General features: G+C 46.0%; 2 protein-coding genes across 4 annotated transcripts; both read right to left on the bottom strand.

Moving 5' to 3' along the window:
* Window positions 1–28,378: 28,378 nt before the first annotated feature.
* LOC115085975 (zinc finger protein 850-like) lies at window positions 28,379–96,085 on the bottom strand. Its single transcript, XM_029592560.1, has 6 exons — window positions 95,771–96,085; window positions 91,777–91,903; window positions 70,742–70,861; window positions 68,292–69,953; window positions 65,020–65,022; window positions 28,379–30,037 (listed from the first exon to the last, which is right to left on the bottom strand). Exons 1-6 carry the CDS (start codon window positions 95,792–95,794, stop codon window positions 29,007–29,009), a joined length of 2,967 nt encoding a protein of 988 aa, XP_029448420.1. The 5' UTR covers window positions 95,795–96,085; the 3' UTR covers window positions 28,379–29,006.
* Window positions 96,086–101,143: 5,058 nt separating this feature from the next.
* LOC115085967 (gastrula zinc finger protein XlCGF26.1-like) lies at window positions 101,144–142,367 on the bottom strand. 3 transcript variants are annotated; one of them, XM_029592547.1, is made up of 6 exons: window positions 142,123–142,367; window positions 115,816–115,942; window positions 114,692–114,802; window positions 113,985–114,104; window positions 111,914–112,729; window positions 101,144–102,103 (listed from the first exon to the last, which is right to left on the bottom strand). In XM_029592547.1, the coding sequence occupies exons 1-6, from the start codon at window positions 142,144–142,146 to the stop codon at window positions 101,832–101,834; spliced, it is 1,470 nt and encodes a 489-aa protein (XP_029448407.1). In that variant the 5' UTR covers window positions 142,147–142,367; the 3' UTR covers window positions 101,144–101,831. The 3 variants fall into 3 exon arrangements, with proteins under 3 accessions (XP_029448407.1, XP_029448404.1, XP_029448406.1); XM_029592544.1 differs by lacking the exon at window positions 101,144–102,103 and having other exon boundaries at window positions 110,137–112,729; XM_029592546.1 differs by lacking the exons at window positions 101,144–102,103; window positions 114,692–114,802; window positions 115,816–115,942; window positions 142,123–142,367 and having other exon boundaries at window positions 110,137–112,724; window positions 113,985–114,095.
* Window positions 142,368–144,179: the final 1,812 nt, after the last annotated feature.

The raw sequence follows: 144,179 nt of genomic DNA, 5'->3' as shown, positions 1-144,179 counted from the left end.
AAATAAGAAAGCCACAACGGGCTTTTGTTTGATGCAGAACTCACACAAAAATAACAGCAGTACTTAGCTTCAGAGATGCAGTCCTGACGTGATCACGTTTCGGACCATTTAGGTCCTGCTTCAGGGGTTGATACTTTTAAATCCTCAAAAGTGGAGTCACAATATTATTCCCAAGCGGCAAGCAAAATGGCGTTTTCTATCCAGTCATTCGTTGGCGGTCCGCAGATGGACTCAAAACAAATGGGATGTACAAAAGCTACTCTCGGACTGGGCGAGAGGCTGCCCGAGGACCGTGTAGGATTGCCCTCGCAAATGCTGTGTCCTCCCTGGCCTGAACGTCCAGACGGTAGAATCTGGAGAAGGTATGGAGGGAGGACCACGTCACCGCTTTACATATCTCTGCAGGCGACAGCATCCTAGCTTCTGCCCAAGAGGCCGATTGCGCTCTGGTAGAATGAGCCTTGAATTGTAGAGGTGGTGGTTTGCTTGCCTCTACGTAGGCTACCTTGATAACTTCTTTAATCCAGCGGGCGATGGTTGGCCGTGAGGCTGCTTCCCCTTGCTTCTTCCCGCTGTGCAGGACGAACAGGTGGTCCGTCTTTCGTACTGCTTCAGACATTTCCAGGTATCTGGACAGTAGTCTGCCGATGTCGAGATGGCGTAGCATTCGACCTTCTTCCGACTTCTTCAAACCTTCTGTGGTAGGCAAGGATATGGTTTGGTTGAGGTGAAAGTGTGAGACCACTTTGGGTAAGAAGGAAGGAACCGTGCGAAGATGGATAGCCTCTGGAGTAATTCTGAGAAACGGATCACGGCAGGACAGTGCTTGTAGCTCTGAGATGCGGCGTGCTGAACATATGGCCAGCAAGAACACCATCTTCAAGGTTAACACACGGAGAGACAGGCCTCGAAGGGGCCTGAAGGCGGATCCCGCTAGAAATTCCAATATTAGGTTGAGGTTCCACAAGGGCACTGGCCACTTCAGTGGCGGGCGAATGTGTTTGACTCCTTTCAGGAAACGTGAGACGTCTGGGTGTTTGGCAATGGTGTTGCCGACACTCCTGGGACCGTAGCAAGACAGCGCTGCTACCTGAACCTTGATGGAGCTGAAGTCCATCTTGTAGGAAGTCCAAAATGATAGGAATCTTAGCAGCATGTGAATTTGTGCTGTGAGAGTCGCACCAGGCTTCAAAAACACTCCAGATCCTTATATATGTCAGTGATGTGGAGAACTTGCGTACTCGGAGAAGTGTATCTATTACCGACTCCGAGTATCCTCTTTTCTTCAGTCTAGCCCTCTCAATGGTCAGACCGTAAGAGAGAATTGAGCTGGAGCCTCGTGTAGGATGGGGCCTTGCCGCAGCAGGTCCCTGTGTGGAGGCAGGGGTAGAGGATTCCCTGACAGTAGTCTTCTCATGTCTGCGTACCAGGGTCTTCTTGGCCAATCCGTGGCCACTAGTAGAACTAGGCCTCTGTGCCGCCGAATCTTGTGTATAATGGCGCCCAGCAGGGGCCATGGAGGAAAGGCATATAGCAGGATCCCCTGAGGCCAAGGCTGTACCAGGGCATCGATCCCCTGGGCTCGAGGATCCCGCCTGCGGCTGAAATATCTGGTTACTTGAGCTTTGGACCTGTCTGCTAGTAGGTCTATGCCCAGCGTCCCCCACTGATCCACAATCATCTGGAAAGCTGTGGGCGACAGCTGCCATTCCCCTGGATCTAGACTTTCTCTGCTGAGGAAGTCCACTGAGGTGTTGTCCTTCCCGGCGATGTGGACGGCAGAAATGTCCTGGAGATTTGCTTCTGCCCAAATCATCAGGGGAGTTATTTCTATGGACACTTGTTGGCTTCTGGTTCCGCCCTGTCGATTGATGTATGCCACTGTGGTGGCATTGTCTGACATCACTCTGACCGCTCTGTCGCGAAGTCTGTGGGCAAATCGCAGGCACGCTAGCCTGACTGCCCGTGCCTCTAGTCGGTTGATGTTCACCTTGACTCTTCTCTGGTCCACCGCCCTTGGGCGGTGAGTTCCTCGCAGTGTGCTCCCCATCCGTTTAGGCTGGCATCTGTGGTGAGCAGAATCCAGGTTTGGGAGGACATTCTTGACCCCCGGCTCATGTGGCCGGGCTGTAACCACCACCGTAGCTGATTCCGCACTCTGATCGGCAGAGGTAGGTGTATGGTGTAGTTCTGTGATCGTGGGCTCCATCGAGATAGAAGGGTGCGTTGCAATGGTCTCATATGAGTCCGCGCCCATGGCACCACCTCCAGAGTGGATGCCATGAGGCTGAGGACTTGTAGGTAATCCCGAGCTGTGGGCCGGCTGGCGCTCAGCAGGACCTGCAGATGATTCCGGAGTTTTGACTTTCTCTTGGAGGTCAGGCTGACCTTGTCTTCTTGGGTGTCGAATTGGACCCCTAGGTATTCCAGCGACTGGGACGGCTGTAGGGAACTCTTGTTTATGTTGACTACCCATCCTAGGCTTTCCAGAAGAGCTATAACTCTGTTGGTTGCCCAGTGACTCTCCTCCGGTGACTTTGCCCTGATCAGCCAATCGTCCAGGTAGGGATGGACGAGAATTCCTTCCTTCCTGAGTGCTGCCGCCACTACTACTATGACCTTGGTGAAGATCCGCGGCGCGATGGCTAACCCGAAGGGTAAAGCTCGGAACTGGAAGTGCTGATTCAGGACTTTGAAGCGTAAATAGCGCTGGTGATCCCGATGGATTGGGATATGTAAATAGGCTTCCGACAGATCTAGGGAGGTGAGAAACTCCCCTGGCTGTACTGAATTCTTGACAGACCGCAGAGTTTCCATGCGAAAGCTGGGGACCCGTAGGTGTCGGTTGACTGACTTGAGGTCCAGGACGGGCCTGAAAATGCCCTCCTTCTTGGGTACTATGAAATAAATGGAATAATGCCCAGAATTTATCTCTCCTGCAGGTACTGGAATTATGGCTTTTAGGGCCAGGAGCCTCTGTAAGGTCACTTCTAGTGCCGCTTTCTTGAGCGGTGAACAAGGAGATTCCAGAAACTTGTCCGGGGGAAGCCGAAGAAAATCCAGGTAATATCCTTCTTGAATGATGGCGAGGACCCACTGGTCCGAAGTGATCTCGACCCACCTGCGGTAGAAGAGGGTTAGCCTACCCCCTATGGCTGCTACCCCCGGATGGGTCGGCTGATTGTCATTGTGGGTTGCCGCTGGGGCCAGAACCCGAGCCGGCTCTCTTCTTGTTGTGCTTAGTCCGAAAGGGCTGGTTCCTGGCCTGAGAACGAGGTACTTGATAGCGAGTCCTGTAAGGGTTGAAGCGCTGAGAGTTTCTACCTCTGGATGGTCTAGAAAAAGAACGCTGGCTCCTCCTTGACCTGTCTTCTGGTAGACGGGGTAACGGAGAGGCACCCCATTTAGTAGCCAGGTTCTCAAGATCGCTGCCGAACAGTAGGGAACCCTTAAAGGGCATTCTTGTGACTCATGTCTTGGAGGACGAGTCGGCCGCCCAATTACGTAGCCAAAGCTGTCTCCTGGCTGCCACTGAGGACGACACTCCCTTGGCTGCCGTACGGACGAGGTCAGAGGCTGCGTCAGTGAGAAATGCGAGAGCTGATTCCATGTCTTCTCCCGAGGTGTTGTTTCTCGCTTGTGATAAACAGGAACGCGTCACCACAGTGCAGCAAGTCGCGATTCGTAGGGACATGGCTGCTACCTCAAAGGCTTGTTTCAGAATGGTGTCCATGCGTCGGTCATGCGTATCCTTGAGGGCCGCTCCCCCCTCCACCGGAATGGTAGTATGCTTCACAATTGCGTTAACAATGGCGTCTACCCTGGGGCACGCCAGCAGCTCCTTGGACGCCGGATCCAGAGGGTACATGCCTGACAAGGCCCGACCCCCTTTGAATGAGGCCTCCGGTGCCTTCCATTCCAGATCGATTAGCTGCTGTGCTGCTTGTAGGAGGGGAAAATGGTGAGCTGTTTGGCGCAGGCCCTCTAACAGGGGGTTCATTTTGGGGTCCCCTGGCTCGGAATGGCCAGCTCCGATAGGCATTGTGAGACCAGTCCTGGAAGATCTTCTTTCCGAAAGAAGCGTCTCATGGTCCGATACGGTTCTATCTCCGAGGGAAGTTCACCCTCCTCGGGGGGCTCCTCATTTTCCTCGGAGCAATCCGAATCCCCATAGTTGGGGCTGTCGGGTGGCGAGTGGCCGCGCCTAGGTCTCGAGGGTCCAGGAGCCGGATCAACCGGGACGGAAAGACCCATACGAGGAGCAGACTGCATCTGGACAAAGGCGTGAATCCCCTTGAATAATTCCACCCAGGAAAGCGAAGCCGGATCTGGCCGTAGGGGCACCAGGTCTCTCGGGTTCCCTGGCTGCTCGCCGCAGCCTGCTAAATCCGGTGTGTTCCCTGAGCTGGGACCGGTCCTGTCCTGGAACTCCCATGGCCTCCTCACATTGGGCACATAGTGAGTCTGCTTCCTCGCTCTGTGTGGCTCTGAGGTTGCATGCTGAGCAGAGGCTAAGAGCTTTCATGCCTGATTCTGGAGGTGCCGGCTCTGCGGACGCATGGGCTCTGTTATGCTCCATTTGCCTGAAATTCGGTGTCGCCCAACGATGTGCGCCTAACAAGTGCGCTTAACAGCATGCGCCTAGAATGGGCGTCTTATGAACGTGCGCCTATAACGGGCGTCCTATAATGCGCGCCTATAACTGGCGTCTTATGAACGTGCGCCTATAACGGGCGTCTTATAACATGCGCCTATATCGGGCGTCTTATAAATGTGCGCCTATAAACGGGCGTCTTAGAAACGTGCGCATATCCTAGTAGCGTGCGCTTAGTCAATGTGCGCCTATCGCGTGCGCTAACGTGCGCCTATCGCGTGCGCTAACAACGTGCGCCTATCGCGTGCGCTAACAACGTGCGCCTATCGCGTGCGCTTAGCAACGTGCACTTAGTTGGCGAAGATGAGTAGGCAGGCAAAATGGCGACCTCCTTGGCGGGCTGCCCTCGTAGCAGGCCCAGTTAGTCCACACTTCCTCGGAGACCAAGTAAAGATGTACGCCTTACCTTGTCTTCGGCGCTTCCCGGCTGCGATCCGGGCGGTCTCCGGCTGCGGGGGGAGAGGGTGAGTACTTTCACCGCCGCGCTTAAGGAAGTGCACCCGTTGCCTGTAGGCCACGCCTGAACTCATCTCGCTCGGGGGCCAAGTCCACGCCGGGACCTAGGCTGCCTCTAGGCCGCGCCCAAACTCATCTCGCTCGGGGGCCAAGCCGCGCCCGAGCCCTTCTCACTCGGGGGCTGGGTCCCTGCCGCGAACCGGCCACCGGACCGAGGCTCTTACCTCCGAGGGACCACGGAAGTCAGCTCGGGAAACTCAACTGGGTGAGTGACCGCCTGGTATCACCACAGGAGTGCGGGGCTTCGTCTTCAGTAGGTTTCTTCTATGAATTTAGTTGTTAGAATTTGGAAACACGCTCAGCGAGCGTGAGGTAGCTCCAAACTGCTTTGGAGATGGAAATTACTGAATTGCTGCACTTCCTGTGGGGGTATATGTACCCGTGCTGACGTCAGATCCGTCTCCAACTGCTAGCACGAGCACACTATACCCATTTGTTTTAGTCCATCTGCTACACACTAGGAAAAGATATGTTCTGCTTAATGAGTGGAGATGCCGGTGAGAAGTACAAACTCATTATTTTATCTGCAGCCCTCTTTGTAAGGAGCGTGAAAGTGTCCCCGGGAGTGCGCTTGGGGCATGCAGAAGCACTGCTGAGAGCTAATGTCAAGTACGCCGTGGACCGTGTAGGTCTGAAAGTCTTTAGCATACCAGCTGGCGCCTGTGTGACTAACCAGGAAAACTTCTTTTTGGGGCAGCTACCCAAAATTATCATATTGGGCTTTGTGGATAATGACGCTTTCAGCGGTAATTAAAAACTTCTTCAATTTTAAACATTACTATATTATAGGGACGTGAATCATTTATCTGACGATTGAAAATATCGTCCGAAATTTTCAATATCGTCAGATATCGGGGGGTCCCCGATAGTGATAGGAAACCCACGATTAATTTAGTGGGTTTTCTTATCGTTATGGGGGGGGGGCGGGAAGAAAAGGATACAACCTAAAAACACAACCTGACCCTTTAAAATGAGTTTGTTAGTATCCCCCCACCCTCCGGACCCCTCCCCCCCAAATTTTTAAATACCTGGTGGTCCAGCGGGGGTCCCGGGAGCATTCTCCCACGCTCGGGCTGTCGGCTGCCAGTAAACAAAATGGCGCCGATGGCCCTTTGCCCTTAGCATGTGACAGAGTATCCATGCCATTGGTCGGCCCCTGTCACATGGTAGGTGCACTGAATGGCCCGCGCCATTTTTAAAGATGGCGCCGGCTGTCCGTTGCTCCTACCATGTGACAGGGACCGGCCAATGGCACGGATACCCTGTCACATGCTAAGGGCAAAGGGCCATCGGCGCCATTTGGTTTACTGGCAGCCGATGGCCCAAGCACGGGAGAATGCTCCCGGGACCCCCGCTGAACCACCAGGTATTTAAAAAAATTTTTGGGGGGGTCCGCAGGGTGGGGGGATACTAACAAACTCATTTTAAAGAGTCGGCTGTATTTTTTGGTTATCGGCTCAGGCGCAGCCGATAAAAAAAACCCGATCGGACCGCAAAAAAAAATTTCACGATGTGAATCGGAACCAGAATCAGAACCGATTCCGGTTCCGATTCACATCTCTACTATATTAACTTTGCTGCACTGTATGTGGATGGTGAGCAAGTCCCTGGGAAATCTCTCCAACCGGATTTCGATAATGGCTGTTGTGTCAGAATACATGCAGCTGGTTCAAGCGACGGGTAAACATTTGAAAGACATGCTCTCTTGATTGGTTGTATCGAGTTTTACCAAGGTTATACCTTACTGGCCTTTGACCTTTCACCCGACCAAGAGTGCACGGACCACTACTCTTTGATTAAAACAGGTAATCTGCGGGCTGAAATCTGTTTTGCCAAAGCTTTGCCACATATGGTGAATATGATTGTGTATGGAGTCTTTGACGTGATAGAAATTAACCACAGAAGGAACGTCCTTTTTGATTATCTATGATGATGATGAACACCGTACAGGTCTTCCATATTTTAAAGAAGGATCCATATGTTACAAAATCTTTTGTAGATGTCCTGCCCAGTGACTAGCTGTCTAATGTACAAATAGAAAGGAAACCTGCAAGCTTGGTGGTAAATACCCACCCCCCACGACCTTCCTAGAGAACACTGGTTAGCAATATATGTGACTGAAAATAGCACAGAATTTTTTGATTCCTATGGGCAACAGCCTGATAGCTTGTTCTTCCCTAACAGTATTATGAACTTTTTCAATAAACATTGTGAGGATGTTTTATACAGCAGCAAACAATTGCAACACCCAGTATCTACAACCTGCGGTAACCATTGTGTTTTTTTCCTACATCAGCACTGTAAAGGGCTGTCTTTTGAAAATATTTTAAAATTGTATTCTGAAGAACCACTGCAAAATGACAAAATGGTTTTACAATTTATAAAAAACAGCAGAGAACATATTGTGGGCCCAGATCCTTAAAAAATATGTGCGGACGTAGATTTGTTTGCACAACCTGGCGTTAACAAATCTACGCCCAATTTTATAACATGTGCGTGCTGCCATGCGCATGTTATAAAATCCAAAGTCAGCGTGCACAAGGGTGTGCACAATTGTGCAACTTGCACACGCCAAGCCGCACAGCCTGCCTCCGTTCCCTCCGCCTCCCCACTCCCTTCCCCTATCTAACCCACCCCCCAGCTCTATGTAAATCCCACCCCCCACCTTTATTTTAGAATTTACGCCTGCCTCTGGGCAGGCGTAACTTGCACGTGCCGGCCGACTGCCGGTGGGCCATCACCTGGCACTGCGGCTATTCCGGAGGACTCGGTCCCGCCCCCAGAATGCCCCTGGGCCAGCACTCCACCCACGGCCCTGCCCCTGGAACACTCCTTTTTCAAAGCCCCGGGACATATGTGCGTCCCGGGGCTTGCGTGCAGCCGCGCCTATGCAAAATAGGCTCGGCGCACCCAGGGGCTGATTTTCTCGGGTATCGTGCGTAGCCTTTGAAAATCTGCCCCTGTATGTTTAGATCTTTTCACTGTCTGTTTCATGCCTCCCCAGATGTGTATACCATACCAAGAATGTTGTACTAATCCTAAATAAAAACAACCTCTCTCTCGAGGGTTTTTTGAAAAATGAACCAAACATCTATAGTCTATTTTTAAAAGTCTTTTTTTATTGAAAAGATATAATTACACATTCAACCATTTGTTTGTGTCAAGTACTTTACGTCTTTTACGGGGAAGGGGGTTTTTGCACTTCACAGTCTTTGTGGACATTTCAGCAGTTGTCGCAGAAGGATTTTCCTTGAGTTGTACCTACAGATCCCTGTTGGCTGGTTTACCCATGACGATGGAGGGCGTGTTTAGTTCTCCCAGGGTTTGCATGAACTCTCCTCAGCCTTTGGTTATCCTTCGCTGTGAAACAGCACGGGTCTGTGTAGCTCCACGAACCAGGTCTAATAGGTTAGAGCCACTTACAGGCTTTCCCTTGTATACAAAAGTACCATTACTCTCCCAGGATGCAATGTCCTTATTCTTTGACAGTTTATTGAGCAGTACTTCTGCATTTTTTCTATAGCACATGCTGATACTATTTAACACTTCCTGCAGGATGGGGTCTGGAGGGCTATTGTGCTCTAGAAATGCAGAGGTTGCTGTATCATCCTGTGGGGGTAGATACAGATTTATTCTTTCTTTTTACATTTCTCCATGTCTGTTAAGCACAAGATAGCGCTGTAGCACTTCTGAACAGTGTTTGGCTTTCTCATATTCAAACATACCAGAACTTTGAAGTATACCTTTCATTTCTTCATCGAGCCTTTGAGCTGCAGTGGTTTTAATATTTTCCTCAAGAACTGAAGGACTTCTCAAACGATCAAGTTGTTGACTAGGCACTAAATACATTTTTTCTGTGTACTGCATTAGTGTTTAGCTCAAAAGACCCGTGATGAGTGGTAATAAAAAGCCTAGCAGAGGCCTGATACCCCCCCCCCTCCCAAACTGCTTCACCAGCTTTTTTTTTTGTGTGTTATTCTTTTATCACCCAGAATCCTTATGGCTTGACGGTTCCTTTTCAAGATGTTTATCTGCTGTTGTGATAAAGGATTATTACCTTTCAAAGTGTTTAATGCGATCTCCACTTGGATGCAGCTCCATCACTGCTCTCTACATCACTGCTCACTACATCACTGCTCACTGCTCACTGCTCTCTACATTAAAGGTGGGGATGGAAGGCAAATAGAACCAAGAGCTAAGAGAAACAGATAAGTATGAGAGAAAATATGTGTGAAGCTTGCTGGGCAGACTAGATGGGCCATTTGGTCTTCTTCTGCCGTCATTTCTATGTTTCTATGTTTCATTTCTATGTTTCACTATGGCCCCCACTAAATCATTAGAAGCGGAATTTAGGATAGTTTTTCTCCGCTGCGGAGAGGCTTGAACTAAAAGTTTTAAAAGGGCTAGGTTCCGCTTTAAGCGAGCAGACATGGTCTCTGGGACACACAAAACAAATATGTGGGGGGAGAATATATATTCACTTCTTCTTATGGAGGGGCTGTGTTTTTTTGCAATATACCGTGGCCCATTCTGGTGGAAAGATGTTGTCCTCAGTCTATAACGCTCAGGGGGTCATAGCATTTAAATCCACGATGAGATATCCATATGGCTTTCTGGTGGCATCCTCAAAGGCTTCTAAAAAGAAGCGTGACTTACCAGGGTACATCTGTCTGGCTAAAACAGCGATTTGTAACTTGTCTCTAGGATTCTTAAAGAGTACCCTATATTTGGTATTTAAGGCTATAGTTCTGCTTGTTTTGCCTTGACAGAAGACATTTTGTACAATATATAATACTCAGATTACTGTGATGCACGTATTGTGTGAAGGCTTTCTCGATTTCATCACTTTTACAAGCAGAAGCCATCAAATCATCTACAATTTCCATATTTACAATAACCACCAGGCTATTCCTCCTCCCTAAGGAGGAGTGGGCTATGAACCAGGAGACCAGGGTTCAAGTCCTGCTGTTGCTCCTTGCAACCTTGGGCAAATCACTTTACCTTCCATTGCCTCAAGTACAAACTTACCCCCTCATTTATCAAATCGCATTATGGTGTTTTCGCCTGCGTTAAAGGGGCGTTTTCGCATGCGATAGCGCCATGATGCATGGTAAGATGCAATCACAAAAAGAGGAGGAGTTAGGGGCGGGAGTGGGCTGGGTTTACCATTTTGCGAAGCCCTATTGCACGACTTTAATGTTGATTTTAGCTACACCTTTTTCAGTAGCATTAAGCTGTACGATAGCTTGCGTTATGGGTGTATCGCACATTGCAATGTTTTCACAAGGGTTATGTTGGTAGTTTGCAGCTCCTGGAGAGCCAGTAAAGCTATCTGGGACCTCAGGAGGGAGAGGGGGAGAGAGAGACTAACCATAATGCCCTCATACTAGATAGGTATTTATACCTGGATAGGAGGCCCACCTAGTAACTCGAGATGAGGTTTAGATCTTAGTGTAGGGGTTAGGGGCCACTTTGACATTCAGAGTGAGACGTACGAACAGAACAGTGCTCTCTTGTGAAGATTTGATGTCCTTTGGAGTGAGGAAACTCACCCAAAGATGAGATTTGTGCAATGTTCTCTCAAGCTAGCTTGATGTTACCCAGGTAGAGTCTCCCTCTCTCTCCCCCCTGAGGTCCCAGATAGCTAGGCTGGGATCATTAAAAATGGTGCACCCAGTGGTTGTATGCAGGAAATACAACACCTCTGGCATTATTGCAAAGTGAAAAAATTATCGCAATTTGCACTAGCTTAGCTCTTCGTATAGGTATTAGCGCCAATTGTGATAAACTGCCTATTAGCATAAAACACACCCCTTTTCCTATTGCAGGTGATACCGCATTTTGATAAATCTAGGCCTTAGATTGTAAGCCCTCTGGGGATAGGGAAATACCTACAATACCTGAATGTAAACCGATGTGATATGTCAGATTGAATGTCGGTATATAAAAATTAAAAAATAAACAAATATTTATTTTATGGGTTGGAAACAGTTGATCATCATTAAAAGTATCAGGCAAAGAATCCATAAAGGTAATAAAAGGATATTTACACAAAATTTCTTTATACATAGGTTGCCAGCAACTATAACACCATACAATATTATTAGGCATGTCAGTCAACACACGTCCCGTGTGATCTAGTAGGTTTTTTTTTTTTTTTTTTAATTTTTTATTTATGCCAATAATTTTTTACATACAGACAGCAATTACAGCTTGCCATTTAAACATAGGTAGAGGCAAAACAGAGGAAAATTACCACTTGAGAATTTAAGTTTAAGCTAATAAATCTTAAAAGCAAACAATTTAAAGTATTTTGGTTAATTAAACCTATTTTCTCCTTAAATAAGAACATTCCCTGTTATAAAGAAATTAAAGAACCAAGATAGCATTCTCTTGAGCAATTACAAGTAATAACTTTTAGGAAACTTATGGTATTTCTACTACAGTGCCGAGATTAGGAACCTGAGCAGGTAATCTAGCATCAAGAAATTTTCTTAACTCAACTGGGTCTAAAAACACATACCTCTCTTGTTGATATTTTACAACACATTTACTTGGATAATACACTGTACTTTATGCACCTATATCTTTTAATTCCTGATTCATCTGAAGGAAACTCCTTCTACGGATTTGGGTATCCTTAGTTATGTCAGGGAAGGTCCAAACCTTCTGACCTAGGAACAATTTTTCTCTATTTTTTAAAGACAGCTTAAGTATCTTATCTCGATCTAAGCTTGTTGAAAATTTCACACACAATGTTCCCCTAAAATCTACCTGGTCAGACATAGATTGTTCTAGAAAAGCAGTAAGATTGTTTATCTCATTTTGTAAATTTACATTCTGCTGTGAAGCCTCATTCTTTTTTTTCCCCTTTGATATAAAGAAAATTTTCTCTATGGCTGGTAATTCACTTATATCTATTAATAAATTCTCTAGCATAAATTTTTTATACTGTTCAAAAGGTGATATAAGTTTAACATTGGGGAAATTAAGAATTCTTAAGTTGTTATATCTTAATGTATTTTCTATCATTTCAATTTTCCTGCTATTCACAAGTTCTCCCTGAATCAGACCTGTTTGAATCTTTTCAATTTGTTCAACTTGATTTTCAAGTCTTACAATTTTTTCTCCATGTTTAGATATTTCAGGTTCCACTTTCAATATCCTATTCTGTATATCTAGCACAGTATTATTCAAAGACAAAATCACCAATTTTAAATCAGTTAAGGTAGTCCAAACATTTTCAAGAGTAACAGGCTGTGTATGAGACACTTTTGAGTTATCCGAAAAACTCACTGTTCCTGGAGAGCAGGGTTTATTCCTCCTATCAGAGGCCTCTGTACTCTCCTTGTGCCCCGTAGGTGTAGATGTTAGGGGGAATTCATTTTTTCCATTAGAATTCCCTCTAATTTTTGGTCTTGCCCCTTCTTTCTCCAAATTTTCTCCGATAGAAACGGCATCTTCCAACAACTTAGGTTGATTCCTGTCGTTCAAAACTGGAGATTGGGCAGGATTCGGTGGCAACGGAGTCTCGGGCTCTCCGGGGCTTAAAGATGTATTCAAATCCAATGGGAAAAGTGCTTGCTCAACACTAGCACCCATATCTGGAAGCCCACCTGGAGACATTATACCAACTCGAGTAAAGAAGGATCCAATATTTAGCTGAGGTGGGCCTGGAGTAATCGGGGTCGGGGGTTCTCCTCTCACCCTGCCCTTCCTCTTGGTATGAGGCATTAAATAATCGTAGAAAACTAAGTATCTATTGACCAACTTACTCGAAAGTCTCTGCTATCTTGTGTTCTCACTTGGCAGCCACTTTGTCACTGAGACTCTTCCACCGCTACTCCGTCCTACTCCGGACAAGCCGGACAAAGCCGCGCGCGCCTAAGGGGTGCGCGCGGCTTTGGTGGCGCGCCGGCGACTAAGGCGCGCCTAGTATTGCCGATTATATGGGCGCCGGCCCCTCCCAATGACGTCAGGGGGACCGGGAAACGAAGCAGCTGTAGCTCTGGCCCCAGGTAAAGTCTCCGTTCACAGAAGTAACTGCAGTTTGCTCACCACAGTATCGCCGATTATATGGGCGCCGGCCCCCTCCCAATGACGTCAGGGGGACCGGGAAACGAAGCAGCTGTAGCTCTGGCCCCAGGTAAAGTCTCCGTTCACAGAAGTAACTGCAGTTTGCTCACCACAGTATCGCCGATTATATGGGCGCCGGCCCCTCCCAATGACGTCAGGGGGACCGGGAAACGAAGCAGCTGTAGCTCTGGCCCCAGGTAAAGTCTCCGTTCACAGAAGTAACTGCCGATCTAGTAGGTTTTTAACAAAGAAGCTTTTGCCGCTATTTGACGGTCCAGCTAAAATACATGAAAAGAGGTGCCTCCAGCACACATCCACAAATTCAATATCCATAGGGCAGAATGTTAAATCCCTCTTTTATCGTATACAACCCTTTGGGCGTTTTCGCATGCGATAGGCCTTAACCCTTGCCCAAATCTCATCTTGGAGTGAGTTTCCTCACTCCGAAGGCCAGCTAATCTTCACAAGAGACCACTGTTCTGTTCGTACGTCTCATGTACAATGTGAAAGCGGCCCCTAACCCCCTACACTCTTACCTAATCCCCACCTCGAGTTACTAGGTGGGCCTATCCTAGGGATACAAATACCTATGTATGGGACATGCTATCATGGCCAGTCTCTCTCTCTCTCTCAGCATTGAAAAACGGGTCCCCCAGTGGTTGCATGCAGGAAATACATCAGGTTTGGCACTTATCACAGAATATGAAATAGTATCGCAATGTGCACTAACTTAGCTCTTCGCACAGGTAAGTATCGCAAAATGCGATAAATACTACATTAGCATAAACCACGCCCCTTTTGCTATCGCATGCGGTACTTACCGCATTTTGATAAATCTAGGCCTTTGTGTTTTCTTAAGTAGGCTGGTCTCTATTGACCAGGTCTTTTTGTTTCTTTTGATCCCAGATTATTGTACTTGTATCTTTTTAGGACTCTTGTCCACAACCTCAGTTTTATAGTCAAAGACGAGATCTTTCAAATTAGTGAAATTGATCTTTTTACAATTTTCTACATTTAGCGTAAACCCTTTCACTTTCATACAGGTCTTTCCGCTGGACAGTTTGTAGCCGTATGTTTTGGGTCCAGCCGATACAAACTCTGTGATATTCTGACCTAAATAATCTCCCAAAGGGGGGTCACTGGCACCCTCATGATTCACAAATATCACAGAGTCTGTATCGTGGTACAGACAACGTTCTTGCAAACTGTCAAGCAGGTTGTACAGTTCTAAATGAGCATAAGCAGCTGTGAAACAGGCAATGAAGATATTTGTATTACCTTACAACACGCTGCGGTCTTTTGAATGCTTCCATGTCACACAGGCTGTTTCATCATCAATAAAATTGCATGATGAAACCTCATATTCGGGTGAAAACAAATACTTATACAGATCGTCAGGATCTCTCACAATACTTGTAACAGGTAGGTTTGTTCTTTGGCAAAACTTCCCCCACATACAGGCCGATACAGTACAGTTCGCTCCAGTGGAGTGCACTGTTAATCCGCGTTTGGACGCGCATTTTCGACATGCTAGCTTTACCCTTTATTCAATAAGGGGTAATAGCGCGTTGAAAACACGCATCCAACCCCCCCCAAAACTAATAGCGCCCGCAACATGCAAATGCACGTTGATGGCCCTATTAGTTATTCCTACACGATTCAGTAAGTAAAATATACAGCCAAGCCGCACATTTTACTTTCAGAAATGAGCGCCTACCCAAAGGTAGGCGTTAATTTCTGCCAGCACCAGGAAAGTGCACAGAAAAGCAGTAAAAACTGCTTTTCTTGAAACCCTCCAACTTAATATCATGGCGATTTTAAGTCGAAGGTCCCAAAAGTTAAAAATAATTAAAATAAAAAATAAAAATAATTTAAAATCAGCCCGCGGCTTGAAAACCGAACGCTCAATTTTGCCGGTCAGTATGAGGTGCAACTATTAGGGTCCTTTCCTGGCTTGGGAATAAGCGTAATCCCTGCCATATTCCCATGTGAGAGGAGTGTCGCCCCTTCCCTCAATTTATTAAACATGGCTACTAATGGGCCCCGTATTAAGTCTCTAAATTTTTTATAGAAAAGAGGCGTGAACCCATCTAAATCTGGTGACTTCCCGGGTTTTAAATCCTTGATAGCCTAATTTATCTCAAATAGGGATATCGGCTTATCTAATTGACATTCGCCCTCTATTGACAGCTCTGGTAGAGGGATAAGCTCCAAAAAAGTCGCAATCTCTTCCTCAGACAGTGTCACCTCCGGTTAATATAACTCCTCATAGAACTCCAGAAACCTGGCCTTGATCTCTGGTTGGTGCAATAGCATCTTTCCCTGTTTAGCCTTAATGTGATAGATCTTTTCTCTATTTCTTTTTATCTGTAAGCATCTGGCCAGAAGTTTACTATGCTTGTCGCCAAATTCATAGTGCCGCTGCTTGAAAATATCTTAGGAAAAGGCTATGTCCTTTGTATCTAGGGCTACAATCTCTTCCCTCTTTTGAATTACTAATCTAACTGGAAAAGACATCGGTTTCCCCTTGTGTCGTCCTTCTAAATCCCTTAGCTCTTGTAATAGAATTGCTTTCTTGGCCTGTTTCTGCTTTTTATGATAGGAGGCTATACTAATAAAATGGCCTCGTAGGACCGCTTTCAGGCCCTCCCATTGTGCAATAGGAGAGACTGCTTTGTCCCCATTAAGGAGAAGATAGATCTCAATCACTTCAGCGATACAGTCAAAATATTTTGGCTCATGCAGTAATGAATCATTGAGCCTCCAAAATTTCCTTCCAGTATCTGCTGATGTCAGGTTCACCATCCAACAAACTGGGGCATGGTTGGACCAGGTGATAGGCTCGATATCTACCCTGGATGTAGCTCCCACAAGATCCTTAGTTATGAGAAAATAATGAATTCTGGAATATGAATTGTGGGCAGGTGAATAAAAGAAATAATGTCGACTGTGGGGGAAATACAGCCTCCAAATATCTACCACATTGCTGGTCTTTATGAAATGTTTCATGGCCTTACGCACTCCATGAGACCCTGAAATGGTCTGTGCAGAAGTATCTAGGGATGGGGAGAGGGCGATATTAAAATCTCCCGCCACAATTATATGCTGCCCAGGAAATTGGTTGGCTTGTTTTAGTACTTCTTCTAAAATCTCCCTTTGCTGAGTGGGTCTGCAATAGACATTCACTAAACACCAGTTCTCGATCATGAATTATGACTTTAAGGAGGAGAAAACGGCCTTGAGGGTCTGCATAAGATTTAGAAACTTGTACCAATAATCCGTGGGCAAAGAGGATTCCCACTCCATTATATCTCCTTTGATTTGTGGCTGGAGCATAGTATTGAAGGGGATACCTCTTTGAGTCCATGATGCGTTCATGACAGCAACGGAGGTGAGTTTCTTGGAGGAAAACTACCGATGCAGAGAGTCTCGTTAGCTCCTTAAAACAGCTGCCATTTAAATGGGGAGTTTAACCCTTTAACATTAAACGTAATGCAGTGTACCTCACCCATAGACATAGTGAACACCCAAGCCCAGCATAGCCCAAATAAGAAATCCTAAGTCACACCGTAGCTCTAAACGTTTCCTCTGAGACTTGTTCCCACCGCTAGGGCATCCCATTATTATGAGTCCCTCAGGACCCCTAGATGTGTCAACAGATAGTATGCATCGCTTAGTCACTCTTGTCCCCCCTCCCCTCCACCCCACCCCCCCAACCTCTTGTACCCGTTTCCACTTCCCGCCCGTCACCCCATTCCCTCCCGCTCCCCACCCCCCTCCCCTTCGAATCCAATCATCCATCAGAACGGTGAGCCCCTAACCACGGAGGATAGCCCTCCTCTCTCCCCCGCAGTCTAACTTAACTCATCCCGCCACTTTAAACGGGTTGTGGCGATTTTGTAGAGCCCATTTTTAAATTAACTTGTAACATTTGAAGATTTAGCCAACAATAAGTACCAATAAGTAGTTAATACAAAAATCCAACCACTAGTAAATAGAACAGTCGTCAGCATTGCATCCTGGGGTGAATTCCAGGCTTTCCTGGGTACCTCATCTGGGTTCGATGAGGCAGACCTGAGCCCCCATGATGTGTCGATCAGTGTCTTGCTCTCTACCAGCGATTTGAAGTGACGCGCGTCAAAACTCCGCCCCCTGCCATCCGGGCTATATTCTCCTCAGGATGGCGTTCCCCGCGTGGTCCTGGGCTGACTCTCCGAATTTCGGGTAAGGCGCCAGCCGCCCTTACCCACGCGTTGCCATTGTGGCTGGCTAAGAGCAGAAACTTTCTGTTGCACTTTATCCAGCGAGGCAATCTCGATGCCAGCCGCTTGTAGAAGGGGTACGGCTTCTGCCATGGATTTCACCAGAGATGTAATTCCTTTCAGAGTAAAGGTAAGGCCCCAAGGAAAGACCCATCAATATCGTATGCCTTCGTTCCGAAGGACTGCAGTCAGGGGTTGCACCTCCCTTTGTCAGAGCTAGGTTGTTATAAATTTGTAGTTCATGGCCCTCCCAGCTAAAGGGTGACACTTGTCGTGCACTGCGCATAATATCTTCTTTAATTAAATAGCTATGAAGGCAGAAGATAAGATCCTTAGGGGCATTACGGGGGGCTGCCCCCAATGCACGATGAGCCCATTCTATAATCACCTCTGTGCGCCTCGGTTTCTCCCCCGCTTCAGGGGCTGAGGATAGAAGAGCAGCACATATTTTCCTGGATACATCCATAGCATTTGAATACTCAGGCTGCTCTGGTAGGCCCCTGATCCTTATGTTAGAGCGTCTGGACCCTGTTCCCTAGGTCCTCCAATTTCGTATTTACATCTTCTCTCAGTGATCGGATATCAGATTTAATTTCCGCGAACCATTTATCAAAGTCCTGTTTAGTGAGGGAGTTCACCGCTGCACCATTAATCGTCTCCACCAGTACGCCAGGGTCTGATTGAGCCTCTACATGTGGTCCTACGAGTTCTTTACCCAGGGCCGCATACCTGGATCCTTTGGCATCATAGGAATAGCAAGTGAGGTCCACCGGTTTTCTTTTGCTAGCCATAACCACTAAAAGTTCTCTGCTTCCTATGCTGTATTTCTGGGAGCAGCAGGATGAGATTCTAGACCAAAAAGCTTAGAGAAGCTGCTGGGGGAGGGAGATAAGTAGGGCTAGATGTCCATGCTAGTTGGGGATGTCACATTCCTCTCAATCCCTACTTAGATTCTGAGACTTCCTGTAAAAGTAAGCAATTTAGAAAGTGCTCTAGGCTTCACTTCTTAAAGGTAGCTACAGAAAATTTAGTTGCTGGAAACCTGCTACCGCAAGATGACTGTGGAGGGCAGTAGAAGACCATGAGGTGAGGGCTGCCATGAAAGTGCTCCAGAAACAGTAATCCACTTATTTTGGGAGGGATAAGATTTCAAGATCCCAGTGAAGAAACTGTTCTGCCCTCCCTCAAACATATAGAAACATAGAAATGACGGCAGAAGAAGACCAAACGGCCCATCTAGTCTGCCCAGCAAGCTTCACACTTTTTTTTCTCATACTTATCTGTTACTCTTGGCTCTTAGTAACCTTTTGGTTCTATTTATCTTCCACCCCCACCATTAATGCAGAGAGCAGTGTTGGAGCTGCATGTAAGTGAAATATTTAGCTTAATTAGTTAGGGGTAGTAACCGCCGCAATAAGCAAGCTACTCCCATGCTTATTTGTTTACCCAGTCTATGTAATTCAGTCCTCGTTGGTTGTTGTCTGTATATAGATCCACTTTTCGTCATTCCCCCTGTTGAAGCAGAGAGTTATGCTGGATATGCATTTAAAGTGACGTATCACACTTTCTCCCTTGCCGTTGAAGCAGAAAGCTATGCTGGATATGTATTGAAAGTGACGTATCAGGCTTATTTGGTTTGGGGTAGTAACCGCCGAAACAAGCAAGCTACTCCCTGCTTTTTTGTGAATGCAAAACCTTTTTTCCACATTCATTCACGTCCTCTAGACTTTATGGATCCACAGTATTTATCCCATGCCCCCTCCATCTTGTCTCTGTCTTTTCGGAGATACGGTCTCCAGAACTGAACACAGTACTCCAGGTGAGACCTCACCAAGGACCTGTACAATGGGATAATCACTTCCCTTTTCTTACTCGATATTCCTCAAAGCAGTTCAATTTCTAGGTGCCATTTGTTATTTTCCCCCTTTCTTGGGTTCCTGTACTGTTTGTGTTCTGCCAAGATGGCTGCCAGGGAGAAAGCTATGCCGGGGTTGTCACATTGTTTCAGCTCCCCTGCTACTCCACGAGCCTGAAGCCCCACCGCTGCTGCAGGGCAAATCTGCACGCTCCCTCTCCAGCCCACCTGGCGATCAGACTTGTGACAGCTTGTAACTTTTAAAAACAGAGGTGGCTATAAAAAAAGCATGCTTCTGGCTAAAAAGAATGCTTCCGGCTCTGTCATCATTAAAAAAGCATCAGGAACATTTCTGCTGATGTTCTAGGGTCGCATTTTTTGGGGATTTTGGATTTTGTATTGTACCTCCGGTGAGATAATTAAAAACAGCCTGAGTCCATTAATTCTGTTGTCATTAAAAAAGCGACAGGGCCCTTTCTGATGATGTTCTAGGGGGCGTGTTTTTTTTGGGGGGGTGAGGGGGTGGACTTCTGGTGATGTCATACCAGTGACATCATGGGGGGGTGTCAGTTTGGGGGCGGGGTTTGGACTGGAAGTGAACACTGATTGACAGGTGAGATAAGGTTGACAGCAGTCAATCAATTTGATTGATCATGTACCCATAGACTACTGAACTTCCCTAAGGTAGTTGGTGAAATACCATTAATAACTTTTAAAAAGTATTTGAAAGAAATATTAAAGATCCCAGAAGATCAGATACCAGCAGTTAAAAAGATCCTTTACCTACAACAAAGACAGAGCCAGATACAGATATCCCTAGCAGGGGATATAGAAGATTTTGATAATTTGTCTATTTGGAAAGTTCTGGCCTTTAAGTCATGGAAAGAACTGTCCTATTTGTTTCCTTATTTTCTGAATATGACAGAGCTCTAATTATGAAGTTTTATTTCAAGGCTATGAATGTTACTTATTTAGGAGGATTAATCCGTATATTTCCTGATCTTTCCAGGGCAACACAATTGCGCAGGAAAGCTTTCCTAGTTATGCGCCCAGAAGCTGTTGCAATGGATGCAAATTTCCTATTAAGCTACCCTGCAAGGTGCATAATAAAGTACTCTGGAAACACATATGTATTTTATAATCCTGAGCAATTAAGGGAGTTCTTAAATGCCAGAAGGGTTGTCCCCGCAATTAAAAAAAAAAAAAAAAAAGAAGATCTGGACCGCATAGTTAAAGTAAGATATGGTCTTTTCAGGAGAGCCTTAATAGATTTCTTTTTTGTAATTCTCCATTATTTCAAAGCAAAGGAATCTGTTTGTTTGTAAAAGCTGTCTCCCAGATGTCATCAGGGCGAATATGCCACAAGTTGTAGGCTCTCCGTGTAGATCCAAATTGGTGAATATAGAGGCTCCATGTAGTCGGTCAAATAATTCAGAGATCAAGTGCAAAGGATATTTGTCTTTGTGGGTAATCGCATTTAAGCCGTGGTAATCGATACATGGCCTTAAAGATCCATCTTTCTTTGTAACGAAGAAGAATCCTGTACCGGCTGAAGAGGGACGAATGAACTCTTTTGCAAGGTTCTCTTGGATGTACTCCGTCATGGCCTTGATCTCAGGTTGGCACCATTTTGTGTAGATAAGTCTGATGGCAGGCGGAACCCCATTTCACCAGTTGGATTGACTCCCAATCGAATTGTGGGAAGTGACGTTGGAGCCAGAGTAGTCCTAAAACTACCGGGTAAATCGATTTCTCTAGTACCAATAGTTCGATTTCTTCAGTATGAAGAGCGCCAGTATGAAGTTGAACTGGCTCTGTGGTCAAGGAAATTTGGCCGCTTAACGGTTCTCTATAAATTGAAGCAATGCACAAGGAAATCTCTAGAGGGCGGGTATTTATACCAAGAAGTTGAACTAGATCCTTGAGGATAAAATTGCCTCCTGCTCCGGAATCCACCAGAGCAAGAACTGGAAAGGATCGGGAATCTCATATCAAGGTGACAGGCATGGATAACTGAGGGGCTAGAGACGTTGCACCCAAGTTCAGGACCCCAACTGAATTTAGGCCGGGAAGTTTCCCGGAAGGACTGGGCAGGTCTGCAGGTGATGGCCAGGTGCTCCGCAGGACAGACACGGCCTGTTTGTCTCCGCTGGAGGCGCTGTTCCGGGGACAGCCACCCACGGGCCAGCTGTATGGGTTCTTCTATCTTGGCCACAATAGAGACCCTATTGAAGGATGGGCTAATGGCGGGTGGCGAACAGCAGCGAACCCGAGAGGGCTTCTTGGGCATCCGATTATCCTGGTGATGCTCTTGGAGACTATGATCAATTTGGCCAGTTAGCTCGATAAGGTCCTCAAGAGAGGAGTGGAGCTCCCGAGCTGCCAGTTCATCCTTCAGCTGCGGGGAAAGTCCATCCAGGAAGATAGCTCGCAGGCAGTCTTCCTACCAGGCGAGGTCTGAGGCTAAGGTCTGGAATTCGATTGTATAGTCAAATAGGCTTCTTTGGCCCGTTTGTTCATTCAAAAAGTCCCATTCTGTGGACTTGCAAGGAGCAGTATGGAATTAAATTGCATCTTCAGCTGCACCACATCAACCCTAGCCTGCCACTAAATCTCTGCATGCAGTTTGGGCAGTCCCGAGATAGTATTCAAAAACTTTTGTGCCTTTTCAATTGATTCAAAGAACTGGGTTGCATTTTGTTAAATCACTTTCAGTTTGGCTGGAAACTTAAGTATGAATCAAATTTGGCATTCCACCAGTTTTGTACATACTGGGGCAAAAGCCTCACATTAAGCCGACAAAGCCAGAGTATTCCGGGAAAAGCAGCATGGACTGACCCTCATTCGCCAACTTTCTGGTTTGGTGGTAAATCTGTAGGATCTCCTCATTGTGATGGTCGTTCAGAAATGTTCCATTAACTGTTCTGTGCTTTGTCTGCGCTGAGACCCACATTCCCACCATTGAGCACGTTCGATGCGAAAGACATCATGTGCCTCTGTAAGGCCCAGAATTCTAGGTAACCATAATTCTAAAACATCTGACAGGTCTTGCTCTCTGATACTCTTGGGGAGGCCAATGAAACAAAGATTACTTCTTCTTGTCCTATTTTCTAGGTCCTAAATCTTCAATTCATTTTTCACAGTCACCGATTTCACCACCACCCTCTCCCTCTCTAAGGTTTGCACTCAATCATCAACCCTGGTAAGATGGCTCTCTACCTCTTGTATTCTCTTTGAGTTGCCAGCCAACATAAATTGTATTTCATCGAATTGCAAATGTATTTTCTCAAGTTTAGCATCCATCGCAGCTATTATCATCACTTCCACATTGCAGGACCCGTCATTCATCAAAATCAACAATGGAGGATTACAAAGACCATTTCACTCACTGTGGGTTTTCCTCTCTCTTTTTGCACCGATTTAGTACCCATCCATGGTCTGAGCAGCCGGCAATGAACTCTTCTTTCCAAGTCCATCCCAGTTATTTAAAAAAATCATTATAGAGAAACGATAAATAAGCAACTCAGGGTGTGGGCCCCAGAGCAGATGAGGAACGCGTCCTCACTCTCTCATCAGATCACATGACACCTGTGTCTACACTTCCAATAGGAACCTGAATTAATCACTTTCAGTTCCGTGCAGTTACCAGAGGGAAGAGGGGAGATTAGGGAGCAAGGTTAAGTTTCTCCTGTAAATGGAGAGAGAAGAAAATGTATAACCAGATTCTTTTAATTATTTTCCCTCTGCCAGCCAAAGTCATTGGAGAACAGAGTGGCTTTTTTGTTTGTTTGTAATACTTTTTATTAAGATTTTCAACACAATCTTTAGAAATACAGTCATCTTAAATTGAAACAAAAATAACAGAGGAAAAACACTTCAAGTACAATGGATCATAAACCCCCAATCCAATCTACCCCATTCCCCCTCCCCCCAATACATGTATACCAAATGATCAGCACTCAATAAATTGAGAAGGGTGAAGAGTCCCAAAAGAAAATATCAGATTATCATTTCTTGATCTTTTCAAATCCAAGGGTAACAATTTCAAAAAAGGGATCCAAAATTTGATAATATAAAACTTTCCCAAGAAACAGTCCATACTGACGTTCTATCTAAAAGAAAAAGATCTAGCATTGCAGAGATCCACATGGACAAGGGTGGAATGGACGCAGTTAACCAGTTGCTCAGAATTAAATGAAGAGCAATTAAGCAGCCCTTAGTCAACAACAATTTATCAGAGCTGGTGACAGAAAACGCTGCTGACCATACAGACACTGAAACCTTACTAGCGAGGAAATAACTTTGTAAGCAGTTCCAAAATAAATTAATAAATTAATTCTGCACATTCCCATAAAACAGTGTACCAAAGAAGATTTAGACTGAACGTTTAAGACATTTATCTGATTGAATTATCCCAGCCATAAAGGCTTTCCATGGCCAAAACAGGATCTTGTGCAAAATTCTGAAATGCACTTCTAACATTGGCCAAGATGTCACAGTTGTAGATATCATTGTCGCTGAGGACACAAGATAGATTGCAAGACCAGGTGGTAGCTAGGGAGACGTACAAAAGATATTTAGAGGTATCATGTAAAAAATTGTAATATACAAAGTTAAAGATATACGTTTCTTAGCATTAAGATGCAAGAACCTCTGAAAAGAGCTATTAGTAAGTCCAACCTTTCACACTGATATGAACGCAAATAACTGCAAATTTGCAGGTAGGTAAGATAGTCAGAAGGGCCAAATTGCAGATGTTGACAGCAATGTGAAAAAGAATGTATTGTACCCACACGTAAATGAAGTTATGAATCCCCTGCCCACATAATACCTCAAATTTCCAATTCGATACTCCAAGCAAAAATTTAGGATTTCAAATTCAATATGAAAAACACCACAGCAGATTTAAATGTTGCCGAATAAAGCACCAACAATGCCATACCGAACCTATCAACACAGAGCAGAGAAGGTGAGAGGGTAATAGGTCGTTATGAGAATGTAGAAAATAAGCTAAAGCAAATGGTTTTGTAAATTCCCCTTCTAGCAGTCAATGAGTTGGCGCTAGAAAATCCTAACAATTCTCTTAAGATCCCTAGTAAACACACCACTTTATAGAACTGAATGTTAGAAAAACATCAAACTAGAAAGCTTTGATCTGCACACTTAAAGTTCCAAAGAAATTGAGCAAAAAGTTGACGCAATCGAATAATCTCTTTTAAGCATAAAGAAAGGTACCATTTGTAAAATATACAGCAGTTTAGGTACTAATACCATTTTAACCAAAGCTAGCCGTTCAGACAGCGAGAGTGGGAACTGCCTCCAGCTACTCAGCTTCTTCCTAAAATCCTGGATAAGGAGGGACAATATTATAATAATACCACTGTGTCATATCTCTATGAATTTCAATACCCAAATATTTGATTTAACAAGGTGTTTTAATAAACTATAGTGCTTCTCCTATTCTCTCTCCTTTCAGCTTTCCTAGCCCAAACTTTTATTTCTCCACACTTTCTAACTGCTGCAAGTGCAGAGGCTTCCCCCAAGATTTAATGCATTTAAGAGCCCCCCCCCCCTTGCTGGTTTGCATTAAAATAGTCAGGCAATTTAAGAAGGATTTGAAAACCTGGCTATATACACAGGCTTTTACCACCGAGAAAGGATATTCTTAGAGTAGTTATTTGTTGTCCTTTTCTTCTTTAATTAGGATTTTTTGTGTATTTTACTTTATTATTGTTTCATGCTCTTTTTGCTTTTTAAATAATTTTATTAGGTTTATTTTGAGTAATTGATTTTTATATAATTTTACTAGGTTTTATTGAGTGATTACTTCATGTATTTTATTATCTGATTATTAATATTTATTATGTTATTATGTCACAGTGTATGAAATATAAACTGTTGTGATGGTCCCACTTAACGACGGTATACAAAAGCTGTTAAATAAAGAAAGAAGAACACGGCTTGTTTCTGATAAAACCCGGCAAACCTGAAACAGGGGGAGGGGTGTCAAGGAAGAAGGCAGAATGGAGGAGAACAGAGGAGGAAAGAAGGGGAGAGGATCAGTGGAAGAAGGTAAAAGGCAAAGTAAGAACAATTTAAGAAGCAAGGGATTGGGGAGAGGCACAGGGCGCATGAGGGGAGAAAGCCAGTGGGGACATGGAGAGAGAGAAAACTGGGAAACAACTGGTCGAGGAATAAGAGCAAGATTGCTGGGTGGGAATGAATTACCAGAAACAGAAATTAAGGATGGTGTGATGGAGGAATAAACTGGAGATCAGGGGTGAAAGAAAATAATATAATGCAAAACAAGTGGAGGGATACGAAAAAGCAGAGAAGAGATACGAAGAGATGTGACCTAGATGGGCTAAGGGAGATGGAAAGTCATGGAAATTAAAGGTTTCAGGAAAAGCCAGAAGATAAAAGTGAGATCAGTCCAGGACTCTCCCAGGAAGTTAGGCCATTATAGGTCAGACGTGGTGATAATTTCAGATTCTGTAACTGTCTTATACATATTTACTATGGAGGATAGTTCTCCTCTCTTCTCTTTACCTGCTATCTCATGTTCCCCTCATGTTTTTGTTCTGTTATTCTCTAAGGTAGATGAAACTCTGCCTGAAATCCTTTATCAATGGGGGTTGTGAGGCATGGGGAATGGGATTCTCTTCTGGGCCTGATTGTTGAAAACATTTAGGTGCACAAAACCTGAATTTATGTGCTTAAATGTGCTTTCAGAAAATTTCCCCACAGTTTGTGACTGTAATTGTACACAGAGAGGTGATTCTGCACATACATTTTGGTTTAGGTGCATACTTTCAAAAATTGATTTGCAAACATTTATAAGCAAGTGTGTGCACGGGCCGGCTAATTTTCAAAGTGATCTTATGCATATATATCCGCTTTGAAATTTTGGGATAAAGTGGGCATGTCCTTTCTACATGCAATTTTTGGTGCTAAGTTTATAACAGCATAATAATCCTCTGTGTGTAGTTTTTTTAAATTCTAACTATAATAGCTGACAGTGGTGTTATTGTACACTGGTTTGCTCTATAACCTGTACCTTTGTACGTGTGTAGTTGGGTGAGTGGGGAATGTGGTGCACACTGTAACTTGCTTGTCCTTCAAACCCTCCCCCCTTTCTCTCTGTGAAGTCTATAATCTTAACTTTGTACTGTCTCAATGTGCAGAATAGAGATTTTCTTCTCAAAGCTGTCATGACCAAGGTACATACAGCCACCTCATTTTTCCTGACCACCCATTGGATTCTCACTGATGCACGCCTTCTAGTCTTCACTACCATCCTAGGTAGCCATGGATGTGTGCTGTGACACTTCCATAATTTCTGTGATGCTTCTTCCCTTTCCTAGGTGCACGTTCAAATTAAGGAGAAAAGATATGGCTATTTTGCCACAGGAATTGTGAGGACACGGTGCCTACATTCAGGCACTTGCATGACTACCCAGTGTACATTTGAGAAGCTGAGCATGTATGTTAGCAGTGGTGGAATGGCAGAAAGCAGCAGCAGTTGGGATGGGGATATATTGGACACCATCAGTGGGTGCTCAGGGGAAAAGAAGCATTATCAGTACTAGAAATTGAAAACATGGTTGTTCAACCAAGCTTACCCAGAATAAAAAGTCATCAATCCGTGCCAATGTAGACCACAATACGTCTACTCCCTTTTTCTCATATTGAGGAACTATGTTTTGTTATACTCCATCTCCTCACCGCGAGGAACCTCATTTTGTTTACCCTGTCTTTTCTTAGCTACCTATCGTTACCCCCTCTCCCAGTTTGAACTTCCCTGTTAAAATGTAATTTTCCAAACTTAACCTGTTGACTGTAAACCGACATGATGTCCACAACGAATGCCGGTATATAAAAATGTTTAAATAAATAAATAAAATAAATCGTGTTGACTAGAGGATGGTGGTGGACCGAGTGCCAAATTCTGATGTTGCACAGGGCAGCCAGAAACATTGCATTCCCTTGCTAATTAAGTTTTTCTCACATTCAGTACATGAAAATGGTCTCATCTGTGGATTCTCCATGTCTCGCGAGTTGGATCTTCTATTTGAAGTTTTTTTCTACACTGAGTACAAATAAATACAGTTTTTTTCGCTCCATAAGACACACCTGACCATAAGATACAGCTAGAATTCAAAGTGGGAAAATTAAAAAAAAAAAAAAGGCGTGCTAAACCGGCTCTGTTCCCGGGCGTCTGTGCGGCTCTTGGATCAAATTAGGGGAGGGCATAAAATTGTATTTGTCCCCATTTCGTTTTTGGGTCTGGGGAGGGCCATTTATGTCCATTCCCTGGCTCAGAAAACTTTTATCGTTCTCTTTGTTGGAAAAAAAACCCAAAACACCCCATCCCAACCCTTTAAATTTATTAACTACAACCCCGCACCCTCCTGACCCCCCAAAGACTTGCCAAAAGTCCCTGGTGGTCCAGCGGGGGTCCAGGAGCGATCTCCTGCACTTGGGCCATCGGCTGCCAAGAATCAAAATGGCGCCGATAGGCCTTTGCCCTTACTATGTCACAGGGGGTAACGGTGCCATTGGTCGGCCCCTGTCACATGGTAGGAGCAATGGATGGCCGGCATCATCTTGGCGTGGGCCGTCCAATGCTCCTACCATGTGACAGGGGCCTACCAATGGCACCAGTAGCCCCTGTTACATAGTAAGGGCAAAGGCTAATCTGCGTCATTTTGAATACTGGCAGCTGATGGCCCAAGTGCAGGAGATCGCTTCCAGACCCCACTGGACCACCAGGGATGTTTGACAAGTCTTGGGGGGAGGGTCAGGAGGGTGGGGGGGGGGGTTTCCCAACAAAGAGAAAGATAAATGTTTTCTGATCCGAGGAGTGGACAGAAATGGCCTTCCCCAGACCCGAAAACGAAATGGGGACAAACACAATTTTATGCCCTCCCCTAATTTGCTCCATAAGACGCACAGACATTTTCCCCCCAGTTTTTGGGGCAAAAAAATGCGTCTTATGGAGCGAAAAATACGGAACTTTCATTCCTGTGTGGATTCTCTGGTGGTTAATGAGGTTTGTCTTGTGATGAAAGCTATTACCAAACTCAGTACATGCAAATGGTTTCTTATAGGTGTGGATTCTTTGGTTCCTTTGTCTGGCTTATCTTATGACCGTATTTTTTTTACCACACTCAGTACATGCCAATTGTTACCCAAAGTGGGAATTTATCCAATTGGATTTGTTTTGTGCATAGTTTGACAGGAATGGTCATCATTGGTAAGCCGTGGCATGTTGGAGGATGAACTAAATTTCTCAAATTTACTACTAATACTCTTCTTAGAACATGCATCGTACCAAAGAGAGCCTACTTCTGGAGTTCAAAATCTTCTTAATCAGAGCAGTGGCACCCAATATAGTTAGGACTATTTTTGTATCTTTCTGCCTCATTTCTTGGTCTCTCATTGCCTCTCTTGGTAATTAAGGAACTGTGCTTTCTCTATATGATCAGCATAATCACTGGGTACTGATACTTCCATCAACAATGCCGATCTTATGTTCTTCTCGTTCACCACAATATCTAGATTTTCTGCATCGATCTTACCGCATTTGTAAATAAGAATGTCCCAGATGATCACGTCTTTGTTCTACACTATTCTATTAGAATTATGGTCCCAACATTTGTTTCTCACCAGTGTGGACTCTCTTATGGCTTGTCAGGGTTCTCTTATGACGGAAACTTTTACCACACTCAGCACATGTAAATGGTTTCTCACTGGAGTGGACTTGCTGGTGGCTTGTCAGGTTTATTTTCCGACGGAAGCTTTTACCACACACAGTACATTTAAATGGTTTCTCTCCAGTGTGGATGCTTTGGTGGCTTGTGAGGCCTATCTTCTGACGGAAACTTTTACCACATTCAGTACATTTAAATGGTTTCGCACCAGTGTGGATACTTTGGTGGCTTGTTAGGCCTATCTTCCATCGGAAGCTTTTACCACACTCAGTACATGTAAAAGGTTTCTCACCAGTGTGGATTCTCTGGTGTCTTGTCAGGCTTATCTTATTAAGGAAACTTTTACCACACTCAATACATGTAAATGGTTTCCCACCAATGTGGATGACCTGGTGGCTTGTCAGGCTTACCTTATAACTGAATCTTTTCCCACACTCAGTACATGTAAATGGCTTTTCACCACGGTGTACACTCTGGTGGATTGTCAGGCCCACTTTATAACAGAAACGTTTACCACACTCAATACATATAAATGGTTTCTCACCAGTGTGGATTCGCTGGTGATTTGTCAAACCCACCTTATAACAGAAACTTTTACCACACTCAGTACATGTAAATGGTTTTTCACCAGTGTGGAGTCGTTGGTGGCTTTTCAGGCTCACCTTATAACGGAAGCTTTTACCGCACTCATTGCATGTAAATGGTTTCTCACCAGTGTGGACTCTGTGGTGGCTCGTCAGGCTTATCTTCTGGCTGAAGCTTTTACCACACTCAATACATGGAAACGGTTTCTCACCAGTGTGGACGCTCTGATGTCTTATGAGTCTTACCTTATTAAGGAAACTTTTACCACACTCAGTACATGTAAATTGTTTCTCACCAGTGTGGACTTGTTGGTGCCTTCTCAGGTTTATCTTACGAAGGAAGCTTTCACCACACTCAATACATGTAAATGGTTTTTCTCCCATATGGACGCTCTGGTGGCTTGTGAGCACACTCTTTTTATGAAAGCTTTTACCACACTCACCACATATGAATGATTCTTCTGTGTGAGATCTCTGAGATTTCAAGTACATCAAAAATGCATCATACACGCATTTTTCTTCTGTTATCTTCTTTCTCCGCTCTTCCACTGTGTGTGAGACATTACTGGCACTTTGCTCACACACAGTAGAATTCTCAGCTGAGAATTCTTGCTTCTTTTCTGAGATACATTGATTCCTGCAATTTCTTTCCAAACCAGAGTATGAAGAAGTATCTTCTCTATTTGTTCCCGATAATATCATCATTCCTTTTGAATTCTGACTGGCTTTCCACTGATGTCTCTTTTTACTTTTAATGCCAGGATCATCATTTTCTAGATAAAAAGTAAACACAGAGCATTATTCTGTTTGTTAGAGACACAGACTAAGACTCCAGAGAAGTCAAAGTCTCTTTGTGCCTGGAAGTTAGTCTCAGCAGGGAGTAAAGCTGGGGTGGGCAAACCTTTGGGCTTGAGGGTCAAATAAGGACATGTTTGTGTGTGGAGGTAAAGAACGATCTGGGCAGGGTGGTCCCCTTAAGTCTGAGAGGGGTGGGGGGAGAACTGATGTCCACTGAAGGCCCAATGGTGACATCATCACTTCTGGGCTGCTGATGTAATGCTCCCACTGCTGTAGGCCAAGATGCATCTCATCACCTCAGGTCAGATATGGGCCATAGCTCACCTTCCTCTAGAATAAAGGATTTTCAGATAATGATGGAGAGACTTCCCTATGGGGACTCCAGACGTCAGCACTGACCCTCTGATCAGGCTGCTAAAGCACTTCTTATTCCTAATTGAGGGAACTGTATCAGACAGAGCTCTATTTAAAATAAGACAAAGCTCCATAAATTATGGACTGGTCAGCAGGGATGGTCCCCATCTTTCTTTTCTAACAGACCACACTATGGTTCTCAGATAATGTTTGGTCTTTGGGTGGTTGGGTTTCGAAAGACTATTCTGTGTAACTGGTGCCTGAAACTGCCGATCGGGTGTCTCCGCACTGGAGCCCGGGATCACCAAAACAAAAACCCTGCAAGTGATTAAAACGATCTCCAGAGGAGATGGTGAGAGGTCGCTGCACTTCCGAGCTGCTCCTTCCACTCTTCATCTCAGCAGTTTTACCCCGGTCCCTATTATTCCTGCACTCACCTGTGCAGCTGCTTTTCCCAACTCCTCTTTCCTCTGATCCTGGCTCATCTCTGATGTACGGCTCCTCCCCTCGTTCCATGTGGGATATGATATCAGGGGTGGCAGTCTGAGATCCTGATCCTGGGGTAAGAACACAGCATTAGGTTTTGCCTAATCACTCTGGCTTTTATTCTTCCAACGTTAGCAATTTTAAAACATTTCAAGCAGGCAGATATTGATTACTTTCAATGAAAATACATATTTACATCCTCACTTAGAGGCAAGTACACAGTCCCCATACTTCTCAAAAAAGACGTGTTAACCTTCCTTAATCATCTTTATATTCTCAACCCCACTATGAAGACTGCAATATATTATCCATCTCAGCTCAATACCTGCGAGCTTCATTATGTGGAAGTCGCCGTGCACCCATGCATAGAAGTGAGGAGTAATAAAGCAGCGGCTGGCTCATATTCCCATCTTACCCTGCTAAGCACAGAGCCAAGAGGTATGTGAGGGAGGGAAGTGAGAGGGGAGGGTCAGTCAGCGGCGTAAGAAGGGTTACAGTGAGGCTGAAGAGCTCTCTCTCCTCAAGCCCACCTGAATTTATTTCTTGAAGCTGTCATCCATCAATTCTTCACCAGGTCAAAGTGCATGCACCAGGCCAGCTGGAGACAAAGGCAGTGGATGTTCTCATGGCTGGAAAGCGTGCATATTCCCAGGTCAAGCTCACATCCTTAGCAGACCCAGCATGCCCCTCTGGCACTTAGTAATTAAAGCAAAGGCAATCAGCAGCTCTGAGCAACAGTGGCATGGACCAACAGCTAGGGAGCAGCGATGGTGCGACTGCAGCAGCAAAGACACAGACACCGACAAAATGCCTTAAGACCAGGAAGGGGAATGAGATGAGAGCACAGAGCAGAATGAAGCTCCTCCTGCAGAGGGAATGAGCAATAACGCATCCTGAACTATGCCTTTAACAGCAGCAAAGGCCTTGTAGGATGATACCTCCTGTTTACCATTGATGCACCAATTATGAATTATAATAGCCATGTACAGGCTAAATTCTGACAGGCCAGGAGTCAGGTGACGTCACAGGGAGGAATGGCAGCCTGAACAGGGAGCTCCCGGGCACCCCGAGCAACTATCCAAGCGAATCCCCCTCCATCACTCACTTGAGGCAGTTATAAAGAGCAGGGAGATCACGGCTTACGAGTACCATCATAACGTCCCGGAAAAAAGGCACTGATCTCAGTCGCTACTCCTATCTGAAGGCAGAGGCCGACGCGGGCGGGGATTCGGCCATGATCGGCCCCGCAGACGAGGAGGAGGTGGATCGCCACGGCCAATATAGAATCGCATCCCAACTCCGTACCCACTAGAAGCAAATTCCGTCAATGGTTTACGGATTTAAGGGCAGATATGAAAGCCAAACAAACATGAGATGCTGGAGAAATTTGCGGAATTACGGGAGGAAATGGCGGAGATAGGGCACCGAGTAGATGACTGCAATCTGCGGATATAAGCCCAGGAAGACAAAATAAGGAAACTACAGGCACAATGCGACAAGTACTCATCCTCGGAATTAGAGCTGTCTATTAAAACGGAGGACTTGGAAAATAGGAATCACAGGTTACACCTGGAATCCCCGAAACTGAGGCCTACAAGGACTGCCACGAGGTGGTAAAATCCATCAGTTGCTTTTTACTTTCCAAAATGGCCGAAGGGGAACAACCAGCCCCAGCTTCTGAGATTGAAATTGAGAGGGCACCCCGGACCCTTGGGCCGAGACAAGGGAATCTCCCAAGAGATATAATTGCCTGCTTTTTGCGTTACCCAGTGAAAGAACGAATATTACAAGTGGCCCGGCAACAGAAGACATGGGAATGGGAAGCGCACCCGATCGCCGTGTTTACCGACCTCTCTCCAGGAACCCTCAAGCGCCGGCAGGAATACAGGCAAATTACCTCGCTGCTCCGCCAGGAAGATTTTCGCTATTGCTGGCTCTACCCAACTGGGATTTCAATAACCATTAAGGGGGCCACTTCCAAAGCAGCCTCGCCGTCAGAAGCGGCCGCCATTTTGCAGGCGGCAGGGTTCCATGTAAAGCAATCGGCACCGGTAGAGCAGAGGGAGCGACGAGAGTATCCACGCCGGCAACGGGTGGAGAAAGGCGGCCGTTGTCTGAGAAGGCAATCCGAAACGCCTATACAACCCTCGATGGAGGACCAGGGCTGAAGGACAAACCAACGGAGGAGAGTCATCTCGGCCTAATCGATCAGGCGAAGGACTGGTTACCATACTGATGTTGTGGCTGCCGGTATGCTCCTTTGGCGCAGACATTTATTTAGTTAATGAGAGTATAAGCTCTTCATAATATTTTTCATTGTTTGTGTAAGGAGAATGTTACACGCTTGGGAAAAGTGATGGGGGAGGGTATGAATGCAGGCCTGGGAGGGTCTTGGGGGTTGATCATTGAACCCAGTCACACACCAACCACTCCTGCTTAGCAGGAAGGCCATAGGGTTATGGCGCTTGAAAAAGGGGGGTGGGGTACCGGAAGTACAAGTATGGAGAGAGTTGGGGGGAATGGGTACGGGGACAGGAGGGACACTGGTTGACTTGGTGTTTACTTGCAGTGCTGTGCTAGGTGATTATGGGCACCTATACTCACTTATTCAAGATCGGCCAGCAAAAGGGGGGAGACACGTGGTAGCGATACTGCTGGAGGGATGTTGCATGCCCTGTGCAGGGCAGTTTTATACCTTTGGCAATGCTTGTTCTTCATATAGAGATTAACTCATGACCATGCAAATTCTTTCTTTGAATGTGAAGGGCATCAATATCCCACGCAAGCGCCAGCTCCTTAAACAGGACAGACAGTTCCAAACCACCAACATCATATGCTTGCAGGAGACACATTTAAGGCGCCGATACGAACATGTACTTGCATGGCCATGCTTGGTATATAGATTTTTCTCTGCCGCACACAAGAACAGAAAATATGTGGGAGTGTGCATTCTGTTCAAACAGGGTATGGATTTTAAAATAAGCAAACATATAGAAGATGAAAATGGTAGGTACCTTCTGGTTAAATTTGAACTACGGGGGAACTATATACATTAGTCAACATATACGCCCCGAATATTGATCAACGGAGTTTCTTTGATAGGATTGGCAGACTTCTGCAAAATGAAGGGGATGGAAATCTGATACTGGCGGGTGATTTTAACTTAACCATTGATCCCAATTTAGACAATTCAGGAGGTAGGGGAAGAGGGACAGGCCCTGCTCGGCGGGGACTAAAGTCTCTTATGAAGACATGGCACCTCACGGATATATGGCGCCAAAGAAACTTAACTAGCAGCAATTACATATTTTATTCCTCTCCGCACCAGTCCTACACTAGGATAGACTATTTTCTAGTGGATAAGCTGTTGGCCGATAGAGTCAATCAGACAGGCATAGGAACCATAATGTGGTCAGACCATGCTCCGGTTAGTCTGTCTGTGGGCCTCTCCCGGGTTGAACTGGGTTTTCGCCCATGGAAAATGAATGACATTCTGCTTCTTGATGAAGCGTTTTGTAATACCCTGCAGGAAAAGATTGATGAATATTTGAAACTTAATGCTGGACAGCCCACAGTAATATGGGAACGCTTGAAGGCAGTTCTGTGGGGTCATTTAATTTCCCGGGGCTCGTACTGCAAGAAAATCAGTCAAAAGGAGAAACAACAAGTGGTAGATGAAATAGCCGCCCTTTCAGAGTCTCACAAACAAACCTTATCTAAATCCACATATGCCCAATTGCAGAAAGCAAGGGATAAACTTCGGAGCATGGCTGACGCAGAGATGGCTGCCCGGGCTTCCCTGATTACACAAGAGAAATTCGAGTGGGGCAACCGATCAGGGCGACTACTCGCCAGATATCTGAAACAGAGAACGCTGCAAATCTTAGCGATAGAGGGACCAGAGGGCCAAATGATCACTTTCCCCGGATATTAGACAGCGCTTCCAACAGTTTTTTGGAGAGCTGTATTCCGTAGCTATGGGAATCTCAGAAGACCAAATTGACAGATACTTGGGGGATATATCTCTCCCAACTCTCACTAGAGAGGAAAGGGACTTCTTGGATGGTGAGGTCTCTCTCCTGGAGATTCAAGTCGCAGTCAGAGACTTAAAGGCAAACAAGGCACCAGGCCTAGATGGCTTTACGCCCCAGTTTTATAAGAAAATGGTATCTTCAATGGCCTCTCCATTACAATGCTTATTTATTTATTTATTTATTTAAAGTCTTTGATATACCGAAGAATAGCAATCTGCCTTCTCTCTGGTTTACAGTATAACAACTTGATACAGGTAAAGAACTTGATACAGACAACGAATAAAAAATTCCATGAGAGAAGGTCACCCCTTGGGGCAGGGGGCAAACGTGGCCGGCATTACCATATTGGTTAAACCTGGCCGAGACTTAAAGAAAAGTGGGTCATACCGGCCTATTTCTCTCATAAATGTTGATCTTAAGTTACTAGCCAAAATTATGGCGACCCGCTTGAATAGAATCATAGCTCGCTTGATTCACTCTGATCAGGCTGGCTTCATCCCCGGCAGAATGGCTACTGACAATATTCGAAAAATAATCAATTTGGTGGAAAGAGCTAATACTACGGGACTGCCGACAGTTACTGTCTGTCGATGCTGAAAAAGCTTTTGACATGGTACACTGGCAGTTCCTGTTCCGGACCATGCAAGCAATGAAATTCGGCCCTTATTTTCTAAACTGGCTACAACAGCTGTATACTGACCCTCAGGCACGGGTGAAAATCAATGGGACCTACACTGAGCTTTTCTCGATTCAAAGGGGTACGAGACAGGGATGTCCTCTCTCCCCTCTCCTATTTGTGCTTTTTCTAGAACTGCTAGCGATCCAAGTTCGCCAAAGCGGACTTATCAGGGGAGTGCCCATTGGAGGGACGGATTATAAGATGTCTATGTTTGCAGATGACATCCTTTTTACGTTAACGCAACCAGCAGAATCCCTTCAAGCAGCTCCTGACACCCTGCTGGCATTTGGTAAAGTGTCTGGTTTCAAGCTTAACGTAGAGAAATCAGAAATCCTAAATGTGAATGTCCCAGAGAGAGAACTCTTGCAACTGAAGTCGACACTTCCCTTTAAATGGGCCTCCAAGAAACTCAAATATTTGGGGGTATATATTAGCAGCAAAATAGAAGATCTTTTCCGTTTGAACTACCCTCCACTTATTCAAAAAATATTTAAAGACCTGGCCAGATGGGATGGACTATACCTCTCCTGGTTTGGCAGAATCTCCTCTATAAAAATGAATGTTCTGCCTCGCTTGGGGTACCTGTTTCAGTCACTGCCTATACACATCCTCTCAGCCATGCTAAAGCAGTGGCAGCGCCGTATTTTCTCGTACATTTGGAGAAGGAGGCCACCAAGAATATCACAAGCAGCTATGTATAGACCCAAATTGCAGGGGGGATTGGGAGTCTCTAATCTGAGTTGGTACCTCTTAGCGGCACAGCTGCGGGCGCTTTTTGACTGGCACAGAAAAGGTGAACAAAAACAGTGGGTAGACATAGAACAGGTGTTGCTTGGGAAAATACCGCTACGATCCTTGGTTTAGCAGCCTAAGGATACTTGGCACCCGTCCCTAAATATGGCAATAGCGACCAGCAATACCCTGAGGATTTGGGACAAGTGGAAGGAGAAGCTGGTGGGCACCCGGAGATATTTCTATAGTTCAGGTGTATACTATAACTCATGGTTCCCGGCAGGGAGTCAATCTCTCACTCTCAAACAGTGGGCTGTAAAAGGGCTAACATATCTTGGACAACTGTGGGATGGTGGGAAGGTGATAGCATTCAAAGCGCTACAAGATGCATTTCAACTCCCCGAGAGGGATATTTTCCTTTATCTACAAATACGCCACTTTATGCAGGGGGAACAGATAGTCCGAGACCTAGCGATGGGTAAGACCCAACTTGAACACTGGTGCGATCAGGCAGATAATCTGAAAGGGACAATTTCGCAAGTTTACAGTTATTTGAACAAGGATCCTAAGGATAAGCCTGCCTTTATGAGAGCATGGGAGATGGACTTGAGAACCTCATTGTCAAGAGGCAGCTTGGAACTCTATTTTTCTTGGTACCAAGAAGAGCTCTCCCTTTGCATCTCTGGGTGAGAATAGCTATAAAGTGCTACTTAGGTGGTATTTGACTCCTCTTCGTCTCCATCGATATACCAAAACTAGAGACCCTAAATGCTGGAAAGGCTCTGGCCAAACAGGGACTTTCTACCACATGTGGTGGGCGTGTCCCAGCCTACAGTCCTACTGGGAGTTAATAAACACCATCATACAACAGGTTACGGGGCTTGATGTCTTTTTAACCCCAGAACAAGCATTACTGAATATGCCACTAGAGGTCTCCCACGTGCAAGGTAGAATCATAACTTTAATAATTATTGCGGCCCGTTGTGAGATAGCTAAGGTTTGGCGATAGAGTACGATGCCCACGCTCTTCGATCTTAAGTCCCGGCTATCTAAGCTCTACTCCTTTCATGCACAAGCTGCCCACAGGCAAAAGAAACAGGCGCAGTGGCGGCTCCTACAAACATGGTTAGATCAAAGTGCGGAGACTATGGAATGATTTCTAAACTCGTCCTCGAATGCCAGTATATCGCTCCATACAAGTGAGTCCCATATCAGAGTTATTCATAGATGAATTTATACAGTGCTTTTTTCCTCTAATCTCTCTTGTTCTAACTGACCGGTATGCTAAGGGGGGGGGGGGGGTGGAATTGGGGGGGTTTAATGCTGTATAGAATGTTATACATCCGTTGTTCTATTCCAGAGAGCTTTCAACAGTGTTAATGCTTGGACACTACAACTTAGAGGTGTATCTTATAAAATTTTACAATGTTTTGTGGACCATGTTTGCTGGTTGTTCTATTGTAATATTGAATAATTGGATGGTGTGAAGCGACATGTACAATTTATCAATAAAATATAAAATTACAAAAAAAAAAAATTCTGACAGACCCAGACCCTGCTACAGCAAGAGAAGAACTTTTACCGAGGTGAACTTTAAAACTGCATTGCATCAGTGGAAACTAAAGGCCTTAAATTAATGCAGAGAAGGATGCCTTATCAGATGTGCCTGTTTGTCAGTTCCTGTGCAAATAAAGAAACCAGACAGAAGAGACAATATGACTCAAGATCCTAAGTGACAGGGACGGTCAAGCAAGCAGAGACCCCCACCTTTGCAAGGGGGCAGCCTGAGACAATGCTGACAATGACACACAGCTTGGCAAGCCAACGTTGCAGTTTCCCCCCAAAGAAATGGGAGGCGGGGGGGAGGACCTGCAAATTGGCAGCACCCCTCCCGAAGTAATGGGGAGGGGGAAAAAGACCTGCAATGCGGAAAGAGACCCTCCAACCACCACGATGTTATGCATGAGCTTATGCATATTTATCAGCTGGGAAGTATAAGACAGGGGGGGGGGGGCAAAGAAAGAGAAAAAGAAAATAACCCCTGGATGGACAGCGGCAGGGAGAGGAAGAAAGTAATGGACCCCCTGCGAAAGGAGGGTCCGAGGCCGGCCAGATCTCCCTGCTATCATGAAGGGTGAGAGCTAGCCTAGACAGCCGGCAGGCTTCAAAGCCAGGAAGCAAGCCTCTTCCCTGCCCACACTCTCCAGCCGGATCCTGCTTCAGAGGCATCAGTTGAAAGTTGGAATCAGGGGTAAGTAAGTTAGCCACAAGTATTAGTATCTTAAGCAGGCTAAGGTTTGTGGCATGTTTGTTACCACCCATGATACAGATCTTTTTTTTTTTTTTTTTAAAGGGAAACTGGTGCTTAGTGGCCAGGATGTTAAAGATAGGAACTGTTGTTATTTTCTAAATACTATGTCCTGCCAAATCTGATAAATAAAGGTCTCTTCCAAGTAGCATACATGTTGTGTTTTCCATGACTTGGGATCGCAAGTAAGGTGGGAGGGGCAGCTGGCATTGTCTTGTAGCAGACAGATCCCTGCACCCCTCAACCTGCCTACTGCCTCAACTGCACACACACAGAGAGAATAATTTATGAACCATTAGCACCTGTAAACATAGTGCCTCAACTGCACAGGAGCAGAGAGGAGTCTCAGACTATGGGAATAAGTGAGGGCTATCCAGGAAGGTCACATCATGGCCACAATGAACTTCCATCCCAGCAGATTCTAGTGCAGCTGGAAGCGTACGATTCACCCACTCATCATCAGGAAAACCAGTTCAGAAGGTAAACTACCAAAACCCATTTATACAGTTAAATGCTGGATAGAGAGACTGTCTGAAAATCTGCCATCATTACTGCAGGTAAAAGTACATGGTGCACAACAAATACTTTTACCCAAATTCTAAGGAGGGTTTCCTGCAGGCAAGGTTATGGAGGGGATGCAAGAATTCTTGCTTGCTATTTTGAAAACTATGCACTTTTTTTTTTTGCAGGTGCAAATCTCTGTGGGTAGGTTTTTCCTGGGGGAATGCATGCATCTATTTTTCCCTTTGAAAATTGGTGCAAAGCATACAGGTAAAAAAGGACCCCGGGACTCTGCACTTGGGAGGGCATTTTTCTAAAAGGCCCCATCATAATGAATGCCATTTCTCACATGTTAGGTCCCTTGGCATCCCACAGGAAATCTTTATCATCAGGAAAGGAGGAGGATAGCACAGATAATATCAAGGAAGTGTCAAGCAAAGCAGGATTTTTTAGGGACATTGCTAACAAGTTAGAAAACAACTGGTGCACATGAGGAGTGACAAGGAGCTAGATTGAGGAGTCAAAAAAAACCCAAAAGGAATGTTACACAAAGGGAGGAGAGGTGGGAATACAGGAAACTGCCTCTCAATAGAGGTGATGGAAACACGCGTGCGTTATAAAATACAATATCCGCGCATGCATTTACGGGCGGATGGCCGGGGCGGTATTTTAAAACACCATGTGAAGAGACACAATCGGGCCTCCCCCAATTCCCTCCTAATCCGCTCCAGTCCTACCCCCTTGCCTGACCTTCCTCCCTTTTCCCCTCTCCATCCCGACTCAGCTACCCCCAATTTTTTTTATTTCTCTACTTATTGCTCCTCTGGGGCAGAAGTATCTTCTGCACACCGGTCAGCTGCCAGCGCACACTTCCCCGGAATGGAGTCTAATGGCGCTGTCCCGGCCCACCCTCTGCCCCGCCCCTCCCAGACCACACCCTGGCCCGCCCCTTTTTTTTCACAGCCCGGCCCTTCTGCGTGCAATGTGGGTTACACACGCGGCCCGGCCCGTTCTAAAATGCGTGACATGCACAACCAATGTCTGCCTGGCAACACATTCCAGCCTTCCCCAGTTCCTTGCCAGTCCGCTCCAATTAAGGAGCAGACTGGCAGGGAACTTCCCTACCCCCCTACCTATACTCTCTCCCTCTTCCCCTCTCCTCTCCTCCCCACCCCCTAAACCCTACCTTTCTGGGGGGGGTTTTCTTTGTTGTACACGCAAGTCTTCGGGACAGCGAACAATGGCGCTGTCCCAGCCCGCCCCTCCAAATAGGCCCGGCACTTATTCCCGTACCGGTGTTTACGCACGTGACTGGGCCTCTTCGGAAACTCACCTGGCACGCATAAGGCCTGGCCACGTACATAAACGCTGGGATTTACGCTTGCGGGTCGTTTAAAATCTGCCCTATAGGCAGTGGGGGAGAGGATTAGGGAAGGGAGTTTGAAACTGCAAGTGAGAGGCATTGGGGAGGGTATTGATGTGTTAGTGTGTGAGAGGTGACAGAGGGGTTGCGAGGTGTAAGAAAGGAGAATGGATTGGCAACAGGAGGAGGAGGAGTGCGAGAGTGGATCCTCCCTCCCTCCACCTTCTGATCCCAGATCTCCCCCCAATTCTCCTCCCACTCTATGACGCCCTTTCCCGTTCTTCCCTTCATGTCCTCTCTCTCAACTTAATGCTCCCCAATTACCCCTCCATACCCTATCCATTTATCCCCCTCTTTTCTGCGATCTCTTCTCCAAAATGCCCTGCATCTGGTCCCTCACAGCTGGCGTTGAGCCCTTTGTCTCCTGACACAACCATCTATCTTCCTATTCTCTATCCTACTCTTCCCTTCCTGACACCAAGCACTAAATCCCTTTATCCCCCCTAAAAATGAACAAAATAAATAATCTGGCACAAAACAAATGTTATAAGATATGCTACATTTTGACATTCAATTTCATAATTTGTATATTTGCATAAATTTTACTGCCTAATTGTCTACACCTTGCCAAAACATCTACCCTTGATTTGCTACAGGAAACTGGGAGCTATGACTGCAACCCCACTGACAGACATCGTATCCTCACTGACACAGCTAAGTGTTACATTCATTCTAACACTATAATCCCACTGGCACAACTCGGTGTAACACCCATTCTACCCTCACTATATCCTGACACAGCCACGTGTTACTTTTTACTCCTGGATCATGCTGCAGTTGCTGTATTTTTACACCTGACAAGAAGTAAAGTGATGACTGCAGCATGCAGACATTTTCTCTCTTTTTTATCAAATCACACCAGGAAATTTTCACACTAAGAATTTCCTTTTTCCTGATGGCTGAGATCCCCTAATAAAAATGTAAAATTCTCCCTTACCCAGTGAGATCAGGATCTCATAATTCTCCTTCATTACATCCTTGTAAAGCTCCTTCTGCCACTGATCTAAATCCTCCCACTCTTCCTGGGAGAAATAGATGGCGATGTCCTCAAAGGTTACTGGATCCTGAAAAACAAACCCTTCCACACTCAGCACTTTCTGCATCTCATCCATCGGGAGAACTCCCAGCACTAGGGCTCAGCAGGGCAGGGGGAGAGTTTTCCAGATGTAAGTCACAGGGCAATATCAAGGTTCTTGTTCTGTTTTTCACATTGTTCAAAGCTGCAGTAACTGAAGAATAATACCCCATAAAAATGTTCAAGGAAGGATGGATATACATAGAAGAGGTACATAATTATTATTCTATGAAATGGGATTTTCTAACGTAATAAGAAAATGAGACCTGGGAATAAGACTAAGAGAAATCATAAGAGAGCTAAAATTATATAAGGAAACTGATCTTTTAAATACTTTAGTTAAATTTCCCTGTTAATGAAATTAATACCAAGGGGCCAGGTTTATCCCAAAGTTACAGATAAATAATTGAAAAAGGATCATTTTCACAGATTTAAGCCTATAAAAGCAAGAAAAGAAACAAGGAAATAAGCATACATTATATATGGATATTCCATTACCAGTCACGGGAAAGAGACCAAAGATAGATTCCTGGGAGATTTCCCCAAATCTCGTTTTAACCAGTACTCAAAGGTTTCCAGTTATGCTGAGGAGGGTCCCAAATTGCTTTTCCTGCACCCCAGGACTGACTTTAAAATATCCCAGGTTAGAAAGCTGCAGCAGTGTTTGTACAGAGAAGATAGGAATTTGGGGACAATCTCCTACCTGAGCAGAAGCTCCCACACGCATTTTCCTCTCTGCCTTTCTTGCTTTTAGGAGTAGAAATGAACTAGGGGCTCTTTCTCTGAGTGTTTGCCTCTTGCAGCGCTGGGGGAGAGAGGGAGCTCCAACTAGAAGACCGCAGGAAAGAAAGTCTATTTCAGCCTTCCTTGCCGGGCTTTTTGCAAGCAGCAGAGTAGCTCCGCCTCTTACCCGGCGCACACTGATGATGTCGCTGGTGGGCAGACACATTATTGTAACATATGTACAAATTGTCCTACCAATAGAGTTTCCTCAATGTCCGTCTAAGCCCTGACAGAGCTCGTAGGAAGGAGGCTGAAGGAAGTTTTGTCTTCCTGCTGGGCGAGCTCACAGCCCTAATGGTCCAGATTCTAAGCAAAGGATCCTTTGTGCCAGAAAAGTAATTTTTAGTCCAGAAACCATGAATGCAAGCAAACTGCTCAGTGGCTTCTCCCTGAAACTTCGTAAATATAGCAGTGGAAATAGCATCCATAAAGATGTTTGCAAGTGTGAAAAAAACTTCTGCTAATATTGGAGAATGATTCTTTTTCACTCAGTGCATAGTTAAACTCTGGAATTCATTGCCAGAGGATGTGGTTACAGTAGTTAGTGTAACTGGGTTTTAAAAAGGTTTGGATTAGTTCCTTGAGGCTAAATCCATAAACTATTACTGTAATTAATAAACAATAGTAGCGGGTGATCTATCTAATGTTTGGGTACTTGCAGGTTCTTGTGACTTGGATTGGCCACAGTTGGAAACAGAAAACTGGGCTTGATGGACCCTTGGTCCGACCCAGTTATGGCATTTCCTATGTTCTTATAAGGTCAAGCAATGGGGACAGTATCATGGATGCATGCTTTATTCAATTGGAACAGAATGTTTTATTTCTGGCATTTAATTTTATTGTGATTTTTTTTTTATTGATTCCATATATATATATATCATGTTTTATTAATTTGGATGTGCTATATGTTTTTTCTTGATGTATTTTAATTTGTAAACTGTTTTGATTTTAACTATAAAGGTGGTAAAACAAGAAATAATAATATTCAAAGCTGCCCAGATGGGAATATCACTTCAGGGTGAATTTTCTTGGAATAGTGTAACATAATTTGGATAGAATGTTTCTCTAAGGAAGGTACATTGTGTGTTCAGAGCTGCTTGAGGTTAAATACAGCATTCTCTTTCATTGCTCTGTCATTAGAAGAACTTGCAGACCTATATCCTGTCTTAGCAAGTGTAGGATAAATATGTTCTTGTTAATCAGGTTGTGCAACTCAGCTTTCTGGCTCACTGTCAGGAATACGGCGGTCTGATCAGCCGCCTGCATGCCAGGGACAGGACGAGTCCGACTGGGTACTAGCAACTGCTGATACATAACATGGGGGATAGTGATCAATCATTTCTCTCTCGCATGCACACTTGTTTACTCTCTCATTCCCAACAGCAAGAGATGACTACACTTGTATATATTATAGAAATGATTCATTTTATTCAGTTCATTTTAGGACCAAACATATATTCATTTTTCATGCCGATTAGTTATTTGTTTCCCATTAAAGTCACTGGGGGAAGGAATGTAAATTATTTTGGGCTCAAAAATTAGGGGTTTTGGTGGCTTCCTACTGTGATCAGGGGAGGTGTTGATGTCATCAAGAAAGCAAATGTTGCTTACCTGTAACAGGTGTTCTCACAGGACAGCAGGATGTTAGTCCTCACATATGGGTGACATCATCAGGATGGACAATCACGGAAAACTTCTATCAAAGTTTCTAGAACTTTGACTGGCCCCTACTGGGCATGCCCAGCATGGCACTAACCCTGCAGCCAGCAGGAGTCCCCCTTCAGTCTTATTTGATAGCTACAGGCAGTGACGAAAAAATAAAACAAACCTTACGAACCCAACACCGCGGGGTGGCGGGCGGGTTTCGTGAGGACTAACATCCTGCTGTCCTGTGAGAACACCTGTTACAGGTAAGCAACATTTGCTTTCTCACAGGACAAGCAGGATGGTAGTCCTCACATATGGGTGAGTACCGAGCCGAGGATGTCCGAACATGCATCAAATGTACCCAACGGCGTGCAACAGGGTGGAATTTGGTAGAGGGCATCCTGAACCCCACCGGGCAGGCAGAAGGGTGTGGGTACGCCACGTTGGAAATAAGTTACGCAGGACAGACTGGCCGAAGATGGAATCCTGTCTTCCGGCTTTGTCCAAGCAATAGTGGGCTGCGAAGGTATGGAGAGAACTCCAGGTGGCAGCCCTGCAAATGTCAGGAAGCAGCACAGATCGTAGGTGTGCTACTGAAGTCGCCATGGCCCTCACAGAGTGTGCTTTAACACAGTCTTGAAAAGGAATGCCTGCTTGCTGGTAGCAAAAAGATATGCAGTCCGCCAACCAGGAGGAGAGAGTCTGTTTACCCACAGGTTGCCCTAATTTGTTGGGATGGAAAGAGACGAATAACTGAGTGCTCTTCCTGTGGGCAACTGTATGGGCTAGATAGAAAGCTAGAGCCCGTTTACAGTCAAGGGTATGCAGAGCCTGTTCCCCTGGATTGGAATGGGGCCTGGGAAAGAAGGTAGGTAATATGATGGATTGATTAAGGTGAAACTCCGAAACTACCTTAGGTAAAAATTTAGGGCGAGTACGGAGTACCGCCCGGTCCTGCAGGAGTTTAGTGTAAGGCGGATAGGTAACTAGGGCCTGTAACTCACTAACCCTGCGAGCTGAAGTGATAGCCAAAAGGAAAATCACTTTCCATGTGAGATATTTTAGGTGACAGGAGTGCAGAGGCTCGAATGGTGGTTTCATGAGCCGACCGAGAATCAGATTAAGGTCCCAAGAAGGGGCCGGAGGACGTAAAGGTGGCTTGATATGCAACAAGCCCTTCAAAAAGCGTGTTACAAGGGGTTGTACCGATATAGGGACATCCCCGACACCTTTGTGGAAGGCGGTTACCGTGCTGACATGCATCCTAATGGAAGAGGTCTTTAGACCTGATTCTGACAAATGCCAGAGATAGTCCAAAAACCTTGGGATTGGACAGGAAAAGGGATCAAGGGACTGAGAGGTGCACCATGATGTGTAACTTTTCCATTTATAAGTATAAGCCTATAAATATAGGCCTTCATGTTTTCTTTATTTAAACTATGCTCAGTAATAATTAATTGTTAAACTATGCTCAGTAATAATTAATTGTTAAATTGTTTAATTGTTTATCTGTTCAATGTAAACCGTTATAATTAACTGTTAAATTGTTTATCTGTTCAATGTAAACCACCCATCGAGGCGATAGTTAATTATTTTCCTTGTAAACCGGAGTGATATGTATATTATACAGGAACTTCCGGTATAGAAAAACCCAAAATAAATAAAATAAATAAGATTTTCTTGTGGAAGGCTTCCATGAGGCAATCAGGACACGAGAAACCGAATCTAAAAGGTTAAGTGGTTGAAGGATCAACTTTTCAACATCCATGCCGTCAGAGACAAGGCCTGAAGAATGGGATGGCGGAGGCATCCATTGTTTTGAGTGATCAGATGCGGGTCCATTCCCAAGGGAATGAGACTGCGGATGGAGAGATCCTGAAGAATGGGGAACTATACTTGGCGTGGCCAGTAAGGTGCTATCAGGATCATGGTTCCCTTGTCCTGACGTAGCTTCACGAGAGTCTTTGAGAGACGAGGAAATGAAGGGAATGCATAGAGCAGACCGGTTGCCCATGAGAGGGAGAATGCATCTCTGGGCTGAGAGCGCTCGCTCCGAATGAGGGAGCAGTAATTGTTGACTTTGTGGTTCTGAGGGGACGCAAAGAGGTCTGTCTGGGGGTATCCCCATCGTCGGAAGATTGAGGTCGCTACCGAGGGGTTGAGAGACCACTCGTGTGGCTGGAAGACGCGACTCAGTTTGTCTGCCAAGACATTGTCCACTCCCGGCAAGTAGGTGGCCCTGAGGTACATCGAGTGGGAGAGGGCTTTCGCCCAAATCTGCGCAGCTTCCTGGCACAGAAGGAAGGAGCCTGTGCCTCCCTGCTTGTTGATGTACCACATGGCCACCTGGTTGTCCATCTGAATCAGGATGACATGATTTGATAGGCATTCCTGAAAAGCCCTGAGAGCATATTGCATTGCTCGAAGTTCCAGGAAATTTATTTGGTGTTTGGCTTCCCCTGGAGACAAAGACCCTTGTGTCTGTAGATCATCCACGTGGGCTCCCCAGCCAAGGTTGGAAGCATCGGTGGTGAGAATGAGTTGAGGATCCGGCACCTGAAAGGGCAGTCCCTGGAGGAGATTGTTCTGATCCTCCCACCAGGCGAGAGACAGACGGAGTGAGTTTGTGATGTGGACAATGGTGGACAGAGGCTGAACAGCTTGAACCCATTGTGACCTCAGAGTCCAATGCATTTTATTTATTTATTTGAGTTTTTTCTATACCGGCATTCGCGATGGGAATCGCATCATGCCGGTTTACAATTAACAAGGTGTGACAAAAGAAAAAATAATATGAAACATTAACAAGTGCTAAAAGAAAAAATAGCAGTTACAATAAAACAGGGACATAATACAACTTGGAATGGTGAGAAGGCGATAGTAAATTAACAGTGAAAAATAAAAGAATAAAATAAATAAATGAATAAAAATAAATAAATAAAACCTGCCAATTTAAGAGAGATTGAAAAATTAAGGAGATGTCAAAGTTGTTGATTAACCTGTTGGGTGGTCAGAGTTAATTAAGTTGAAATTAGGTTCGATTGGATGAGTCTCAACAGTCTCAACAGGTGGAGTAGAAGAGTGAGGCTTCAACATTTTTGCCTTCTTTTGAGCTGACTCTACCACAACTGAGTGGTGGTCGAGCTGAGATTTTTGAAAGCCAGGGGCTGACTGCACGAAATAGGTAGTGTCAGCTTTTCTGTGTACTGGAGCAATGGATCCAGGGTTCTCCAGTTCTTTTTGAGAAGGTCAAGAAGAACTTGATGAATGGGAATAGAAGTGATCACTTTGGAGGCATCCAGGAATTGAAGCAACTCCATCATCTGGTGCCTATCATCCTGTTCCATCTGAAGTTGGAAAGGGACCAACTCAGACATTTCCTTCACAAAATTAATGAAAGAAAGATCCTCTGGAGGAGACCGCTTTCTACTTTCAGTAGGAGAAGGAGGTGAAGGTAAGTCATCGGTGTCTGTGGAAGTATCATCACCCCAGGTGTCATAAGGATCAGCAGACTGACCTGTAGGACGAGAAGGGGGTTGGATACCTGAAGGCCCCAGTCGAGGCTCCGAGAAAATCGGAGGAATCACCGGGGGCACCAAAGATGGCGTGGAAGGCATCGGTGCTGGCATCGAAGGCCTCGATGGCGCCGATGGACGTATCAGCACCGATGGTTGAATCGGTGGCGAGGGACGAATTGGCATTGATGGCTGAGGCAGAACTCCCAAAAGAGGAATGCGGAACAGTGTTTCTCCTCCCGATGAAGTTGTCAACGGGGAGGGCACCGGAGCCATCGGAGACCCGGGAACCACCAGTGGAAGGGCCGTCATGAGCGCCTCATTCCGGGATAGCAGCGGTGCCAGTGCTGCCGCAATTGGATCGGTGACCGGTTCCACTCTCGTGCCGGTGTCGGTGCCAGAGGAACCTGGAGCCGTTGCATCGCCTTGTCGATGGCCTCCTAAACCAGCCGGTCCAGTTCTTCTCGGAGACCTGGGGCAAGAAGCCCCGGCTCCGGAGAAGAGGGAGGCAGAGGCACAGTCGGAGGGACCACCTTTACAGGCGGAATCGCGACTCCCAAACCCCGATCGGGTGAGGGTGGCCTCGGTGACCCGGTCGCAGGAATGGTCGGTGCCTTTCCTGGACAGGCTTCTTAGATGGTGGCGAGGATATTGATTTCGCTCCCTCGACGGTCCGAGTCCTGCGATGTCGATGGCGATGTTTCTCCCTGCGATCCCCTTGATCCTGAGGGGGAGTAGCGGGCGTCGATGGCCATGAAGACGTTGATGGCGGACGGTCAGTGGACGATGCTGGCGCAAAGTCGACGGTGCCGGTTCCGATGACGTCGATGTGATGGACGGCGTCGGGGGTCTGAGCACGGAAGAGGAGTTCCATCTTCTCCATTCTGGCTTTGCGACCTTTTGGTGTCATGAGGGCACATTTGGTGCAAATCAGGACATCATGCTCATGGCCTAAACACATTACACAGACTCCATGGGGGTCTGTTATCGACATGGTGCGAGTACAGTCCGGGCACCGACGGAATCCCGACGCCATGGCCACAGAAAAAAAATCGAGCCGCGGTACAGTCGACGGCCAGTAGGCCGCGAGGGCCAAACTCGACGGTAATCGACGGTAGACGGTCAAAAAACTTACCGGAGAACCGCGGCCTGAGAAAAGTTAGAGGAGGGACCCCTGTGGGGCAATTTAACTTTAGTTAATTCCGTGAGGAAAATTCCTGTCAGGAATCTCTTCAGAGCTCCTAAACCGCGAGGCTACTGCTGTGCGGAAAAAAGAAGACTGAAGGGGGACCCCTGCTGGCTGCAGGGTTAGTGCCATGCTGGGCATGCCCAGTAGGGGCCAGTCAAAGTTCTAGAAACTTTGATAGAAGTTTTCCGTGATTGGGCTCCATCCTGATGATGTCACCCATATGTGAGGACTACCATCCTGCTTGTCCTGTGAGAAAGCCCTTCTCTCTCCAGCCAAAGCGATGGGTCTCAGAGAAATTTTATTGGGAGATCATTTGCATGACTTTGCAGGTGTTTGTGAGTATTCACCTCTTCCAGCCACATTTTCTGCTTCAGTGTTTGGTGATGGTGAGAAAGAGAGCCCTATGGAGTCTCCCTTCCGGGTTTATAGTACTGTGTTGGGGGCAGTTCAGCTTTTGAAGGGATTGTTTTCTCTGTGAGCCATGATGTACGTACACACCTGAAGTTTGTGTCTGTACCACTGTGATAGAGTACATGACAGAAAGCCTCAGATTCCCTTAAGGGACCAGCTCCAGCTATCTGGCCCGGTCCACCTTAAGACAGACAGGAAAGGGATCCTCGGGTGAGGGCGGTTCCCTGAGCCAAGGGATAAAAAGTTGAGACACTGAGAGAGTGAGGCAGGCTCCCAGGAAGAAGAAAGAAGCTGCAGTTGAGTGCTGTGTTTCTTTGAAAGTGTTCTTGCCTTGTCAAGTCTGCTGCGGTAAGCAGCCATTTTGTTCCTGTTTTACTATACTTCTAATAAATAAACTGGTGAAAAGCAGACCAGACTCTAGCCTGGTCTGTTCTCCGGCCTACCACAGTCCTAGACTGCTCCAAGGGCATCATAACCACTGACTGAATCTTCAGGTGCTCATCATCTGGCTAATATTGCTGTGTGTCGCAGTTGTGAGCCCTTGTGCTGTGGTGTGGTACATGCTGCCTAGTCGGCAAACCTTCTAATGTCACACTGCCAGCTGGCAGACATGCCCTTACTGGGACTGAACTGGAGCTTCACCTAACCCAGCCCCATTTCCCGTAGGTTGAGCCCTTGAGTTCCAGGGGATAGTAAGACTGAGGCGGGTATCCTTTAAGAGTGGATGGAAAGAAATGGGCTGAGGACAGGTCTGGTAGCACACAGATGGACTCCAGGTTCAGGCCAAGCTCAAGGCAAGCAGCAGGCAAAGCGGATGGTTGAGGTCCATAGCAGATGTCAGTAGCAGGCAGGAGCGTGGTTGGGGTCTGTAGCATTGGTCTGTACCAGAGAAACAGGCAAGACAGACAGGACACTGGGAGACCAGGAAAGACAGGGAGGAGTGACAAGATACAAACAAGGCAGGGGGATGGACAAGACAAGGACCAGGACACAGACCAGGCAACACAGGACATGGACTAAGCAAGACAAGGCAAAAACAAGACAAAGGCAAGGTAAGGCAGAGAGAGAGAGAGAGGCAGGGTAAGGCACAAACACCACAATAAAGAGCCCCACAAGCAACACACACTGTAGGCTAGGCAGGGGACCTCTTCCTCAGGCAGGCAGAGGACAGCAGCAAGGGTTTAAATACACCACTGCGTAACAACATCTGGAGGCACCTCAGGAGAGGTTTGCTGCCGTAGAGGCCTGTAAAGGACGGCACACGCTGTGCGTGCATGCCTAAAGGCTGGGTCGGCCGCGGCAGCATGCTTGGTTAGTGCAGGGCCATCTCACAGCTGTCCAAACATTACATTGTGAAAGTTGGTCCTGCTAATAGGACTGATCCTGTTTATTTGGGTTTAAGACGGGTTGAGGAGAGAAGATCACATGATACTCTGAAGGGTGCAGACGCACAAACCCTTTTTGAGGACTGATCCCCTCATCTAGTCCCATCCACACTAGCCAAATCAGCATTTGGGATCCACGCTAAAGATCACATCTCTGCACTAGCCTCCCAGCAATTTCTTTTCTACAGAATGACGACCAGACTCACTAAGAAAGACAAGGAAAAGGAGAAAGAGAAGCTCAGGCCCGTAGACCTGCCGGCAGAAGAAGATGGTGGCGCCCCGATGTCTCCTCTATGGCTATGATTGCCAATTTAAAAGCAGCATTAGTAGACGCTCTTGAACCGGAGCTTAAAAATATTTCACTTCAACTGTCTGAACTTACCACGGGCATGACAAAATTTGAACAGCACATTGTAGAAGTGGAGCAACGGGCCTCTGATAATCAGGATGGCCTGCGCTCCGTTCAGGAGGAAATCATGACGCTGAAGGCCTCCCTCACTAAACAGGAAGAACGGCTCAACGATCTCGAGAACCACTCTCGGCGGTCAAATTTAAGGTTTGTCGGTCTACCCGAATCCCTGGCAGAGGCTCAATTGTCGATCTTTCTCGAGACCTGGCTAACACAAGCTCTTTCTCTTACCAGTAAGCATGGCCTGTTGCGCATGGAAAGGGTGCACCGGCTCGGGCCTAAGCGGCGGGAGGATGAACGGCCGCACGTAGTGATCGCCAACTTTCTTAATTTTGCGCATAAGTCCGAGATCCTCCAGGCCACGTGCACAGGTCTGTGTGGGCTCGGGTAAACTGAGCAAAAGGTCTTTAGTTTTGTGTTGACTTCTGTTGCAAAGAGGTCTATGGATGGGAGACCCCAGCCCGAGAATATGTGGCTGGTCACTTCTGGGTTTTGCTCCCATTCGTTGGGGTGAAATATCCTTCTGAGTTTGTCTGCTCTTGAATTGTGAATGCCTGATAGGTAAGTCGCCTGTAGGGATATGAGTCTGCAATGGGCCCATTCCAGAATCTGAACCGTTTCCTTGCATAGGTTCCATGAACCGGACCCTCCTTCTTTGTTGATATAAAACATTGTAACTTGATTGTCCGTGTGAATTATTACAATTCTGTCCCGAAGGAAGTTTTCGAAGGCTCGAAGGGCGTAACGTACCACTTGTAGTTCCAGAAGGTTTATGTGCAGTGTCCGTTCGTATGAAGTCCACTGACCCTGTGTTTGTAAGTAGTTTAAGTGTGCTCCCCATCCTGTGGGGGATGCATCTGTAGTTAGTAGGATCTGATGTCATAATGGGCCGTAAGAGGGAGCCCGCTTGCAGTGTTTCTAGAAGTATCCACCACTCCAGATCCTGTTTCATGCTGTTGGTTAATGAGATATTTGGGGGGGGGGTAGACAATGGTTGGAGAAATTGGTCCCATTGATGCTTCAACCCCCATTGGAGGCGGCGCATATGGAGGTGTGTATTTGGAAGCACATAAATGGATGCAGCCATATGTCCAAGAACAGTGAGGACCTGGCGCGCTGGTACAGTCGTAGTGCGAAGAAGAGTTGTAGCTAACGTTGAGAGAGTTAGCACTCTCGGATGCAGCAGGAATGCCCTGTCTTGGACTGTGTCTATGAGGACTCCTATGAATTGCAAAGTCTGAGTGGGTTCTAGATTTGATTTTTCATAGTTGATGAGACGACCTAGATTGTCTAGGCATGAAATTGTTTGAAGAAGATTGTTTCGTAATAGTGCTTGATTGCCTGCTACTATCAGCCAATCGTCTAAATAAGGGAATATCTGTATCCCCTGTAGTCGAAGGTGCGCCACCACCATTGCTAGGCATTTGGTAAATACTCTTGGGGCAGAGGAAAGGCCAAATGGAATGACTTTGTATTGGAAGTGTTGATCTTCCATCTGGAAACATAGGTAACATCTGGAATTGGGATGCATTGGTATGTGTGCATAAACATCTTTCAAGTCCAGTGAACACATCCAATCCTTGGGCTGAAGAAAAGGGAGAATGGATTTGAGAGAAGTCATTTTCAATTTCTCTGTTTGAAGAAATTTGTTGAGTTGGCGGAGGTCTAAGATTGGCCGTAGACCTCCTGATGTCTTGGTAATTAGGAAATATTGAGAGTAAAAACCTGAGATGTTTCTCCGGGTAAGGTATCTTCTGAATGCACTTGTTTTGTAAGAGAAGTTGTATTTCTTGCAGAAGATGAGATTTGTGAGATGTGAAAGCTTTTTGATGGATTCGGTGTGGAAGGGTGGGAAGGGAGGAGAAATGGAGAGAATATCCTTGTTGTATTATGGATAGTTCCCATTGATCCGATGTTCTCTTGGTCCAAGTTGGAAGAAAATTGGATAATCTCCCTCCCACTGGTGGTGGTGGCGGCAGAACAACCTTTAAAAACCCGATGTGGGTTTTGCTGGCTGAGGATTCTCAATTTATTGAGAAAGTTGGGATGCCTGTTGTAGGTGCGGTTTTAGTGCCTGGAGGCTCTCAAATAAGTATTGGGCTATATAAAACTGATGATTTTGTATCCTGGCATTGAGCATTATGGATTGGAAGGACGTCTTAGCAAATTCATCTAGGGATTTATTTTCCTTAGTTGGAGGAGTGTAAGAATGTATCTTTGCCTTCCGAACTTTCTGCATCTCAGATTCAACCATGACTGATGTGGAAGTTGAACTGCAGCATGAAAGGCTGAATCCTTCATCCGGTATTTAATATCCACTTTCCAAGATGTTGGGGGAGTGGATAAAGGAGTATCCCATGCTTTTTCCATTAAGGTTGTTAAAACCTGGTGTTGTGGCAAAGCCACTGGCTCATTGGGAACATCAAATATTTTCAGGATGCCCAACATTTCTTGTCGGGGATCTGGGATCCTCTTTGTTTCAACATTCAATATCTGACCAACTTTCTCAATAAATTGAGAATGTGAGAGGTCCTCAGAGGGGAAGAAGGTTGTGGAGGTAAGTCTGGCGGATCAGAGGGGTAACCCTTTGAGGAGTTTGAGGTAGTGTCCGAGTCCAAAATGTCCTCTGTAATTGGTAAGTGTGGAGGTGGAAGGCGTTTTGGCGCCGTACCAGGTAATGCTGGATTTTCTGGAACAGATAATGGTTGTTGTGGAAGATTAGTAGGTGGTACTGTCGATGTTGTTACCGACTGTAATAATTGATTAAGAATGGTGGTGATTTGAGACCCTGCTTGTGTCACTAATTCCGACGTAGATGGTTGTTGAGATGGTGCAGGCTTTAATGGTAGTTGTGAAGGCACAAAATTTCCTGGAATCTGTGCACCATGATACAGAAGCAGAAGACGATGATCCACATGATAGTGATGTGTCCGAAAGGCGTATTGGTGATAACTCGCCCTCGGATTCCATTGGCAAGGTTGTTGAAACTGGTTTCTTTCCTTTATGACCAGAATGATGTTTCTTTGGAAGTTTAGGAGTTGGCTGCATCAGGGGAATCCCCAGTGCATCGACAGGAGTGGGTTGCGTTGCAGGTGCGTCGCTTGAAGCAGATTGCGTCGCAATATCTTCTCTGTGTCGATGTCGAATGCATCAATGGCGCGTTGGATCGATGCTTCTTCGACGCAGTATGAGGGATGCGTCAGTGTGTCGGTAAGACCATGCTTTAATATGGCGTCGGCTCTCTTATCTCCAGAGCGTCAATGCATCGATGTAGTCGAATGCGTCGGTGAAGCACGCGGACGCAATGTCACCGACGCATCCCCTGCTCCTTGAACCGATTCTCGGCTAGCGGTCACAGGAGGGTGTCCTGACCTGGGGTGGGGGTAGACTGAAGCAGCTCTCCTCGATGACTGGTCCTTCTGTCTTTGCTTAGGATCTGGAGAGGAGCGAACAGAGGCTTCAGAAGTGGCATAAGAGCCTGAAGCTCTGGACTGCAAGTCTTGAATCTTTGCAGCTCTCTGTCTTTGAGCTTGTGGGGACATATGTCCGCAGTCCTCACGGTTCTTCTGATCAAGGAGAGGTCCGAGACAGAGGTAACAAGATGAATGGCCATCTGTGGCCGACATAATTTTGCCACATGAACAAAATTTAAAGTCTGGACGAGGCATCGTTCAGCAGATCTCAGAGATGTTAAAACTGCTGTTGTTTTGTGATCTTTCTTTTAACTTTTGTCAAATCTTTTGAAACTTTTTTCCTCACAATTTTCAGTTTCTCTCAGGAGAGAGGAGCTCCGAAAGGCTAACAGTCGTGCGGAAAAAAAAAACTGACTGAGGAGCCTGAGGCAATACTGGCAGCATGCAGGAGGGAGCTCCTAGCTGAAAGACTTTACTAGACTTAGAGAGAGCTCCACCACCTATTGGCACGGAAGACATACCCAGACAGCATGGCTAATTCAGATGCTTATCTACGTGAAAATGCCCCATTAATTTGTCAACTGCAGTGTTGTTACTCAGGGACGAATGAACTAATATGTCCCTGAGATTTTTGCCGTGGGAAAATGTGAAAGTAGGTGGTTCCAACAAACGGGGTGCAAAGAAACACCACCCCTGCCCTTGCTGAAGTTTTATTAGTTAAATCTTCCCCTCGCATTGCTCAATAATTTAACGGAATTCTTTCATGTTAAATACTACTTCTCTCTTACCCAAAGTGTATTCCATTAGAAATTAGGGAAATTTCAGATTATCAAATATGTTGGAAGCAGTTTTCAGCCTTTTATTTCTGTTAAGTTTTTAGTAATTAGATACATAATGCAATACATTTTTGATGGGTCTGCAGGTTGACTGTGTGCTGTGTTATATGCCTGTGAAGAATATGTCCCATTGTTGTTCCATTTTTTAAGTTTATTTATTTTATTTGATTACATTCTGCTGTTTCAGGGACTTTGAAATGGATTACTTTCAGGTACTAAACAACTGGAGAATTTACTTACCTGATAATTTTGTTTTCTTTAGTGTAGTCAGATGGACTCAGAACCAGTGGATTTATGTTCCCCTGCCAGTAGATGGAGACGGAGCAAGCTAACGTCACAGTATACATAACCCTGCAGTGACCCCAGCCTGCCAGTATTCTCTTCAAAAGCAATTGTGGACAGACTAGCAAAAAACTTGATTAAAAACAGGTAACCAGAACTGTACTCAAACAACTTTAAACACTGAACTCACATAAGATTCTAGGTACCCCAAGCTAGGGACTGGATGAGCACTTACCAGTAATCCCTTAGGATCCAGAGCTCCACAGGAGGACTATTGGCACACTAATGTGGCAGCAGAGGGTGGGAAGCTGAGTCCATCTGTTTACACTAAGGAAAACAAAATTATCAGCTAAGTAATTTCTCCATTTTCTAGCGTGTAGACAGATGGACTCAGGATCAGTGGGATGTACCAAAACTACTCCCCAACAGGGTGGGAGGCTGCCCGTGGTCCAGTCAACACCACACATGCAAAAGCTACATCCTCCCAGGCCTGCACATCCAGACGATAAAACCTGGAAAGAATGTGTGAGGACCACGTCGCAGCTCGGTAGATATCGACGGGAGACAACAGACTAACCTCCGCCCATGACACTGCCTGAGCCCTAGTGGAATGAGACCTAACCTGGTGGAATGAGACCTAACCTGCCTTTCCAGCAGCCACATATGAGACTGTGACTACCTCCCTTAATCCAACGAGCTATGGTAGCCCGCGAAGCCAGAGCACCCTGCTTATTCCTGCCATGGAGAACAAACAGCTGATCTGTCTTTCGAAAAGACTCAGAAACCTCCAGATACCACACAAGACGCTTAACATACAAGGAGCGCCTCTGCATTCCTGACCTTATCCAGGGATGGCAAGGAGATGGACTGATTCAAATGAAAGTACAAGACTATCTTGGGCAAGAAGGATGGAACAGTATGCAGCTGTAACGGCCCTGGAGTCACCCGAAGGAACGGCTCCTCACAAGACAATGCCTGCAGTTCAAAAATCCGGTGCGCAGAACATATAGAAACCAGGAACAGTCTTCAAAGTCAACAACTGTAAGGAAAGGCTACACACTGGTCAGAACGTAAGGCCTGCCAAAAAGTCCAGCACCAAATTAAGACTCCACAATGGAACTGGTAACCTCAAGGGAGGCCTAAGGTGCTTCACTCCATTCAAAAAATGTGCAACATCAGGATGAGATAACAAGGAAACACCATTCACCAGGCCTCTGAAAACAGGCAAGAGCCGCAACTAGCACCTTCAAGGAATTAAGGGCCAAGCCTTTATTCAATCCATCCTGCAAAAAATCCAGAATGAGAGGGATCTGAACGAGGAAGAACACCCTGCTCCTCACACCAGGCCTCAAAAACTCTCCAAACCTGCACATAAGCCAAGGAAGTGGAGAACCTGTGAGCACGGAGTAAAGTGGCAATCACAGCAGAGGGATAACCACACTAACAGGCAAGCTATCTCAAGGGCCAAACCGTAAGACAGAATAGAGTCGGATCCTTGAGAAGAACCAGTCCCTGCTGAAACAGATCCATGTGCGGTGAAGACGAAGGGGAGCCTCCACCAGGAGTCGTCATAAATCCACATACCATGGATGGCTGGGCCAGTCTGGCACCACCAGGAGTACTAGCCCCCTGTGGCCTTCAATCTTGCAAATTATCCACGGAGGAAAGGCATAAAGCAATCTGTCTTCCAGCCAGAACTGTATGACAGCGTCTATTCCCAGGGACCACAGATCTCTCCTGCAACTGTAGAACCAAGGATCCTTCGCATTTTGAGAAGTAGCCACAGGTTTAGGAACGGAAGGCTCTGGAGATCCACAATCAGGTGAAACCCCTTCGGCTGACAACACCCACTCTCCTGGGTCCAGACTCTTCCTGCTGAGAAAGTTCGCTCTTGCGTTGTCTTTTTCTGCACTGTGAGAAGCTGAGATCATCTGCAGATGACCTTCCGCCCATTCCATCAGCTGGTCTAATTCATGCGACACTTGCTGGCTCTTGGTTCCTTCCTCCCTGGCAACTGATATAGGTCACTGTCATTGCGTTGTCCAATATCATGCGAACTACTTGATTCTACAGCCTGTGGTTGAACTAGGCATGCCAGCCATACCGCCTGGGCCTCCAGGTGATTGATGTTCCAGTGGACTCTATGGCATTGCAGCGCCCCTGGGCCAGTAACTCCAGACAGCGAGCCCCCCAACCATAGAGACTTGCATCTGTCGTGAGTACTAACCAGGCCAGAGAGGACAAGGGAATTCCCATTCTCAGATGATCCTCCTGCAACCACCACTGGAGGTGGGAGCAGATTTCCATCGGCAAGGGGAGCCGAACCGCATAATCCTGAGACTGCGGGTTCCAATGAGATAGCAGAGAGTACTGAAGAGAACACATATGCATCTTTCACACGGCACCACTTTCTGGGTAGCTGCCATCAAACAGAGTACCTGTAGGAAGGACCACACCGTCGGGTGTATGGTGTTCATCAACTGACACACTTGAGACATCAATCTCTGGATCCGAATTTCCAGTAAGAAAAATCTGACCTGACCCGTGTCAACCCAGACCCCCAGATACTCTGACTGGGACGGCTGAAGATTACTTTTGGTCAGGTTCATCTCCCAATTGAGCTCCTGCAATAAGGAGATCACCTTGTGTGTCACTAGGCGGCTCTCTTCCTGAGACTTGGCTCGAATCAGCCAGTTGTCCATATACGGGTACACCAGAATTCCTTCTTTTCACAAGGCCGCCATTACCACTATCATAATCTTGGAAAATATTCTGGGAATGGTGGCGAGACCAAAAGGCAGCGCCCAAAACTGATAATGATGCCACAACACCACAAAGTGTAGAAAGCATTGGTGTTCCAATCGGATGGGAATATGAAGGTAAGCCTCTGACAGATCCAAGGTGGCCGGAAATTCCCCTGACTGCACCATTATTACAGAGAGTAAGGCTTCTATTCAAAAATGAGTCACCTTCAAGTGATGGTTGATCCTCTGGAGATCTAAGATGGGACAAAAAGGAGCCCTCTTTCTTGGGCACAACAAAATAAATGGAATATTGCCTCATACTTTTTTTTTTATTTTTATAGAATTTTAAACACAATAACAAGTAATATTTGTACCAGTAATTGAGATAAATTTCGTAATCATACAGAATGTAGAAACAATACAAAAAGAAAGATTAAACCCCTTCAAAAAATTTATCTCATAATTTTAGGAAATGGGGAGACCAATAATATCAAGTGCGATAATAATAAGAAACAAAATTTCACATTATAATATCCTGAGCTTCCACCCCCAAAAATCAATTCTAGCTGAACAATCTGTGAGGAACATTAGGAATGGGAGTCCAGGAATACCCGTAGCTGTGAGGGCTCAAAAAACAAAAAATTTGAGTTCTGATAACTTAGCAAACATTTGCATGAAAATCTCAAATTAAAATTCACTCCACGGCTTAACACTTCCAATTTCATAGAAAGAAATTTTCTCCTTCGTTCTTGAGTTGTCTTGGTGTTATTGGGAAAAATGGAGAAATTACTTACCTGATAATTTCGTTTTCCTTAGTGTGGCCAGATGGATTCAGGACCAATGGGTATAGTGTACTCCTGATAGCAGATGGGAGACGGAGTCAAATTTCAAAGCTGACGTCACCCTACATATACCTGTGCAGGTAGCTTAGTTCTTCAGTATTCTCCTCGAAAAGCTATTGTGGATATATGTGTTCTTTAATAACTTGATTAGCTAGGACTCGTTCAACTGATTTCCAAGTTGGAGACCGCCAGTGCACTCAACTGAGTAACGCTGACACCTGGCAAAATGTAGGTGTCTTGAACTAGGGGTAATACATGGCTTATCATTGCCTGTCTTAGACTCTGGGTTTGTGACCCGAGGTTCCTGGGCAGCCATGGGCGGGGTGCTGAGTCCATCTGTCTACACTAAGGAAAACGAAATTATAAGGTAAGTAATTTCTCCATTTCCTAGCGTGTAGTCAGTTGGACTCAGGATCAATGGGATGTACAAAAGCTACTCCCGAACAGGGCGGGAGGCTGCCCGTGGCCCACTTAATACTGCCCTTACAAAGGCTGTGTCCTCCCGGGCCTGGACATCCAGGCAGTAGAACCTGGAGAAGGTGTGTATGGAGGACCACGTCGCTGCTACACAAATCTCGGTGGGCAACAGCATCCTGGTTTCTGCCCAGGACACTGCCTGGGCCCTTGCTGAATGGGCTTTGACTTGTAGAGGTGGGGGCTTCCCTGCCTCTACGTAGACCGCCTTGATTACTTCTTTGATCCAGCGGGCTATGGTTGCCCACGAGGCCACTTTCCCCTGTTTCTTCCCGCTGTGAAGGATGTAACAGGTGGTTCTGTCTTTCGCACAGATTCCGATCTTTTCAGGTATCGGACTAGGAGTCTGCCGACATTTAGATGGCGAAGAAGGCGTGAGTCTTCAGAGTCCTTATGTTCGTCTGGAGATGGCAGCGAGATGGTTTGGTTTAGATGAAACTGAGAAACCACTTTCGGTAGAAAGGAGGGGACAGTGTGTAGCTGTATGGCTCCCGGTGTGAACCTGAGAAACGGTTCCCGACAGGATAGCGCTTGAAGTTCGGAGATGCGACGCGCTGAATATATTGCCACCAGGAATGCAGTCTTCAAGGTCAGGAGGCTAGTGGTCTGAAGGAAGTTCCCGCTAGGAAGTCTAGTACTAGATTTAGATTCCATAGGGGCACCGGCCAGTTTAGGGGTGGTCGGAGTTGTTTAACCCCTTTCAGGAAGCAGGAAACATCTGGATGGGCTGATAGTCTGATGCCGTCCACTTTGGCTCTGAAGCAGGCCGGCGCAGCCACCTGAACCTTGAGGTAGTTGAGAGACAACCCCTGCTTCAAACCGTCCTGCAGGAATTCCAGGACAGTGGGGATTTTGACTGTCCGTGGGAGAATCTCGCGGTCCTTGCACCAGGCTTCGAATACTCTCCATATTCGTATGTAGGCTAGTGATGTGGAGAACTTGCATGCTCGAAGCAAGGTGTTAATCACCGCCTTAGAGTATCCGCTCTTCTTCAGGCGAGTCCTCTCAAGGGCCAGACTGTAAGAGAGAATCGGTCCTTGCTGGAGAAGGTCCCTGTGTGGCGGCAGGCACAGAGGGTTCCCTGCAAGAAGTCTTTGCATGACTGCGTACCATGGTTGTCTTGGCCAATCCGGGGCCACTAGAAGTACTAGTCCCCTGTGGTGTTCTATCTTGCGGATGATCCTGCACAGTAGTGGCCATGAGGGAAATGCGTACAACAGGTCTTCCTGTGGCCAGGTCTGGATGAGGGCGTCGATTCCCCAGGATTACAGTTCTCATCTGCGGCTGAAGAACTTGGGTGTTGGACTGGGTTGCCAGTAGGTCCATGGCTGGGGTCCCTCAGCGGTTTACTATCAACTGGAAGACTGTGGTCGACAGCGTCCATTCCCCTGGGTCTAGGCTCTCTCTGCTGAGGTAGTCCGTAAAGACAGTGTCTTTTCTGGCGATGTGGGAGGCTGAGATTCCTTGCAGGTTTATTTCCACCCACGCCATGAGGGGGTCTATCTCCAGGGACACCTGTCGGCTTCTGGTTCCTCCCTGGCGGTTGATGTAGGCAACGGTTGTGGCATTGTCCGACATGACTCTGACAGACTCGCCCCGGAGTCTGTGGGCGAATCGTAGGCAGACTGCTCGAGCTTCCAGGCGGTTTATGTTCCATCCTGCCTCTTCCTGGTTCTATTGTCCCTGGGCCGTCAGTTCCTGACAGTGGGCTCCCCATCCTCGCAGACTCGCATCCATGTTGAGCAAGATCCAGTTCAGCGGGGATAGGTTTACTCCTTTGCTTAGGTGGTCTTCCTGTAGCCACCATCGGAGCTGGCTTCGAACTTCTCCTAGTAGTGGAAGGCGAACTGAGTTCTGGGACGTTGGGTTCCATCGTGTCAGTAGGGACCGTTGTAGTGGTCACATGTGGGCCCTTGCCCATAGTACGACTTACAAGGTTGACGTCATGAGGCCGAGGACTTGGAGGTAGTCCCATACCTTGGGGTGAGCATAGGTCAACAGTTTTCGCGGCTGACCCATCAGCTTCCTTATCCTTGGAGGGGGAAGGAAGACCTTGTCCTGCTTGGTGTTGAACCAGACTCCCAGGTACTCCAGTGACTGGGAGGGCTGCAGGCAGCTCTTGGCTGTGCTGACGACCCGAGTTGGAGATACAGAGGTCCGAGGCACTATCATCAGTGGATCTGGATCTCTCTATTGGCTGTGGGGGGACCTTGCTTTGGTTCCCCCTGAGCCTCTTAGCACTGTTGGCATAGGGAGGAGGCCACTTCAGGTTGTGCAGCTCTCAGATGGCAGACTGGGTAGAGGAATTGTCCCTTGGTCTTCTTGGCAGGCGGTGCCATGGTTTGTGCGCGTGGAGGGCTTCAAGCTCATCTGTGCGCATAGGTATGTGCGCCGGGAGGCTTAGGTGTGTGCAGAATGCGCAAAGATGTGCGTGCCTGGCAAGATGTGCACATGGAACTATTTGTGTGCTCGGGTCACTTATGCGGGCTGTTATGCGCACGGGTCAGTTGTGCGGACAAGCGGGGGAAATGGTACCGACGATCAGAACAACAAGATGGTGACCCCCCCCCCCAGGAGGCTCTCCACGTGTGTGGACCCTCTCACTGAGTCGGGGCCTAGCTCAAAAGGAGCTGCTCAACCTGAAATTAGCAGTTGCTGGAAGGGACAAACTGAGCGGCTATTCGAGCCTCGGAGACCGGGGACTTAAGAGAAGGTTTCTACCTTACCTAGTATCGGTGTTTCCTGGTCTCGGGCCGGGCGTTCTCCGGCTGTGGGGAGAGAGGGAATTACCTTCACCGCCGTGCTCGATTCTGCACCCGCTGCCTCTCAGCCACCCTGGGGGCTAAGTCCACGCCGGGAACCGGCTACCAGACCGAGGCTTGCCTCTGAGGGATCTCGGAAATCACCTCAGGAAATCTCGACTGGGGAAGGGACCCTTTGGTATCACCACAGGAGAGCGGGGCTTGTCTTCTTGAGGTAAATGTTCTTCTTTGTTTTAAAATTGCTAACTCTATTCTAGAGTGTGAGATAGTGTCCGCATCTGCTTAGGAGACAGAGAAATACTGAAGAGCTAAGCTACCTGCACATGTATAGGTAGGGTGACGTCAGCTTTGAAATTTGACTCCGTCTCCCATCTGCTATCAGGAGTACACTATACCCATTGGTCCTGAGTCCATCTGGCTACACGCTAGGAAATCCATACTTTTTGACCATGAAATAACAGATATCAATTCAAAAGGAAAAATTTCAAAACTGAATTTCTCTCAGGTAGAAAGGCAAAAGTGATTAGCAGAGTTGCCCTTTTCTGAATACATGTCTCTTGAGACAACTCTAATATGTCTGACAAATCTGGAACTGAATCCGGTTCAGAGTCCTTAGGAATCCCTTCATCCGATATAGGAAGATAATAGGCCTTGGTTATAGTGGGGTTTGCTTCTGGTGGAAATTTAAGAATTTGAACCAAATAATTCTTAAATAAATCTTTAGGAGAAAGAAGTTCAAAATCCTTAAGGTATTTTTCATATTTTCCAATTTTTTTGAATAAATATCAGATTGAACTAATTTATGTTGCACTGTCTCCATAGTTGAAATTCTTGTTTCCAAATCACCTATTTTTACACCAAATAAATCAACTTGACCTCCTGTAGCTAAGACACGATGATTAGTGTCCATAGATAAAGCTATTAAAGAGGTAATAACATTCTCTCAGGAATCTAAAGCACTCCAGACCAAGTCCAAAGTTATCACTCCCAGGCTTCTCAAGAACAGGTTTTAACAATGGGCATGCCTGGTTAGTCCCATCTCCCTTACCCGCAGGATTGCTTCCACCAACTATAGCTCCAGACAAGTTCGAGGCCAGGAGGGAAACCGTGGAATCCGTTCCAAATGGATTTACCGAAGCTGAAACCACAGTGGTATCCCTTCTCGGGATCTGAATGATCTTCTCTCTTCTTTGTCACGATTCTTGAGGGGACAAAATTTCTGCAGGTAAATTAAAAATAGTTGTGAATAGAAGTGGAGGCACAGTCGGCGTGCTGGGGCTGAGTGATACACCTTCAGCAAACAATCACTCGGCGTCTGATTCCATAGCGGCTCTCCCCTCCGGCATTGCAAGCAGGGGTGCCATGAAGGTGGTCTCAATCCGGGGTTGAGAATGCTCGGAAACGGGAGAGGAGCTTGAAATCTCCCTCAGCCGAGCCTTCCTCTTTGTAGGAGACATTTCTTTTATAGGAGGCAAAGTTTAAAGGAAAAACGGAGGAGCATTTCTTCAGCGTGTAGTTCAGGTGGCAGCCATCTTGGTCTCCCCCTAGCCCCATACTTTCTTGAGATGTGGGCACTAGAACCACAGCCCTCAGTGTGAGGAGCCTTTAAAGCATGAACTCCACTGCCTGCTTCTTCTGCGGTGAGTGGCAAGGGAACACCATGAGCACATCCCAAGGAATACTGTGAAATTCCAGTGCATACCCTTTGTGTATCACCTCCAGGACCTACTGGTCCGAAGTGATTTCGATCCACCTATGAAAAGAGAGAGAGAGAGACGTTCCCCTATTTCTTATTCCGGAAGGTGGGTCAACAAACCTTCATTGGGAAGTTTGGGAAGGTCCACCACCCGAGCCCGCTCCTCTCTTGGGCTGCTGGTGATGAAAGGACTGAGACCTACCAAAAGGCTGAGTCCGCTGAAAGGACGTCCTTCTGTAGAGAGGAAAATGCCTGGAACCCCAGAAATGACCCCTCATACCAAAGGGGCACTGTAATTGTTTGTTATCCTCAGGCAACCGAGGCACCAGAGACTCGCCCTACTTACTGGCCAGTTTCTCCAACTTGCTCCCAAACAAGAGCGAGCCTTTAAAGAGCATCTTGGTAAAATTGGCTTTGAAAGCTGTGTTAGCTGACCAATTTTGCAACCAGAATTGACGCCTGGCCACTATCACCGAAGCCACTCCTCTGACCGAGGTCTGGACCAAATCACAGCCTGCGTCTGCTAAAAAGGCATCAGCAGGCTCCATAACCACTCTGGAATTCCCTCCAGACTTATCAACCTCCTGAGGGAGAAGACAAGATCTCACCACTAGGGTGCAATAGGAGGCAATCTGTAAATTTAAATCACCACTGCCTCAAAGGCTTGCTTAAGAATAGCTTCAATCCTTCTAACATGAACATCCTTCAAGGTTGCTCCTCCCTCTATGGGGATAGTCATCTGCCTAGACATGGCACATACCAGAGCATCCACTTTGGGAAAACGCAAACACTCTCTCACAGCTGGATCCAGGGAATACAGGCCTTCAAATGTCCAATCCCCTTTAAAATTTGCCTCTGAGGCGTCCCTTTCCAGATCAATCAATTCCTGGATGGCATCCATCACTAGAAAAATACAAGAGGCTTTACATAAGGAAAACAAAATGGGATTCTTCCTTGGCTCTGACATAGCATCCGAACCAGGAACATCCAGCTGTTTCAAAGTCTGGGAAATCAGGGCCGGCAGTTCATCGCTATGAAAGAACCGCAACATGGTTCAATAGAGCTCCAGTCCTGGAGGAATTTCCCCATCTTCCAGGGAATCCAGATCAACCTCATCATCAGTGCCATCTGGATTCCTGTTGGAAACACCCGCAGGGAGCCATGGCGAGCCCCTGCACGTAAGGATAAGACTAGAAGAGGAAGGAGCCACCGGCTGAGGGTTCAACCGAACAGAAAAAGGGAAAGCGGAGGACTGTGCCTAAAGAAAGGCTTGCAAGCCTTGAAAAAATTCCACCCAAGAAAATGCAGCCGGGTCCAGACCAAGCTCAGAAGGAACTGGAGTTGGTCCCACAGAACTGCCCTTGCCAACAGATGAGCCAGTCAAGGGAGAACCAAGAAGTGGCGTCCTCCCGGTCAAGGCCGAGACCAATCCATCATCAGAATGGGAAGAGCCAGGTTTAGCAACATCTGAGGAAGACAAAATAAAGGACTACTGACTATTCCAACAATAAGGAGCACACAGTAACACAAATAAGAGATCAGGTGTTTTCTGTAGCAGGCCCAAAGCTATGGAATTCTCTGCCCGAGACGCTACACATTTTACCTAATAGAAAGAGATCCAAATGTGAACTAAAATCATGGCTATTCAAAAATGCATATAAACTAACTTAAAACACCAGAAAATAGAGAGCCAAAAAGCCAAGAATGACTAAAATAATATTCAAAACTTGAAAATGTACCCATTGAGAGGATAAATGAGGTGGAAAATTAACTTATTTGAAATCCCCATACTCATTACCTTAGGTACTAGACCAGTTATTAATATGTAATACAAATCTCTCTAGATATTAATGCCTGTACAGGAATACCACATCTGTAACCATTGTTTGTCTGTTAAGTTATAACTATGAATGTCACTTTGTTAACTGTTGTGATCTATAAATGGAACGACGGTATACAAACTGTCTAAATAAATACATAAACTCTCCCAGAAGCCAGGCTGAGAAGCCCTAATATGACAGGCAATAAAATAGGAAGATGCTTAGGCTTCTTGCTTACCGGTGCCATCGCTGCGGTAAACATGTGTTGGAATAGCTTGCTCTCAAAAATGAAATGCGCCCAAAAAATAAACACCTAGAAGAAAGCACAGCAAGGTGCACACACAACCTGTGCGCCAAGTTAAACACACAAAAAAAAATGTGTGCACATAAAAAGTACGCCCAAAATCCGGGCGCATGATGCATGTGCAGAGCTGACACACCGCACACCGATGGGGTATAGAGGGCAGCAGAACATGCACAAGAACGAGCAAAAACAGGCACCATGGCCAACACACGGCGTGCAAGAAAAAAAGCCTAAGTGTGGGACCAAGCCCACTAGGGGCAGCTCAACCCACCAGGCTGCCCAGTTCCTCAACCCCAATGGGAAGGGGAATGAACTTTGGCACGGCGAGCCAAAAACGGACACCAGAGGAAGTCCCAAAACCCTTCTGTCTCTGATTCAAGTAAAATTTTCTTTTTTTTTTTTTAAACCTTACCCGAGCTCAGCACTTACCGGCTGAGTACATAGACAGACTCCGGTTGTGAGGGGAGAGGGCAAATGCTGTCAACACCGCGCTCAGCCTCCTGTACCCACTGCCTTTCAGCTGAACTAGCAGCTAAGTTCACGCCAGAAAACCCAGCTGCCAGACCAAGGCACACCTATGAGGGACCATGGGAAATCGTCTCAGGAATTCTCAAGTGAGGATGGGACCTTTAGGTTTCACCAGAGGAGAGCGGGGCTTTCTTTTCCTGAATTTAGAATTCAAATTTCTCCTTTCAAAAAAGCTCAAAGCAATCCCAAAAGCGAGATGTACGTCCACCATCTGCTGGAGACTGAGAATACTGGCAGGCTGGGGTCACTGCAGGATTATATATTCGGTGACGTCAGCTTGTGCCATCTTCATCTGCTGGCAGGGGAGCATAAACCCATTGGTCCTGAGTCCATCTGTCCACAAGCTAGGAAAACATATTTACTATGGAAATTAGTTCTCCTCTCCTTTCTTTACCTGCTATCTCCTTTTCCTCATGATCAGGGGTGAAAGAAAAAAATAGATAATACAAAACGAGTGGAAGGATACGAAAAAGCAGAGAAGAGATATGAAGAGATGTGACCTAGATTGGGTAAGGGAGATGGGGAAAGGAGAGTCATGGAAATGAAAGGGATCAGGAAAAGCCAGAAGATAAAAGCAAGATCAGTCCAGGACTCTCCTGGGAAATTAGGCCGTTATAGGACAGAAGTAGTAATAATTTCAGATTCTGTAACTGTCTTGTACATATTTACTATGGAGGTTAGTTCTCCTCTTTTTACCTGCTATTTTCTGTTCCCTTCAAATTTTCTGTTATTTTCTAAGGTAGATGAAACTCTGCCTGAGATTCCTTTATCAAGTGGGGTTGTGAGGCATGGGGGAATGGGAGTCTCTTCTAGGCCTGATTTTCAAAAACATCTACGCTCACAAAACCTGAATTTATGTGCATAAATGTGCTTTCAGAAAATTGCCAAGGACTGTGTATGCAATTGTAGGCAAAGAGGTGATTCTGCACATATATGTAGGTTGATATGCATACTTTCAAAAATCATCTCATTGCATCTCTTGGTAATTAAGGAACTCTGCTTTCTCCATGCGATCAGAATAATCATTGGGTACTGATACTTCTATCAACAATGCCGTACTTATGTACTTATCCTTCACCCCACTATCTAGAGTTTGTGCATAAGTCTTACTGTATTTGGAAATAAGAATGTTCCAGGTGATAACAACTTCTTCGTTCTTCACTATTCTATTAGAATTGTGGTCCCAAAGTTTGTTTCTCACCAGTGTGGATTCTCTGGTGTCTTGTCAAATTTGACTTAGTAAGGAAGTTTTTACCACACTCAATACATGTATATGGTTTCTCACTGGTGTGGACTCGCTGGTGACATGTCAGATTTATTTTCCGATGGAAGCTTTTACCACAGTCACTACATTTAAATGGTTTCTCAGCAGCGTGGACACTCTGGTGGCTTGTCAGGCTTATCTTCTGATAGAAGCTTTTACCACATACAGTACATGTAAATGGTTTCTCACCAGTGTGGACTCGCTGGTGGTTTGTCAGGCTTGTCTTGTTAAGGAAACCTTTATCACATTCAGTACATGTAAATGGTTTTGCACCAGTATGGACTTGCTGGTGGGTTGTCAAGCTCACCTTATAACGGAAGCTTTTACCACACTCAATACATATAAATGGTTTCTCACCAGTGTGGACTCGCTGGTGGTTTATTAGACTTGTCTTATTGAGTAAACTTTTACCACACTGAATACATATAAATGGTTTCTCACCTGTGTGGACTCGCTGGTGGCTTGTCAGGTTTATCTTCTGACAGAAGCTTTTATTACACTCAGTACATGTAAATGGTTTCTCACCAGTGTGCACACGCTGGTGCCTTGTCAGGTTTATCTTCTGACGGAAGCCTTCACCACACTCAATACATTTAAATGGTTTCTCACCAGTGTGGACTCTTTGATGGATTTTCAGGCTTACCTTATAACGGAAGCTTTTATCACATTCAATACAGTTAAACGGTTTCTCACCAGTGTGGATTCTCTGGTGCCTTGTGAGGCTTATCTTATTAAGGAAACTTTTACCACACTCAATACATGTAAATGGTTTCTCACCAGAGTGGACTCGCAGGTGGCCTGTCAGATTTGTCTTCAGACTGAAGCTTTTACCACACTCAATACATGTAAATGGTTTCTCACCAGTGTGGACTCGCTGGTGTCTTGTCAAGTTTGTCTTCCGACTGAAGCTTTTTCCACACTCAATACATGTAAATGGTTTCTCACCAGTGTGGACTCGCTGATGTCTTGTCAGACTCACCTTATAGCGGAAGCTTTTATCACACTCAATACAGTTAAATGATTTCTCAGCAGTGTGAACTTTCTGGTGCTTTGTCAGGCTTATCCTATTAAGGAAACTTTTACCACACTCAATACATGAAATTGATTTCTCACCTGTGTAGACTCGCTGGAGCCTTGTCAGGTTTATCTTACGATGGAAGCTTCCACCACACTCACTACATTTAAATGGTTTTTCACCAGTGTGGATGTTCTGGTGGCTAGCAAGGGTACTCTTTTTATGGAAGCTTTTACCACACTCAGCACATATAAATGATTCTTCTGTGTGAGATCTCTGAGATTTCAGGTATGTCAGAAATGCATCATACAGGCATTTTTGTTCTATTATCTCATTTCTCTGCTCTTCGCCTGTGTGTGTGACATTATTGGCACTTTGCTCACACACAGAATTCTCAGCTGAGTCTCCTGTTGAATTTATTTGCTTCTTTTCTGAGGTGCATTGATGTCTGCAATTTCTTTCCAAATCAGAGCATGAAAAAGTATCTTCTCTATTTATTCTCGATATCATCATTGTTCCTTTTGGATTCTGACTGGCTTTCCACTCTTGTCTCTTTTTACTTTTAATTCCAGGATCATCATTTTCTAGATAAAATGTAAACAGAGCATTATTCAGTTTGTTAGAGACACAGACTAAGAGACTCCAGAGAAGTCAGAGTCTCTTTGTGCCTGGAAGTTAGTCTCAGTAGGGAGTAAAGCTGGGGTGGGCAAACCTTTGGGTTTGGGGTCAAATAGAGACAGGTTTGTGTGTGGAGGTAAAGAATGATCTGGGCAGGGTGGTCCCCTTGATGTGTGAGAGGTGTGGGGAGAACTGATGTCCACTGGAGGCCCAATGATGACATCATCACTTCTGGGCTGCTGATGTAATGCTCCCACTGCTGTAGGCCAAGATGCATCTCATCACCTCAGGTCAGATATGGGCCTTAGCTCACCTTCCTCTAGAATAAAGGATTTTCAGTTAATGATGGAGAGAATTCCCCATGGGAGTCCCCAGACTTCAGCACTGACCCTTTGATCATGCATCAGAAATCAGGAAAGGCTGATAAAGCACTTCTTATTCCTAACTGAGGGAAAAGTAACATGTAGAGCTCTATTATAATAAGACAAAGCTCCAAAAATTATGGACTGGTCAGCATGGATGGGCCCCATCTTTCTTTTCTAACAGACCACACTACGGTTCTCAGTGTATTTGGTCTTTGAGTGATTGGGTTTCGAAAAGACTATTCCATGTGACTGGTGCCTGAAACAGAAGCCCTGCAAGTGATTAAAGCAATCTCAGAGTTGCTGGTGAAGGGGTCTGTGCAGTTCCCAGCTGCTCCTTCCACTCCTCATCTCAGCAGTTTTACGCTGGTCCCTCTTATTACTGCACTCACCTGAGCAGCTGCTTTTCCCAGTTTCTCTTTCCTCTGATCCTGGCTCATCCCTGATGTACGGCTCCTCCCCTCGTTCCATGTGGGATATGATATCAGGGGTGACGGGCGGAGAGCCTGATCCTGGGGGGAGAAAAGCAAGTTTGCTTACCGTAAACGGTGTTTCCGTAGATAGCAGGATGAATTAGCCATGCTGTATGGGAACTGTCCATCAGGGCCCAGGGAGGCGGAGCTTTGTAGCAGAGTGTAGATCTTTGATCCTCTGCGGCTGCGCGTGGGTTCCCGCGCAGTATCAACGGTTCTCCTCAGTCTGTATTTAAGCTAGCGCGTATCGCGGACCTATCGACTGCCAGGGAGGCGGGTGGGTCAGCATGGCTAATTCATCCTGCTATCTACGGAAACACCGTTTACGGTAAGCAAACTTGCTTTTTCCCGTCGATAGCAGGGCTGAATTAGCCATGCTGTATGGGAGTCCCAAGCCCCCGTACACGCTGTTTCCTTCCGGTAGCGTGAGTTGTTGTGGCAGTCGTAGATCACTTAGCGACTGCTTGTAAAATTGTGTGTCCCAGAATTGCATCTCCCGCTGATTGTTTATCTATGCAGTAGTGAGATGTGAAGGTGTGCAGGGAAGACCACGTGGCTGCTTTGCATATATCTACTGGCTGAACGTTGCGGAGATGTGCTACCGATGTCGCCACGGCTCTCAATTGATGAGCCTTGGGTTGTGCAAGCAGCGGGGCTCCTTTTTTGGAATAGCAAAACTTGATGCATTGTACTATCCAGCTGGCTATGGTGCGTTTAGTTACTGCTAAGCCTGGAGCATTTGGATTAAATGACACAAACAGTTGTGATGTCCTGTTTGGGGAATGTGTCCTCCTTTTATAGTATGCCAATGCTCTTTTACAATCTAAGGTGTGTAACAAGCGTTCCCTGTCGTTAGCGTGTGGTTTGGGAAAAAATATCGGCAAATCTATAGTTTGATTGAGATGGAATGTGGAAATAACCTTTGGTAGGAACGAAGGGTGAGTTCGCAGGACAACTTTGTCATGATGAAATTGTAAATACGGTTCATAGTGTACCAGTGCTTGTAGCTCACTGACCCGTCGTGCTGACGTGATGGCTACCAGAAACACTACCTTCCAGGTGAGAAACTTCAGGTGTGCCGACTCCAAGGGTTCGAATGGCGGCAGGGTTAGTTGTTCTAGGAGTACATTAAGATTCCACGGTATCGGTGGTTTCACGACCGGTGGGCGTAAACGTAAAAGACCTTTAAAGAATCTAGATAGTAGCGGGTGTTCCGCCACCGAGTGGTTATTCATTGGTTTATGATATGCCGCTATTGCACTGAGATGCACTCTGATCGACGAGGTTGCCAATCCAGAGTCATAGAGAGACTGCAGGTAATCCAGTAACGATGCTGGGGAACAGTCCGTAGGTGAAATACTCCTTTCGCTGCACCAGTTGTAGTAGCGTTTCCATTTGAACGAGTAACACCTCCTTGTGGACGGTTTCCGAGATTCGAGAAGAATGGTTTGCACCGTCTGAGATATCCCTTGCTCCGTTAAAGATGCCCGCTCAATCTCCATGCAGTTAGATGGAGGGAGGATAGGAGTGGGTGAATGAGCACTCCGTTTTCTTGCAGGAGAAGGTCTGGCCTGTCCGGAAAGCGGATTGGGGTCGCCACTGAGAGCCGTAACAGATAGCTGTACCACGGTTGTCGAGGCCACGCTGGTGCGATGAGTATGAGTTGACTGTGATCTGCCATACATTTTTGTATGGTTCTCGTTATTAATGGGATTGGCGGAAAGGCGTATAGGAGACTTGCCGACCAAGGAATTAGGAAGGCGTCCTGCGTTAAGCGGGACGGGCTGGGTCGGACTGAGCAGAATTGCGGTAGTTGGGCATTTTCTTCCGTGGCAAAGAGGTCTATGGTTGGTGTTCCCCAACTGTTGAAGATCCCTTGTAGTACTTCGGGATTCAATTGCCATTCGTGTGGGTAGAAGATGCGGCTCAATCTGTCCGCTCTGGTGTTTACTATACCCGGAAGATAGGTCGCTTGAAGATGAATGGAATGTCTGTGAGCATGAGAAAAGATCTGAAGCGTCTCCCTGCAAAGGGGCCATGATCCCGACCCCCCTTGTTTGTTTATGTAGAACATCGCCACCTGGTTGTCTGTGTAAACCATCACTCTTCGTCCCCGCAGATAGTTTTGGAACGTGAGTAGGGCATTCCGGATTGCCCGGAGTTCTAGGAGGTTTATCTGCAGCTCCTGTTCTGACGGGGACCAGAGGCCTTGCGTCTCCAGGTGGTCTAAATGCGCCCCCCATCCCTTCCGCGAAGCGTCCGTCGTGAGGACTGCATTGTGAGGTGGGGGGTTGAGCGGTGCCCCTTTTTCGAGAGTGGGTTTCCTGAGCCACCAATCGATATCTTGTCGCATCGGGTTGGTTACCTGAACTCGTTTGTGTAATGGGTGGGAGTGTTGTGTCCATTGCCTCTTGAGACCCCACTGCAGGAGCCGCATGTGGAGTCTGGTATTCGGGACTGTAAATATCGCTGCTGCCATATGTCCTAGAATTTTCAAGATGGACCGGGCTGTGGTACATCCTGTGTGTTGCAGAACCCTGAGTAATGAGCACATCTGGAATTTCCTGTCCTCTGGTAGGAAAGCCCTGACTCGAATTGTGTCCAGTCGAGCTCCTATGAATTGCAGGATCTGCGAGGGCTGTAAATGTGACTTTGGAAAATTGATCATTAATCCTAGGCGTTGTAAGCATGTTATCGTTATGTTGAGATGCGACTTCAGAACGTTCGGGTCCGATGCTATTATTAACCAGTCGTCGAGGTAAGGAAATATGGTCAGACCTTGTAGACGAAGGTGGGCCACCACCACCACCATGCACTTGGTAAATACCCTGGGGGCTGCTGACAGTCCAAACGGCAGGACCTTGTATTGGTAATGTTTGTTGCGATACTGGAAGCATAGGTACTGCCAACAGGATCTGTGGATAGGAATGTGCGTGTACGCATCCTTGAGGTCTATAGAGCACATCCAATCCCTGGGTTGAATTAAAGGTAGGATGGATTTCAGAGATACCATCTTGAACTTCTCTCGTACCAAGCACTTGTTGAGCTCTCTGAGGTCGAGGATGGGTCGATCGCCCCCCGTTTTCTTTGGAATGAGGAAGTATGGAGAATAGAAACCCTGGCCTCTCAGCGCCCGCGGGATTATGCGGACTGCGTTCTGATGGAGAAGATTGGTTAACTCCTGGGCCAGTTGTGGATGTGTTAGGTGTCTCTGATTTAGGGGGCAATGAGGTGTGACCGGTTGGGATTGGAAATGTAACCGATATCCCTCCTTTACGATGTCGAGTACCCACTGATCTGTCGTGATGGCCTGCCAGTTGGTCAGGCAAGCCGTTAACCTGCCCGGGGGATATTCCGGTAAATTGGGTGTTGGTGGTGGCCGGGAGTTCAAAAAGACTGTGTGGTCTTTGCCGGAACTGCTGACTGTTGTGGCTGTTGTTGGCGTTGAGCGCGAGGTCGCCCCCTCCTCTGCTGTTGCTGCTGCGGAGGGTTGTTGTTTGGCTGCCGGTTATACGGTAGGTAGTTCTGCTGTCTAAAATTTTGATAGCTCCTGTACTGTTTCCTGGGAAACTGTGGTCGGCGTGCCGAGGAGAAATATCGTTTCGCTGGCACTGGGGCAGCGAGTGACTGGACCGCCATCGCTTGATCTTTTAGCTTACTCACAGTATCTTGGAGGCGGTCTCCAAAAAGGTTCTCCCCCGTGCATGGCAAATTTGCGAGCTTCTCATGAAGGTCCTCTCTAATAGCACTAGCTTTGAGCCAGGCCAGACGTCTAGCTGCTATCGCCATGGCGGAAGCCCTGGATGAGTTTTCGAATCCCTCGTATACCGCCCTCAGCATATGTCGAGTGCACTCCTCCATATCTGAAATCACTGCCGGTGTTGACTCCCCTAAGGACATGAACAGACCCTTAGTGGCTTGCAGACACTCATACATATATTGGACCATATAAAAATTATGGTGTTGAATTCTCGCTGTCAGCATAGCGTTTTGGTAGACGCGCTTGGCAAAATCGTCCAAGGACTTATTGTCCTTCCCTGGTGGGGCGGATGCATGCGTCTTCGCTTTTTTAGATTTTTGTAAGGCGGATTCCACCACTATGGAGTCATGTGGTAGTTGTGGAGTTGCATACATTGAAGGCTTTTGGAGCTTAAATTTTAAATCAGTCTTTCTGGATACCGACTGTAAATTAAAGGGGGTCTCCCATGATTTTTGCAGGACACCATGGAGTATTGCGTGAGGTGGGAGAGCAGCCGGCTCTCCAGGCGCATCAAAAATTTTTAGCAATCCCAAGGTTTCTGCCCTTGGTTCCGGTAGTTTTTGAACCTCTAACTTTAGGATATTTCCCATCTTTGCAATGAACTTGGGATATGTGAGATCCTCCGGAGGGGAATAAGGTTCCGCTGGCTGCTCTGGAGGATCCGACGGGTATCCCGTTGAAGATAGAGGCGAGGAATGCATAGATTCAATAGTCCTCGTCGGAGACGGTGAGTGGATAGCCGATCCCTGTGGAGATGGGGATCGGGAAGATGGTAGATCCCTTTGCGCACTCTGTGAGGCCGGGCTAGTAGTGTCTGCCGGGCTCGTAGCCTCCGGTGGTAGGGTGTATGTCGACTGCAATGTCTCAAAAAACCCGGCTAGGGAGTGTGTCAAGTCCCAAAAAGCTTTCGATGTGTGGGGCGGCATCGATGGTGGTTTTTCCCTTTGTGTGGATTGATAGGGTACTTCTACTGGTGGAGGACCATAAGTACCTTCCCTCTCCGAATCTTCACTCCATCCCATTCCTTCTCGAGGAGTGGACTTTATACTCCTCGATTTTCTGGATGATGAGGATGAAATTGGGATAATCCCCTGAGAAATCGAGCCCGATCTCTCAGATGTACTCTTATGTCGTGACGACGAAGAAGAAGAGGATCTCCTTTCCTTACGATGAGAGGCATGATGCCGTTTTGCATGACCCGGCTCCCTAGTGGTGGATCTGGAAGAGCCCGAATGATGTCGATGCCTTTTTTGAGTTGAAGGCCGTGTATTGTCTCGGGATTTCCTGTCTGACTGTGTTTCCCTATGCGAGTCCGCACTCCGTTGAGGAGGGGATATCTCCCGTCCTATTAACTGCTTTGAAGGGTGACCCGAGTGTTCATGGGGAGTATCTGTGGTACTCCGCGAGTTCCCCTCTGGATCTTTAAACCGTCGATCTCTCTGGGAATTTCTAACCCCTGTCCGGGATTCTGACCAGGGCTCCCGTTGTTCGGGTGCAAGTGATGATTCGATGTCTGCTGCAGCGGTGTGGCGAAATGTAGGCCTTGGTGCTGCCGTTGATTTGGAGTGCGATGGTTTCGGCTCCCCTTGTTGTTGAGGTTGCGGCCCCGATTGAATTGTCGGCGCCGACTTAGGTTCCCGCGCCGACTGAGACTCCGGCGCCGATCGAGATTCCGGCGCCGACTGAGATTTCGGAGCCGGGTGAGGTTTCGGCGCCGATTTCGGCGCCGAGTGGGTCTTCTGCGCCGAGTGGGTCTTCTGCGCCGAGTGGGTCTTCGGAGCCGAGTGGGTCTTCGGAGCCGAGAGAGGTTTCGGCGCCGAGAGAGGTTTGGGCTCCGACTGGGTTTTGATGGAACGCTTCGGCGCCGCCTGTAACTTCTCCGGCGTCCTTTCAGCCCTCTTTTGAACCTTTTCCGGAGGTTCTGTGCCTCTATGTGGGTCCTCCTTTCGTGATAATAGTAAGGATCGGACCGGGTTGTCTTTACTATGCGTTAGGGTACTAGGCTCAGTCAACCTGAAAGGCCTCTGTGTCCCCACGTGCAGCGGTTCGGAATTAAGACCAGGGCCCTGGTCTCCCTTGTCCTTGGGCTTCCGCTTTGCGTCTCGGATTTTTGGCGATTGAGGGTCCCACGAAGTTGCTCTCTTACCCGCTTTCGCCGTTTTTTATTTTGGGGCCGGAGAGGAGTGAGTTGTGGACGCCTTGTCCTCCGCAGAGAGCGCCAGCCAACGGTAGCTCCTGTGTCGACGGGCCCTCGGGGACATTTTCGCGCAATGTTCGCAGTCGGACTGGTCATGGTCGCGTCCCAAGCAGCGGTAGCAGCGATCATGTCCGTCCGTGACGGACATGATCTTACCGCACGGACACGGCTTGAACCCCGACTTCTGCGCTGACATTCTTCTTTTTTTTTTTTTTTTTGAGGAGAAAAGGCTCCGCGTGCGCTCCCGCGCGCGGAAAAAAACAGACTGAGGAGAACCGTTGATACTGCGCGGGAACCCACGCGCAGCCGCAGAGGATCAAAGATCTACACTCTGCTACAAAGCTCCGCCTCCCTGGGCCCTGATGGACAGTTCCCATACAGCATGGCTAATTCAGCCCTGCTATCGACGGGAAACACAGCATTAGGTTTTACATAATCCCTCTGGCTTTTATTTTTCCAGAGTAAGCAATTTAAAACACTTCCACCATGCAGATATTGATTATCTTCAATGAAAATAAATATTCAGATCCTCACTTAGAGGGAAGTTCAGAGTCCCGATACATCTACAAAAAGACGTGTTAACCTTTCCTTCCTTAATCATCTTTGTATTCTCACCCCCACTATGAAGCCTGCAATATATTATCCATCTCAGCTCAATACCTGCGAGCTTCATTATGTGGAAGTCACCATGCCCCCATGTATAGAGATTAGGAATAATATGGAATCACCTGGTTCATATTCCCATCTTCCCCCCCTTCCCTCTGTCTCCCACTGCTGGGCAAAGAGCCAAGAGATATGGGGGGAGGAAAGTGAGAGGAGAGGGCCAGAGCGGCGTAAGAAGAGTTACAGTGAGGCTGAAGAGCTCTCTCTCCTCAAGCCCACCTGAAGTTTCTTTTTTACATTAGAAATTTTTATTGGATGTTATCACATTAACAAAATAGTAACAGATAGCTAACATACATCCAAAGTTTTCCAATTAAGATCCCAACACTCCCCCCCCTACAAACATTACTGCACACATTTATAAAGGCAGCAAATATTCAGTGCAAAAAGGTACAACTTGTAAAAGCATAAGTAGAAAATGGCACCAACTGTCACCAAATAAAAGCATCCTTTTCATATCCAAGCATAGAAAAAATTAGCATTACGGCACATTATAAAGAAGAGTTAGAAAACCCGAGCTTAAGAGGTATCCAATCCCTGTGAGCATCTCCACCGAACAAAGGGGTCCCAGATGTGATGAAAAGACAATAAGCGATTAAGGACGTTAGCCGTTAAATAGGATAATCGATAATGAGTGTATAAACGTTGTATAATGTCCTGGAGAGAGGGTGCCTCCGTGCGTTTCCAAAATAAGGCTGCTCTAAAGATTTGTTGGCAGAGAGGTTGCTGAGCTTTAGTGTTTCCCGTAATCGGTATTAACATGAAACGAGCATCAGGTAAGTCCCCTATGCACAGAATGGTGGACATCCAGTTAGCAACTTGCTGCTAGCAGGAAGATATCCCCGGACAGTGCCAAACATGTATAAAACTGCCTGTCTCTCCACAATTTCACCAACATAAGTCACTCACCGAGGGGTAAATACGATGGAGCTTAACAGGAGTCAGATGCCAGCGGAACAAAGTTTTATAACAGTTCTCCTGAAGGCAAGCAGTGATAGAACAGTTAAGTCTTCCACCCTCAGATTATCCCCCAAATCCATCTCACTGGCACATATATGAGGAAATTTTACATTTACCTGCCCGTTGAGAAGAGCGTATACTTTAGAGACCAGGCCCTTTATCTTGTGCAACTGCCCGCAAAAATGTCTGATTTGAGCGTATTCTAAAAAAATAATTTAGGTTCTCCAAATGGTAATTAGCGATAATATCGCAAGGGGACATAAGACCACCGCAGTCTGCTGGCGTTATTCCATGCACTTTCCATTCCTCGTAGGCTTTAGGAGGTAAGCAGGGGAGGAATGTCACATTGTGGAAAGGTGCGAAAGACAAACGTAGGTGGGCTTTGCCTACCAAGTTAACTCTCCACTGTGACCATACTTGGAGCATTGGTTGTAAAGCTGGCGGGTGACAGCGCAAAGCTCGCCAAGCATGGCCAGGCTGCCAGGGGACTGCTGAAAGCGGCATTGCCCCGTCGTCTTTTGTTCTAATAAAGTCCACCACTTTACCTCGGACGATCGATGAAAAGAATCAAGAAGCGCTCGAAGTTGAGATGCAGCAAAATACCAAATTAAGTTTAGGTATCCCCGAGCCCCCCACCACCTCTTCTTTGGCTGTTTTTTTTCCAGATAAATCCAAAAATCTTCTTCTGCCATAGACGCAGAAGCGCTGCAGATAAAAAGATGGGAAGAGTACAAAAAAGGTAAAGAAAACTGGGTAAAAACAATTATTTTGATAATGGCCTATGTGCCCTAACCAGGAAAAGTGTTCCCCATGCCATTTTTCCAGGTCTCTGTTCACAGCCTGTACCAGCGAGATATAATTCAAGGCAAACACGTCAGCCACACACAGGGTTACACAGCTGCCCTAAGGCATGGAAACAGTCTTCTATCCCGTCATTCCCACTAGTAATTCTCTGCTTGCTCAATCATTAGCGACAAGCTTCTGAAAACAGGATAAACCGTCCTCCATTCAATTAATCCGTAAACTCCTGATGGCATGGCTGAAGGACCAGGAGCACATGGCTGCTTAGAGAGGTGTTATCTTCCTCCTTATTACTTGTTTTCAATCACCTGTTCAACACTACTTGGGTTGTACGACTCTGGTCTCCTAGGTGAGAGCAGATGTGTTTATTAGAGATGTGAATCGGAACTGAAATCCGAACCGATTCTGGTTCCGATTCACATCTCTAGTGTTTATATTCTATTGTACCATTCACTTTAATATACTGAATCTGTGCAGAATGACCTGCTTTTTAGGACGGGTTTTCAGAGGGGGCTCTTATTATTATTGTCTCTGCAGGAGACTAATTTGCATCTGCATTTGTCCATGCCGTAGATGCATTTGTTTATCCTTATGGAGAGATGGGGGGGGGGTGGGGGGTAGGGAAGGGTTGAGTTATAAGTGAATTTCTAAAATTATGACCATTTTCTTTCTTTGTTCTGGCACATGTGTACTGTGTAAAGTTTGGATTTTCTGTCTTCAAATGGTCGATAAAAGTTTCTATTAAAAAAAAATAAGTCAGCCACGTTAGGGCCTATGTGTACTCCTAGGTATTTCACCGAACGTTTAACCCACCGATAGGGGAAGTGATGCTTAAGTCCTACCGACAGCAATTTCAACCAGATTAACATTCAATAGCTCAGATTGGTCAAAATTAACTTTAAAAATACAGGGACTTCACTAAAACAGCATAACTCCCCCAAAGCCCCTTCTAGTAAGAAATGTGGGTCAGTGCGAATGAAGGAATATCATCAGTGAAAAATGATAATGTAAACTGTAAATCACCCACACTAACTCCTGTAATCTGGTTTGAGCGTCTCACTCTGGGGGTGAAAAAAAAAAAGGGGCAAACAAGAAAGGAGATAACGGGCAGCCCTGGCTGGTGCCACCGCCTATGGCAAAGCAATCCCCATACCCGCCCTTCACTTTTACCCACGTGTCTGGTGAAGCATATACATTTCTGGATCCACTGCAGAAAATGAGGGCCAAACTGCATTTTCTGTAAAGAAAAGACCGGTGCACCATGTCAAATGCCTTCTCCGCATCGACAGACAGCAGAACAGTCAGAACACGTTCTTTGCGAACCCGCCACAACAGATCCACTATGTTCTGGCGAGGAGTAAAAGGTGTACACCTTAGATTTTGGGCGTCTTTGTCTCCAGATATCAACTAAGCTCCATTGGGATGCCACAGAACTAAGCTCTTTCCTAGCTCCTTGTAATGCCGAGGAGTGGGATAACTGGTGCAACTGGACATTTAGTGAGGTTAAAGTCTCCCCCTAAAATTAAAAATCCCTCCGCATGGAGAAGGAGGATAGCATCTAAGGTTTTCAAAAAGGAGCCTTCATCTTGATTCAGGGAATATAAATTATCTAAAGTGAGAATATCACTACCCACCCTAATTTTCAGTAAGAGAAATCGACCCCCTGGATCCAGAAACTTAAAAAGCTCTTCCAAAGTAAGAGAATTAGAAAGGCTACACCGGTATATTTGGCCACTGTAGAGCTAGCCGCCAAAACCTGGTGTGGCTAGTCTTTATGAAAAAGGAGACGCTCAAACCTCTTCCGCAAATGGATTTCCTGTAAGAATACAATGGATGCCGTATCAGATGCGAGTCCATTAAATAAAAGCTGGCATGTCCTATATGTATTTAACATTGAGGGAAAATATCTAGTCGCCATAGAAGAAAAGCCAAGCCCAGATCACCAGTCCTTGATAAATATGCTTTGGTGATGTACATAAAAAAGTATAAACCGACCCAATAAAAATATGCAGTAAGAATAAAAAACTATAGCGTACTTCCCAAAAGAATCCCCACCCCCCTATCACTTGATCCACCCTTTCTACCCGGCAGATCCAACTGCTCCTGGGGGACATTAGCGACAGACCAAGATGGAGTCAAACTCGTACAACACCCCCCCCCCCCCCCCCCCCCCAAATCACCCAGTAAGGATTGTAAGCTTTACCATAACCATTAACAAATGCCATCTTGTCAGGCTATAAAAATACAAAAACTAAAACATAGCTGTCAAACAGTGCACCAGAATTTTCTGCCCAAGACCGCCCACACCTCACTGCAGGGCAACTAGACCCATGAAAAGGCGATAAAGGAAAATTAGTATCCTTACCTGATAATTTTCGTTCCTGTAGTACCACGGATCAGTCCAGACTCCTGGGGTTTGGTCCCCCTCCCTCTAGCAGATGGAGACAGAAGTTTACCAAACAAACTCCGCCTCATATAGGCTGGTGCCACCTACAGCCTGGCAGTATTGCTTAATGTCAAAGCAGAATGGATTATAAAAAACCCAACTAACTATATACAGTAACCGAAACAACCGGAAAAATTGGCTCACTGACCCCTCAGCTGGGATCAGCACCCATTGGCTGCCGAACAACCAAACGATCTGCAAGAAAGACGACAAAAATACAACCGCGGGGACTCTCCAAACTGATAAAACCCCAAATCAGGGCAGGACTCTGAACTGATCCGTGGAACGAAAATTATCAGGTAAGGATACTAATTTTCCTTTCCCAGTACGTACCCGGATCAGTCCAGACTCCTGGGATGTACCAGAGCGTTATCTACTTGGGATGGGATCCGGAGAGGCCCGCACGCAGTACCCCAGATCCGAACGTCCCTGTCCCAGGCACAAAATGTGAAGCAACTTCCACATAGCCGCCCTACAAATTTCCTCGGGTGACACCTGATGGCTCTCCGCCCATGAAGCCGCCTGTGAATGAGTGGAATGCGCTCGAAGGCCTACCGGCAATGGTCGGCCACTTAACAAATAAGCCGAATTAATGGTTTCCTTCAACCAATGAGCTATTGTGGTCTTGGAAGCCATATTAACTCGACAAGGTCCACTCCATAGCACAAACAGATGATCAGAAACCCTGAACTCATTGGTAAGTTCCAGATAGCGGAGCAAAGCTCTACGAACATCCAACTTCTTTAAGAGCGGGATCTGATCGGTCGTGCTCGGAGAAAGCTGGTAACTCCACTGACTGATTCACATGGAAAGACGACACCACCTTGGGTAGAAAGGATGGAACCGAACGCAGGGAAACACCCAACTCAGAAATTCTCAGAAAAGGCTCCCTACACAACAATGCTTGAAGTTCCGACAGCCTGCGAGCGGAGGCAAGCGCCACCAAAAATACTACCTTCAAAGTGAGATCTTTCAATGTAACCCTACGCAGCGGCTCGAAGGGCACCAAACATAAGGCCTTAAGGACCAAATTCAGATTCCAAGACAGACATGGGTCCTATACAGGAGGTCTCAAATGCTTTACCCCACGTAAAAAAACGTGAGACATCTGGGTGAGCCGCCAAACTGAGGCCATGTATGGTACTGCGCAAAGAACTGATGGCAGCCACCTGTACCCGCAACGAACTCCAGGACAATCCTTTGGATACCCCGTCTTGAAGAAAACTCAAGACCTCCGAGACTTCCGCCTGGGTAGACTCAACGCTCCTGGCGCGACACCATGTATCGAAAACCTTCCAGACCCTGACATAAGACAAGGATGTGGAAACCTTACGGGACTATAACATGGCAGATATCACCGCACCCGAATACCCCTGGGAAGTCAGATGTTTCCTCTCAAAAGCCATGCCGCTAGACAAAAGCAGTCAACCTGATCGAAATAAACTGGACCCTGACGGAGCAGATCCGGCAGGTCCGGGAACTGCAATGGACTGTTTATGGCTAGATTGATCAGGTCCGCGAACCATGGACGCCTCTGCCATTCGGGAGCGACGAAAATCAACTCCGACAGATGCACTTCTATTCTGCGAAGAGTGCGCCCGATGAGTGGCCAAGGAGGAAACACATATATCAGAATCCCCTTTGGCCAGGGGAGAACCAACGCGTCCACGCCCTCCGCACCCTGCTCCCTGTGACGGGCAAAGAAGCGTGGCACCTTGGCATTCCGGAACATAGCCATCAGGTCCAGCCGAGGTGTGCCCCAACGGGCACAGATGCGATGAAAGGCCTCGTCCGTGAGTTCCCATTCTCCGGGATCTAGTAATGTCGACTGAGATGATCCGCTCGGACGTTGTCGATCCCTGCAATGTGAGAGGCCACTATGCTGAACAGATTTCGTTCCGCCCAAGCGATTAGCAACCGGGCTTCCAATGCCACTGGCTGACTTCTGGTTCCCCCCTGTCGGTTGATGTATGCCACCGTGGTTGCATTGTCGGACAGAACGCGTACTGACTTGCCACATAGGATCTGCAGGAACGCCTGCAGTGCTAATCTCACCGCTCTGGTCTCTAACCGACTGATAGACCACTGAGCCTCCTGTGAGGACCACCTGCCCTGCATGAATGTCCGCTGACAAACCGCTCCCCAACCAGAGAGGCTGGAATCCGTGGTGACCACCGTCCAATCTGGAATGGCCAAAGGCACTCCCTGCCTCAAGTTGTCCTGGTTGAGCCACCAAGCAAGGCTGGAACATGCGGAACCCGTCAGGGGTAACTGAATATGAAACTGTTCCAATACAGGGTTCCAGCGGGAGAGCAAGGCTGACTGCAAAGGCCGCATATGAGCGAAGGCCCAAGAAACCAATATGAGCGTCGAAGTCATGGAACCCAGCACCTGTAAGTAATCCCATACAATTGGAAAGGGATTGGTTAGCAGTGACCTTACCTGCCTCTGAAGCTTGACACGATGTTCCTCCGTGAGGTATACCATGTCCTGTCGCGTATTGAATAGAGCTCCCAAAAACTCCAAGGACTGGGAGGGAACCAGATGACTCTTGGCCGGGTTGACTACTCAACCCAGAGCTTTTAGCAACTGCAACACATGAGAGATGGCTTCTTGGCAACTCTGCTCCGACTTTGCCCTGATCAACCAATCGTCCAAATACGGATGTACCAGGTAGCCCTCCTTGCAAAGCTGAGCCGCCACCACTACCATGATCTTGGTGAACGTCCTGGGTGCAGTGGCGAGTCTGAACGGCAGAGCACAGAACTGATAGTGGTGCCCCACTACGCAAAATCTTAAGTAACGTTGATGATCTGCGCAGATGGCGATGTGTAGATAGGCTTCGGTGAGATCCAGAGAGGCCAGAAACTCCTCCTATCGCACTGACGCGATGACAGACCTTAGAGTTTCCATTCGGAAGCGAGGAATCCGGAGACATCTGTTGACCTGTTTGAGATAGAGAACAGGACGAAACGTTCCTTCCTTCTTGGGTACCAGAAAATAAATGGAGTACCGGCCCTGCCGGACCTCCCCCGGCGGCACCAGCATGATGGCCTCAAGGCGAGAAGCTGTTGTAGCGTCTCTTGTATCACCGCGCATTTTGGCTCTTGACCGCAGGGAGAAACTAGAAACCACTGACGGGGCCTGCTTGCAAAATCTAACGTGTAATCGTGTTTTATTACCGAAAGGACCCACTGGTCTGACGTTATTTTGGCCCACTCCTCGAAGTACAGAGTCAATCTGCCTCGCACCACTGGGACCGAGGACTGAGCCGGCCGCCCATCATTGCGAAGGCTTTCCACTTGGAACACTCTGTCCGGAACCAGGTCTTCCAAAATGCCTGCCTCGAAAGGATGAAGTGTAGGACTGCTGCCTGCTGGCATTGTGACGAAAGGAAGAACCTGATCCGCGAGAAGTCCGGGACTTCCGACCCCTGCAAAATCGATTCCTGGCAGAAAAAGTTCCTCTCGACTTCGGCTTATCCTCCGGCAGTCGATGAACCTTATTCTCACCCAAGGACTGAATGAGGTCCTCTAGCTCCTTAGCAAAAAGAAGCTTACCCTTGAACGGCAAGGAACCCAGGCGCACCTTGGAAGAGACATCCGCCGCCCAGTGGCGCAACCACCACAGCCGGCGGATGGACACCGCCGAAACCATAGATCTGGCCAATGTGTGCAGCAAATCGTAAAAAGCATCCGCGCTGTAGGCAGCAACCCGCCTGAAGAGCTTCCTCCTGGGACAAAGAATCATTGGCTAGTAGTTGCTGCACCCAGCATAGACCGGCCCTCAATGAAAAATTGCTACACATCGCTGCCTGTATCCCTAGGGCAGACACTTCAAAAATCTTCTTAAGCTGAACTTCGAGCTTACGATCATGTAGGTCCTTAAGGGCTGTGCCCCCCGTAACTGGGATAGTGGTCTTCTTTGTGACCGCCGCCACTGCAGAATCCACCATAGGAACCCATAAAAGTTCCAAAGCCTCCTCGGGCAAGGGGTATAACTTGTCCATCACCTTTGCCACCTTAAGGCCTAAATCCGGAGTGTCCCACTCCTTAAACAGTAAATCAATGGCTGAAAAATGAAAGGGAAACAACAAAGGCGGCCCTCGTAAGCCCAGAACCACTGGGTCCGTTGCTCCTAGACGGGACTCCACCTGAGGCAACTGAATCCCTAGTTCCCCCAAAATAGCTGGGATGAGAGGTACCAACTCATCCCTGCGAAACAGGCGGACCACCTTTGGGTCATCCCCGTCCGCCCCATGAGACTCCTGAGTCCATCCTAAGGAGTTTCGGTGTCTCCCTCCATCACCACCCCCCCCCCCCCCCGCCCGTGGGGGTTGAGAAGGCAACTCCCGCTCGTCTGGGTCCTCTGATGCTTCCGAATCCAAGGAAGGGTCAGGATCAGGTACCGGGGTCCTTAGGGGCTTTGGTCTGCGGTCGGATGGAGCCCCTGCATTAAGAGGGCCCCAAGGCCGCTTAGAAGGAATGGGCTGGGATTCCAGTGAAGGGAGTCTTCGCTTATGAGCCCTCCGGGCCTTAAAGGCCTTATGCATGAGCAGAACGAATTCTGACGAGAAAGAAGACTCAGACGAGGTATCATCCATGTCCCTGGCAGCCGGATCCTCCACATTTAATGTGACCCTCGACGCCGGTCTGTCCGCCTCAGGAGCTCCACGTTGAGGTGACATACTCGGGGGAAGGTCCTCCTCCTCCCCTGGGGCTGCCTGCGCTGTCGCGTTTCCCACCCCTGAAGAAGACAAAATGGCAGCCGCCACCGGGCACGCCAACCCCGAGGGACCCAAAATGGCGCCCATTCCCGCGCTTGCTGGGAACGGGCTAGAGATCGCAGCAAGCAGCTCTCCAACTGCTCCTATGAGCGTTTGCACCTGCAAGACCACTCGTTTCTGCGGTGCGGGGGCCCCTTTGCCTCCAGAGACACAGGCAGTACAGAGCCCGTCTTGCGATAGGCGCGCCGCGCCGAAGGCCCGATACGCCGCCGGTCTCGGCATGGTTGGGCTGGCCAACAATTGCACTCCCTAACTCCCCAAAAACGCCGCGAAAAAGCGCCAAAGTACCACCACACCCCCCCCCCCCCGCAAACGGAAGGGCAAGCGAAGAAGGAGCGAAGAAGCCACTGGGAGGAGTGAGCCAGGCTCCCCGGTATCACCCCCAGTGGTAGGGTGGCTCAGAAAATGGGTCCTCAACCCCCAAAGCCTCTGTAACCGGGGGGGGGGGGAGGGGGGGGTCCCCTCAGGACCTGGCACCCCCCGGAAGGCAAGAGACCCTGACCTGCAGGAACACACTGCAGTCGGTCTTCACTAGCTTTTTAAATCCTCTGGGGTTTGAGTTTTTTTGTTTTTTTTTTACTTTAGCCTAATCCTATGTAAAACCCTAGACCAGGCCCCACCAGACTGTAGGCTTGGCACGTCCTCCACCTGCTGGAGACAGAAGAATACTGCCAGGCTGTAGGTGGCACCAGCCTATCAGGCCGATACAGTAAAGGCCGCGGGAGAGCGCCGGTGCGTGCGGGAGAGCGCTGGTGCGCGCGATTCAGTATTTAAATTAGGCCCGGCGGTAAAAACGGGCAAAAGGAGGCGCTAGGGACACTAGCGCGTCCCTAGCGCCTCCTTTTTGACAGGAGCGGAAGCTGTCAGCGGGTTTGACAGCCGACGTTCAATTTTGCCGGCGTTGGTTCTCGAGCCCGCTGACAGCCATGGGCTCGGAAACCGGACGCCGGCAAAATTGAGAGTCCGGTTTTCGACCCGCGAGCCGAATTCAAATTTATTTTTTTTTAACTTTTCAGAACTTTCGGAACCTCCAACTTAATATCGCCGTGATATTAAGTCGGAGGGTGCACAGAAAAGCACCCTCCGACTTAATATCACGTTTTGCTTTGTGAATCGCACGGGAATACCTAATAGCACCCTCAACATGCATGTTGAGGGTGCTATTAGGTATCAGGGATTGGACGTGCGTTAACAGTGCGCTCCAATGGAGCGCACTGTTAACACTCCAATGGAGCGCACTTTATCGGCCTGTATATGAGGCGGAGTTTGGTAAACTTTTGTCTCCATTTGCTAGAGGGGGGGGGCCAAACCCCAGGAGTCTGGACTGATCCGGGTATGTACAGGGAACAGTAAATAATAAGAAAGCAGTGAAGCTGAAGAAGTCTACCAGCCTTGATCAGAGAGAGCTGAGTGAGAGTTCTCAGACTGCCGCTGCAACCTCCAGCCTCCCTTTGCAGGACCTTGCCATCGCGGGCGAGTGTCTGTCTTGGACGCATCCGATGCCACAGGAAATCTTTATCATCAGGAAAGGAGGAGGATAGCACAGATAATATCAAGCAAGTGTCAGGCAAGGCAGGATTTTTTAGGGAGGTTGCTAACAAGTTAGAAAATAACTGGTGCATATGAGAAGTGACAAGGAGCTAGACTGAGGAGTCAAAAGAAAAACAAAAGGATTGTTACACAAAGGGAGGGGAGGTGTGAACACAGGAAACTTTCTCTCAACAGAGGTGATGGAGGTGAAGACTATAGCAGAGTTGCAAGCATTGTGGGATTCAGCCAAGGGGAGGGCTGCTCAAGAGGAAGGCAAATGCCAGAGACCCAGTGAGCTCCACATCCAAGCCTAACACATGGAAACCAGGGCACAGTACATGAGCCAGGCGCCCTTGTCTATTCTCTTTCTCTGTTAACAGATGTCTATAGGTCTATGAATGCCTCATCGGAGCTGGACCACAATACTTGCTCTCTGCACTTGCTGGCCCTGGAGTGTGTAGTTTGCCTCTCTCTTGCACATCCATATTGTTCATAATGTAAAGGTTGCACTGCTCCTGCCTCGTGTGTGGCACCTAAGTTCATGGAGGCTGCTTTTACTTAGTTTATTGGTGTTTATATACCGGTGTATCAGACGAACCTTCACATCGGTTTACAAAATTACAACACATTTAGAAATACATTCATTGATAAAATAGTAACAGCTAAAAGCTACACAAAGTAAAAGATAAATTAGCTGCTAAGAATAATCTAAGAGTCAGTAAAATTCATAAAACAGGTATCAAAGTAAAATACACATGATAATAAAAAACAATAAAAGAAACATATAATAAAACAAAATACAAAATGCAGATAAAAATAATAATAGTAGCCCGTCAAAATTAAAAGAGTATGCATGCTAAGTAATTGTCGCTCATTCATACTATTACATGCTCTTCTTAGCGTTCTGATCTGTAGTTTCGTTCTCAATATAGGCACATTCAAATAACCAGGTCTTTAATTCGGATTTAAATTGCTTTTTTTCTGCAATGAGCCTTAAAGACGTTGGTAAGGAATTCCAAAGTTTAGTTCCCTCTCCTGTAAATATCCCATCAGTTCCTGTAAATGTTACTGCAGGAAATCTCAGAATCAAATTTCTAATGCAATGTACAATTGCACTCACAGAGGTAGATCTTCAAAAAATACGCGCGCGCGAACAAAAGTACACCAGATTTTATAAGATACGCGCGTAGTCGCGCGTATCTTATAAAATCCAGGGTTGGCGCGCGCAAGGCTGCGCAAAATCGGCAGCCTGCGCGCGCCGAGCCGTGCAGCCTGCCTCCGTTCCCTCCGAGGCCGCTCCGAAATCGGAGCGGCCTCGGAGGGAACTGTCCTTCCATCCCCCCGCACCTTCCCTTCCCCTACCTAACCCACCCCCCCCGGCCCTATCTAACCCCCCCCCACCTTTGTTGGCAAAGTTACGCCTGCTTTTAGCAGGCGTAACTTTGCCGACATGCCCCCGGAAAGCCCCCGGGCCGAAACCACGCCCGCGTCGCCGCCCCCGAAATGCCGCGTCATTCTGACACGCCCCCCGACATGCCCCTTTAACGAAGCCACGGGACTTACGTGCGTCCCGGGGCTCTGCGTGCCGGCGCGCAGGGGTTTTAAAATCTGCCCCACATAGTGCAGTCTCCCTGGCAAGTTATGCAGGAGACTTATGAAGCTGGATGGTTTGTTTTAGATAGGATTCTCACTATACACTGAATGGAAGTGTGATCATTACATTATACAGAGAAAACTAAGCGTCACATATGTGTTGCACAAAAGAATCAGAAGTGTTTCAGAGGTGTCTGTGTAAAGTGCCCCATGAAGGCTGGGAATCTATTGATTTACTCTCGCAGTCTCTCACATGCTCAGTCATATACATAAACATGTTCATTCACTCTCTCTCACATGTGCATCCTAAAGCCTTCGCAGCAGGATCCTATTTCTAACTGCAGCACCAGTGCACATCTGCATCATCTACTGGAGACTGAAAAATAATGAAAATGCACCAGACCTTTATAGGGGGAGTGAAGCCAGCTTTGAGCTTTTTATCTCTTTCTCCATCTAATGGAAGGAGCACATAACCCAGTTGTTTGGACTGGTGTAGCATGGACAAGGAAATATCTCTTAAAGAGCTTTACAATGAGTCCTTGCTCACTGAAATCAGGCACATGGAACCAGAATCACTGATGTTTAAAGTTTTACATCACTCCTTGCTGAGTCCTCCTGAGATCACCAAACCTTCCCAGCAAGCACTGTGCTGGACTCTCTACTTCTCCTCGACCTTGAACTCCCCACCTTCTTCCAGGTTTGGCATAAGCAGAATATCAAACAGAAATAAATAAAAATAAATAAATCTACCCAATGTGGATGAACCTCAGCTGGGCAGATTTAATGGGCCATGTTGGTCTTTATCTACCCTCATTTACTATGTTACTACATCCCAGAGGGCTTCGGTGTTGTATGTGTACCTTATGTAGAGCACACACTGCAGAGAGGTTTCCTGAGGCCACACCTGCAAACACAACTGAAGGCACATACAATGTAATGAGCTACCACAGGGACATCTATTCTACCATCACTATGACCAGAGCCCCTGCTCTCCTAAGATTCCACAGACACAGTTCGACTCCAGTCCTTACCACGGAATTTCCCATCCCACATGGTTTTTCCCAAGGGAATGCGGAGCTGGGTTGAACTATAAGTGCCCCATGCACCTCTCTCCCTTCCCACCCTGTGGTGATCCCGGATTGTCAGTAGGAGGCAGACAGTCGCCGCCTGGCTCCTCGAGCCAACTTCTCCTTGGCTGCTGGGGGATGGAGTCTCACGGTTTGTACTGTGGATACCTGTGGGGGGGTTAAGCTGCTGCTATCTTCCCCTACCAGCAAGTTAAAGATATAGGGGGTTCTGGAGAGGATTAGGGAGGGGAGTTTTAAAGTGCAAATGAAAGGCATGGAGGGGGGTTGAAGTGTGTGTGAGAGGTGACAGAGGGGTTGTGAGGTGTAAGAATAGGAAGTTAGTTGTGTCAGGAGAACAAGGGCTGAATGCCAACTGTGAGGGACCAGATGCAGGGCATCTTGGAGATCTCAGAAAAGAAGGGGGTAGGATGGATGGGGTATGGAGGGTAATTATGGAGCATTAAGGGAAGAGAGGGAGGGCATTACAGAAGGGGAGGAGAAAGCAGGAGAACCGGGGGGAGGGGGGGCGGGCAATCTGGGATCAGGAGAAGGAGGGAAGCTCCACTCTCACACTCCTCCTCCTGATGCCAATCCATTCTCCTTTCTCTATCCCACTCCTCCACTTCCTGGCACCAAGCACTAAATCCCTTTATCCCCCAAAAAATGAACAAAATAAATAATCTGGCACACCATAAATGTTAGAAGACATACAAATTATGAAATTCAATGGCAAAATGTAGCATATTTGCATACATTCTGCTGCCTAATTTTATACACCTTGCCAAAACATCTACCCTTGATTTGCTACAGGAAACTGGGAGCTATGACTGCAACCCCACTGACAGACATCGTATCCTCACTGACACAGCTAAGTGTTACATTCATTCTAACACTATAATCCCACTGGCACAACTCGGTGTAACACCCATTCTACCCTCACTATATCCTGACACAGCCACGTGTTACTTTTTACTCCTGGATCATGCTGCAGCTGCTGTATTTTTACACCTGACAAGAAGTAAAGTGATGACTGCAGCATGCAGACATTTTTTCACTTTTTTACCAAATCACACCAGGAAATCCTCACAATCAGAATTTCCTTTTCCCTGATGGCTGAGATCCCCTAATAAAAATGTAAAGTTCTTCCTTACCCAGAGAGATGAGGGTCTGATAATTCTCCATCATCACATCCTTGTAAAGCTCCTTCTGCTGTTCTTCTAAATCCTCCCACTCCTCCTGGGAGAAATAGACGGCGATGTCCTCAAAGGTTACGGGATCCTGAAAAACAAACCCTGCCACACTCAGCACTTTCTGCATCTCATCCATCGGGAGAAATCCCAGCACTGGGGCTCAGCAGGGCAGGGGGAGAGTTTTCCATATGTTAGTAAGTCACAGGGCAATATCAGAGTTTTTGTTCTGTTTTTCACATTGTTCAAAGCTGCAGCAACTGAAGAATGATCCCCCATAAACACTGTTAAGGAAGGACAGATATACACAGAAGAAACACATACTTCTTATTCTATAAAATGGGATTTTCTAATGCAATAAGAAAAGGAGACCTGGGAATAAGACTAAGAGAAATCCTAAGAGAAGTAAAATTATATAAGGAAACTGATCTTTTAAAGACTTTAGTTAAATTTCCATGTTAAATAACAATTTATACCAAGGGACAGGTTTATCCCAAAATTACAGATAAATCATTGAAATAGGATCATTTTTACAGATTTCAGCCTATAAAAGCAAGAAAAGAAACACACAACAACAACAACAACAAAAAACCCTAAAAAGGGGAAGGAAAAAAGCACCTATGTAGTTTTATAATATTGAAAATTACAAAAAACTTTTTTGTTTTACTGTATTAAAAATACATGTTTATTAGAAATATTTATAAAAAATGTTTAACATACAATACATATTATTCATACAAAAATGTTTTCATACAAAAATTAATATAAGAGTTCCTCATAACCCCTCCTCAACCCTAATCTATAACTAATTTCACACTATGAGCAATTTAACCACCCCCTATATATCCCGACTATGCATTTTTAATTCATTATAATGTTGTTATATACATAACTTGTTGCCATTGAATAATACATACATAAAATGCTTACAATACAAATCACTTATTAGAACATAAGAACATAAGAAATTACCATGCTGGGTCAGACCAAGGGTCCATCAAGCCCAGCATCCTGTTTCCAACAGAGGCCAAACCAGGCCACAAGAACCTGGCAATTACCCAAACACTAAGAAGATCCCATGCTACTGATGCAATTAATAGCAGTGGCCATTCCCTAAGTAAACTTGATTAATAGCCGTTAATGGTCTTCTCCTCCAAGAACTTATGCAAACCTTTTTTGAACCCAGCTACACTAACTGCACTAACCACATCTTCTGGCAACAAATTCCAGAGCTTTATTGTGCATTGAGTGAAAAGAATTTTCTCCGATTAGTCTTAAGTGTGCTACTTGCTAACTTCATGGAATGCCCCCTAGTCCTTCTATTATTCGAAAGTGTAAATAACCGAGTCACATCTACTCGTTCAAGACCTCTCATGATCTTAAAGACCTCTATCATATCCCCCCTCAGCCGTCTCTTCTCCAAGCTGAACAGCCCTAACCTCTTCAGCCTTTCCTCATAGGGGAGCTGTTCCATCCCCTTTATCATTTTGGTTGCCCTTCTCTGTACCTTCTCCATCGCATCTATATCTTTTTTGAGATGCGGTGACCAGAATTGTACACAGTATTCAAGGTGCGGTCTCACCATGGAGAGATATAGAGGCATTATGACATTTTCCATTCTATTAACCATTCCCTTCCTAATAATTCCTAACATTCTGTTTGCTTTTTTGACTGCTGCAGCACACTGAGCTGACAATTTTAAAGTATTATCCACTATGATGCCTAGATCTTTTTCCTGGGTGGTAGCTCCTAATATGGAACCTAATATAGTGTAACTACAGCAAGGGTTATTTTTCCCTATATGCAACACCTTGCACTTGTCTACATTAAATTTCATCTGCCATTTGAATGCCCAATCTTCCAGTCTTGCAAGGTCCTCCTGTAATGTATCCTGAATAATTGTGTATCATCTGCAAATTTGATAACCTCACTTGTCGTATTCCTTTCCAGATCATTTATATTTATATTGAAAAGCACCGGTCCAAGTACAGATCCCTGAGGCACTCCACTGTTTACCCTTTTCCACTGAGAAAACTGACCATTTAATCCTACTCTCTGTTTCCTGTCATTCATTCAGATTTCTAACGAAGGATATTTAGACTGTAGTGTGTGCGGTGATTAAGAATAAGAAAATAGCGTGTTATATGGTGTTGTTTTTAATTTGGCATACAGAACCGGAGTAAGATTTATGAGATCAAATTAAAGAAAGTGAGACACCAACATCTAAAAATGTTTTTGAATTCTGCGTTCTCCTAGTCACATGGACCCTTTTTGAAAATACAGTGATATGTAAGTATGGCGTTTATTTGGGGAGACAAGTGGAGCATTTACAGGAGTAATGTACTAAGAACAGTATTCTAAAGTATAATGTATATTTATAGGAGGTCGAACCAGTGCTAGTTTTGGGCAATTGGAAGTTGATTGAATACATCACACAGGTGAGGTTGTTTTGAATATTTGGTGGTAGTAGAATAATGCTGCAGTAGGGCTGCTGTGAATATAACTAAATATAGGTTAGAAGAAGTTTGGAAAGAAAGAGGTGGTTTAATTGTTATTTTAAGAAATGATGTTAAATGCAATAAGAGAGCTAAGGGTTCTATTCATTTTCATTGATGTTAGTTCATAACCATTTATTCAGCCAGAAGGCGAATTTGAACCCAACATCTTCTCTGTCTTACCCCATGTTGATGAGGTGGTCATGAGAAGAGGTAAATAATCTTTTTTGTAACTATTTATTTTTTTATAAGATGTTTAAACGCAATAGTTACAAGTTGTTTGAGACACACACACACATATATATAGGTATATATACACACATTTTAAATTTAAGGCTTTAAGTGTCATTTTAAGGGGTTTGGGTGGCAGGTTTGTCAAGTCGGGGTATTTAGAAATTAAGGTAGTATGAATGGTGTAGGGGATGAAAAGCACAGTGAGCATAGGATTGTTTTAATATCACTTGTTCAAAAATTGTTTAAAAAACTATATATTATATTTTTTTAGATACAGTCATAACAGATATTGAGGCACTTTGTGTGCAGCTGGTGGTTTCGTTAGAAATCTGAATGAATGTTATATGTAGTTAAGTGATTTGTATTGTAAGCATTTTATGTATGCATTATTCAATGGCAACAAGTTATATATATAACAACATTATAATGAATTAAAAATGCATAGTGCTGATATATAGGGGTGATTAAATTTCTCATAGTGTGAGATTAGTTACAGATTAGGGTTGAGGAGGAGTTATGAGGAACTCATATTAATTTTTGTATGAAAACATTTTTGTATGAATAATATGTATTGTATGTTAAACATTTGTTATAAATATTTCTAATAAACATGTATTTTTAATACAGTAAAACAAACATGTTTTTTGTAATTTCCAATATTATAAAACTACATAGGTGCTTTTTTCTTCCCCTTTTTAGGGTTTTTTTTGTTTATACTAAGCATTAGCTAGGTAGACATTGCCAACCTTTAGGTTTATATAAATATATATATGCTAGACAATATGGGTGACTGGTAATGGAGTGTGTGTGTGTGTGTGTATGTATATATATATATATATATATATATATATATATATATATATATATGCGTGACTGGTAATGGAGTATATATATATATTCCTGTATATATATATATATATATACTCCATTACCAGTCACGTGTGTGTGTGTGTATATATATATATATATATATACGTGACTGGTAATGGAGTATATGTATATATATATATATATACTCCATTACCAGTCACGAGAAAGAGGCCAAAGATAGACTCTTGGGAGATTTCCACAAATCTCAGAGTGATCAGTACTCAAACGTTTCCAGTTATGCTGAGAAGGATGCCTACGTGCTTTACCTGCACCCCAAAACTGACTCTTAAAAATCACAGGTTAGAAAGCTGCAACAGGGTTTGTATAGCGAGGGTAGGAACTTGGGGGCAATCTCCTACCTGAGCAGAAGCTCCCGCGGGCATTTTCCTCGCTGCTTCTGCTGCTTTCAGGATTAGAAATGAACTGGGGGCTCTTTCTCAGGCTGGGGAAGAGCTGAGTGTTTGCCTTTGGCAGTGCTGAAGGGAGATCCAGCTGAGAAAGTCTCTTCAGGTCCTCCCTTCCTTGCCGGGCTTTTTGCCTAGGAGCAGAATAGCTCATCCTGTCCGGCGCACACTGATGATGTCACGGCTGGGCGGACACACTGTATTGTAACACATGTACAAATTGTCCCGCCAATAAAGTTTTCTCGTTCTCTGTCTAATCCCTGGCGGAGCAGCTAGGAAGGAGAATGAAGGGAATTTTATCCTTCTGCTAGGCGATCTCACAGCTCAGAGGCTGTTCAGTGGCCCCCTCCCTGGAACTTCCTAAACATGCAGTGAAAATAACATACACAAAAGTGTTTGCAAGTGTGAAAAATCCTTCTGCTAACACTGGAGAATGATTCATAAGTTCAAACAATGGGGACTGTATCATGGATGCATGTTTTTTTATGTGAGATTCCATTGGACCAGAATGTTTTATTTCTTGTATTTTATTTTATTGTAATATGTTTTTTATTGATTCCATGCATATAAAATGTTTTATTAATTTGGATGTACTATATGTTTTTTATTGATGTATTTTAATATGTAAACTGTTTTGATTTTAACTATAAAGGTGGTAAAACAGGAAATAAAATAATAAAGCTGCTCATAGTGTAACATGATTTGGATAGAATTTTTCCTCTAAGAAAGGTACATTACATGTTCGGAGCTGCTTGAGGTTAAATACAGCATCTCTTTCTTTGCTATTAGACAAAACTCGCAGACCTGTGTCCTGTCTTAGCAAGAGATGTCTACACTTGTATATATTATAGAATTGATTCATTTTGTTCAGTTCATTTCAGGACCAAAAATATACTAATTTTTCATGCCGCTTAGTTATTTGTTTCCCATTAAAGTCACTGGGGGAAGGAACATAAAGTATTTGGGGCTCAAAAATTATTTATTTATTTTATTTATTTTTAACTTTTCTTTACCGACATTCCTGTATAAAATACATATCACATCGGTTTACAATGTAACTGCAACAATCGCTCGGGAGCGATACAATGAACCAGGGGAGTCAAATTAACAGAGGCAAGGGGGACAACTATCTATACATTTAACCATCTATACATTTAACAGCAAAAATAAACTAGAACCAACAGTGTTGAGAACTGAATAAGCAAGGAGCGAACCAAACTGCTAGATAGCGAGGGAGATAAAGTGGGTGTGAGGGGATTGATTGAGGCGAGGGGATTGTCAAGAACTTTAAATACATATCTGAGAAGAGGATATCGTAATGGTCCGACTGGAAGTTAAAGGTGTGTTAGGTGCTCGAAAAAGCTTGGTTGAAAAACCATGTTTTAAGTTGTTTTTGTCGAGGTCAGGTGGCAGCACATTCCATTGGTGGGGTCCTGCTGTCGATAAGACGTGCTTCCTAAGGGATGTTTTCGCTTGCGGGGCATAAAAAGTATCTTTGTAAGCACTTCTGATTGGTCTGGATGAGGAGTGAGGTGTAAGATGAAATGACGAGTTGGGGGAGGTAAGATTGTACTTAACTCTGTGTATAATTGTGAGGGCTTTGAAGAGAATCCGAAATTTAATGGGCAGCCAATGAAGTAACTGGAGGGTGGGGGTGATGTGGTCCCTTTTTTTGGTGTTGGTGAGAATCCTGGCTGCCGAGTTCTGAACCATCTGAAGAGGTTTGTTGGTGGTCGCCGGGAGCCCTAGTAGAAGGGAGTTGCAGTAGTCAAGTTTCGACAGGATGATGGATTGCAGCACCATTCTGAAGTCGTGGAAATGGAGCAGTGGTTTTAGTTTCCTAAGGACCTGCAATTTGTAGAAGCATTCCTTTGTGGTGGAGTTGACAAATTTCTTTAGGTTGAGCCGGTTGTCCAAAATAACACCTAGGTCTCTGATTGATGTTAGAGTTGGCTAATTGGGAGGATAAAGGAGAGGAGGGATGAGAGTTGATGTTTTCCTGAGAGATGATAAGGATCTCCGTCTTGTTGGGGTTGAGGATCAAGTTGAGGCTGGAGAGGAGGTGGGTTATTGATTGCAGGCAGTTGTTCCAGTGGTTTAAGGGTTTTTTGTAGAGATTCTGAGATTGGGATGAGTATTTGAACGTCATCCGCGTAAAGATAATGAGTTAGTTGAAGCTTTGTAAGGAGGTGGCAGAGGGGGAGAAGGTAGATGTTGAAGAGGGTTGGTGATAGCGAGGATCCTTGGGGGACTCCCAAGTTTGAGCAGACCGGGTGAGAATCTTTGTTGTTTATCCTAACCTTATAGAATCTGTTGCATAAGAAGGATTCGAACCAGCTGAGGGCGGAGCCCTTGATGCCTATGTCTGCTAGTCGGTCTAGAAGGATGGCGTGGCACACCATGTCAAAAGCGGCGGTTAGATCAAGAAGAACAAGCAGGAAGGGTTGACCTTTTTCCATGTTGATTAATATGGTGTCCGTGAGGGATAGAAGGAGAGTTTCTGTGTTTAAAGACTTGCGGAATCCATATTGCGAAGGGGAGAGAAGGTTATGGTCATCCAATATTCCGACAGCTGTTTGTTGACTATTTTTTCCATAATTTTTGCAATCAGGGGTAGGTTAGCAATTGGACGAAAGTTGGCTAGGTCCGCTGGCGACAAGTTGGGTTTTTTTAAGAGAGGTTTTAGAATGGCGAGCTTTAGCTGGTCTGGCACTAGGCCTTGCATAAGGGAGCGATTTATGATTTCCGCTATTGGCTTAGAGTTGGTGTCTGGGATGCTGAGCAGAAGGTTAGTCGGTATTGGGTCCGAAGGATGTGATGCAGGTTTCAGTTTTTTTAGGATGTTTTCGATCTCCAAGGAGGAAGTTAACTCAAAAACTTCGAGAGTTGAGGTCTGATGCATTGGTGTAGGGCAGGTGAGAGGAGGCACTGCAAAAGAAGTGGGGAGCTGGGCGATTAGGTTGGTGAATTTATTCTCAAAGTATTTTGCAAGTTCAGAGGCTTTGGTGAGCGCTAGGTCATCCGGAATGGCGGGGGAAGAAGGTTTGGTGAGCGCTGAGACGTATGCAAACAAGGCTTTTGAGTCGAAGAAGAAGTGGTGGATTTTCTTTGTGAAAAATTTCTTCTTCGTTCTTAGGATGGCAATCCTGTAGGCGTTAAGAAGAGCTTTATATGCAGCTAGAGTCAAGTTAGAAGGGCTTTTTCGCCACCTGTGTTCCTTACTACGAAGCTCTTGTTTGAGGGCCTTTAGTTCCGGGGTGAACCATGGTTTACTGTTGTCTGCCGCTGGATGTAGGACTTTGGTGGAGGTAGGACAGACTTGATCTGCAACTTTTGCGGTGATATTAATCCAGGAAATGGTGGCTGCACTTGCATCTGAGAGGTCGAGATGTGTTAATTCTTTGGAGAGATGATTAATGAGGAGGTCAGGGGAATAGGGTTTTCTGAGTTGGATAGTGGTATTAGGAACAGAAAGGGGTGGATGGTCTATAATTTCAAGAGACGTGGAGATGATTCGGTGGTCAGACCAAGGTACCAGTGAGCTGGTGGGCTTGGAAGAGAGGGAGATGCATTCATTGATGAAAATAAGGTCTAATGTGTGGCCCGCTGTATGAGTAGGACTGTTGACTATTTGGGTGAAACCGAGGTAGCTGAGTGAGGAGAGTAGGATTTCACAGTTAGGAGATTGAGGGGAGGCTTCCACATGCAGGTTGAAGTCTCCCATTATGATGGCTGGTTTGTCAGCGTTGATGTGCTTCGTTATGAGTTCGATGATGGGCGAAGGGTTAGATTCAAAGGTACCTGGAGGGGCGTATATCAAGCTGATTTGAAGAAGGCTACTTCAATGTTGTTTGTTGAGGTGGACAGTTGTAGGGTAAGACCTAGACCTTTCTTTGCTGCCAGGAAAAGCCCTCCTCCTCTTTTTTTAAGTCTGGGGATAAAGTAGAGGTCGTATGTTTGGGTGGGAAGTTGATTGGTGAGGACAGTATCCGTTTATTTCAGCCAGGTTTCTGTGATAGCACAGATGTCTGGGCTGGTTTCTAAAAGATAGTCATTAAGAATATGGGTCTTTTTGGTGAGTGATTGGGCATTAAAAAGTGAGAGAGAGAGAAGAGTGTGAGGCCAAGCAGCTGTGTAATGGGTGAGATCATTATGGGGATAAGCCTCTGTTGTCAGATGGAAGAAAGAGAAGGGGGGGATTGTAGTGAATTCTGGGGTGGTATTTGATAACGGGTATGTTAAAGGTGCCCATCATAGTGAAAGTGGGGTGTGCTACGAAGGGGGAAAAGCTACTGAGGAGCCTATGCGGGCAGTCACCGATAGGGGAGGTAGGAGAGGCGGAGGGGATTGGAGCGGATTTCAAGCGGTCTGCACTCTTTGATACTGTTCTAGGATGCTCTTCGGGGCTGCACGAAGGGGCGCACAAAGGGGCAGGCTCCTTTGTTGTGCTCCTTCAGTGCGCGACGCCTGGCGCGCAGCACCTGGAGGCGGGAAGTCCAAATTTAAATCCCCCGGGGTCACGCTGATGAGGTCACCGGCGCTACTAAGGCAGGGAAGGGAAGCGTCGGACGGCGACCGGATGGAGGCCTGAGGCGGTGGAGTGAGGCGGAGCTGCTCCCACGCGGTCGGTGCGGGGGCCCGCGGTGGTAGGGCGAGAGTCAAGGGCCTTACCCCGATGGGCTCTAGGGCTGGCTGCGCGGGCCTCTCTCCCAGCTCCTACGACGATCGGAGGTGAGTGCCGTCAGGTCCGGCGGGTCGAGAAGAAGAGGGTGCCTGGAGGCAGGAAGTCCAAATTTAACAAAACTATTAGACAAAACTATTAGACAAAACTCGCAGACCTGTGTCCTGTCTTTGCAAGAGATGTCTACACTTGTATATATTATAGAATTGATTCATTTTGTTCAGTTCATTTCAGGACCAAAAATATACTAATTTTTCATGCCGCTTAGTTATTTGTTTCCCATTAAAGTCACTGGGGGAAGGAACATAAAGTATTTGGGGCTCAAAAATTAGGGGTTTTGGTGACTGTGGCTGGAGGCAGACACTTAGCTTAAACTTTTTTTATAATCTATGAATCCAGGCTGTGTTTTCCAGCTTCCCACTGTGATCAGTGGAGGTGTTGATGTCATTTTGTTCAGTTCATTTCGGGGAAGACTATAGTGATAGGAGTGATAGTGATAGTATACTACAGTCCACCTGGTCAAGATGGTGAGACGGACAGTGAAATGCTAAGAGAAATTAGGGAAGCTAACCAAATTGGTAGTTATTTTATTTATTTAAGGGTTTTTTTTATATACCGCGGCACGTTTGGAACATCACCTCGGTTTACAGTCGAACATAATGCAGTAACAGGCTTTACATAGAAATACAAAAACAACAATGGTTGTAATATACTTGGTAACTGGGTTAACATAAAATATTTGGTTAAAATTTAAACTTCATAATTAAGAGCTTAAACTGAATAATGCATGCAAAGGGTATAAATACAGTCTCATGCTATGGGTATAAGTACAGTATATCGGTACAGGACAGATTAGAATGTTCCTAGAGAGGAGGGGAGTAAGTGTAGTGAGGATTGCTTGGGAATAGAGAAGCGAGAGAAGCAGTCTTAGAGAGGAGGTAGTGCAGTAATTGTTACAATCCCTCCTGTAGCTGTGCCACAGGAGGCCTCTCACCTTTCTCCGGAGGCCACTCCGAAGCCAGGGCCTCGCCTGAGCAACTGTCCGGATCCTGCTCCACGGCCTGGAGGCCTTCGGTGTTCTTCGGGGCCTACTCGAGACCTGCTCCACTGCAGCCTGGACGCTCTGGTTGGACCACGCCCTTCTAAGGGGCGGGCCCATGGCTCCTCTCCAGTCTTATAGGGCCATCGAGGGGCGGCCAATTTGGACTTCTCCCAGGGAGTTGCCTGCATACAGCAATATAAAAGGATCTTCACTTCAGTTCCTGTTTGCCTTTGGTTTGGATGTCATGCTTGTCCAGGTTCTCATGTGTTGGTCCAGGGTTCCACTGGTTTCTTTTATTGATGGCTCCATGTCCTGTGTCTCTGTCTGTTTCCTGATGTTTCTTCCTGATCCTGATGTTCCAGCCCTGTTGTTCCTGACTGCCAGTGTGCAGTACCTTGCTCTGGACTGCTTTGTGCAGCATTCTTCCTTTCCTGTACTGGTCCTGCTCCTGCGGGTGTAGGACAGGGTGGCCAGTGGTACTGGCTATGTAGAGCGCCCTGAGGGACAGTGCCAATGTCTAATCCTCCCAAGTCCTCGTCCTGACTCAAGCCTTTGTCTACAGTACCTAGAAAAACAGTTTTAGTGGTTAATATTTGTCTAGCATGTAAAATGCCCTTTTAGAAGCATTATCTTTTTTCTGATCTTGAGCTGGACAGCGGGGGGTGAATCCCAGAGTCAGTACAAGCTGAGGATGGTCACTGCTGCTGAGGGTCCATGAGAGGGGCAGAGCTGTGGGTTATCAGGGACAGACAGGGAGTGTTTGTAAAGCTGCGATTTATTTATTTATTTATGTTTAATTTTTATATACCGGTGTTCCTGTATGACATACAAATCACATCGGTTTACATTGAAACTGAGAACAAAGAATTCGCCTGGAGGCGGTACATGGAACAAGGAATACAAGAAACTGGGATATGGGAAACTATTCTAGCTAAGTTATGGATTGGTCCGGAAAACAACAGTTAACTACATAAAGGAATATGCACCATAATATTGGGGAGTAAATGAAAAATACAGCTTGTGTGAGTAACCTTTTCAGCCACCTCTTGTGCGTTGCCATAGGCAAGTCAGGGACTCCCCTTATACGAATATTTCACCTTCCTGATCTATTCTCCAGGTCTTCGACTTTATCCTGAAGGGCAACCATCTCATTTTTCAGCAAATTTTGTCGCCTGTCCAATTTAGTAGTGCCATCGCATGGCCGTCCGTGCGGGCATCAATATCATCAACCCTGTGGCCCAAATTATTAAAATCATCCCTTAGATCATTAATAGAGACCAACAATTCCTGTTTATGGGTTTTGAGGTCTGACCTGAACTCTAAGAACCATCCCCGGATCTCATCTCGCAGTTGTTGGGGAATCGGTATTGTTGCAGTCTCTGCCTGCTCAGCATCGCCGGCGCCATCTTGGAGGGGAATCGCGGGCTTGCTCGCTGTGGCCTGTGCAGGCCCGTCCACGCTGCTGGCTGCTATCTCCAGCGGCAGTTTGCTGAAAGAAAACTGCTTAAGGTCAGCAGTTTTCTGTTTCGCCACCATCTGTGGGGTGTCTGCTGTGCTATGAGAGCTTCGAGACGTAGTTTAGGCTTCTGCTACCAGGTTTATGAGCAGTTTGGCGTTCCGAGGAGGAGAGCTCGTCGTTCAAGCGACCATTCCCGGCCCCAGCGGAAGAGCCCCTATCATAGATCAGACTTTTATGCATTCCTACAACTGAGACATTATATACACTCTACAGGCCTAAACTCCTTTCTCCACACTAAGAAATTACAATTAGAAGAACTTTTTTTAGAAAAACATTTAGAGAAATTTTGTTGTGCTAAGTTCTCTAAACCTGTGGTTCTCAACCTTTTTTCTGTCGGGACACACCTGACAGATGGTTCTCACATGCACGACACGCTGAACATGTGACCGTCAAGGGACTAAATGTAAAAGTACAATTTGCATCCACAGGAACCCCCCTGACTCACAATTATGGATGTAAAGCAGAATTATTACATTCCCCGTACAACTCACCTTACAAAAAATATATTCTGTTTCTAGTGTTATCTCCGTAACAGCAACACAAACTCCTACTACCAGGCTCAATAGCCTTACTTATGAAAAGACAGCAGTTTATCACTAATGCATGTCCTCTTGAGAAAATACAACAAAATAAGACTGATACAGTAAAATACCTCACCTCGGTCACATACACAGAACCAACCTAACACACTCCCAGGATCTGCAGTAATGCACTTAAACTAATCCGCACACAGTTACACCTGTATTATGGAATGCACTCAAACAGTAACAACCCTACCTAAGAAAAGGCAACAGTACAAATATTTAACCAGGCCCTAAACACTAATACATCTCCTATAAGGAAAGCAGAACTAGCCAAGCAGCTATAGATCCCAACACAGAAATAATTGTATAACTATATTTATAAGCAGAATAAATGTTTCACAACAAATATGAACAGAATAATATCCAACAATTAAAAACTCATAAAAATCATTTAAAATTCTCCAAACACCAATAAAATATTTCAAAACAGCAGACACATCACATAATATTCAGTAATTAAAATGGCAGTCAATCAAGAAAAATAAACTTAAAAAGCCCCCTTTACTAACCCTCTCCAGCAGCTCTCCTACTCCTCTTCCATGCAGGCCGTAGCACACACCAGAAGCAGTAGTGGTTGAAGCTCTGTACTCATGGTCCTCTTTCTTAGCGCCCACGACAAGTTTCTCTGTCTCTCTCACACACAAACACATACCAGTTACACCCCCATGACCAGTTTCTGTCTTTCACACACCAATCATCTCCCGACCAGTCTTTCTCTTACATACACACCAGTCACCTTCCCGATCAGTCTCTCTCTCTCTCTCTCTCTCTCTCTCTCATGCGCACACACACACACACACACACACATACACAAGATTCCCACTTCCATGTTCTCTCTTACATATACAGGCTTCTCACGCCCATGGTACGTCTCACACACACCCAGGTTACTTACTCCTATGCTAGCTCTCGCCACATGCACAGGCTTCTCATTCCCATAATCACTTTCTTTCTCTCACACTCACATACCAGTTTCTGTCTCTCTCACACCAATCATCTCCTGACCAGTCACTTCCATTGTCTCTCCTATATACACATATCACCTGACAGTTTCTCTCAATCACACACATGCTCTCTCTCATACACTTTACATAGATGATCTCAATCAAATGCTCTCACTTACACACAGGCTCCCTCAGTCACAGTTACACATGCACACTCTCAATCACACATACATTCTCTCACTTTCAGACAGGCTGGCTGGCTGTCTCTCTCATTTCCTGCCCCCCCCCCCCCCCCCCCCCCCCCCCCGTGCACAAATGGTAGCTGCAGCAGACTCCTCCTCTAGGCCAAGAAAGAAGAATCCCATCGGCCACGGGAGGCTAATTCTGCTGTCTCCTGTGCCGATTTCTGGCTGCTTCTGATTTTGCTTCGGGCCCACGCTACTGCTCAGGGCCACGGCTGCCACCGCTACTTTTTCGTGCAGCATGGCTCTTTCTTCTTCCCGCGCAATCCACTGCACATCACTTCCTGTTCCAGGCTAGGGTGAGGGCAGGTGTGGGAAGAAGAAAAGGCCCAGCCGCAGTTGCCAGCCTCCACTAACACTGCTGCCATTCCCATCCAGGCTTGACCTGTACTGATAGTCCGGGCGGCATCGGCAGGAGTGGAAGATAGTTTGCCTCTCGCTCGGTGAAGGAAGGGGGGGGGGAAGAGCAGCGGGAGACCGGCAGCACGCAACACACCTGCCACTGCTTGCCGACACACTGGCTGAGAAGCGCTGCTCTAAACTACTGGCCACATATGATAAAGTGGGCTATAAGGACCTTAAAAACTGATGGTCTAACTATCCTGAAATATTATTATCCTCAGAAGAAATAAAGCACTGTTTTGAAAACATTGTACACGTCAGAAAAAATAATTCTAAGAGAACTGCAGTACAAGTTTATTTGGCAACTATATTACTCCAAAAATAAGGCTATTCAGGATAAATTATGCTCTACACCCGATTGCCTTAAATATGAGACCTTTGTCTGTGACTTTATGCATGGTTTCTGGTCCAGCCCAAAGATTATGTCATTTTGGACAGACATTCGAGAATTCTGTTCTTCTTTGTTCACAGGTAATATCCCAAACGATCCTAAAATTTGGTTGTTTGGCCTATATCCTAAAGAACGAATCAGGCTAGACAAGTCTCAGATGTCTTTCTTAGGTAAGGCTAGTGTAATGGCTAAGCAAACTATTTTAACGGTCTGGTTTACCTCAGATGTTCCTAGATTTAAACACTGGTCTCACAAAATGATTAGACTAGCCCCATTCGAATACATGACAGCTAAAGCATCTACCCCAAGAAAACGTGAGGTGACTATCCAAAGTTGGTCCCATTTTATTCAATGGTAACCCAGAGAGATTCAAAAGAACTCTGCAGCTCTGTGCCCTGGGTAGAAGATATGGGAAGGTAGAAACCAGTGCTGAATCTGGGGATAGGAAAGTGAAATAAGGTTATTCAACTCCTTCTTTTTTTTTGGTACACGTGTTCCTCTACGTGGACACTCCTTAAGGAACTGACAAATAACATCTACCGCTAACTCTCCTCAATGTACACTAGGGAAAGGAGGGAGGGAGAAGAAATTAAAAACTTAACCATCTAAAATTGCAAAGATCTAAAGGTTTGAAGGTTTATGAAGAGTTTGCTCTACCACAGAGAAGATTGCAATCATATGAACCCTACACTGTTCCTATCACTGTCTCATTCATATCCAGTGGTTGTACACATTGTTCATCATTGTCAGGTTTTACCAGCTGTTGTCTATATAAGGTTTATATATGATTGTAATGATTATTAAAAAACCAATAAAAAGAGAGAGAAAGGGGAAAAAAAAAAAAGAGGGACCCAGGGGTGCCAACTATGGCTTCTCTAATTTCCCAACTGGGAAGAGTTTACTATTTGGGTAGACTTACAGCCATCGAGCATGGCTACTTGTCAAAATCTGAAAAGATTTGGGGGCTTTATGAACTGTGGATGAAAACTCACCATGTTTCTAGAGTGGATACTACTGCAAGCTGATATTTTTTAATTTGCTTTTCCAGCTTCGCAATTCACTATTCCATCTCATTCATTAAAACAAAAATTGGTTAATGTATTCCTTATATTAAGGAATTGCAGTGAACAAGATCAGATGCAATATACTGCAGTGACCATTAGATGGCAGCTGAGGTTTAAAACGTGGCAAAGGAGAATGTTTTAAATCAATTCTATTTATTGAATATGTTCGATATGCCAGCAGCAATTTACAGTAACAATCACAACAACAATATTTATCACAATTTCTGTTAGGAACGGTTAATACTGCAAACTTCCTCTTCTAATCTTTAGGGAAAATATGTTCTAGAGAGCAAACGTGTATTGAACGATCTCCGAGTCTGATAATTAACATGCTTTACATATCCTAGGGATTTTGTAGCAGATGTGGAAATCAGAAGCAGGAATTCTTTAGGGCTGTGGCTTTGCATACGTTTAATTTTTTTTTTTTTGGCTCCTGGTGCAGGTGTGTGTATTAGCTGCTTTGTGATCTCGCTGCCTGAAACCTCTATGATGGTCTGTGTATGTTTGGATCTCCTAATGTGTATGAGTCTTCCCTGTAGGTCTGTCTTCTGTGTCAGCCTTATTATGGTTCCTAGCAGGACTGCAGCAGTGTTGCTCACATGTTGTACAGTGACCTCATCACAAAGCAGGCCATTAGCTGAGAGCCTTTAGCTGGTCGGGTGGCGGGAGAGATAGAGGAGAAGTAAAGACAAAAGTTTTACCTGGCAGGGAGGGGGAAATCTATCTTGACTGGCTGTTGGGATGACCACTGTTTAACATTTAGTTGCAATAGTAAACCGAATGGCTCTTGCCAAACAGAAGAATAGTAGGAGGGACAAGACCAGTATTCATCTGCTCTTTGTCTTCAGCCATTATCAGCTCCATCTGACATTTCTTACTTAGAGCTGGCCTCAGTCGTCTGGTGGAGAAGGATCACAGTATCCCATAGTTTTTCAGTTTTCTTCAGCTATTTGAATATGCAGTCAGATGATTCCGGTTCCGTTCATAAAGCAACATCTCCTATCTTGCACGTCATTCTCAGATTTTACTGAGGTGATATCTGTGCTCAAGACACTCATCATACCTTCTGTTCTCTCCATTTTCTGCTCCTGACCTTTCAGTCTTTCCTCATTTTATCCCATTTCTGGATGAAAGACTTTGCTTCTTTTTTTTTTTAAAGCAGTCCTTATTTCATTTGAATAGGTCTTTGAGACCAGCTTTAGTTACTTGTGCCGGGCTGCCACTCTAACTCTCCTTCTCCTGCACTGCTGTCATGCTGAGCCTCCTGAGGCATTCCTACTTCAGCTCTAGAGTCACTGCTTCTGAAGCAGAGTTTCAGATTTATCAGTTTTTTATTTTGTAGCCACCTTATGTCTTTGTGACAGAATTTACTACATTCACAAGTTATTTTTAGAAATTGTCATTTCTTCTCTTTCAGACAGCTCAGGAGATCCGGATTCAAGCAGCGTCTCACTTGGTGATGTCACTGGAGCCACCAGTTCCATCTATTCTTTTGAACACTCGTCCATGTTTAATGATGAACGAGTCTGAGGTTGTTTACTTGCGTACTTCAGCATTTTTCAGGTACTGTAGTTATTTCCAAAGAGCTTATAATTTAAGTTGTATCTTAGGCAACAGAGGATGAAGTGACCTGCCCAAGATTACAGGGAACTTCGGTGGGAGAAGCAGGATTCTAACTCTGGCATCCCTGCTTCTGGGCCTGCTGCTGTAACCACTAGTCTACTTGGAGGCCTATGATTGTTGCTCTATATGTATAATCTATATAGCTGAACACTCCTTCAGTTCTTAGAAACATAAGAGTTTGTCAGCAGAAAAAGACCAGATGGCCCATCCAGTCTGCCCTGCAATCTCATTTGAATTGGATTCACAGACCTTAAATCTGGGCCCTTACTTTATCATTAGGGTTACATTTTCTCACCCAGTGTCAATGTTTTACTGCTACCTCACTGGTTCTTATAGATTAGCTGGTGGTTCAATATTCAAAGTCATCTAAAGAAATGGTCAAAGCAGAGAGTGATGTTGTAGCTGCATCAAAAGCATCAAGGCTTATTGGTTAAGGGTAATAATCCCTTGCCTTCTGTTAAGGATACTAATTGCTGCATGTAGGTTACCTCCATGCTTATCAGTTCCTCACACCATAAAAGCCAGGGGCCCTCATTGGTTGTTCAATGAATCTAATTCCCTTTCCCCCCCCCTACTGTTAAAGAGGAAAGCAATATTTCAGTTGCACCAAACGTATCAAGGCTTATTGGTTGAAGGTAGTAACTGCTGCATCAGTAAGTTACCCCTTTTCTTCACTTCCGCCCTCTAGCCTTTAGGGATCCACAGTGTTTATTCCATACCACTTTTAAATTATTTAATTTTCGTCTTCACTACCCCCTCTGAAAGGGCATTCCAGGTATCCACCACCTTCTCTGTGAAGAAATATTTTCTGGTGTTGGTTCTGAGTCGTCCCCCTTGGAATTTAATCTCTACTGATCTCTTTCCAGTGGAAAAGGTTTGAAGTTCATGCATCATTAAAACCTCTCAGGTATCTGAAGGCCTGTATCATATCTCCCCTGCACCTCCTCTCTTCCAAGGTGTACATATTTAGATCCTTCAGCCTCTTCTCATAAGTCTTCCGATAATGACCCCACACCATTTTTGTCACCCTTCCTTGGACTGCCTCTATCCTGTCTCTGTCCCTTTTGAGATACGGTCTCCAGAACTGAACACAGTATTCCAGGTGAGGCCTCACCTAGGACCTGTACAAAGACATCACCACCTCCTTTTTCTTACTGGTTATTCCTCTCTCTATGCAGCCCAGCATTTTTCTGGCTTTAGCTATCGTCTTGTCACATTGCTTTACTGCCTTCAGTAATTTTCAGGAATTTTCTTGTTCTTATAGTCAGTTTGTTGAGATCTTTCAGAGGCCAGTCTGATTTCAAAGCTGTAAGAGAGTGTGGGGATTGTGTTGCGTGCGGACCTGCTCACCTTCATGGTCCCACAGCAGGCCCCGGGACGACCTCCCTCACGGTAGTTGCCAGTCCTGCCAGGCCCCGGCGTCCTGCGGCGGCAGTCGCCGGGCCTTCCACTGCGCGCCGGGCCTCACACCGAATGCCTGCCGCCTGCCTCAAGACCTCAGCCTGCCTTCAACTTCGTCTGACCTCCGGTGCCTGACCCCTGCTTTGCCTGACCACTCTCGGATTGACCTCTGGACATTGATCTTTCACCTGCCTGATCTCGTCTCCAGATTCTGGCTCTGTTCCTCGCCTTGTCATCACCAACTCTGTTCTGGTTCTCCGTGCTCCAACCAGTTGCCATCCTTGAGTCCGATCGCGCTTCCCCTGTCTCCGTGGGCACGCTGGACTTTCACTCTCCTAGGAGACCCTGCAAGGCCCACCTAAGTCCAAGTGGTCCGGGGTTCCTCCTCGGGGCTCCTCCCGGGGGGACCTCGGACTTCCAGTGGTGAAGCTCTTCCTAGTCTCTGTCTCCTCCAGTGCTCCGCCCTTGGGGGCAGTTACCTCCTGTTCCCTTTCAGGAGGCATTCCATCTCTGCCCCAGAACAAGGGTCCACCCCCGAGCGCAACAGATTGCAAATTAAAGATTTGTATTTTATTCCATGTTGTTAATGCACTTTTCAACATTAGTTTCAATCTCCTTTAGTACTCTTTTGCTAATCTCTTTCCACAGGATTTTATGCTGGATTGTTGCACCTTCATTTGCTCTTACAATATTTATATACACCTTCCTGCTCAAGTTCTTTTATATTAGTCTTTAGTCAGAGAAAGGTTTTTAACTTTGTTTAGTTTTCCACTAATCTACACTGCTTTTCCACATTTGTTCAATCAAATGTCATCCTGATGTCATATGAGAAGTCTTAACTACTCAAGAGTTGTTCCACTAAATGATAATCAAAGTAACTATAAAGCTTCAAATCATCTACAAACATTAGGAATGATGTTATCTGTGGATCAGTTAAATCTCTGGAATTAAAGCCAAATCTTTAGCCCAATGAGTTAAGACTACTTGGTGAATTCAGTACTAGATACAACATAAGTGGTGACAAGGAACTTTCCTGAAAGATTCCTTGCTGATCTTGCTGTTGGTAATGACATTGACCATGTTCCAAGTTTAACTGAATGTCATATTTTCATAGCAAAGTTGATGTACTTTTGCCCTGTATGTTTTTCTTCATTATGCAGTAACTCTACTGTGAAGGAACTCTCTCTTATGCATTTTCGAGTCGCGCTACAGAAGTGATAAGTAGTAGTAGTACATACTCACTCAAGCCAGAGTTTATCTTGTACATTTCAAGACCGTGTGTATTTTTTGATGTCTTGTGACACTACTTGTCTACAACAAGTCTTTACCACACCAAGTACATAAGAAGAGCCTCTTAAAGGGTAGTGTCGCCACATGAGTTTTCTGATGTTTAGTGAGAATCATCTTAGCCCTAAAGCACGTACCACACTCAGTAATGAAAAAGCTCTATTACCACTGTGGATTTTTTAGTTCTGTGAGGTGATTCTTCAGCTAGAAGCTGTTATCACATTTAGGATATAAAAATGTTCTCTCACAAGCATAGATTGTCTGATGTTGTCAAGAGTCTCTTAACTCAAAGGCTCTTACTGCACTCAGTATATGAAAAAGGTGTCTCACCAGGATGGATTTTCTGATGTCTAGTAAGGATTTTCTTAATTCTGAAGCATTTACCACATTCAGAACATAAAAAGGGTCTTTTACCACTGTGAATTGTCTGGTGTTCAGTGAGGTATTTCTTTAGCCTGAAGCTTTTATCACACTCAGAACATGAAAATGATCTCTCACCAGCATGGTTTGTTTGGTGTTCTTTAAGATTTCTCTTAATCCTGAAACTTTTACCACACTCTGTACATAAAAATGGTTTCTCATTAGAATGAGTTTTCTGATGTTCACTGAGGTTTTTCTTAAACCTGAAGCAATTTCCACACTCAGGACATGAAAAAGGTTTCTCTCCCGTGTGGATTGCCCTATGCTCAATAAAATTTTTCTTAAACCGAAAGCGTTTTCCACACTCAGTACACGAAAATGGTCTTTCACCAGTGTGGGATTTCTCATGGTTTCTGAGGCTCATCTTAAATCTGAAGCATTTACCACACTCAGTACATGAAAATGGTCTCTCACCAGTGTGGACTACCTGGTGGTTTCTGAGGCTTATCTTATGACTAAAGCTTTTACTACATGCAATACACGAAAATGGTCTCTCACCAGTGTGGATTCTTTGGTGGTTTTTGAGGCCTGACTTCTGGATGAAACCTTTATCACACTCCATACATAAAAATGGTCTCTCCCCAGTGTGGGTTTTCTGGTGATTTCCAAGGCTCATCTTATACCTGAAGCTTTTACCACACTCATTACAAGAAAATGGTCTTTCAGTACTGTGGATTTTTGTGTGATTTGTCAGGTGCACTTTACAACTGAATGAAAATGTTTGTTCCTCCGTTTGATTGTTGTGGTACTTTGTGAGATTTGTTTTATTAATAAGCCTTTTCCCATATCCAATACTTGTAAATGTTTTCTCACCCCTGTTGATTTTCAGTAGTTGTGTTACTTCTCCATTCCTACTTAAATCTTTTCCAAGGTCAGATGATGTAAAAGGTGTCTCTTCTGTATGAGTTTTCTGTCGTTCCTGATATTCCTTCTTATTGAAGGTTTTCCCACAGTCTGTACATGTAAATGGTTTCTCTTCAGTATTATGTCTCTGATGTGATTTCAGAGGTACAGGATCCCCGAGGACTATCTCAGATACATTGCACATGCATCTTTGCTTTGTTGTCTGGTTTCTCTGCTCTTCCATTGTATGTGCAATATTACTGGCACCTTGCTCACTCACAGTAGAATTCTCAGCTGAGTCTCCTATTGAATTTCTTTGGTTCTTTTCTGAGATGCATTGATTGTTGCAATTTCTTCTCCAGTCAAAACATGAAATTTCCTCTCTGTCTCTTAACATCTTGTCTGCTTCAGTTTTCTCACTGAGTGCCCAGTGTTGTATATTTGTGTTACTGCTTCCGGAATCTTCCTTTTCTAGATAAAAAGTAAACACTGGGCATTATTAAGTTTGCTGGAGAGAGACAGGGAATAGATCTGTAACCTTTCAAAGAAGGGTTATTTTTATGGTTTCATCTCTGATCAAAATATTTCGAGAGCCAGACCATGCCACTCTCTCTCTCCTCTGCAAAACAGACCCCAACACATTCTCTGTCTCCATTTCCCCAACCTTAACCCCATCGCTTTCTTTTTCACCTCTCCCCACAAGCCTCTAATCCTTCCACCTGTTTTGCTGCATTTGTATCCTCCATGCTGTGCCTGCCTATTTCCCACCCAAGAGGACCACAGCCGCCTTCCAGCTCAGCCGACATAGGCCGATGCCACTTCATCTTTCTGGATGCACAGGCTGGGGTCTCTTCCTTCCATCTAGCTTACATGTGCTGAATACATCACCTCTTTCACGCCATGACAGTCCACAGCATCGCCTTTCAGCTCAGCTGATATGGGTTAATGCTGTTTTGATCTTTTTGGTCACACAAGCCAAAACTGCGCTATGCCTGTTGCAATTCCTTTCTGTCATGATTGTGGGTCGGTTCCCCTTCATTGTGTGGATGCTGGTGGAGCTGCAGTGGTTGTGACCCCAGTACCTTTGCCACAGTTACCAAAGAGCCATATGTAGGTGACTCAAAGAGCCCCACAGGCTGCAGATTCCCCTGTCTTAGGATTTTTGGTGACTGCGTTTGGAAAAGATCACCCTACTGACTGGTACTTGTACAGAAACCCTGTGAGTGAATAAGGAAATCTCCAGAGGAGCTTGTGAAGGGGTCTCTGTAGATAGGATTTTAGACAATGCTAAGCAGAAGCCAACTGTAGTAGTGTATATGGTTACCAATGACATAGGAAAGTGCGGGAAGGAGGTTCTGGAAGGCAAATTTAGGATTTTAGGTAAGAAACTGAAATCCAGAACCTCCAGGGTAGTATTCTCTGCAATGCTTCCCATTCTATATTCAGTATCCCAGAGGCAGGCAGAGCTCCAAGGTCTCAATATCTAGATGAGACAATGGTGAAGGGTTTAGACCATTATTAGCCATGGAAAAGTCACAACTTATCCTGGGTTATGAGCAAGATGGATTGGATCAGTTCTTTGGGATTCTACCAGATGCTGGTGACTTAGACTGGCCACTGTCGGAGATAGGATGCTGGGCTTGATGGACCTTTGGCCTGACTCATATGGTATTTCCACTCTTCATCTCAGCAGTTTTACCCTGGTCCCTCTCATTACTGCACTCACCTGAGCAGCTGCTTCTCCCAGTTTCTCTTTCCTCTGATCCCGGCTCATCCCTGATGTACGGCTCTTCTCCTCGTTCAATGTGGGATATAATATCAGGGGTGACGAGCGGAGAGCCTGTTCCTGGGGTAAGAAACCTGCATTAGCTTTCCCATCATCATTCAGGTTCTAATTTGCCCTAATTCAGGACTCAGCAAAATTTCCACCATAAAGATGTTTGCCAAAATTAGTGAAATTAGTGAAAGAAAAAAATTTTAAAACCTCAGTTACAGAGGAAAATTTCAGAGGCCCTGCATGCCTTAGAAACATCACAGAAACTCTCTCTACTCATCTTTACAGTCTGGCTCCAACTATAAATATTACACCGTGTTATGAGTTTCATTCTCTCGCTCCTCTCCTCTTAGAACTACATATTATAACTACCTCTCTCTTTTCTTTCCTCTGATATACACATATTTCGATCCTCTAATCTCATCTTATATGGCTTTTGTTGCAGACTTTGCATCATTTTTGGCAGGACCATTTCGAGAGGAGGAGGTCCTTTCGGGGCGACTGCCTCTGGTCCCACTGTTTCTTTGGGGGCCCTATGCTACCATGGATGCCCCCTTCGAGCGTCAAGTCATTAGGACACACTCCTCCTTCCTTGCAGCCTAGGGCCGCTATGATTTTTCTTTGAGGTAGCTTTGTGAGGTCAGAGAACAGCTGCTCACCATGCTTCACTGCATCCCAAAGGGCAGAAGAGCAGAGACAGTGGGTCAAGTGCTTCTGGCCTGTTTCTGCTGGCTCCTCCACCTTCCCATCAGTCAAATAGCTGCTCTGACCTGCACAGGAGAGAGAGAGGGGCTTGTAGCAACAGGAGCAGTTACAAGGGGCAGGATCCGCCCTCCTGCAGGCCACAAAGGGGGAAGGAAAAAGAGGGACAGGAGACAGAGAGGTCCCTAGAATCTGGTGGAACAGCTTTCAAGCTGGGCATGCAGGGATTAGGAGACAGGAGAGCACTTCTGGTATCACTTCTGGTAGACCAGGAGGTACCATGCATATGAAGAGGCCCTGCCTCCCCCCGCCCCCCCCCCCCCCCCTCCAAATTGATCAACTTCTGGGGTTCTCCTCACAACCTATTCTTCAACCATATGTTGGGACGGCCCTACCCCATCCAATTCATCCCTGGTCTTGAGTTTTCATACCTTCTCTTTGGGCTTATCCTATTCTTTCTATATCCTTCTGACGCTACGACCTCTACTCGGGATGAAGTCTAACAACCTGTACAGAGGCATTACAACCTCCCTTTCCTTTACAGCTTTTCCCGGTCCCTGGGCACCCTAGCATTCCTCTGATCATTTCATTGGGTGACCAATGCAGTCCTCATTTCTCCTCTCCTTGCCGACCCTGTTTTGGGGTAGGTTTGTGAGATAGATGCCTTTGGAGGTAATTTTAAAAGGAGTTACACGTGTAAATGTAATATACTATTGGAGCAATTTTTGAAAAGCCATTTCTGCAGGTAAAGTGCACTTACACGTGAATATCCTATGGACAATTCAATGGCAGACACTGTAGCAATTTTCAAAAGCCCACTTACACGGGTAAAACCCAAATTCTGAGCATGTAAATGCCTTTTAAAATCAGGCCCTTAGTGAGTTTCTCCACTAACCTTATTTATTTCTTGACGGTACAAAAGTCAGACTCAATCAATTTCATCTCTTTCCTATAATTCTTTCCCACATTCTGCATGTTAAAACGTACAAACACAGCCAGTCTGATGGTCCAGCATCAGTGCAGTGTGAATATCATACAGGATGGCCCAGCACAGCTAATAAAATATAAAATTCTTTCTTACCCAGTGAGATCAGGGTCTCATAGTTCTCCTTCATCACGTCTGTGTAAAGCTCCTTCTGCCATTTTTCTAAATCCTCCCACTCCTCCTGGGAGAAATAGATGGCGATGTCCTCAAAGGTTACTGGGACCTGAAACACAAACCCTGCCACACTCAGCACCTTTTGTATTTGAAGCCCAGATACCACTACGGAAAGCATAGTTGACAAAGTTGCGATATTTCTTCCTGTTTATGCCTCCTTTTCATTTTATTCATTGATTTTTCAAGTATCGCGACTTGACTACTCTGCTGTAAATGTTTGGATCCTCTGCAGACAGGCACACATTCCCTTTTAGCCCTCCCCCAGTGTCTCTTATAAAAACCTTTTATCTTCTATTACATGTATAACCATGACGAAGAGGACTGGGCCCAGCACCAAGCCCCGTAGCACCCCACTGGTCACTTTCCCTACACCAGGGTGAACCACCTTTCATGACCACTCTGTATCCTGCTCTTTCACCAACTTCTCGGCCTGTTTATGATTTTTCTTCCAATTCGCAGCCTGGCTAGGTTGCTCCACAATCTTCTACGTAGGACAGTGTTGAAGGCTGTACCAAAATCCATAGAGGCCACATCAACCTCAACCTTCTGAGCTACTACTTTGGTCACTTCATCAAGAAATCCATCAGGTTTCCCCCCCCCCCCCCCCTTCCTTTTTAAATGGAGAAATTACTTACCTGATAATTTCATTTTCCTTAGTGTAGACAGATGGACTCAGGACCAATGGGTATAGTGTACTCGTGCTAGCAGTTGGAGATGGATCAGATTTCAATCTCACATCAGCCCTAGTACATATACCCCTGCAGGAAGTGCAGCTCCTCAGTATTCTCCTCGAAACGCATTGTGGATATATGTATGACTGAATAATTTGAATAACTTAATTAACTTATAACTTGAATAACTTGATTAACATGGTTAACTTGATTAATTTTAACTAGTTGAATTGGCTATAGCTGGAGACCGCCAGTGGCCTCAACCGAGAAACGTTGACACCCAGTAAGATGGGTGTCCTAGATGAAGGAAAGCATGGCTTACCCTTGAATCACTCGCTCCCGGGGATGTCCCCCGAGAATTCCATGAGTAACGGCAGCCGTGGGGGGGATGCTGAGTCCATCTGTCTACACTAAGGAAAACGAAATTATCAGGTAAGTAATTTCTCCATTTCCTAGCGTGTAGCAGATGGACTCAGGACCAATGGGATGTATAAAAGCTACTCCCGAACTGGGTAGGAGGCTGCCCGTGACCCACTTAGTACTGCCCTTGCAAATGCTGTGTCCTCCCGAGCCTGAACATCTAGGCGGTAAAACCTGGAGAAGGTGTGGATGGAGGACCATGTCGCCGCCCTGCAGATCTCGTCGGGTGACAGCATCTTGATTTCCGCCCAGGACACTGCCTGGGCTCTAGTAGAATGGGCCTTGACTTGTAAAGGCGGTGGCTTGCCTGCTTCCACGTAAGCCGCCTTGATGACTTCTTTGATCCAGTGGGCTATGGTTGCTCACGAGGCCACTTCCCCCTGCTTCTTCCCGCTGTGAAGAACGAATAGATGGTCCGTCTTTCGTACGGATTCCGACCTTTCCAGGTATCGGACTAGGAGTCTGCCGACGTTGAGATGGCGTAGACTTCGAGCTTCTTCCGAATTCTTATGCTCATCTGGCGATGGTAGTGAGATGGTTTGGTTCAGATGGAAGTGAGACACCACTTTGTGGAGGAATGACGGAACTATGCATAACTGGATGGTCCCTGGGGTGAGTCTGAGGAACGGCTCTCGGCAGGACAGTGCTTGTAGCTCGGATATACGACAGGCTGAACAGACTGTCAGCAGGAAGGCTGTCTTCAATGTTAATAGTCGGGAAGACAGGCCGCGGAGAGGTCTGAAGGAGGTTCCTGCTAGGAAATCTAGGACCATGTTATTTATTTATTTATTTATTTTTAATTTTTATGTTAAGGTTCCAAAGAGGCATCGGCCACTTTAGGGGTGGTCGGTTGTGCTAGACTCCTTTCAGGAAGCGGGAGACATCCGGGTGAGAGGCTATGCTGCCGCTCTCGGTTCCGTAGCATGACAAGGCAGCCACCTGTACCTTGATGGAGTTGAGGGACAATCCCTTCTATAGCCCGTTCTGTAGGAATTCCAAAATTGCAGGAATTTTGACTGAGCGTGGTATGATGTCGTGGTCCTCGCACCAGGATTCAAATACTCTCCAAATCCTTATGTATGTTAGGGATGTGGAGAACTTGCGTGTTCGGAGTAGGGTGTCAATTACTGCCCCCAAGTATCTTCTCCTCCTTAGGTGAGCCCTCTCAATGGCCAGACTGTAAGAGAGAATTGAGCTGGATCCTCGTGGAGGATCGGTCCCTGTTGGAGTAGGTCACTGTGTGGAAGTAGTGGCAGGGGGTTCCCTGCCAGCAGTCTTCGCATGTCTGCATACCACGGTCTTCTTGGCCAGTCCGGGGCCACTAGAAGTACTGATCCCCTGTGGTGTTCTATCTTGTGGATGATCGCGCCCAATAGGGACCACGGCGGGAAGATATATAACAGTGTCTCCTGTGGCCAGGTCTGTACCAGGGCATCGATTCCCTGGGACGGGGTTCCCGCCTGCGGCTGAAGAAACCGGATACCTGGGGGTTGGACCAGTTTGCCAGGAGGTCCATGGTTGGTGTTCCCCAACGGTTTACTATCAATTGGAATGTTGTGGTTGACAGTTTCCATTCTCCTGGATCTAGAATTTCTCTGCTGAGGTAGTCCGCTGCGACATTGTCTTTGCTGGCAATGGGGACAGCCGAGATCTCTTGAAGATTCACTTCTGCCCATGACATTAGGGGGTCTATTTCCAGAGACACCTGTTGGCTTCTGGTTCCTCCCTGACGGTTGATGTAGGCCACTGTTGTGGCGTTGTCCAACATTACTCTGACCGCTTTGCCTCGGAGTCTGTGACCGAACCTTAGGCAGGCTAGTCTGACTGCCCGGGCTTCTAGGCAATTGATATTCCATCCCGACTCTTCTTCGTTCCATTGCCCTTGGGTGGTTAGCTCCTGGCAGTGTGCTCCCCATCCTTGTAGGCTGGCATCCGTGGTGACTAGGATCCAGGTTGGGGAGTATAGTCTCGTTCCCTGGCTCAGGTGGGCTTCTTGTAGCCACCATCGTAGTTGGGCCCGAACTCTGTCTGGGAGCTGAAGCCTTACGGTGTAGTTCTGGGACAGTGGATTCCATCGTGATAGTAGTGTGCATTGTAGGGGTCTCATGTGAGCTCGTGCCCATGGGACTACTTCCAGTGTGGATGCCATGAGGCCAAGAACTTGTAGGTAATCCCATGCTGTGGGGCGAAGTTCGCTCTACAGGGTTTGTAACTGGGTCATCAGGTTTTGATCTCCTTGTTGTGGTCAGGATGACATTTTCTTGTTTGATGTCGAACTGGACTCCCAAGTATTCTAGAGATTGGGAAGGTTGCAGGCAGCTCTCGTTTGTGTTGACCACCCACCCGAGGCTCTCCAGTAGAGTTTTGACTCTGTTAGTTGCCTGGTGGCTTTCCTCTGGGGATTTCACTCTGATCAGCCAATCGTCTAGGTAAGGGTGCACGCGGATTCCTTCCTTCCTTCCTCAGTGTTGCTGCCACCACTACTATGATCTTGGTGAACGGCCGGGGTGCAGTGGCTAACCCAAAAGGTAGTGCCCGGAACTGGTAGTGACGGTCCAGGATCGAGAAGCGTAGAAAACACTGATGCTCTTGATGGATCGGAATGTGTAGGTAGGCTTCTGACAGAGCCAGGGAAGTAAGGAATTCTCCCAGTTGTAGCACCCTTATTACTGAGTGTAGGGTTTCCATGCGGAAGCGAGGAATCTTCAGGTGAAGGTTGACCACCTTGAGGTCCAGGATAGGTCTGAACATTCCTTCCTTCTTGGGAACGATAAAATAGATGGAATAATGGCCAGTATTTATTTGTTGTGGAGGCACTGGTGTTATAGCCTCTAAGGCTAGTAATAAGAACATAAGAAAATGCCATACTGGGTCAGACCAAGGGTCCATCAAGCCCAGCATCCTGTTTCCAACAGTGGCCAATCCAGGCCATAAGAACCTGGCAAGTACCCAAAAACTAAGTCTATTCCATGTTACCATTGCTAATGGCAGTGGCTATTCTCTCAGTGAACTTAATAGCAGGTAATGGACTTCTCCTCCAAGAACTTATCCAATCCTTTTTTAAACACAGCTATACTAACTGCACTAATCACATCCTCTGGCAACAAATTCCAGAGTTTAATTGTGCGTTGAGTAAAAAAGAACTTTCTTCGATTAGTTTTAAATGTGCCCCATGCTAACTTCATGGAGTGCCCCCTAGCCTTTCTACTATACGAAAGAGTAAATAACCGATTCACATCTACCCGTTCTAGACCTCTCATGATTTTAAACACCTCTATCATATCCCCCCCTCAGTCGTCTCTTCTCCAAGCTGAAAAGTCCTAACCTCTTTAGTCTTTCCTCGTAGGGGAGTTGTTCCATTCCCCTTATCATTTTGGTAGCCCTTCTCTGTACCTTCTCCATCGCAATTATATCTTTTTTGAGATGCGGCGACCAAAATTGTACACAGTATTCAAGGTGCGGTCTCACCATGGAGCGATACAGAGGCATTATGACATTTTCCATTTTATTCACCATTCGCTTTCTAATAATTCCCAACATTCTGTTTGCTTTTTTGACTGCCGCAGCACACTGAACAGACGATCTCAATGTGTTATCCACTATGACACCTAGATCTCTTTCTTGGGTTGTAGCACCTAATATGGAACCCAACATTGTGTAATTATAGCATGGGTTATTTTTCCCTATATGCATCACCTTGCACTTATCCACATTAAATTTCATCTGCCATTTGGATGCCCAATTTTCCAGTCTTACAAGGTCTTCCTGCAATTTATCACAATCTGCTTGTGATTTAACTACTCTGAACAATTTTGTGTCATCTGCAAATTTGATTATCTCACACGTCGTATTTCTTTCCACATCATTTATAAATATATTGAAAAGCAAGGGTCCCAATACAGATCCCTGAGGCACTCCACTGTCCACTCCCTTCCACTGAGAAAATTGTCCATTTAATCCTACTCTCTGTTTCCTGTCTTTTAGCCACTTTGCAATCCATGAAAGGACATCGCCACCTATCCCATGACTTTTTACTTTTCCTAGAAGCCTCTCATGAGGAACTTTGTCAAACACCTTCTGAAAATCCAAGTATACTATATCTACCGGTTCACCTTTATCCACATGTTTATTAACTCCTTCAAAAAAGTGAAGCAGATTTGTGAGGCAAGACTTGCCCTGGGTAAAGCCATGCTGACTTTGTTCCATTAAACCATGTCTTTCTATATGTTCTGTGATTTTGATGTTTAGAACACTTTCCACTATTTTTCCTGGCACTGAAGTTAGGCTAACCGGTCTGTAGTTTCCCGGATCGCCCCTGGAGCCCTTTCTAAATATTGGGGTTACATTTGCTATCCTCCAGTCTTCAGGTACAATGGATGATTTTAATGATAAGTTACAAATTTTTACTAATAGGTCTGAAATTTCATTTTTTAATTCCTTCAGAACTCTGGGGTGTATACCATCCGGTCCGGGTGATTTACTACTCTTCAGTTTGTCAATCAGGCCTACCACATCTTCTAGGTTCACCGTGATTTGATTCAGTCCATTTGAATCATTACCCATGAAAACCTTCTCCATTACGGGTACCTCCCCAACATCCTCTTCAGTAAACACCGAAGCAAAGAAATCATTTAATCTTTCCGCGATGGCCTTATCTTCTCTAAGTGCCCCTTTAACCCCTCGATCATCTAACGGTCCAACTGACTCCCTCACAGGCTTTCTGCTTCGGATATATTTTTAAAAGTTTTTACTGTGAGTTTTTGCCTCTACAGCCAACTTCTTTTCAAATTCTCTCTTAGCCTGTCTTATCAATGTCTTACATTTAACTTGCCAATGTTTATGCTTTATCCTATTTTCTTCTGTTGGATCCTTTTTCCATTTTTTGAATGAAGATCTTTTGGCTAAAATAGCTTCTTTCACCTCCCCTTTTAACCATGCCGGTAATCTGGTCAGTGTAGCTTCCACTGCCATTCTCTTGGAAGGGTCGTGCCAGGGAGAGTCCACAAACTTGTCCGGAGGGAGGTGGTGGAAATCCAGGTAATATCCCTCTCGAATGATGGATAGGACCCACTTGTCCGACGTTATCTCGACCCATCTTTGGTAGAATAGGGCCAGTCTGCCCCCTATGGCTTCTTCCTTTGGATGGGTCAGCTGATTTTCATTGTGGGCTGGGGCATGGGCCCAAGCTGGCTCCCCTTTTATTGTGCTTGTTCCGAAAGGACTGGCTCCGGCCTGTGGGGCGGGCTGCTTGATAGGAGCTTCTATATGGGTTGAAGCACTGTGATCCTCTGCCCCTGGAGGTCCGGGGGGAGGATCGCTGGCTTCTCTTATTCATGTCCTCCGGTAGCCGCGGCAGAGGGGACCCGCCCCACTTGTTGGCTAGTTTCTCTAGTTCGCTTCCGAACAGGAGTGTTCCCTTGAAAGGCATCCTTGTGAGTGTCATTTTGGAGGATGCATCGGCTAACTAGTTTCGGAGCCAGATTTGTCTTCTGGCCGCCACGGCGGATGAGACTCCTCTAGCTGCTGTGCGTACCAGATCCGAAGCAGCGTCCGCGAGGAATGATACAGCTTGTTCCAGGGCTTCCCCAGGAGTGTTGTTCCTGGTCTGTGCTAAGCAGGCGCGTGTCACCACGGCACAGCAGGCTGCGATCTGTAAAGACATAGCGGAGATGTCAAAGGACTGTTTGAGGATAGATTCCAGACTTCTGTCTTGAACATCCTTGAGTGCTGCTCCTCCCTCCACCGGGATAGTAGTGCGCTTCAAGACTGCGCAGACCATGGCATCCACTTTCGGACATGCCAGGAGATCTTTGGCGGCTGGGTCCAGAGGGTACATGGCTGCCAGAGCCCGGCCCCCTTTGAACGTGGTTTCTGGGGCCTCCCATTCCAGGTCAATTAGTTGCTGGATGGCTTGTAGGAAATGGCAAGAGGTCTGACGAAGTCCCTCCAAAAGTGGGTTCGTCTTAGGTTCCCCCGAGGTACTTGTGCCCAGGATGGCAAGCTCTTTTAAGCTGTGCGTGACCAGGTCTAGAAGTTCGTCCTTGGTAAAGAAGCGTCTGGTTCGGTGGGGTTCTGTCCCCGGAGGGAGTTCCCCTTCCTCCAGAGGTTCTGACTCCTCATCTGCGATGTCTGTGTCCCAGAAGGTGGGGCTTCTGGGCAGTGGGATCACTTCCCTGGGCGTAGAAGGTCCTGGCATATTGAGGTCCTCTGGTGGGGCCTGTGACCGCATTGTAGGAGGCCCCAGTTGCATGTGGACGAAGGAATGCAGACCTTTGAAGAATTCCACCCAGGAGATAGAAGCTGGGTCTAGACTAGGGGGCGCCGTGTTCCTGGGGAGCCCCGTTTGAGGGGGGTCCTGCAGTGTGATGCTAGGTCCGGTGTACCGCTCGAGAGGCTGGGGTCCATATTCGGAGGGTCTCCACGTAGGAGGACCCTCGAATCTGACCGGGGTCTAGACCTGCTAGGGCAGATCAACCCGGTGGCACTGGTCCCCACTGGCGACCTGTGCGTCTCCTCGAGCTTCGGAGACCGGAGACTTTTAAATAGATTTCTACCTTACCTTGTCCCGGCGCTTCCCGGTTTCATTCCGGGTGGTCTCTGGCTGCAGGGGGGAAAGGGAAAATACCTTCACCGCCGCGCTCGAGGTTGTACCCGCTGCCTCTCAGCCTCACCCGATGTCGAGGGCTAGGTCCCCGCCGAGGGTCGGCTGCCGGACAGAGGCTTACCTCCGAGGGATCGCAGAAATCACCTCGGGAATCTCGACTGGGGGAGGGACCCAACGGGTGTCACTGCAGGAGAGCGGGGCTCGTCTGTAGAGGTAAGATTTCTTCTTAATTTGGATTTCTTTAGTAAAATTACTCTAACGCTGTGCGCGCATGCATAGAGTCCCGAACTGCTATGGAGACAGAAAATACTGAGCATCTGCACTTCCTGCAGGGGTATATGTACTAGGTGCTGACGTCAGATTGAAATCTGATCCGTCTCCAACTGCTATCAGGAGTACACTATACCCATTGGTCCTGAGGCCATCTGCTACACGCTAGGAAACACAGTTTCCTGTATTCTAGGAACTTATTGGCATCAAGGTATTATACCACTTGTGCTTTGGAATATAAATATATCCATCAAGATACATGATCTCTGCATCCGGGAGATCAGTTATTTATGAACATTATTTAATTTTCGTTTGGTTGATCAACTTTGAAGTAATGTGTACCCGTGTAAGCAAGTAATCAGTTAAAAAAAACAAACATCCCAATTTCTATCCAGGGATTTGAGTTTTCTGTGAACATACCATTTTCTCTTCTTTGTATCATGAGAGGCTGATGGGACTCATTTGAACAATTTCTTGAGCTGTATTGATGTCCAAAACATTTAAATTGTTTAGTAGCATTTAGGCACCGATGTACATATCTGGATATGTTGTTCTTCACATTATTTGTACTTGGTTATTTAATTTTTGGCCCGTATTCTTTGTGTGCAAGCCTGTAGATTACACCTACGTAGAGATTATATGCACAGGTTTCTTCAAGACAGCCCACAGCCTCTCAGCTGCTTTCAGCTCAGTGGCTTCTGTTTTGTCCCTAAGATATAAAGCTACTCCTGCCCTCTCTTTTACCTATCCTGTCCTTTCTGAAAAGGGTATATGCCGGTAGGCTCACCTCCCAATTTCAGTTATCAATGAACCACGATGATCCAGCGACTGCACACGCACATATCAGTCCTCCTCTTCCTCTCCGGAGGCTTCTAGGTTAAAGCTTCTGTCAGATGGACTGTGAGTACTTGCACCCAAGGTTTTCCCATCTCCCTCACTCATTTGGCATCTGTTCCCTCTGTACACTAACCTCACATCCTTTCTATTGCACGACTTCTTATTCAGGTGGCTCTGGACATTGGGCATCGATGTGAGGACCCGGCAATTAGGTTTCAATCCTGGGACCTCGCTGCCTATTACATTGCCTGCCCCATCAGCAGAGTGCCGACCTCTTTGTTACTTTGCTGAAGGTTAGAAAATTGCACGATAATTTGGAATCTTAATACTCCTGTGGAGGGCCAGGTTGTGGAATTTCTTTCTCACGTTGTCAGCATTAAGATTGGTTCAGATAGGGACACATACTTAATAGGGTGATTGTTTATGAATCATGGCAGGTGGATGGCCACGTGTCAGATATGAGAATCAGTTCAGTACCTCGATCTGGCCATTATCTTCCGAGGTTTAAAGCACAGTTACCTTTTGCAGCATGGGTGTCCTCTGGCATTTTGCTAGGTAAATGGTTTCAGGACCAATTGACAATGCATTGTGTTCAGTTGCTAAGCAATTGTTGGCGGTGCCTCCCCCGCCCCCCGTCAAGGAAGCCTGCCTTCAGGATAAGTTCTTGTAGGCCTTCTCAACCTTTGAAATGATCTACCAGAAGAACTTTGTGGAACTGGAAAACACAAAAGGCTGGAAAGAAGCTGAAGGCCCACCTATTTCAAAACAAGCATTGGTTAAGGATTGGCCCAATTTTTTTTTTCCGTCTTACTGCTGTTGTCTGCAGCTGTTAATGTCTTAGGCTTTGTTTGTTGTATATTTTAATGCAACAATAGGCTGTGTTCTTGTAATCCGCTTAGAATGGATGAATCTACGATAGGCGTAAAATATGTTTATTTGAAACAGAGACATAATCATGCAGACGATCTGGGGCTTTTATTCTCTGGGGATGCTGCCCATATCCTCGGTCCTGCCAAGGCCCCTCCTTCCCCTCGCTCTCAGAAACTCCCATGGTCGTCCTGTTTGAATCATTTCCCTGCTTAACCGAAGCCTTCCCTCCCCACCTGCTCCGGGCAACCCTCCAGGGAATCCGGGAAGTGTCCAGAACAGACTTCTCGGTTCTTGTCTTGCTGCTTCAGCTCCACTCACCAAAGGGAGACACGGTCCTGGAATTTGGGGGGAGTTTCTCCATTGAGACCATCTTTTCTTTTTTTTTAATACAAAAGTTGTCACAGGATTTCCAAACCCAAATTACCTGAATAAATGGGGTTTGGCCTTTGGGTGGTTCTGCAGCTTAAATACAAAAAGAGAAGTCTTTCCCTGTTTGAAAACATCGTGGGCTTGTAGATTCCAGGCATCCCCGCTCTCCGCGAGCACCCCTTCTGCAGGAGGCTCCACGTCTGCGTATTATTAACATGCATGTGTAACTTTAGGTGGCAGAAAATAAACTTTAGAGCAGTCAGCCCCAACGCCTTAATATTACTGACACGGGTCCCAATGAAGCTTTGAAGATTTACCCCCACAGCACTTGAACGAGGTGGAAGTTTCTGGTGCAGGGGGACGGCCACATCAAAGCCTGAAATATTTGCATTAAAATTACCATTTCTGGGCGCTCCCCTAACCCTCCCAGACTTTTGTTTGTTTATGAGGGTAAGAATGAGTTTTTCTCCCAGAGTGTGCAAGCTCATTTTCAAAAGGGAAATTTCCTCACAGCCTTTCCCGTTTTTGAAATCCAACCAGCGAGATCTGCGAGTACAAAAATTACAGGCAGACTTTACCCCCTGCTAAGGATGTGGCTTGGGGCTGCCACCTGGTACTTTCCCCCTCTCCTGCACTCAAAACTCATGAGGGGGGCCTGCGGTTTTACCCACAGCCGAGGGTGGGAAGTTTTCAAAAGCCCATGTTCTACAGGTAAGCACGAGTAAGTTTGCCCCACAGAAAACACTCTGAAAAATTGCCTTGTGTGTGGGGACAAGATTCAAATTGGCCACATTTGGGTACATTTTATCCTGGGCCTTCCTCCACATCTCCCACACACCTCCCAATTTGGCTTCCGAAAAAACCTGAACACCAAAACCCTCTTACTATCACTCACTGACTCACTTCTCACCGGCCTTGACCATGGACAAAACTACCTCATTGCCCTTCTTGATATATCTGCGGCTTTTGACACGATAAGCCACAACCTACTCATCTCCCATCTTGCAGACATAGGTATCTCCGGCATAGCACTCCTCTGGTTCAAATCTTACCTGACAAACAGACGTTTCTCTGTAAAAATCGGAAATCACGAATCCTCACACTTCACCCTCTCCCAAGGTGTCCCCCAAGGTTCCTCCCTCTCCTCCACCCTTTTCAACATCTACCTCCTCCCCCTCTGTCATCACCTCACTGACCTCGGCCTCAAATTTTACATCTATGCAGACGATGTTCAGATCATCATCCCTCTACGCGAATCTCTAGCTGCCACTATAAGCTACTGGGAGGACTGCCTCACATCCATCAACTCCCTCCTGACATCCCTGCAACTTGCCCTCAACTCGTCCAAAACTGAACTTATACTTTTCCACAACCATCAGACCCTCAAATCCATTCCCACAAACGACCCTATGGCCCTCTCTCTCACATCACAACCTGCAGTTCGGAACCTCGGCATCCTAATTGACCCATTACTTAACCTAAAAAAGCACATTAGCTCAGTACTCAAAGGTGGTTTTATAAGCTCAACATCATAAAAAAGCTCAAGCTGCTGCTCCATACGCATGACCTTAAAACTGTCATCCAAGCCACTATGTCATCCAAGTTAGACTACTGTAACTCGCTGTACCTTGGTCTCCCCTACTCTACCATTAAACCCTTACAGATCCTCCAAAATGCCACTGCAAGGATAATTAGCAACGCTAAAAAAACAGACCATATAACCCCTATCCTAAAAGACCTGCATTGGCTTCCCATCCCATCACGCATACTCTTCAAATCACTCACTATCATACATAAAGCTATATACAATGATAACTCCACTTGGCTCAGTGAACCCCTCCGTTTCACACAATCCGCCCGCCCCACCAGAACAAACCACAAATTTACCCTACAAGTGCCACCCCTTAAAAGGGCCCGACTAACTTCAACCAGAGACCGCGCCCTCTCAATTGCAGGCCCAACCCAATGGAATGCACTGCCCTCAAACCTCCGCCAGGAATCATGCCCAAATAAATTCCGCAAAATGCTAAAAACCTGGCTTTTCCACCAAGCCTTTCCAGATTAGCAATCCTCCCTCTCCCTGCTCCCCTTTAAACAATTGCCCCCCTTCCTTCCCCCCTGTAAATAGCCACCCTATTACACCTACCCTCACCCCAGTCCGCAAAATGCAAAAATCCTGGCTTTCCACCAAGCCTTTCCGGAATAGCAATCCTTCCTCTCCCTGCTCCCTCTTTAAACAATTGCCCCCCCTTCCTTCCCCCCTGTAAATAGCCGCCCAATTTTTTTTTTTTTGTTATTTATAGTTTATTGGTATTTCGATTAACATAACAACAATCTTAGAAACAGAAAACATCAAAATCAAAGAATTACAGCCATAAACATCAATAAACTTGTTGCAGAGTCCACAATTCTGTTTCTACTCACAGCTCAACCCCTTGATATCCGCCCCTAAGAACAAACCCCCCCTATCCCCCCCTCCCCGTCCCCTGCAGTAGAAACCCTACAGTGTTGTGGTCGTGAGCATTGATATCGGAATACACCAACATAGCGGAAAAGAATACAGCAAAATAACGTGATAGAATACAGTCCAGGTTCGAAGTACATGACATCATAAGGCCAATGGTATTACACAGCTCCCCAAGAATGTTGAGATGTAGCAGAGGTATCCCGTCCCCCAGAGGACAGAAAGAGGAAAGCCTCACCGGTCCAACCATTTCTCCAAAGGTTTCCACACAAGTAGTTGTTGGGGATTGCTATGTCTAGCGCTAAGAATCCCCGTGTGCATGAGCCAAAGCCTTCGAATCCTGGTGGTTACTTCAAGCTCTTTGGGCATATTAGCCGATCTCCACTTCAAGGCTAACTCGCCCCTAGCTGCCAGGATGACTAGGTGAGCTACTTTCCATTGGGCCCGAGATATATCAACTGGTAAATTCAAAAGTACATTCTCTGGGCCCAAAGCAATCTGCAGACCCAAAATTTGACACAAAAATTGAGTGACAAGCCCCCAGTACGCTACGACTTTGGGACATGTCCACCACATGTGGTAAAAAGTGCCCAACTGCCCACAGGCCCTCCAACACCCCGCATTATTAGTGGCCGCAAACTTATGCAATCGGTCTGGAGAGTAGTACCATCGTAGGAGCAATTTATAACTGTTTTCTGCTAAAGAGGCATATTGCGAGCTTTTTTTGGTCGCAACATGAATCTCATCCCAGTCATCGTGCGTCAGGGAACGCCCTAGATCTGACTCCCAGGCCCTCATGTAGGGCAATTTAGTATTTGGATCCCTGTTCAGGAAAGAATAAATCCTTGATATAACTTTTGTCAGGGAATCAGCACCGTCGCCCCAGTGCTCGAGCTGTGATTTTCCCTTCTCGAGTTCAAAACCAATCTTCTCTACCTGAAAGAAATGACGTACTTGAAGATAAGTGAATACATCAGAACTGGGTAAGGAATATTGCTCCCGTAACTGTGAAAAGGAAACCATGGTACCATGTGGCCATAAATGCCCGAGATCACGTATCCCCCGCTCAGCCCAAATAGGGAGAGCAGACTGTTGATCCCTATGGTGTAGGAGGGCGTTAGTGATTAAACCTGAATGAGAAAAATATTTTCTATCTCCTACTAGGGAACGCCTCCAGGCTCTCCAACTGTCAAGCGTGGTCCTAACAGGGAGAGGCATGTATGTCACCGGAAACCAAGTTTGCCTAGGTAGCCAAATTAGATCTTTAAGAGGCATCGTCGCCACCAACGATTGCTCAATGAGGCACCATTGCTTTTGGTCCTTTTTACGATGCCAGTCTATAATAGCTCTTAATTGGGCCGCAGCAAAATACCACCTTAAGTTTGGAACCCCTAAGCCCCCGCGCATTCTGGGCCTGTACATAATGAAATGTGACACCCTAGGCGGCCGTCGACGCCAAATAAAAGAAAAAATTCTCTGTTGCCATTTTTTCAGGAGCCGGGTCGACAAATGGATCGGCAAGGCCTGAAAGAGATATCCCAACCGTGGCAAGACGTTCATTTTAACGGAAGCGATACGCCCAAACCAAGACAGGTATAGATTAGACCAACGATCCAAATCATGGAATATTTTAGATATGAGGGGTGGATAATTTAACTGATACAACTCATTAGGATCCCTGCTGAGATACACTCCTAAATACTTAATTTTCTTAACGGACCATTTAAACGCAAGCCCCTCTTTCAGTGCTGGTAGATCAGCTTCCGGAATAGATATATTCAGTATCTCAGATTTTTCTATGTTTAATTTAAAACCGGACACGTTACTAAAGGTCTGCATCTCGGCTAGGGTCTCTCTTAAGGATTGGGACGGATTAGTAAGTGAGAACAGGACATCGTCCGCAAACATGGACATTTTGTAGTCAACGTCATTTATAAGTACTCCCCGAATCCGCGAATTGGACCGTACACTGATAGCCAGGGGTTCCAAAAACAAGGCAAATAAAAGGGGCGACAAGGGACACCCCTGTCTGGTCCCTCGTTTAATCGGAAAAGCTTCCGAATAAGTCCCATTAACCTTTACCCATGCTTGGGGGTCTGTATAAAGTTGTTGCAGGCAATTTAAAAAGAATGGTCCAAAATTAAGCTTTCGAAGGGTGGAAAACAAAAATGGCCAGTGGACCATATCGAAAGCCTTCTCAGCGTCCACCGATAGTAAAGCCATGGGGATATCCTGCTCTCGAGCCCACCCTATCAGGTCAATTATTTTCCGAATATTGTCAGCGGCCATCCGCCCTGGTATGAAACCTGCTTGATCAGTGTGTATCAAGCGTGCAATGATAGAGTTAAGCCGTGTCGCCAAAATTTTGGCCAGCAACTTAAGATCAAGGTCAATAAGGGAGATTGGGCGATAAGACCCACATTGTAATAAGTCCCTGCCTGGTTTGCCTATAATAGTGATCCCGGCTGTATTAGCCCCTACGCCCATGGAATTTCCAGCTCGCAAGTGGTTGAAATACTTCTGCAGCGGTGCCCCAAGAACGGAGCCCAACTTTTTATAAAAAACTGAGGAGTATCCGTCAAGCCCTGGGGCTTTGTTGAGCTTAAGTCCTTTAATTGCAAGATCAATTTCTGCCTGAGAAATCTCCTTATCCATATATGCCCGATCTGCCTCTGTGAGCTGAGGTAGAGTGAGATTGCTGAGATAAGCCTGAATGCCCACCTCAGTAATAGATGTATCATTATCATAAAGCTCCCCATAAAAATGCTGAAAACGCTGACGGATGTCCGGAGGGGAAGAAAGCAGAATCCCAGAAGGCCCGCGAATAGCGGTTATCTGGGATCGAGTCTGCAACGTTTTCAAATAGCGCGCTAGCAGCCTCCCTGTTCGATTCCCCCATTCAAATTTTTCTTGTGTCAATAGGGACAATTTAGCCCGCAGTTCCTCGTCAGCTATCTTCTGTAGTTCTTCCCTAGCTTTCTGCAATTGAGCGAATACAGATTTAGCTAAAGTTTTCCTATGCAATTCCGCCATCCGGGAAATATCCGCTCTCAGCGATTGCTTTTTACTATTTTGTTGTTTTTTGACGTGAGATCCTCGAGCGATCAGATGACCTCTCACGACGGCTTTAAGGCAACCCCAGATAACTCCCGGGTCACCTTCATTGGTGGCTAAGTAACGCTCTATCTCCTCCCCCAGGGTTTTGCAATAGGCCGGATCCCTCAGCAGAGAATCATTTAATTTCCAAGGAGAGAAGCCCTTGCCCGCATCCAAATCCCCCAGCCTGAAACCAATCAGGGCATGATCGGACCACGTTATGGGATCTATATATACTTCGACTGCCCTTCCCATCAGCAATTTATCTATTAAGTAAAAATCGATCCTAGAATAAGATTGATGGGGTATAGAAAAGAACGTGTATTGCCGGAGCAATTGATTTTTTTGCCGCCATACATCTGACAAATCCCACTTGCGGATAAGGGACCTCAACTTTTTCCTAGATTTACTGGCTCCTCTATTACCCCCTCCCAAGTTGTCAACCTGTGGCAAGATCGTCAAATTAAAATCCCCCACTAAGATGATGTGACCCTCCCCTTCTCTATCCAGAAGCCTATCTATCAAGTCCAGGAAATCCAGTTGATTGTGGTTGGGTGCATAGATATTCAACAGTGTAAACAATTCACCTTTATATTCAAATTTAGTCAATAAGTAGCGTCCATTCTCATCCTCTACATGGGACTTGATAATGTAATCATAGCCCTGCTTAAAGAAGGTGCAGACCCCAGCATATTTATGATTTTTGGAAGCAGGCGAAAAAAAGCTATAAGCAAACATCGGCCACGCCATAAGGTGTTCATAGCGGCGTCTTAAATGCGTTTCCTGTAGACAGATAATTCCCGCCTTAGCGTTAAGAACATCCTGTCTAAGGAGCTGCCGCTTCCTTGGGATATTTAGACCTTTAACATTTAAAGATATAAATTTAAGTGCCATTATGCATGAAATTTAGGCAAAACACAATTCCATTGAGTGACCAGTAAACCGGGACCCTGGCACATTTATCCACCCCCCTCCGACCCAAGCTCCACATGCAGCTGTAACCGTGTATAACCCGTCCGCATTCAACTTATCCGAGCCCAAACGCCCCAGCTTGACCACAACAATAAGCTTCCCCCACCCCTCCCATATCCCAAACCCTCCCCTTCCCCCCCCCCCCCCGAATCCCACTGTTAATCGCCACCAGTTCGTGACGTTCCTGCTGGAGCAGGTAAGAGAAACTGTGTGTCAGCAGGTAGAGCCCAAAACGCTCCCCCCCTCCCCCCCAAAATTTAGAATATCACAATGCCATTTCCTAACCAATACTATGCCCTCTCTTAAACTATAAAGGAACAGTGAAAAGTCCTTGCTGCCCCAACTGCAGCCGAGCTGTCGATCCACAAAACCTGTAGAAAAGAAACACAGGTGATTTCAACTTAAAGCATGGATATGCTCACAGAACAGAAAGGAAACGTCCCTTCACCCTGGACCCTCTTGACTGCCTGATCCGGGCACCTCGTCGTTTCTTCTTAATCGTCTGCCGCCTCTCTCAACCCGTTGCCACGTGGACGACTCCTGACGACTTTTATTTTCCGGCTGTGTAATCTGGTTGACCACGATACCTGCCGTTTTCAAGATGGCCGCCGCCTCATCCGGGGTAGTGACTCGGGAAGTTGCGCCCTGAACCGTGATGGCGATGCCAGTGGGATACAACCAACGATACCGAATTTTATTTTTCCGCATCGAAGAGGTAAGGGACTGATATGCTTGACGTCTCTTTAATGTTCCCGGGGCGAGATCTGCAAAAACGGACACCGTCTGCCCCTCCCACAGCCAAGATTGCTGCTTCCTTGCTACCGTGAGGACCTTCTCTTTGTCCGGGAACCGCAAATAGCAAGCGATTATGTCTCTTGGTAAATTTCCTCTTTTCGGGCCAAGGGTGCGATGGGCTCTCTCTAATTCAAACAGACATGAGGCTGCCTCTTCCCCACTCGCGCCCTCTTGGATCATAAAGAAACGGCTCAGCGATTTCACCACCGCGTGGCAGTCAGCATACGCATGTGTTTCAGGCACTCCCCAAAAACGCAGATTGCTCCTGCGGCTTCGATTTTCCAGATCCTCAATTTTTATAAGAAACTCGTCTCCTTCTTTAGCTAGAGATGCACATTGGGCTTGGACTTGCACCATTTTATGCTCCTGCGATTCCAGCCGGATATCGCATTCATCCACTCTGTGCCCGATATCTCTGATGTCTTCTTTAAGCTCTTCCATCCTCTCCAGCAATTCCTTTCTGTTATCCTTCATAACCTTTCTGAGATCGCTGAACCATTGTCTAAACTCAGTCCGTGTGGGCGCGCTGGATATCTGATCACCCTGCTCGTCGATCTGTGACTCAGCTTCAGCCCCTGAGGCGGCCGCCATGTCAGACTCTGAATCTTTCTCAGGGTCTTCTCCACTTTCTCCCGTTTTAGAGTACGCAAACCTCCGGAGATCGGTCCTTTTTTTCCTTTGCAACATTCCTTTGGTTGTTGGGGGATTTTCAATAGTTCTATGTGCTTCAATCGACAGGATGAATGGCGATTATAGCTATGGGGGTCTAATGGTGCAGAGGAGCTCGCTTCTCAAGCTGCCATTCCTCCCGCTGACGTCACAGCTCTCTCAGCCGCCCAATTTTATACCTCCCCTCACCCCAGTTCTGTGTAAATAGCTCCTCCTACCTCGCCCCCATTTTTAACTATTGCCTCGGGCTCCCCGTTAGAGCCCTCTCTAACTCTTGTTTTTGCTGGTTATCCACCCCCACATCCCCGTTCTATGTATTTTCTACCTGCTGTTATAATGTAAACCGACATGATGTGTATTTTAATGTCGGTATAGAAAAACTGTTAAATAAATAAATAAATAAATCTCAAAGGGAAAAGTACGTGCAACGTCTCCTTCTGAAAACTGCCCTGCAGGGAAAAGGTAAGCGTAGACATTTGCACTTTGCTTTTTCTGCATTCCAAAGCAAAACATCACAGAGTAGATCTGAAAACGCAATCTCTCCTTATTCATTTCCTCCCCCCCCCCAGGAATGCAGATAATAGGACAGGTGCTATGGAGGAAGAGGGCTGTTCTCAGACTGCATTTTTACCCTGCTAAACTGATAGTCACCTGGCTGAATGGCTTTTGGACATTGCCCTGCAAATTGATGCAAAGCCTGCAGGTAAAAGCAAGTGGCTGCAAAGTGGATGCAAAGCCTGCAGGTAAAAGCAAGTGGCTTTTAATATCGCTGCTTTGCCATTTAAAACGGATAACTTTTCAGTTATCCGTCTAAACGGCTTCTGAATACCATCCTCCATGTGTACACTAAACAGCATGTTAAGCCAGCACCCTGATCACTGTCAAAACAAACTCAACTTTAAACAAAGAGAGTGCATTTGCAGACGAGGTTTTAAAATTTTCCTTACCTACCCCAGAGAGACTCTTTATCTAAAGTTTTAGCATACCAAGCCCAGTCTGGCAGGGTCACTGGTCTGAAAATCAGTCAAGATAAGTCGGAGGCCTTAGATGTGTCAGAGAATTTGCGCCAGACCTGGGGTGGGACCTTTCCTCTCCGATGGGTCCCACTCTGAAATGAAATGTTTGGGACTTCGGATTCCCTTGGGCGTGAAATCCCTTTACAAGGGGAATGTGCAGCCTCTGTTCAGCTCTATGCAAACTAACATCTGGCACTGGCTGGACTTGCCTTTATCGCTTACTGGTAGGATCCATCTCTTAAAAACGACTGAGGTTCCAAAATGGTTACACCTGATGCAAATGTCACCTATTTGGCTACTTCGGAAAGAGGTGCCAGGATCCCTCTCAAACTTTTACAGTTACCCGGGTCACGGGGTGGGCTGAATTGCCCTAATTTGCAGTGCTACAACCTTGCCTGTATGCTAAGGCTTATTCGGGACTGGCTTTTGGGTTCTTCTCTTTTCTCACCAAATGAATATCTACAAGTATGGCTGGGTGGCTTCTCTCTCTCTCCTCAATTTAACAAACAGAACGGTGGGATTCTATGAAGGAGCTAAAATCTTTCACGGTGGTCACTTCATGTCAGAAAGCGTGGCCATTTTTATGCAAATTGTCCGGTCAGACAGGAAACTTTTCCGCCTGCCTAGAAATTGGTGGAAACCCTTCCTTTCCTCCAGTCGCGGAACAAGGGGTGTTTAAGGCTTGGAGGCAGAAGGGGCTTCCTCACATTCGACAGTTGTTTATGGACAAGCTTTCTTGACTTACAACGTACCTTTCACCTATCGCACAGGGATTTATTTTTGCTTTTCTACAACTTCGCCATTACATCATGTCTTTGCTCATTAAAAATCCTGGTTTGGGGGTTATTCGGCAAGTTAGACGCAATCTTTCAGGATGAAATGGGGAGAAAACCCTCTTGGGCCAAGTTCTCTAGTGCAGTGGCTCTCAACCTTTTTTTCTGGCCGGGATACACCTGACAGATGGTTCTCACATGCGTGACACACTGAGCACGTGATCGTCACGGGGCTAAATGTAAACATACACACTGTCTCTACGGGAGCCGCCCTGACCCCCCCCAACAATGGGGGCAGAACTAGGCCATTCCCCTTTCAATATACCATGCAAAAAAGATATTTCTGGTGCCATCTCAGTAACAGCAACATAAACAGTTTTTATGCGCAAAAGCCCTCCTTAGGAAAAAACAGGAATTTACCACCAATACATGTCCTATTGAGAAAACACAACAAATAAGATTGATACAATTGCCTACATGCTAGTAAAATACTTCACCTCTGTCACACACATAGAATCGACCTTCACCAAGTACAGAAAGACCACAAATTACAAATACGGAGACAAACTAGAATGGAGATCCAGAAAAGCCACTCTGCATGCCGTGCAAAACTGAAGAAATGGAAACAGAAATATAGCACCTACCACACTCCCAGGATCTGCAATAATGCGCACAAACTAATGCGCAAAACGTTATGGAACTCATTCAAACAGTAACAACCCTACCTATGAAAAGGCAACACTACAAATATTTAACCAGGCCCTAAACATCAATACACCTCCTATGAGGAAAACAGAACAAGCCAAGCTGCTATAGATCCCTAAACAGAAACTATAAGCTTGCAGAACACCCTTAGCTGGGTCACACACGCAGAACACAAATAGACCCTCACCAAATACAGTGACCATCAAGTTAATGATTTTGTTTTCCCATTGTTGCACTGCATACACTCAGTCTGGCTTCTTGCTGTTTCCAGTTCAGTTTTTGTCTCCACATTTCTATTTATACATTTCTCAAGTAATATAAAATAATAATTCTAAAACTAGAATAGTAAATATAAAACAGCTGTTAAATAGAAATAACATCCGATCATTAAAAACTTACAAAATTATTAAACATTTCCTAAACACCAATAAAATATTTCAAACAGCAGACACATTACATAATACCCAATAATTAAAATGGTAGTCAGTCAAGAAAGATAAACTTAAAAAGTCATCTTTACTTGCCCTCTCTGGCAACTCTCCTACTCCTTTCCCTTGTAGGCCTTAGCACACACCAGAAGCAGCAATGGCTGCTGAAGCTCTGTTCTGACGCTCCTCTTCCTTAGGGTCCGTGACTCGTCTGTCTCACACACACACTTTCAGTCTCCTCCCTGACCAATCTTTCTTTCTCTCTCTCTCACACACACACACACACCAGTCGCCTCCCTGACCAGTCTCTTGCTTTCACACATTTTTTCTCTCTCTTACACTCACAGTCTCAATCACACACATTCTCTCACATACTTACACATATGCTGGCTCACTCTGTCTCACTCACTCACCCCCACCCCACATGGCAGCTATTGCACAAGGCAGCCGGTATTCTGCTATTAAAGCAGTCGTGACAGGCTGAGAACTGCAGCAGGAGTGACTCACCAGGCCCCGCAGTGATAAGAAGGCAGCACTGAGCTGTTTGCCTGTGCTGTGATCATCGCAGCACCGAGCAGTCAGCTAAGAATGTGGCCGCGGGAATTTCCTGCCATGCGGCTGTTTGGGAAATCCGTCGAGTAGCCATGATGTGCAAGGGCTGCGGGAGTCAGTGACCATCTCTCTCTGTGGGCCATTGTTGGTTGCATGGGTGAGTGGCCAAGAGCAGAGCCAGGGGAATTTCCGTGGTACAGAGGGTGCGGGGAAGAGGGGCAGAGAATAGCCAATGACAAGCTCCCCATGGTATGAAGAGGCTGCGTTTTGATCGGCAGGAGCCAGTTGCTCGCAGCCTGAGGAAAGGCAGGAAGTGTTCCCGAGGGGAAGGGCTGGAGCGGACATGAGTCTCTGAGCCTAGTACCACCATGAGGAGAGAGGGGAGCTGCAGAAGGCATTGGGGAGGCCTTACGATTTAGGCCACAATCCTGCTGACATCAGTGGGACCCATAGATCTGAAGCAGGGGCCATATAAAAAAAGTTAAACGCCGCAGACCCGAGGCAGCTAATCGACGGATTTCCCAATCAGCTGCACGGCAGGAAATTGCCACGACCACATTCTCAGCTGACTGTACTGCGCCGTGATGATCGCAGCCCAGACAAAACAGCTGATTGCTGCCTTTTTACCACTGAGGAGCTGGGGGGGGGGGGGGGGAATCTTGGGACATGAATTTGACAGTGGCAGCAGCAGCTGCGTGACCCTTTCTTCTTCCCGCGTGCCTGGTAAACATCACTTCCTCTTCCGGGCCGCAGGGGCAGGAAGAAGAAAAGGCCATGCTGCTGTTGCTGGCTTCCACAAACACTACTGCCGTTCCACTCTGGGCTCGAAAGTGCTGACAGCACGGGCAGGAACAGCAGCAGTGTTCGTTGAAGAACTGTTGTGCGTCTCGCTGGGGAGAGGAGAGAGAGGGAGGGAAGAGCTGGAGACCAGGAAGTGCGCGACACACCAGTTGAGGACCGCTGCTCTAAAGCCTTGCTTAGTTTAGAAGAATCTCAAGACTTTACTGTGGTGATGGGGCACTGGTCTCGTTGGCCGGAAGTAAAGCTGACAAACCAGGACCTTACTCATTAAACGCATACCAGAAATCTCAGAAAACGCCCTGATGAGACAGAAACAATTTAAATTCATTTGGGAAATATATAACTTGCAATCTACTGCATTTAAAGCCAAAGCATGCCAGTCTCCTGTTTGTGAAAAATGTGCAGCAGAGCATAACGATTATTTGCATGGTTTCTGGAAATGTTCAACAATACGCTTTTTCTGGACTGATGCAGTCAATAGATGTTCTACTATATTGGGTGTTCCCCTTCCCAATGACTTACATTTCTGGTTGTTTGGCTTATATCTCCCTGCTTCTGTGATGCTTTCTAAATATCAGACTCTGTTTCTGGATAGAGCAGGGGTCATTGCTTAGAAAGACAATCCTAGCCCACTGGGTTGGAACAGTCTCTCTCCCCGTTTACTCTCCTGGGAATCTAGGATGTTAAAGCTACTCACTTTTCAACATCTCTCTGCAAAAGCACTCTCCAAAGCTAAACGGGAATCCGCGCTGGCTATTTGGCTCCCATTCTTAAGTACAATACCCACAGTGACTAAGAATGAAGGTCTTGATCTTTAAGCAAGGCCCTGCAACCCCAAGGTAGAGAATGCTCCCATCTAGTAACATCTCCTTGAGGCCTGGTTGGTGGCTTTCTCATCTCTATGTAACAGCTGTTATCCTTTTTTATGGTTTTCATTGTTCTTTGAAACCTAATAGCCTCCATCTGTTGGGTTAATGTTATTGCTGTGGGGGGGAGATTACTTCAACATGTAACTCAGTATTCAGTTCTTCATTCTATTCTGGTAGTCGCTCCTGTTGTATTTATTAAAATTATTACATAACATATATGAATCAAAAAATTAAAAAAGTGCAAACATAACTGCAAAAAAATCACTTTAAAACTAATTCAAGGAAATGGTAACTGCAACATCGCTCCCCGCTTTTATGGTGGGGGGAAAAGGAAGGGGGAAATGGATACAACCACCAATATTACGCATTACGCATTCATGTCCCAGTCCGGAATCTGAGATCACTAGGTCAAGCCCTATTGACAATACCATCACCCAAATTAGCCCATCTCGGTTCAGTGAGGGAGAGGTCCTTGTCACTGGCAGGACCAAAGATGTGGAATTCCTTATCTGTTGAAATTCGTACAGAGGAAAACATCAATAGCTTCAAGAAGCAGATAAAAACCTGGTTATTCGAGCAGGCTTTTATCCAAAATAATTGACCCTTCCTACCTCAGTTTTACTTAGCGGATGAGATAGAATAAGGAGAAGAAGGGTTAGAAGGGAAGGGGGGAAAGAGGGCGTGAAGAAGGGAAGGAGAAAGAGAAAGAAATGAGGAGGAAGGGAAAGAAATGATTGGGGTTTTATCAGTATTATTGTATTTTAAAATGGTTTTAGACTATGTAAAAGTATTGTTTTATTAATTTAACGTTTTTGAAAAATGATGTAACATGTATAATGATAGGTTCAGTATAAGTGTGTTTTGAATGTTGCTACTGCAAATTCTATCAGTGTAAACCGCCTTGAAATTAAGTTGAAAGCCGGATTATATAAAGCTGAATAAATAAATAAAATAAATAAATAAATAAATATCAGCCCAGGACGGCTTCTACAGCCAAGTCTCAAAGCAAAGAACGTCAAGCAGCATAGTCTGAATTATCAAGAAGGCTCCTCACCCAGTAAAAATGCTCCTAGCAGTAACCGCCATGTTGAAAAGGTTTTGTGTGGACATTTGTCATAATGAAGGGAAAGAAATAAACTGACCCCTGAAGAAGGCAGGATATTGCCGAAATGCAGGCCTGTATGGGGTTAAATGTGAATCTAAATGAAAGGTCTAATCTTCGGCAGATTACTTCACATAACATAAGTGATCTTTTGACTTTCAATTTTTGGCTAAGAAGCAGCAGATCATTTTTCTAAAAAAGTTTCAAACATTTTTTTTTAGAACTGGTAAATAATTGTGAGCTTGTGCACTTGTGCAATGGTCACTGCTTGTAACCATTGCCTAGTAAGAGGCAGCAGACATAATTCTGATATCATGTTCTTCAATTTGTTTTATTTGTTGTGACTACCTATTTAAAAATATATGCGCATATAGTTTGCTCACATAAAACCTTGTGTGGAAGTTCATATATCTTACAACACGCACACGTAATTGAAATTGCCAGTTTGCCAAAACCTCCACCAGCTCACCCAGTCTTTCTCCAGGTCATCAAAACCCTCCTAGGTCTTCACTCTGAACTCCTACTGGTTCCCCAAACTTCACCCAACCAAGGAGTCTAACATCAACTGTCACATTGCCTTGCTGCCTTCAGATCGGCAGACACTGTCACCCCAAGGTCCTTCTCCCACTCCGTGCACATTAATTTTTCATCCCCATCACATTCAATTTTTTTTGGATTCCCGCACCCCAGATGCATGACTCTGTACTTCTTGGCATTAAATCCCAGCTGCTAAATCTTCGACCAGTCTTCAAGCTTTCTTAAGGCACTTTTCATTCTCTCTATTCCTTCAGAAGTGTCCACTCTGTTGCAGATCTTTGTCTCTTTGCTATTATGATTTCTGTGCTCAAAGTATGTTTTCCGCACAGAAAACATTTTTTTGTGCATATAAATCAGATTTTATGTTCAGAAAACATGCTTTGTTTTGTAGAAAGCATGTTTTCTGACTATAAAATCCCAACTATAGGTCCTGGAACTGGAACTCCAACTTCTGTCCATAGACTTCCCTAGGAACTTTACTTCTCTTTGGAACAGGAGTTAGGGTTCCAGTGCTAAGGAAATGCATGGTAAGCAAATGCACTTCTCTGCATTGGGGTGGGAAGGAGAGTAATAGCTAATGCCATCGTTAGCATAGGATTTGCATGAGAGTGTAAATCTGTAGGCAGATTGTTGTGTTTACATTTTTTGTGTGTAAATTTCTTTGCTACACTGGCAGTAAAGTCTACACACAAAAAATGTGTGCACAACTGCAGAATAAACTGTACACTCTGCCAAAAGTGTACAGTTTATTCTGCAGTTGTGCACACATCGGCCCCTATGCCGATGTGTGCACAACTGCACACATCGGCCCCTATGCAGGTAAAACACATTGTGACATCCAAAGTGTATTTGAAGCCACAGTTGAGAGTGCACATTACCTGGGTAAATCGGTCTTGTTAAAATTGTCCTCTATATATATTGGGAGAGGCTGAGGTAATAAACATCATTTTTAAAGCAGTTTAACCTTATTCTACACAGTGCCATGCAAAGAGCTTTCAAGGACATATACTAATGGAGGGGGAGAATATTAGAGAAAAATATTTGTCCTCTTAACCATGCAAGTGAAATATCTGTGCTCCTATAAATAACTTTCTCTGCTGGGACAAAGGAAAAGACATATGTGGGGGGTAGGAGGGAAATGAAAAACTTCAATCCTACACAATCCATTTTGTTTAAAAGAATAAAGTTGAAAATTAGGATTTTTGTTTATTATTAAAAATTCTTTTGTTGGATTTTGTAGAATTCCTGATCTCTCTTCTTACACTCAGGAGGGTCCCAAAATGTCTTTTCTGTGCCCCAGGTCTGCTTGGAGTCCTATTAAAGTCAGGGCTGACGCTGCAGTGTCCCAGGTTAGAAAGCTGCAGCAGTGTTTGTACAGAGAGGGCAGGAAGTTGGGGGCAATCTCCTACCTGAGCAGAAGCTCCTGCGGGCATTTTCCTCTCTGCTTTGGCTGCTTTCAGGATTAGAAATGAATTGGGGGCCCTTTCTCCGGCTGGGGAAGAGCTGAGGGGTTGCCTCTTGCAATGGAGCTCCGAGCTGTTAGGGGGGAGGGAGAGGGAAAGAAGAAAGGCAGAAGCTGAGATATGGGGCTGGACTATTTCATCCTAGGCTCAGGGGTGTCTGGGATTCAGCTGTTAATCTGCAAATTAAAGTATAAATGAAAAAAAAAAAACCCCAAGACTCTTTCTCTCTCTCCGTCTGGATTCAGCACTGGGCAGCGCCTCTTCCTGCAGGGCGCAGACTGATGACGTCACATAGGAGACGAGGGCGCTTTATGCTGAGCAGTGGGACTGCAGGGCAGAGCCTGTTTAGGTGTAATGTTACGTGTTTTTTTTTTACATTTGCAACTCACTGCTACGTAACACTTTGAGGGAAAAGGAGAGCAAAAGAAGAGGAAAGGACAGAGGGGCACCCTGGGGTGCTGAGGAAAAGCACCGGATTTGTGTAAAGGGTAGAGGAAAAGGAGCACAAGCAGGCTGGGGAGTGGGGAGAGAAAGGGAGAGGCAGGAGATAGGTAGGGGAGGGCAGGAGAGAGTAGAAGAGGGGAATTTGTAGAGTTTGGTATATGCAATAGGATCAGATATAGCAGTTTAGAGGCTGATGGATTAGCAGAAGAATAGACTACCTGCAGCATAGTTCCAAGGGAAAATATTTTTATCCCATAACATTTCAGTGTCTGTTTCTTTCCCTCTTGTCTCTGTTCTGTCTCTTTATTTATTTTGACTTCTCCTTCATTTACTGCTTCCTGTCATCTTTCTGCTTTTGCCTCTTCCTCAAGCAATCATCCTCCATTTTTCTCTTTCTCCATTACAACCCCTCTGCTTTTTTCCAGACAATCCTCTTTTCTTTCTTCACCCAATACCTCCACAATCAGGGGCGACTCACTGTAGGGATGAAATTGTGCGCCCCCCCCCCCCATGTTGCGGCACAGAAGTCTGGCCCTTTTGGTGATTTGTAATAGAAGGCTGGTGGGGGAGGGAAGCAAGGGGCCCAAAGGAGTGGCAGATATATTATCACTGACATACTTTCTAGGAAACTAACAACACTGCCACACTCCTGGGAACCCTATTTTTTTTTTTTATTTATTTATTTATTTATTTTATATTCCACCTTTTAGCCATTTTAAAGTGGATTAAATTCAGGTACTGGAGATATGTTCCTGTCCCAGAGGGCTCATAATCTAGGAAAGGAGGTTTGCTTCCAGGTCTGGTACTGGCAGAGCTGCCAGTCTGCTCTCGGCTCCTCACCACCTCAGATTCCGTGCCACCATCCAACCCCATGCCTACTATTCTTGAACCTTGTCATCATCTGAATGTTCAGATTGCTAGACAGGCACTTGCTTTGGTAGCTGGAGTTAAAAAGTTCCACAAATATGTGTATGGCCAGGCTTTTGAAATCTGTATTGACCACAAGCCTCTATTGAGCATTCTCCAAAGACAAGCCCACACCCTTTAGTCTTGTCATCATGGTGTCACTAGTGCAGCTTGGGGTCAGGGAACACCCTCTCAGACGTGGTGCAGGACCGGCTTGTGTTTATCTTCTGCCTAGACAGCCTCTCTCCCCCCCAGGTGGAGCCCTTAGGTTCTGGGGGCTGGCAGGGCTTGGTGTCAGTGGCAGAACATCCTGATGTGAGGCTGGGCAGACTGGAAGAGGCTGGACAGGCTCAGGGTGGGGCTAAGGGCAAGATAATGGAACAGGAGGGTAGCAGGATGCTGAACAAAGGCTGGAACTGGATAGACACAGGCTTGGGCAAGGTAAAGCAAAGGAGGGAATGGATGCTAGGAACTGGACTGGGCAGGGCATGGTAACACTAGACAAGGGCAGGGCTGGACAAGGCAGACAAGAGTAGAACTAGACATATCAGACAAGGGCAGGAGTGGATAAGTACAGCACAAAACAGAGAACACTAAGACCTGAAGGCAGCAATACAGAAAAGCACCTAGACCATTAAGCAAAAGGCCCGGAG

This window comes from Rhinatrema bivittatum, chromosome 2 (assembly GCF_901001135.1).
Source record: "Rhinatrema bivittatum chromosome 2, aRhiBiv1.1, whole genome shotgun sequence".
Lineage (NCBI taxonomy): Eukaryota > Metazoa > Chordata > Amphibia > Gymnophiona > Rhinatrematidae > Rhinatrema > Rhinatrema bivittatum.
Note: the sequence above shows the minus strand (reverse complement) of the source record. Positions and strands in the feature narration are given on the sequence as shown.

What these genes read in the sequence shown, in the direction of transcription:
- LOC115085975 (XM_029592560.1), bottom strand. Translation starts at nt 95,794, where the DNA reads ATGCCCGCGGGAGCTTCTGCTCAG. An exon ending in TCAGACCCTCATCTCTCTGG is followed by an intron (nt 70,862 to 91,776) that starts GTAAGGAAGAAC and finishes TTCTCCCCCCAG; the next exon opens with GATCAGGCTCTCCGCCCGTC. An exon ending in TGGGAAAAGCAGCTGCTCAG is followed by an intron (nt 69,954 to 70,741) that starts GTGAGTGCAGTA and finishes CATTTTATCTAG; the next exon opens with AAAATGATGATCCTGGAATT.
- LOC115085967 (XM_029592544.1), bottom strand. Translation starts at nt 142,146, where the DNA reads ATGCCCGCAGGAGCTTCTGCTCAG. An exon ending in CCGCAGGAGCTTCTGCTCAG is followed by an intron (nt 115,943 to 142,122) that starts GTAGGAGATTGC and finishes TTTGTGTTTCAG; the next exon opens with GTCCCAGTAACCTTTGAGGA. An exon ending in TGGGAGAAGCAGCTGCTCAG is followed by an intron (nt 112,730 to 113,984) that starts GTGAGTGCAGTA and finishes CTTTTTATCTAG; the next exon opens with AAAAGGAAGATTCCGGAAGC.